The 144,179-nt window shown below is 34.8% G+C and overlaps 4 protein-coding genes across 4 annotated transcripts; 1 reads left to right on the top strand and 3 right to left on the bottom strand.

The window, feature by feature from the left end:
- Window positions 1-4,691: 4,691 nt before the first annotated feature.
- LOC128994272 (uncharacterized protein K02A2.6-like) lies at window positions 4,692-8,030 on the bottom strand. Its single transcript, XM_054418688.1, has one exon. The coding sequence runs from the start codon at window positions 8,028-8,030 to the stop codon at window positions 4,692-4,694; it is 3,339 nt and encodes a 1,112-aa protein (XP_054274663.1).
- A 22,603-nt stretch (window positions 8,031-30,633) lies between these two features.
- On the bottom strand, window positions 30,634-49,315 carry LOC128995025 (uncharacterized). The gene is made up of 6 exons (XM_054419895.1): window positions 49,218-49,315; window positions 44,026-44,517; window positions 41,349-42,153; window positions 37,446-37,607; window positions 36,460-36,591; window positions 30,634-34,443 (listed from the first exon to the last, which is right to left on the bottom strand). The coding sequence occupies exons 1-6, from the start codon at window positions 49,286-49,288 to the stop codon at window positions 33,949-33,951; spliced, it is 2,157 nt and encodes a 718-aa protein (XP_054275870.1). The 5' UTR covers window positions 49,289-49,315; the 3' UTR covers window positions 30,634-33,948.
- Window positions 49,316-74,782: 25,467 nt separating this feature from the next.
- LOC128994630 (pyruvate dehydrogenase [acetyl-transferring]-phosphatase 1, mitochondrial-like) lies at window positions 74,783-89,920 on the top strand. Its single transcript, XM_054419304.1, has 6 exons — window positions 74,783-75,128; window positions 76,148-76,289; window positions 76,559-77,201; window positions 87,527-87,719; window positions 88,964-89,141; window positions 89,602-89,920. The coding sequence occupies exons 1-6, from the start codon at window positions 74,952-74,954 to the stop codon at window positions 89,742-89,744; spliced, it is 1,476 nt and encodes a 491-aa protein (XP_054275279.1). The 5' UTR covers window positions 74,783-74,951; the 3' UTR covers window positions 89,745-89,920.
- Window positions 89,921-90,514: 594 nt separating this feature from the next.
- Window positions 90,515-143,720, bottom strand: LOC128993983 (protein HBS1). The gene is made up of 16 exons (XM_054418144.1): window positions 143,401-143,720; window positions 140,351-140,419; window positions 137,840-137,969; window positions 136,838-137,013; window positions 134,655-134,708; window positions 101,687-101,812; window positions 99,415-99,547; window positions 97,063-97,151; window positions 96,259-96,403; window positions 95,109-95,338; window positions 94,639-94,872; window positions 93,945-94,118; window positions 93,267-93,466; window positions 91,882-91,962; window positions 91,009-91,173; window positions 90,515-90,618 (listed from the first exon to the last, which is right to left on the bottom strand). Exons 1-16 carry the CDS (start codon window positions 143,441-143,443, stop codon window positions 90,610-90,612), a joined length of 2,058 nt encoding a protein of 685 aa, XP_054274119.1. The 5' UTR covers window positions 143,444-143,720; the 3' UTR covers window positions 90,515-90,609.
- Window positions 143,721-144,179: the final 459 nt, after the last annotated feature.

Below are 144,179 nucleotides of genomic sequence, written 5' to 3'. Positions count from 1 at the left end.
TGAGTGAGTGAGTGAGTGAGTCAGTGAGGGCTTTGCCTTTTATATATTTAGATGGGTATGAAAATAAACATCTTTAGATATTCCTTAAGAAAGAAAGAGTTTTCCATTACATTAGGCCTAATGAAAAACTAATTGTCTTTTCTAGATACATTGAAATGTCAGACATCATCGTTTCCTGCAATCGGTGTACTTCTACATTATAAAAAGAAATACAGTACTGTAACGTCTCAAGCCTTTTGGAACAATATGAAAGTTATTCCTCAGCTACCAGCGACAAAACAATCTCTCAAAAGTGGAAAATTGGTCGTTAAAACCATAGTACCTTTCGTATAGTACCTTTGGAAAATATTATATGAAAGATTGGTTCAGCTAAAAGTGGTGTAAGTCATGTAGGGGGTTTTGTTTGCTCAAGATATAGCCTAGTCGAAATTGCAAATCATCTTCCTCTAGGACTTTCCGAAGCAGGCATAATAGTATTGACATGTTATAGTAACTGGGTAGAGAATATTAATAAACATGCCACATCTGCAAAGGAAATATGTATATGAAAGATTGGTTCAGCTAAAAGTGGTGCAAGCCATGTAGGTGGTTTTGTTTGATCAAGATATAATAGCCTAGTCGAAATTGTAAATCATCTTCCTCTAGGACTTTCCGAAGCAGGCATAATAGTATTGACATGATATAGTAACTGGGTAGAGAATATCAATAAACATTCCACATCTGCAAATGCATGTTTAGTAATTAAAATATTTAACACTTTTAACAATTGACGATTATGCACTCTCACACTTCTTAGGTCGTGTAAGGAATAATTGCATTTGATTTATATTTAGACCTGTTTTACAAATGCTTTGGTTTTCACAATACACCTTTATTCCTCAATATTATACAGCTATTCATTGAAACATATATGTTTTTGTAAGTCAGAATATTCAATACTAAAAACAGAATTACTGTATACACAAATCAGGTCAAACGTTGAAATACATTTTTTATAGTAACCAAAACAAAATGCATTTTTCTCAATGTAATTCATTAGACTCCATGGCAAGAAATAGTTTATTGATCAATATGAAGCAACTGTTTCATGAAGAATTGTCTGTAGCTTCATTTAAATGGTCTCAACTAACAGGTGTAGGAATTTTATTATTATTTATTGCCTTCTCTGCACAAATGTAAACAATCTGCACAAATGTAAACAAAATAAATGTTGAATATTTAAGTTTTCAGAATTTTTCACCGAAACAAATATTATACTTAAACATAATATATAAGGTACCAAATAGAAACTCTCCTGGTTATTTTGGTGGTGGAACCACACTGATCGGTAAAAGAATCACAGAGAAATTGGTGAACATACATAGAAAAAAAAAACATCGCCACAAACAAATTGAGAACCTCCTCCTTTTGTTGGTAGTGGGGAAGTCGGTTAAAAAGTCATCACTTTGAGTAAAAGATCTTATATCAACTGCTCTTTGAAACGTACTGTTTATAAAAGAAACCCGATCAACTTATTAATGTAAAAATCTTACCTTTGACTTTTCTTTTTCCTTTTATTACTTTTATAGTTTGTCAACCAAGTGTTTACATAAAATGAGGTAAATATAAATCTTAACTATCGCACCAACAACCACTAAATCTTTATTGCACGTTTATATATATTCGCTAGCTATAACCTCCTATAATCAAATAAAGTATCAAACACTATCCGAGACGATCAAATTATAGATTAAGCTGCAATTAGAGCTCTCAGTTTAACTTAGGTAACTCCGAGATTTGAGATTTTCTCTACAAATATCAGCTTTATTTCCTGCAATCCGATCTTGTGGTTGGTAACATTCAAAGTACAACCGTTACATAACCTATACACTTCAAACCTGTAAATAAATAATAAAGTAAAACTTCAAAAACCTTTTTTTATAGCTAGAGCCTTCCATGGGAAATCGTGAAAATTTACATACAGTAGTAGAAAGTACAAACCTAGGCATTAAATCAGTAACATCATTTAATTGTATGATGAGATCAAATTGATTTTGTAATAGGCTAGAGAAAATTGTTCATTAGTAAATATTTTCATTAGATTATCATATTTTACGACAAGGGAAAGTTAACGTTGTGAAGTGAACTATTTTCTCGTTCTAATGAGTTAAATAATTTTTGTAAATACTACATTCAAGTAAAAATATAGCGCTATTCGTCTAACCATAAAAGATTAATAGTAAGTTAACAATTTCGTATAGATAGTGTTAAAAACATGAGTAGAAAATTTAATGTTTGGCGAGTGCCTTAAAAACGTCTGCGAGTGTCGTTAAAACTATTTACGCGAGTTGCTTACACTACTTTCAATGTTTTAATTACTACAAATCACTACTCATAACTTCTAAGAGAAGTTATGTTCACGTTTATAACCCCTCATTGCCACTGACAGTGATGCAACGAAACAAGTTTCTAAACACCAATTGCACCACTCAACAATTAAATTGGCCTGAACAGGTGATTAGTTGAAGTTCGAATCGTTACAATTTTGCTTATTCTCTCTCAACCCTTGAACCTCATTGGTCCGTTACCCGTGTTGTTATTGTTATGAAAGTAAACAATGCTGTTATGAGAAACTTTTCAATTCTAGGAACTGAACTGAAACGGCTACTTTAAAAAACTGTCGTTGGTAAAATAACTATACAAACTATTTAAACTACATTTATTTTTTAATTGTAAAAACTGTTTATACGCTGTTTATGTGTTACTAACGTTCTATAATATATATCTCAAAATCCTATGTAAATATATAAATCTACTTTCACTGCTTACACAAATGCATATGTAAAGAAACTGTAGACGCACAGATGTACTTTTATATCCAACAAAAATTGCAAAATGCGAAGAAGTCTATTGAACACCATCCAATAAGATATTGATACTTTTCATGCCTTTTTCTGTTAAGCTCTTGAACCTTTCAACTCCCAAGCTATATTGAGTGAAAGCCAATGCCTTGAGGTAGACTTAATATTGTATCTCCGTGTTCCTTTAGGATGTGCATGTTATTTGAATCACTGTTCAAATATAATCCATACATAACTTTTTGCTACTCGGAAAATGTTTAAATTATTTGATATTTGATATTTATTAAATATCGATCCAGCAGTGTTGAAATATATTTTAAAATTCAATCAAATAATGTTCATTAATAGTAATCAAGTTAGTTTTATAATTTTATAAAGGTTATACATTTTTATTTATGATACCACCTAAACTAATTGATTTGAGAAATAAATGTAATGGAATACGTATTCTAGCATATTAATTGTAAAATATACAACGGTTAAAATGTAAGCAGAAAAAGATAAGTGGAAGTAGATAAACTTGTGTACCAGCTCTGAAAAAGAAGAAAGAGAAAACATTTAAGAGGTACATTACTGTATAGATGGTCAACGATTGGTCTTTCTTGTTGGATTATTTTGTTACCTTTCCCCTCTTAAGTTGAACTTTTTGTCAAATAATAACTTATATTGTTAACTGTTTCCTTTCTAAATACCCCCGCCGCAGCAAACCTGCCGACTGAGCGAATTCCCATTTGTCTGAGTTGATTTTCAATTATGTCTATTTAAATAACATTAGGTTAAACGAGTACCTAGGTTTGCTGCTACAAGGAAACTATTGTGGGGTTTTTAGTAAACTATTAATAGCTTAGTGCAAAATAAATAAATTTGCAAAGTGTTATCAAAATATCCATAAACGAGAAAAAGGGAACATTTTACAATATTCGCCATAAGAATAACATAGAAATTTTAAACTTAAAATTGTTTTTATTTTTTCCGTAACCATACAAAAACACTTTGATATAGTAATTTTTTTGTTTTTTTAGGTCTTTAAAAAGGTCTAGAGAGAAATTGGGAAATTTTGTGTTTTGAGGGTAAAAAATGAGAAAAGACTTTTTTACCCCATAAAACCCCCCATACAACCCTGCTCCCATGGTTCTTTCATGCAGGTTCGCGAAATCATTCAAGTTTATCCTGCCATACCTTTAAACCAAATTTCATCAAAATCGGACAAAAATTACTTAAGTTATCGTCTGGACGGACATACATATACATATAAAAACATTTGAATGAATAGTGTTTTTGGCCTCTAGGGACATCAAAATGAAAAAGTTAATCGGTCCCGGGACTAGGTCTTATCGTGCCACCTACGGTAATAACTACTACCCTATAGGGATATTCGCTAAAATATAAAATTAAGTAAAACGTATTTGTTCATTTAACTTGCGTTACAGTGAAGGTTTTAAGACCTGGATTCAATTGTACAAACCTTCTAGTTCCTTCAATTAAACTTTTGATACTTAAGGTTACACAGAATAACGGTTAAAATTTCTGTTTACGCTTATTTTATAATTTGAAGGCCTAACATTCATTACACAGTCTTATAAACAGTGTATTTTCCGAAGTCTATTACAGTTTTTTACTTCTGATTTTGAATGTTACATATAAAAATTTAAAAAGAATACCTTTTTGCTTTTGTTGATTCCACTAATTTTAGTAATAAAAGTTCACATTTTGTATAAGAAAATAGAAGGTAAGTTTTTATTAAACCACAATCTGTAAGTAAACATAACAATTCAATAAGTAAACAAAATAATAATTTGAACACATGTTAGAAATAAAATGTAAATAAAACATATGCTAACACCTCCTCCTCTATTTACTGTGCTGCGGCACTTTACGAAGAATCAGCTGGTCAACATGTCTTCTTATTATTCGTCCATCTTCCAGCTGAACTACGTACATTACATGTCCTTGCTTTTGAGTTATATAGCCCGAATACCACTTGGACGAACCATTGACATATTCCCGCGCTTGCACTTTATCTCCAACTTTGAAATTCCTTTTTATACCGACTTGGACTCCCTTCTTCTGATATTTGTTCGGTTCTAATGTTGGAACAATTATTGCTAGGTTTGTTCGTACACTCCTTCCAAACATTAGGTGATATGCTGATGTACCTGTTGAATTCGGGGATTGCCTGAGTTGCATTAGAAGTCTTTGGATTTTATTTTGCAGTGTACCCTTTTCTTCCTCCATGGATTTTAACGCCTTCTTGACAGTCTGCACGTACCTTTCAGCCTGGCCATTTGAGTTTGGATGGTATGGTGCCGTTGTTCTGTGAATAATCCCACATTCATTCATGAAGTTTTTGAACTCTTGAGAAACAAACTGTCTTCCATTATCTGAAACTAGGATGTGAGGAAACCCAAAAGTTGAGAAGATTTTCCGTAATTCTTGGACTGTGCATGTACTTGTAGTTGTTTTCGTCTGTATCACATCCACCCACTTACTAAAGGCATCCACTAATATCAGGTACTGTTGGCCATCTGTTGGTCCTAAGAAATCAATGTGCACCCTCTCCCATGGATTAGAAGGTTGTTCCCATGGATGGATAGTTTTCCTCGGGTTGTTGCATTTTTCAATGCATTGTCGACATTCAGTTACCATATCTTCAATATCCTTGTCTATACTTTTCCACCAGCAAAAACTGCGAGCTAAAGCCTTCATTTTTATTCCTCCTAAATGAGCTACATGTAGTTCTCGAAGCACATGAGGTCTGAGAGATTGAGGTATCATGACTCTCCAGCCCTTCAGTACACAATCATCTTGAATGGACAGCTCGTTATCGTGAAATCCGTATTGTTCAACAGATTGTCCTGATTTCAAGGCCTGTAGGACTGGACCCAAAACAGCATCGTTGAGAGTTTCCTTAGCCACCACGGTACTGTTGATATTGAGTGTTTCCAGTTGATTTATGTGGTACTTCGAGAGGTCATCTACAGAATGTTCTTGTACAACTTCGATAGGGAATCGAGAGAGATAATCTGCATTGCAATGATGAGCAGTTTGCCTGTACTCTATGTCATAGTCGAACCCGGAGAGAAAGTGAGCATAGTTGAATATCCGTGTTGCCGAGATTGTTGGTAAGGTCTTTGCTGGATTAAAAATTGACACCAGCGGTTTGTGATCAGTGATCAAAGTAAATTTGCGGCCATAACAAAACGGGAAAAACTTTTTCAGGCCCCAATATATTCCCAAGGCTTCCTTATCGATCTGAGAGTATTTTTGTTCTGATTTTGATAAAGATCGAGAGGCGAAGGCAATTGGCCTGTCTGTTCCATCCCTATAGCGGTGCGAAAGAACGGCTCCTACACCTACCGGCGAAGCATCAGTAGCTAAGACCAGTGGCAAGCTAGGATCAAAGTGTACCAACACGTCATCACTTGTAATAATTTCTTTAATCTTCAGAAAACTCTGTTCACAAGCAGAGCTCCATGTAAAAGTGTTTCCTTTTCGTAGCAGCCGATTCAAAGGATGTAGCAGTGTAGCCAAATTCTTTATGAATTTGTTGTAATAATTCGCAAGGCCTAGGAAAGTTCGGAGTTCAGTTACGTTCTCTGGTCTTTTACATTTTAAAATGCTCTGTATTTTAGCATCTGACTTGTGTAGTCCTTTGCTATCGATCACATGACCTAAGTACTCAATTTTGTTCTGGAAAAACTTACACTTCTCTCTATTTAACCTCAAATCATTTAACTTCAATCGTTCAAACACCTGTTCCAGTCGACGAAGAAGCTGTTCCCTGTTAGATCCTTGGACAATTACGTCGTCAAAGAAACATTGTACGCCTTCTAAGTTATGTAATGTTTTGTCCATGAATCTTTGCCATAACAAGGGTGCCACTTTTACTCCAAACATTAATCTGTTCACTTTAAACAGCCCTTTGTGAGTACTGATTGTTTGCATGATGGCACTGTCTTCGTCCATCTCCATGTGCAAGTATGCGTTACTGATATCAAGAGTACAAAATATCTTTCCACAATGCATCTTTGACATGATATCATCAATCCGAGGTATAGGGTAATGTTCGTCTTTAATAACTTTGTTCAAAGTCACCTTGTAGTCAGCACATATTCTGACTGAACCATTGGGTTTGACAACCGGCACAATGGGTGTGCCCCAATCGGATGATTCGACACGTGTGATTATACCCAAAGTCTCCAGTCTTTCAAGTTCCTTCTCTACTTTTTCTTTTAATGCATATGGCATGTGTCTAGGTTTGATGTAAATTGGCTGGGTTTCGTCTTTTACATTAAAATGACCCTTTTCTTTTGATATTTTCCCAATGCCTTCTTTGAAAATGTCTTCGTATCGAATCATCAAATCATCTAGTTCTTGGATGTTTTCGTTTTCACTCGAATTTAATGAATGTATGTCAGCTGCATCAAGTTGAATCTCTCTTATCCATTCTCTTCCGAATATAGAGTCTACACACTTGTTAACAATGTACAGTTTTCCAACAAAACTTTGATCTTTATACTGAACATTTACAAAAACAACTCCTCTTGGATTGATTATTTCCCCAGTGTATGTCTTGAGTTGAACATTTGTCTTGAAAATCCTTTTTGGAGAGTTTAAAAGCTTAAATGTATCATAGGATACAATGCTGAGAGCCGCTCCTGTATCTAACTCCATTGTCATGAGTCGTCCTTCCACTTTTACCTCGAGCATAAACTTGTCATTTGATTTTGAATGAAGTTGGTAAATTTCATGAGTGTCATCATCGCTTGTATTTTCTGCGGTTTCATCTGATTGTTTTACTTCTTTGTTTGGTTTTCTTAGACATACTCTTGCTAAGTGACCAAAACGTTTACAAGAGTTACATTCTGCATTTTTGAACTTGCATTGATGTGCTCTATGTGAATCATCACCACATCTATAGCATTTGTTTCTCAGTTTCTCCAAACGAGTTTGATACTCAGAGAGTTGTATATTGTTAGATTTACAAGGTTTCCTATCTGGCTGTTTGTTCTTGCTTGATACTTGGTGTACTTCCTCTTGATTTTCATTTGTCTTTACTATTCTGCTCTCACTTTTCGCTAGTTCCAATGTAGCAGCCTTTTCGACTACTTCTTTAAACGGTTGCAATAGTTTATCTTGAAGAAGTTGAAGACGTATATCAGAGTCTTTTAATCCCCTGACAAACTGCATTTGAAGTAGAATTTCAGATACAGATTCATTACAACTTGTACAAGTAAACTGACATTCTACACTGAGCTTTCTAAGAGCATTAGCGTAAGCTTGTACAGATTCATTACACAATTGGGTACGTGTCGTAAATTTGTGCTGACGTGCCCAAATACTGGGTTTTGGTTCTAGTTGAGCCATTAACATGTGAATCAATTCCTCATATGGCTTGTTGTGTGGGTCATCTGGTATGCAAAGATCGTATAGTTGTTCATGTATTTGTGGGGTGATTGCCTGTAAAAATAAATCCACTTTGACTCTTGGACTTAAGTTTCCCCGTAATTTTGTGTAGTTTTCAAAGCGTCGAGTGAAGTTTTGAAAACTGTCCTCTGGTGTATACGGCTGGAAAAGAATATTAGATACATTTTGACATGTTGCAGAAGCAGAAATTGCTGTATGTGTATCGTACTTTTTCTTTTCTGCTTCAAGGAATGTCCGTATCTCTCTAAATATTTCTTCTAACTGCCATCGAATTTCTAATTCACTTTCTACTGAATTTGTGTGAAGTTCAATATTTGACTGTGTAACCTCAATTTCAGCCCATATTGCTAAAAGTTTATCTGTGTAGTAAGTGCATGTATCTTGAGAATGTTCACATGTTGGTAAATCATCCTTGAGTTTGATCAAGCGTAGTTCTAGTAATTTCCTTTTCTTTAGACATAAGTCAAATTCTTTTCTACTTACCATTTTACTCGTCGCGATTGTTGATTCCACTAATTTTAGTAATAAAAGTTCACATTTTGTATAAGAAAATAGAAGGTAAGTTTTTATTAAACCACAATCTGTAAGTAAACATAACAATTCAATAAGTAAACAAAATAATAATTTGAACACATGTTAGAAATAAAATGTAAATAAAACATATGCTAACAGCTTTAATCTCCTACAAATAGCTCGGTTTTAGCGAATTTCCAATATAGGGAATAAGCTATTACCGTAGGTCTCATGGTAAGACCTAGACCCGGGACCGATTTACTTTTTCGTTTTGAGGTCCCCAGAGGCCAAAAACACCATCCGTTCAAATTCTTATATATAAATATATATATATTTATTTATATATGTGTCCGTTAGCGCGATAACTTGAGCAAAATTGATCCGATTTTGATGAAATTTGGTACAAACGTGTAAACCTACATTTATTCGAACGAGTTCGCGAACCAGCATAATCGGACCATGGGATCAGGGGTTTATGGGGGGTTTTATGGGGTAAAAATGGGTTTTTCCCATTTTTGACCCTAAAAACTTTAAATTTCTAAATTTTTCTTTAGACCATTTTGAAGAGCTTAAAAAAACAAATAATTTAGTATATTGAAGTGTTTTTGAATGTTCATTGACTACGGAGAAAATTAAAAAAAATTGTAAATTTCAAATTCCCATGTTATTCTTATGGAGAATAAATAAACTGTTCTAGTTTGCTTGTTTATGGATATATTTTAATCAAATTTGGCTGGTTTATTTCATACTAAGCTATCAATATTTCAATTGAAAAAACACACCTCAACATCTTCCCCGTAGCAGCAAACCTAACTACTCACTAAAATTAATGTTATTTAAATAGGAAATAAATCTGAACATTTATAGGGAATATTTTAGTAGAAATCAAGCCGGGTAAATGGAAATTCGATTAGTATGCAGGTTTGCTGCGACGGGGGTATTTAATAAAACATCGATTTTGTTTCACAACGCTTTTTTATGCAGTATTTAATATTTACTACATTTACATGCTGAATATTATTCCACGTGGGTTTTAGTGGTTTTAGTCTGCTACTGACATCATGCCAAAGTGTAATTCTCGTCTGTCTGGGACAGGTTATGAATATTGAATTACTTCGTGAGTTTAGCGTAAAGCGTATCTAATGAATTTCAAGTATGACGTTATATTTGATTTATTCAAGTTCGCTTTAGGGCAAACGTCGATTTGGTGTAATTATTCCAAAACGTTTATCTAGTATTGCTCTGACAAATTTTGAGTCATTCGACGTCATAAGTAACCATAAGTAAGTCATAAGTTCGTCATTGTTTATTTGTAAGAGATTGTTCCAAAAACACTATCTTACTATCAAGTTGTCTTTTTGTTATACAGCACTATTGAGATCTCGCTGAAACATTTTCTGGGTAAAAAAAACGATTTATAATACAAATTCCGATATTATTTGTTTCTATTTAATTTACCATTGTTTTCAATCCCATATTATTTGAGTCGTAAAATATATCGTTCTTTATGAATTTTGTGGTTTCAATTTCGTCCAAATTAATCGTTAGTCGTTTAATTTAGTTACTCCTAATTGTTCCGAAAAGGTATTTTTTCGGATACAAGTTTAAAACTCTTTTAACTAATGCTATATTTTACAGTCTTTGGTAAAAATGTTCCGGCTTATTATTACTAGTACTACGTCTCATTTAATAGAAAGAAGTCCCTCTAACACAAGACCTATAGGTTTTTTTAATACAGGTAACATGATTTATATACTAACGAGCAACGGCAAAAGCATCCTTAGACAAAGTAAAGGTTTCACGTTTCTTTTGTATCCTTCAATTTTCGGAGTCGGATTTTTCTCTTTCAGGTAACTCAATGTTCGGATAATTTGTCTTTATTTTATATAGGTTATTGGTAATAATAGGATTACCAAAAGAAAATACGTACACAATTTTAAGTCACTTGTTAATTTAGTCTTTGGGCTGAAAAAATAAATAACACACTACATTACAATATATAATTTAGGTGCTCACGAAATAGGGTTGCTGAAATATTAAAGTATAATAGATAAAGCACAACTGAGTACCCTGAAATAATTATCATTATGAATTTCGAATCTCTATCACCGGGTTAAAGGCCTTCGAACCTGATGGTCGCTGGTTCGATTCCACGCAATGTAAATTCTAGACTTAATTTCATTTTCATTCGGCTGTTAATAAATTATGCTATCCAACCAAACGTGAGACTAGGGTTTTGACTGTTCCCTACAAAGACATTATATAGCCTACAACACTGTCTCCCCAATGTAGATTAAGACAAAGAAGAGTGAAGAATAAGTCATAAATTACACTAAATATATCGGATTATTTTTAGCTAGAACAAATTTTTGAAAATAACCATCAAGTGCGTCAGTTATGATTCATCAAATTGTGACAGCAGACTTCTAAGAATTGGAATTACGACTTTAGTAGTGTGTTGTACAGTTTACACCTCGTCTGCCAGCGAACTTGTGTAATTTTTAATCAAAAGCTGTTTTAGGCTCATTTTCAGAAACTTATTTATAAATTATAATTCACCTTTAACACGTAAAACATAATGTCACTCGTAGCTGTGCAGTTAAATAATCGTAAAACATTAGTTCAGAGTTTTAATAATTTTGGAATTTGTAGGTCTTTTAATATTAAATTATCATTTAAGTATTAAAATATTTACATAAATAAACACAAACCCAGAACCAACGAACGAGTATAAATCAAACGAAACAAATAACCTGCCGAGCACAAACGCTTTGAATATTGGCTAAAATTGGACCCGATTTATTTGATATATTGGAACCTGATTGTTTTGCTCATCCATTTTAAAAGATAAATATTACTATGTAGTTTTCTTCCTTCTACCTATTGATTTTAGGTAGATATATGCTATTTTGATAAAAACTAATTCAAGGTATAGGCTATAATTCAGTTTGACATTTTTTTCGCAAATTCAAACATTGGAGAAAGTTGGATTTGATTTATTTAATGTATTGAAAACAATTTGTTTTCCTAGTCTCTTTCAAAGTTCATTTAAACGTTTTCAAGTCATTCAAACCACCAAGTTTACTACTTTTACGGTGAAAAGTCCCTGATTCAGGTTTAAAAATTTTCTTTAATAACCTAAATTCCCAACAAAAACTAAACCATAAATTTGTTAATAACGACCAGATTTTTTCCATATCTGAATGTGAAATATTTATATTTAAAATTCAAGTGTTTCGAGAAAATACTTGTACAATTTGACGATACATCGATGAAACTAGTGGTTGAGTAGCCTATATTCTTGGGAGATCCGCCCCTGAACACCCCTTAGAGTCTTTACATTTGCACGCAACCCCAGTGGGAAACACAAGACGTCAATGTATTGCACACTACTTTGCACTACATTACTACATCACTACATTGCTACATCACTACATCACTATATTACACTGTATCGTATAACTAAATGTATAAAAACTGAATCTCTATACCGGTGTGTTGACTTAATATAATCGAAATCACCGGTAATCAACATTTACAATTTGAAATGATTACAGAGGAGAGAATCAGAGTAAATGAAATTTAGCATCAGGCTTGATTAGTACGGTAGGTACCAAATAATTTAGGAAAGAGATTTTACCTTGAACTATTTTCTTCTTTGTAAATCTTGATGTTTCTTTGAGATATTTAGAGTTTTAGTGAAAAGAGAGGAACACTTGGGTAAATACTTTGACAGAGAGAAAAAATCACTAAGTATAGTCAAGAACAAACAATAATTGAGTACAACCTTTTATATTTAATCAACATTAACACAGAACCTAAAAAAAAAACAATAATAATGAAGCGTATGTTAATATTCTTAAATTCAAAAACATGTGTTTGAGCCAGACTTATGGCACATATATTTAAATGTCAAAACTTTTTTATCTTATCAATAGGATACTTAACACAATTTCTTTAGTACCATATAAAATATTATGAGACCCCTTTAGTTGCTTGAAGTTCATTCTATTTTTCTAGTTTATATTATTTGCGTGGCATTTTACATTTACAGTCCATAATTTCAATAACACGTATTTTTGTGTGGTTATGGTTTTATTTGTTTCGTTCAGTCAATGTTCAAGTTTTATCATAAGTTGTACTTGATTAAAAGGTTATTATATATCCTTGAGTAATATTTTAATTTGATTGGTGAATGGTAAACAATTAATTATTATTACATTTTTATAAATTTAAAAATTATTCCAATATAAAAGGGTAAAAGTAAAACGCTGCTTATTCTAAATACGGTTGAAATACTGTACGGGAAAACATACTTTTTCAAAAGCTAATCCATTATTTTCAATTTAATTTTAAAATGGTATTTCATCAGAGTATTTAATTCATAGTGAATTTAACTCGAACAAATTAGTAACATAGTAGTCCTGGGAATTGAAAACGCTATACAAATTATGAACTGCGTTAGATACATGTACTTTTGCTATAAACGGTAGGCCTCTATGTTTTTAATATATATTTTTTTAGAGACTACTCCGAGGACTACTTTTTCCCCGACAGTAAAGAAATGTATTATTGATGATCACAAAAGTACACACCAGGTATGACTTTTCAGCGAAATAAAAAATACTCTTACACCAATGTAGTTTTTTTCCAATCCGTTGTTATTACATACTTTTTAGCGAATTTCTCTATAGGTAAGTAGTTATTACCGTAGGTGGCATGGTAAGACCTAGGCCCAGGACCGATTTACTTTTTCATTTTGGTGTCCCCAGAGGCCAAACACGCCATTCGTTAAAATGTTTATATATGTATATATATAAACGCGATAACTTGAGTAATTTTTGTCCGAATTTGATGAAATTTGGTTTAAAGGTGTAAGGCGAGATAAACTTGAATGAGTTCGCGAACCAGTATGATCGGACCGTGGGAACGGGGTTTAATGGGGTAAAAATTGGTTTTTCTCATTTTTGACCTACAAAACACAAAATTTCCCAATTTCTCTCTAGACCTTTTTAAAGAACTTAAAAAAACAAATAATTTAGTATACAAAAGTGTTTTTGTACGGTTATTGGTAACGGAGAAAATTCAAAAAATAAAATTTAAAACTCCCATGTTATTTTTATGGAGAATATTGTAAAATGTTATAGTTTGCTTGTTTATGGATATATTTTTAACAAACTTGGCAATTCTATTTATTTTATACTAAGCTATTAATATTTTACTAGAAAACTCACTTTATTAGTTCCCTTGTTGCAGCAAATCTAGGTACTCGTTAAACCTAATGTTAAATAGATTTAATTAAAAATCATTTCAGACAAATGGAAATTCGCTTACTCGGCAGGTTTGCTGCGGCAGGGGTTTATTAATAGTGTGCGAGAGAATCAGAGATTTGAAATGATTAATCAAAATGTGTTACCTAAGCTACTTCAACTCGAGAAGGATTGTAATTTATATTTTATCATTTCATGTATCAGGAAAATGATTTTTATATTTAAGATTAAATATTCCTGCAAATACGGCAAGCAAAATATTCTAGGAGCTTCTACAGAAGAATTAGATTAAGAGATTATAAAATTACATTATTAAAATTAACATTAGTTCTAACGAACATCTACAACATCCTCTTAACATTATTGAGGTAGAGCAAAAGATTCTTATTTACTATTATTTGAAGTGCAAAAACAATTAACTGTTCTTTTTTACTAAAATCCAGTAGCTGAGTCGTGAATACTCCACGGGACAAAGGGGAATATGATGATTTGGTATAATTTTACAATTGTTTTTTACATCCTTCTGTAAAATCACAAAACTTAAATACATTCTTATAATTGAATACTTAAGTTATCATAAAACGTAATACTACTTAATCAAAAGAAAAGCTGGTTACACTTGATGTAATATTGATTCAAATTATAATTTTAATTTAGAAAAAAGTTATATTAAACTAATTGTACATCAATACTTACAATATCCAATGTCTATGATATGACAGCAACAGTTTACCAACAGGTTGTCTTGAAAGTTATAAACACCGGCGCACTCAACAGGTAGACAAAGTAACAATGTAGCAAGCAGTACTACCCCTATGCGACCGTCTGTGGCGCAGACGACGAGTCTACTGGTGGTGGTGGCGTCGCGCAGACTGCGCTAGCGTCGCGGCGTCAAGTAGAAGGGGGGGGGGGGGTGTACATCTCATCAGCACCACTCAACAGGTAGATACTGTCACAATGTTGGCAGTACTGTCACGGTACGACCTTACGGGGATGTCAAGTCTACTGGTGGTGGTGGCGTCGCGGCGTCAAGTAGAAGGGGGAGGCGGGCATCTCATCAGCACCACTCAACAGGTAGATACTGTCACAATGTTGGCAGTACTGTCACGGTACGACCTTACGGGGATGTCAAGTCTACTGGTGGTGGTGGCGTCGCGGCGTCAAGTAGAAGGGGGGCGTGCATCTCATCAGCACCACTCAACAGGTAGATACTGTCACAATGTTGGCAGTACTGTCACGGTACGACCTTACGGGGATGTCAAGTCTACTGGTGGTGGTGGCGTCGCGGCGTCAAGGAGAAGGGGGGCGTGCATCTCATCAGCACCACTCAACAGGTAGATACTGTCACAATGTTGGCAGTACTGTCACGGTACGACCTTACGGGGATGTCAAGTCTACTGGTGGTGGTGGCGTCGCGGCGTCAAGTAGAAGGGGGGCGTGCATCTCATCAGCACCACTCAACAGGTAGATACTGTCACAATGTTGGCAGTACTGTCACGGTACGACCTTACGGGGATGTCAAGTCTACTGGTGGTGGTGTCGCGCAGGCTGCGCTAGCGTCGCGGCGTCAAGTAGAAGGGGGAGGCGTGCATCTCATCAGCACCACTCAACAGGTAGATACAGTCACAATGTTGGCAGTACTGTCACGGTATGACCTTACGGGGATGTCAAGTCTACTGGTGGTGGTGGCGTCGCGTAGACTGCGCTAGCGTCGCGGCGTCAAGTAGAAGGGGGGCGTGCATCTCATCAGCACCACTCAACAGGTAGATACTGTCACAATGTTGGCAGTACTGTCACGGTACGACCTTACGGGGATGTCAAGTCTACTGGTGGTGGTGTCGCGCAGGCTGCGCTAGCGTCGCGGCGTCAAGTAGAAGGGGGAGGCGTGCATCTCATCAGCACCACTCAACAGGTAGATACAGTCACAATGTTGGCAGCACTCTCACGGTACGACCTTAAGGGGATGTCAAGTTGTCAAGTTTACTGGTGGTGGTGGCGTCGTGCAGACTGCGCTAGCGTCGCGGCGTCAAGTAGAAGGGGGAGGCGTGCATCTCATCAGCACCACTCAACAGGTAGATACAGTCACAATGTTGGCAGCACTCTCACGGTACGACCTTAAGGGGATGTCAAGTTGTCAAGTTTACTGGTGGTGGTGGCGTCGTGCAGACTGCGCTAGCGTCGCGGCGTCAAGTAGAAGGGGGAGGCGTGCATCTCATCAGCACCACTCAACAGGTAGATACAGTCACAATGTTGGCAGTACTGTCACGGTACGACCTTACGGGGATGTCAAGTCTACTGGTGGTGGTGGCGTCGCGCAGACTGCGCTAGCGTCGCGGCGTCAAGTAGAAGGGGGAGGCGTGCATCTCATCAGCACCACTCAACAGGTAGATACATTACAGTCACAATGTTGGCAGCACTGTCACGGTACGACCTTACGGGGATGTCAAGTTTACTGGTGGTGGTGGCGTCGTGCAGACTGCGCTAGCGTCGCGGCGTCAAGTAGAAGGGGGAGGCGTGCATCTCATCAGCACCACTCAACAGGTAGATACTGTCACAATGTTGGCAGTACTGTCACGGTACGACCTTACGGGGATGTCAAGTTTACTGGTGGTGGTGGCGTCGCGCAGACTGCGCTAGCGTCGCGGCGTCAAGTAGAAGGGGGAGGCGTGAATCTCATCAGCACCACTCAACAGGTAGATACATTACAGTCACAATGTTGGCAGCACTGTCACGGTACGACCTTACGGGGATGTCAAGTTTACTGGTGGTGGTGGCGTCGCGCAGACTGCGCTAGCGTCGCGGCGTCAAGTAGAAGGGGGAGGCGTGCATCTCATCAGCACCACTCAACAGGTAGATACTGTCACAATGTTGGCAGCACTGTCACGGTACGACCTTACGGGGATGTCAAGTTTACTGGTGGTGGTGGCGTCGCGCAGACTGCGCTAGCGTCGCGGCGTCAAGTAGAAGGGGGAGGCGTGAATCTCATCAGCACCACTCAACAGGTAGATACATTACAGTCACAATGTTGGCAGCACTGTCACGGTACGACCATACATCTTCTTGTCTTCTTGTGGTGGTCGTGGTGCCGAAAAGGAGAAAGGGCACATGGTCACTTTACATGTACATTTACTAACACATTCAATGGAAAGGTGCTCATAAAAAGTAGGCTGCACCCTCTGTTAAAAGACGTCAAGCTTTTTATTGTGGCTCTGATCTATCAACATACATTTTAGTTTCCTATTTAAACTACGAAAGTTATCTAACATTTATTTTTAATGATTTCTACACACTTGTAATTAGTATGACAGCCTTAGTATTAAATGCGTCTCTTTTTATTCATTAAGTAATTTAACAACAGAATTTTAAAATTATTCAAAAGTAAATCTAATCAAATGAATAGCCTATTTTATGAAACAGAGTTATCTTTTTACTGTTTTTTTATAAGTAGAAATGACCAGTAATCATGCGGTAACAGTTATAAGATATCTTTTAATTTTATCAAAGGATGCCCTCAAATTCTACCAAAAGGAATTGTAAAACCAGTGTCTAAGAGACAAAAGTCAGCTTTGGCAATTTGACAAGGCTGCACTCTCTGGATGAGATCGTCGTTACTGGATATTGCTCTCATGTTATCTTCTTCAAGATGAGTAAAACTTCGTCGCACAGTAATTTACAGTAAATTAGAGCAAAATGTATTAGTACTAAATTATTATTATTTTAGGAGATTCAAGTCTAAAACAAATTATCAACTCAGACTTTTTCCATCCATTGTGTAATGACATAGTGTCTAAAGAAAAGCTTCAATCATTGGAGTAAAACATATTTTATTAAAAAATAACTATTTTCATTGACTACACATAGTGTATAGTCAATGCTATTACAATAAGACGATTTTAATAATTATTTAATCCAATTATTTGTTAGTGGTATTTGTCTAATATATTAGACTAGAGTCAACCCAATCAAATTTTTTTTTCGATTAGTTTTTGATCTATTTATTTATTGTTGTACAGTATACTGTATGATTTTTTTCATTAGAAATGTATTTGAAATTATCTCGATAGTTGCAATCAAATAGCACACGTAAACAAGCCAAGCTGTCGGTGTCCGGAAAGATGGGGACGAGGAAACTTAGGGACACGGAAACTTGGGGACAAATCGGGTTTTGAGCCGAGGGGGAGGCTGACTAACTCTGAGAACGACTCTTGATATCGACTCGTTCTTTATTGTTATTGTACCTAGGTCTAGTTGTAACTACGACTTGTTGTATTTATATCTAGTTCTACCTCCCCTTAAATTTTTCACCTTGTTTAAATGGTTACTATTTGTAGAGCTTAGGGACAACAGATTTAGTACATTAAGTGTATTTGTAGGGTTATTTTATTAATCACGGAGTAAACCCGAATTGTAAATGATTATTCGAGCATACATTTTTTAAATCAAAAATGGACTTGAATATTTCTAAAACAGTAGCTTCAACTTCGTGAGGATGTTATAGCCTCCAATTTATGTTATACGACCGTGAACATAGACGAATTTCTCTCGTTTGTATTAGAACAATAATACAATATAATTCAGGAACAACCCGTGACTAGCTATTACTGAGAAAGATTAAAGAAATACCTGTTGTAAAATGTAGGTAGTCGTATTTTCATTGTATCGTCGCTTATTTGCATTGACAGAATTCAAAACAAGCTGGAATTCGTTTTGAAAAGTTATCTTCACATAACAATTATTACGTTTTCTAGCTTTGTTTGTTAATTAATTGTGAAATATGACGAAAAATATAGTTCACCGCACGGTCAAAAAGAGTCACTTTAGGCCCTAGTGATGAAATATGCTAATCTCTAAGAGAAAATAAATTCGGTCCATCCATCTCCAAGAACATCTATATATTAATATGCAAGCATGTTTCTTGAAAACCTTCTTTCTCAGCTCGTGTGATCGCAGGGTAAATCTACACATACTGTTGAAAAGATATGTTTCCGTAGATGTGAAAAATACCTTTTATTAATTAAAATGGGCTAAAAAAACACAAAAAAAATAATTTTATTAAATTAACATGAACCTTTTGGGTTGCCATTCTGGTGACGAAATAACGCAATAGCCTATAAATACAAAATCAAAACAAATGGAAGAAATTCCAATCACCTGTTTTATTTACAGCGTGGGTGAATATAGAAAAGTCTGTAAATTACATATTTTTGGTCGTGATTTCGGCCACTGGACAACCTATAGTTTATTTAAAACCTTAACATTAAAAAAAAGTTATAAATTTATCACATTAATTTATTACCTCAGCCTATGTTGGGTAATTTATTGCCGAGAGATATATAGTTTGTATTTTACTTTTAAGTCTAATTAATTTAAAGGTTTAGCTTTTAAACCCTTTCTATAAATGAAACAAGCAATTCAAGTTTACTGTGAAGTTACAAATAGTTAAACAATAAAATTGGTCAGTTTTTTAAAAATGTTAATCAGTTCCACATTTCACATTTAAACGTTCAAAACCACTTGAACTCGATAGTATGCGACCGTTATTGCCAAGTGTTCTACGAAATATACCCCCCAACGGACGACATTCATAATTTCCCTGTTCTGCAAATTCATTGAATAAAATACTGAACCTCTCAGAGAATTCCAGATCGTTTTGCCAATGTTGGACCTTCCACGAAACACAGGTCAACTGAACTGTACCCCAATCCGTTATGTAAACATATTTACAAAAAAAATATTGTGCCATTTTCACCAATTTAGTGAATATAAGAAAAAAGAGTTTAATCCCGTGGCGGATCCAGCCAAGGATCCCTTGGCCACAAAATCGTTAACTATCGGGTTATATCATATAACATATTTCGCTTTATTTTTACAAAGCCTTGTAAACCTATTTGAACCCCTTAAAAAAATCACTAAATTTTCGTTGAAAATATATGTCAAAATATTCAATCTTGACCAGTCCTGTAATTTTCCCAGAGTATGCCGCATAAAATATTGTCTTCGTAAGCGTTTCCGAAAAAAATGACAGCGGATCAGAAATTCAGAGATAAAATGTCTATCTGACATAAAAGTAACCAAATACACGCAATGTGCAAACAAAAATACAAACGTTTATCATAGGCCTACACAATCAAAAAAATATTTTAATTTTAAATTAATCATAACAATATATCTTAACAATGTGTCATAACATTATATTCAGTAATATTATTGCATAGAATGCGTTTATATTTTCTGTAATATATATTTAACTTACCCAAAATGGGTAAAAAGAAGCTAGCAAACCTAGGCGATTAAGCCTGGATCAATCAGTACTTGACTGACTTTTAACATTTTTAGGTTTACTGTTTGGAAATATTCAAATTATGATTTTGAAGTCAATCCCGTTACTGTAGCTCTCTGTGAACTGAAACAGGAGAACGATTCGTTTTAAAAGAGTCGTTTCAGAGCCTAGTTCAGCTAATCTCTCCCTCCCCCCAGGTCAAACCCCTATTTGGCCCTAACTTTCCGTGTCCCTAACTTTCCTTGTCCCCATCTTTCCTAAACTCAAGCTGTCGAGTCTGATTCCTTTCTTCTTAATGGAACAATTCAAGTTTCCAAGTTATATGTAAAAATATATATTGAACTTGGCTATTCATTTTACAATGATGTCTCTAAATACGTAGTTGTGTAATTTTGTGAAAAGGCAACCTCACATTGAATGTCTTAATCATGAGATGATCAACTGTTTGGGCACTAACAAATTCGTGGAAATCAAATTGAATTGGATGTATCATATTCCACTAATTTTACATAAAAACAGAAACGTGGCCCAGCTAAAAATTCAATTTACTGAATTAGTATTTTTCTATCGCTTGTTATCTATAAGTTTTCAGATTTTGGATTTTAATTTAAACACGATATTAGCATATACTTAGTATAATCTCACCACTTTCAGGATATAAATTAATGAACTTAAAATTCATTTAGATAAGTTGTATAGCTTCAAACGTATTGGTTTTTCAGTTGTATACAGTAGTTGATACGATACAGTATTACTATGTGTTACACGCACTACATCGACTACATCGCACGATGTGTAAAGCTACATGTCTTATACATCGTAGGTGTATTATATGCATGATATACACGAGGACTTATTGTACTTCAGTACAATAGGCATGAGCTGCATTGAATGCCAGGGGCGCGGCCTTCATACAATGCACTAGGCCTCGGTTATTTCATCAACCAAAGCAGATAAACCAGTTTATTGCTAAACAAAGAAGTTATGAAGGAAACGTTAGAGTACAAATACAAATTTGATAATTGGTCTCCCTCGTTACATTAACATTAACCATACGAAAGCGGAGTTCGTCCCCCAAAGTAAAACTTCATCAAAATCACCCTGAAAACGCTTAATAATCATCGCCCAATTAAATATAACTCTGATAAATAATACTCGTACTAAACCGTTTCGTTTCCTGTAAAAAAGTGGTTAGAAACACGCTACCAAGTGATTTTAAATGTATTGCAAGGATTGCAGTCTTATGAATCAGAACATTCTGCGGTCGAAGAATATCAATGGATTAATCCATCGAAAACATTCCTACAGCACCTGCGGTTGTGTCGAGAGCGTTATCAACTGCGCCAGATATCACTAAATATCACAGTCAAACTGGATATTGAGTTCTGTGGTCAAGGACTATCCTAAACAAACATTGTTCAATTGAGAATCAGATATTGGGTTTATTCAAGAGCACCAGTCTAGTTATTCTTTATTCCATCCAATTGTGCAGAGTATCTATAATGTTGGAATCAACCGTCCTTATGAAAAACTAATAACTATAGCGTGTATTAATACATCTAAAGATTGTGACTTTGGGGCATTGTATATTTAATCGGAACTGACTGATTTTGTTAGAAAATGTCATACCTAGTTATGTATGTAACTTAAAGAATGGATACAGTTGACTGTTTAGAGATATAATTCATAGTGTAAATTGGAAAAAGTAGTTTATCATAGAAAAGGTATTTTGATTATATTTACTAAAACTATCAAACAAATGAGCGGAGCAAGCGAAATCTTATACAGGGTGCGCAAAAATAACCTGACGGTTTTTAATACCAAATAACTCAAGAACATAATACAATTTTATGTATTAAATAATATTATATTGTACACACTACTATGCCATGTTCATTTATGTAAAATTATATCACTTAGGTGATGACCTTCTCCTAAACGCAGGCTTCCCATTTTGTTGCATATTAGCATTGACTATATAACACTACACTACACATGTAGTGTTATATAGTCAATGATATTAGCAGTCACCTTCGCCTGATGAATAGAAGCAATCTCTTCCCAAATACACTGGTTGAGTTCAGGGATGGTTCGAAATTGTGAAACAAACACTTGGCTTTTTAAGTATCCCCATTGCCAACAGACACACGTAATTAAGTCTGGGGATCGAGCTAACCCCAGCACATCACCAAACCAAGAGATAACTTTACCGGGAAACAGTTCACGCAAAACTGTCATTGAATATTTGGATGTATGAAAAGTTGCGCCGTCCTGTTGAAACCATGTGTTGGTAATGTCTACCCCTCCTAACATTCGCAGTTGTGGAACCAAAAACCCCCTCAGTATTTCCACATAGCGTTCCGAGTTTACAGTGACAGGGGGGCATTCCCACTTTCGTCCTCAAAAACATATGGTCCGATGACTCCAATCCAAACAGCGTTACACCACACTAGACAGTATTTCTTTAGACGAAGTGATATTTTACCAAACATAACCTAAAAAAGGCATAACATAAGCAACCGTTCACTACAACAATGAGGTCTCTAGCTAGTACAACAGCTGACTTATTACAAAACAGAAACCGTCAGGTTTTTTTGGCACACCCTTTACTACTTACTGGCATTTTCATTTCTACATACTTCTACCGAACGGCTTAAGCGATCCGCACGAAATTTGGATTGGTCCTACTTAAAACATAGCCAATATTTATAACTGTTAAAAAAATATCTAATGTGTGTTTCTTGATGTAAAAAATAACTCTATGACTATTAATGCACTTTTTGTTTCACAGTATTAATTGTTCCCATTTAACAAGATATTTCTGTTTATAGTCCAATTTACGGCTATGCTATAAGTAGTAGTGTCGTTTTATACTTTGTTTATGAAGAAATCACGCTTACATTTTGAAGTAAACTAATGAAATAATACATGTAGTCTATACGATATGATTGGGCTAACACATATACGGTAATATTTACATTTAATATACAATAAACAAACAAAACACTAATTTACTGTGTAAATATACATTATAACGAACATCAAAATCGTATTTTAAACCAATAGGCAGAGATTTTAGTCTTTAATTACATTTGTAATTACAATTTTGGTGACCGAATAACAAGGATTTGTAACGTAATATTCTTAGATTAAAATAGTTAAGCATCCGAAGCAATCAAGCCTAAGGCAATTTTCTTCGTCAGTTGCTTAGCGAATGCCATCAGTGGTGCAATTACAGTGGACAAATTAAGGGAGAAAAATAAAGCGGTTGGTTTATTACTGTACCTTATAATCTCTTACGCAGTATTCTATTTTATTTACACAACCTTTATGCATTGGTCAATCTTATTCTGAGTATCTAAACTTGTCGTGATTGGGATTTGTAATGACTTCCATGAAATTTTGCCAAATAAATCACTAAATAAGAAAAAAAACACATTCCGGTCTTAAAGTTCCAGCTTTTATTTCCAAGCATTACGTAATTTCAATACACCGCAGCCCGCCAATTTCCATAATTTAAATATTGTAATAATCTGTTTTTTTTTATACATTTATCTTTAGTGATAATTTCAATTTAACCTATAAATATCTGAGGTATGATAATTTATAATAGCTAATTTTAAACACTATTTTGTACAACGATGTCAAACGTATCGTGTAATTTTGCATGAAGTGGTACTTTGATACCTACGTCTATCGTAAGGCAAACATCTAGTATCAACAGATTCAAAATCATTCCCCAACTATACTGTATCAACAAAGCAGGGTAGTTGTCTATAACATTTTGAATGGAGGTATTGTGTTTATAAACACGCAGTTTGAAGGCTCGTTAAACGATGTATAATCATCAACAACTTTATATACCCAGCCCTTGCCCTTGTAACAGTTTCTATTATTATTCTTAGAACAATCTAGGATGAAGACATACATCCAAAATCATATCCAAATATCTGTTAGTTGTATTGTGTAAATCGTGATCCTAATATGTTTGTATCGACCAGTTTTATTCTGATATACGAACAGTAATAATTTTATTTTTACATTATCTTTCAACAAACAGTTCATACGATATAAACTCGAACAAGATTAAAAGAAAACTGTCAATAAACGATTCATTAGTTTTCAAACTTCATATTATGTATAGGTAACTAACTTAATCGTCAATATGTCGTAAAGCATAAGTAGATTTGGTTATTTTTTTGGTAAAGCCAAGAGTACGTTACTATGATTAGAGAAATTTTGGATTAGTTTTGAATACACTACCGGTACAGTTTCACTTTTAACAACATATTATCTAATGATGGATAACTAAACGAGTTTGTTTTCAATTTGTGTGATGAAGTTGTTTTTAGCGAATTTCCCATATAGGGAATAAGCTATTACCGTAGGTAGTACTCATGGTAAGACCTGGACCCGGGACCGATTTTTTTTCGTTTTGAGGTCCCTAGAGGCCAAAAATAGCATCCGTTCAAATTCATATATATATATATATATATATATATATATATATATATATATATATGTGTGTGTGTGTGTGTGTCCGTTAGCGCGATAACTCGAGCAAAAATGATCCGATTTTGATGAAACTTGGTACAAACGTGTAAACCTACGTTTATTCGAACGAGTTCGCGAACCAGCATGATCGGACCATGGGAACGGGGGTTTATGTGGGATTTTATGGGGTAAAAATGGGGTTTTCCCATTTTTGACCCAAAAAACTTAAATTTTTGCAATTTCTTTCCAAACTGTTTTGTAGAGCTTAAAAAAACAAATAATTTAGTACATTGAAGCGTTATAATGCGCCTAATGGTTACGGAGAAAATTCAAAAAAATTGTAAATTTAAAATTCCCATGTTAATCTTATGGAGGATAAGTAAACTGTTGTAGTTTGCTTATTTATTAACATATTTTGCCCAAATTTGGAAAATGTTTTTATTTCTTACTAACTATTAACATTTTACATAAAAAAACACTTTAACCCTCCCTGTTGCAGCAAACCTTAGTATGTGTTAAACTGATTCAATTTAAATAGGGAATAAATGTGATATTTTTAAGGAGACATTTTAGTGTAAATCCAATCAGGCAAATGGAAATTCGCTTAGTCTGCTGGTTTGCTGCGGCGGGGGTATTTTTTTTTTTACCAAGCAGGTTTTCTACATTTAAAAATATAATACATATCGTGTTGGTTGGACATGAGCATGAGCAACTTGAAAAAATTATGAGGTCACGATTTTATAATTCGCAGTGACCACAAAATTTCAACGTACGCCAAAAATACTTAAAATATAAATTAATCTAGAGAAAAATTAATAGTTTCTTAGATATATAATTGACTACTGGATACTAACTATTATTATTAATATTCAACAATTGTACATAATATTTTCACACAAAAAAATTTCTATAGTATTTAATAACTCGGATATTCACTAACTATATACTGAAACTGCAATATTTCTTATAGTTTTTATAATGTCAATTAATCTACACTCGACCAATACGTTGAAAATGTTTTAATATACTCACTGTGTGGCCCGGTGACGTCACAGTAACTGATGTTGGTTTGGTGGCGTTATGCTTACTACGCTAGCGTCGCGACGCTGTGGCGAGTAACAAACAGTACTAGATACTGTGGCTCAGAAATAAGCACAACAAATTAATTTAAAATAAAACAATTTCATGGGCCTTATGGGTTGCCATGCTGGTGACGAAATGACAACAAAATGAGGGACGGAATCAAGGGACGAACGTGCGCTTATAACTCACCATATTTACGAGTACTGTGCGGCGATTCCTATCAGCACAGGACCTTCCTCCACCGTAGTACATGATGGCGAGGGCGGATTTCGACATAGTCGTAGACACAAGGGTCTAGTGCTTGACTTAAGTGTATCATTGAATGTTTCCTCTGTAACTTACTTCCAATATGTTAGAAATAAGGAGAGGAAGCACAGTGATCTATTCTATTCTGAACCCGGACACCATTATTATTGGTCAACTATTAATTGTGCTATCGAACAAAAGGCTGAGTAACAAGACCTTTTCTAACAGGAAACTTAAAGAATTTCAAAGGCCTAGATAAAAAAAACATTAGGATACTAGAACTATACGTTATATCTTTGCTCCACTGCAGTGCTTTGGATGCACCCTGGGCAATTATTACGAGAGTGGTCAACTATTGCTATTATACATCCCCGGGTTTTGCAATAAAGGAGCGTCATAATGTGTCCCCGGCTCATGATTTAATAGAAAATCTAAGACCATCCCTACAATATCTACAGATTTCCAATAAATTTAACTTGCTGTTATTTCAGACAAAGGAAAGGCTCGTATTTATTTTTATACTTTGCAGACACAAGTTACACGGTATTATTCCGACCAAAAATTGTGCCAATAAAGTAGATCAAATATCTAAGAGTTAAGGAAACTTAATTACAAATTAAACCTAAGAATTAGGTAACCCGTTTGGTCGTGCTATATAATTTAATATCTATAAATTATATAGCACATTTTAGAATATTAAACTCCTATAAGTTTACTTCTAACTGGCTTGGGCACATTAAAGTTAATTGACAATATCGTGTAGGTCGTTGTTGTCAGAGGCAAGCTTATGTTGGGATAATCTTTCACCGTGTACGAGCGGCGTCGAGCACTCTCCTATATTACCAGTGAACAAATACACCTGTGTATCAAACGCTATATAAAATACAGCTTAGTGTCAAATGCGATACAATGTTCGGATACAAACTGTGTAAAATAGCATACAATGCTCTGATACGAAATATACATTTGTGTCGATTAGATACAATGTTGGGGAGTTTACCAATTCATCGTTGTACTTATTTTAAATTTGGTTGTCAACAAGAAATGCATTTTGAGAATCTATACATTCTGTACATACCTGAATTATTTCAGGCGAGCCTTGAAAAAGAAAAATCTATTGGCAGTTAATTATTGTAGCCTACTTATATTGTTACTTTTACAACTTTAGGGAAAATTCCGTTAAAAATAATAAATATTCCCTTATTTAAGGTTCTAACGAGTAACTTAAAAACCTGCTCTTCTTAAAACTATATTCTTAAAATGTTGTCATAACTTCACAAAACAATGTTTGTAAGAAGTCAGAACATAAATCAACTATATGATCATATGGTAATTACAAAAAGTAATAAAACCAAAGTCTTTTAAATAGTGGTTAATGAAACCGAAGTCTTTTTAATTCAATTTTTAACACACTCCCCACCTTTGTAAATTGAGGAGTTAGACAACAATTTACAAACACTTAATTCGTAGAATCGGAAAACGTCAAATACTTGAACAGTACAATTTGTTTAAACCATTCACGTGTCTAGGATTTCCCGTGTTTTTATCTCTCGGCCACTTCGGGTTTTTACGTGGTTCTTTATTGGACCTGTGGTAACATGAGAGTTTCTTTCTGGTTCACAGTAGTTGTTAAAGCTGGGTTTTCCTAGGCACGGAGTCGGCGAGCGGAGAGAGGAACGCGGAGAGCGGAATTGAAATTAACATGGCATTCCGCTCCGCTTCTAGGAAAACAGTAACATTAAATTGCCTAAGACAAGTGGAGTTCGCTCTCCGCGTTCCTCTCTCCGCTCGCCGACTCCGCGGCTAGGAAAACCCGGCTTTATCCATCAGTGTCAATTGTAGTATTTGGTGGTGTCATCTCAGGTTCGAAGTTCCCATCAAAAAAGTTGTCTTGATAATCAATTTCTAATGTATATAACATCTGAACAAGGCGCAAAATGTCACCTTTCGTCGTTCTTAACTTGACAAGACGAAGAGTTCACGTCCAGGAATCAATTTAGTTACTCGTGCCAGTACCCATTCCAATCTCTTATTATCATTTCCTACTAAAACTAAATCACCTACTGTACTGATAATTTTTTTATGTTGTTGATGTTTCTTTGTGGTTCGCAGAAATCCCAGATATTCTTTATGGAATCGTATCTGAAGTCGGTTTTGAAGCTTTTGAAGAAAACATAGTTTTTTCTGAATACTCAATTTTCAAGCTCATCAAGGTCAGTCATTTCTGAGCTCGGAACACTTGAAAGGAATAAGGACGGGTTGAGGGGAGTAAGTTCATTCGAGTTGTGACTGACACAAGTCAAGGGACGGCTGTTCATAATACACTCACACCAGTTCTTCATAACACAGTGATGCTCGTCCTAAATTTTTCTTAAGGTCCTTTAACACACATATTAACCGCTCCCACTATCCTCCACACCATGGTGCAGTGGGAGCATTAAATTTCCACTTTATCCCCTGAGTACTGCATTCCTCTTCAATTTTGATCCAATCTAAATCATCAAATGCGTTGTCAAGTCCATCAAATTTAGCCCCATTATCTGACTGTATAGTGTATAATCTTCGGTCTTCCTCTTCTTGATATGAAGCGTCTGAGTATTAGGGCAGACGTATTTAGAGAAGTCAGGATCTCTAGGTGTAGGCCTACAGATCAGTACTAAGGCCAAGTAAATATAATGATCCAGCACCTTTCATCATTGTTTAAGAAGAGTGGGCCCATCAGATCAATTCCGGTTGTTTGAAAAACTGGACAACTCTGTGTTCGCTCACGAGGTAATGGTTGCGTTGAAACATTTAAAGGTTTTACTTGCAGTTTTCTACAAGTCAAACAACGATAAACAATTGTTTTTACCTTTCTTCTCATTGCGGAATCCAAAATATCACCTTTAGTATAAAAATCAATGTCAGAACTCCAGCATGATTATTCTTTAAATGCTCATGCTCTATCAACCACGAGATGATAAAATGTGAGAAACACAGTACATACAAAATTCGGAGTCTTCTTCTTCCATTAATCCTGTCTTTAGGTGAATATCAATCAATCAACCAATCAATCATTGAGATGGGGACGCCACCTAGGTGCGTATTTTAACCCAAATATGTGTGAAGGATGAGTGTAGAATGAAGTGTGATGATCTGTGTAGCTTTGTTACTGACTAAGATCAGCTGTTTCATTAGCCAGGATCATTTATTTAAAGCCCAATGATCAGGAACAGCTGGGTCCAGTTTTGAACCATCAAAAAGCTTCTGACTTTTCTCAGGATCGAACCGGCGACCTTTTGATTAGTAGGCGAGCACTATAACCACTCAGCTACACAGCCAGTTAATAAGACCACAATCATTTTCAAAATAGTTTCAAACTGCTGATTCCTTTTTCAGTGCAAAAGAAATTCTTTTGTTTAGAACCAGCGGCGGATTTAGGGGGAGGCACAGAGGGCACGGGTCCCCTCCCCCCCCAAAAGCTGTGTATAAAAAAATAATATATTAAACTAGTTGGAAACCAAACAAAATAATGCAGTTGTTTTACTATTTATTTTATTTGCCCATTAAACTTAACTTTAAATAAAAGTACAGGAAATGCTTGGTAGCTTAATCAAAATTGAGTAAACAATCGATAGTAATTGTGAAAATTATGTTAGTTTTCGCCAACCGTCGCTCCCAAAGCTTTTAGTACTATGTTAGAATTGTCTAGAATGCCTGCACCAATATTAATTTATTGCATCCCATTCCTACATTTTTTTAATAAAATCATTTCTTATAGAGTTAGCAATAAATTATTTTTAAATACTGGTTTCTCTAAAATCAAACCTTTTCAGGTGTATATGTTAAACATTAATAATGTTGCCAAAATATAAGGAAATAAATAAGAAATCTAGCTTCTATATGGAAGATTTATATTTAAAATATGGCTGAAAATTACGTTTTTGAATACCAGAAAGTCAAATTTTCCAATACAGTATTCAATTACCCCCTAACCCCCCCCCCCCCCCGCCCCCGGTGGTTCACGGGAATGGGCTAGGTGGTGCCCCCCTTTCCAAAACTAAATTCCTGGATCCGCCCCAGTATAGAACGCAATAAAATAACTTCAGCATTAATATACATCTCATTTGTTATAATACGCTCCAAAACTTTGTTTTCAGTTGGACCACAAAACTTAGTGAAATCTAATGGGTGTTTACTTTTCATTATTTTCAATGTGTACAAATGTGAACTTTTAAACAAAAGCAAAAAAAGCCATCTCCTGGATAAAAACAACAACATTCAAATAAAAACTATTTTTTTAATTTTTTACAAGTTTTGTACTTAAGTTGTAGTATACCAAACAATAATATAAATTAATAGCTTGATGATAATAGGTACCTAAATATAATTAAATAATGAACAATAATGGTTTCATTGACGTACTAATCAATACATAACAATAGGCATTATTTCAAAACAAAATAATAGTTATTAATAAGTTAGTTATTACGATGGTAAAGGAAAAACGTATGTAATTACAGTATTTTTTTATATTCAAACTGTACAAAATACATTTTTTATTTAAAAAGAAAGCAAAAAAAGCTCTTCTTTTTAAAGTCACAATACTACAGCAAATTATCTATCAAAAATCAGTCAAAACATGTAAATTAAAGGCAACAGAAAGCCAAAGAAGGCTTTTCTTTACAAGTCACAATACTACAAGTTATCTGTAAGAAATCAGTTAATACATGTAAATTAAAGATAGCCATCATAACAATCAAAATGATACAGTATGTTGTTCTCAATCTCATGCATTAACTAATTTTAAGTGTTCAGTATGTTTTAATGTCAATTTTTTAAAAAAGATGATTGAATACCTAATTCCTAAATGAAAACCAAATTAGGTTGTACTCTGTATGCTGTCAAACTATATTAAAGACAACCTAAAATAATATACATGTTGTGAACGTTAATTTAACTAACCAAGAACTCAGTTTTCTATAGAATGTTGTTATACATAAACAATAACGCTACAGTAAAAATCAAGTAAATCATCGTATGGCTTGTAGTGGAGGTAGTTCTCCACATAGGGAAAGTTTTTATTGCCAGAGAATCTTAAACTATTACCCTTAGTTAGGTTTGCTCCTGCCAACAAGATCATGGCATTATCACTTAACTACTAACCATTGGTGGCAGGACGGAGCCCAACCACTACCAGCCATACACTAAGGCTGCGGCTCCACTGGCTGTAGTTTTTTTGCGCAACAAGGTGTTATTGACAAGTCAAATAAATGAGAAGGTAGTGATCAAACCAAGATATGGCTCCACGAGTGACAGTATGCAGCACGATTCATATTACAGTGCGCCGCAGTCTGAAGCGTCATAGGGAAATGGAACCTGTTGCGCTACATTTTGCCCCAATCAGGTGGCTCCACTACTGTAGGTTGTAGTGCCACGTCAAGGCTCAGTCAACAGAATAACACATATAGGCACAAGACAATTTGACGCTTTATTTTGTTAGACTTGTTTAGTGTCATACATAAGTTGAGTTTTGTGAATTCTTTTGTGAACAATGGAGCTTGTTCTTGTTTGCGAGGTTATTATATTATAAGAAGAAATGCCCTATTTCATATAATAAAGGTGAAGAAAATTACAAAAACGTTTGAAACTGGAAGTTTTGAGGTTTTCGATAATATTCTAATGAATACTTTCAACATGTGGAACATCCCTTTAGACTTTTTGTTGCTAATTTTTAGGTGTATCCATTATTTTCTCTTATGTGACCAGCGTTTTCTATAAACCAAAAGTACAGTGAATGCAATATTACCAATCTTAAACTGCGGCATGATAGATCCAGGGTCACGTCTACCACCACACTAAACTGCTAGTCAAGCCGCAGAGCATACGATAACTCTGCAGATTGTGGTTCTTACTATGTTGCTTGTGGAGCCATTGTGCAACCGTCGCGTGTAGCGTGCTACAATTTCATGATAATCTACGGCCAGTGGAGTCACAGCCTAACAAACAAACTACAGTACTAGGAAAAAACAAATAGCACATTTCCAAAACTGCAAAACAATATGCTGGGTGCACCAAACTTAAGTTTAACACATTGCGTGCGGGTCAGTCGCCGGCGACTGATTCCTTATCATTGAGATAAGTGGAATTTTCAAGAGTAAACATGACGGCCGCATTGAAAGAGTTAAGTTCGAAGCTGATCAAGTGAAGAAAGTCCTGTCAACCACAGATTTTGTCACACTATTCAATATCAAAATTGCGAAGTTGGGATATTTACAATTTTTCATTTTCATCCACACTACAATTACACAACTAACAAAAAAAAATCCAAAAGCTAAAAAATAAAAATTGTGTGGCTACAATACAAAACTTACACTTAAGTAAAAACAACAAAAATGGGTACATATTATTTTAAATCCTGGTATTTACAATTACTAAGTAATAAATAAATTTAACAAATATCGTTAATTCATCAAAAAAGTACATAGTTAACAAGTGCAAAAACATGCTGCAATAAATTAACATATATTGGTAATGGTAGAGGTTGAATAAGATAAAATAGGAATGCTTACAAATGTACAAAATATATTAAGAGAACATTAAAAAAGTTTATCTTTCACATCTCTGAATTATCTGCAGGAACGAGAATTCCGAATTTAAAAAATGGTTTGGTAATATTGTGTTTATAGCATTGACTATAGGATACTGAATTAGACATCCCATCAAAATGGACCAGCTGTTGCCAATATTTTATGAAAAAAGAATGTAGTTATGTGAACCAGTCACAGAATGCGCTAGTATCTAAAATTATATTTTCTACCATATCTTTTTTTGCTGACCAAGTTGTTGGGTCATAACAGTTGCTATGGCTCACAATAATAAATCATTATATTTATTTAGCTTGGTAAAAAGGTTTATGTGTTCGACAGAAATTAATATTAATTTAGATCAGCGCAATCTATCAGTGACTCACATCAACTACAGCGATTTTGGTTTAAAAAACTGGCGACAACTACACCACACACAACGTTAACATGGGGATGGAATATATATTTTTATCAATAGTCAAAGGGTAATAGGAACAGAAACAACGATTCCAACTGAAATAACAACAAATCATGTTTACCTCCAAGATTTTAAACGAGGTTCCATAGAAAATGTTTCACTCAAATTCCAAGTTTGAACAAAAAAGTCATGCACCCTTGATGAATACTCATTTCCCCTGGTAGCAGAAGTATTCATCATGTTCCCGATTAGGGCAACATCCAAAAAGGATGATTTCTCATAATCACAGTAATATTCGTGGTCATATCCAGCAACCATATCAGTACCCTTGGTCAATAGCTGTGAATATTCTGCAATTGAGTCTGTGATAGTCTCGCTTCATTGCGGCAACATCAGTACCTAATATTATTCCTTACAATCACAGTGACTTCCAAGAGCACCACAGTTCGGCAACATTGTCATGATCCTACGATTGTGGTTTTCTTACTCAACATAACGACACAAACAAGGAAAACACAGCAATTATTGACAAATATTACTGTTGAATGTTGATTATTATAAATATAAAATTTCCCAGTCCCACACAACATTTACACAGATTTTTTCGGTCACCCTAATTCATGAACGAATCCCGGTTTACAGGTTTACAGTAATCCAATCTCTTGCCTTAGGATCACTTAGAAAACTTGAACAGCTACCTGGATTTATAATCAAAATTGAAAGTAAACTATGATAATTAGTAGGAATGAGCCTCAGAGAGGTGTTGTTGGAATTGCTCATCAGAATGTACAGTGTATCAGCACATACAAATCTATGTGTCGTGTCGAAGGACATGGAACATCAATTGCCACTTTCTTCGGAAACTGATGTCACATTCAGAACAATACCTGAGGTGTTCTGCACAATAGCAGGAGTTCATCTTCAGCCTATGTCTCTTGTACAATGTTGAGGTTAGGAAACACTTGTTGCACTCAGAGCATTGAAACCTCTTTGAACAATACCTTTCATGGACCATCAATTTCCAGTGATGATTGAAGGTTCGACTGCAACTTTTACACCGTAGGGATTTTCCTGGCCTCTGCACATCCATGGGATAAGTTGTGTTCAACTCGTAGTAAGGTTTGCTATCCTCCAATTCGTCTTGTTCTTCTTTGATTGTCATGTCGTCAAAAATTGATACAGGGGAATTTTCTAAAGAAAACACATCTTGTATTTGGACATCTTGACTTTCTTCATCTATTGGATATCTGTCAGTCTTTATTCTATCATACATTTGGTATGTTCCACTGATGCTTTGATTTTGATTCTGCAAATTGTAAAAGAATTACTACAACATAATCTGAGATCTAAAATAATCTGTAAAAAAATCATAAATTGTATAAAATGAAACCTTTTAGCAAATTTCCCTATCGGGAAGTAGCTATTACCATAGGTCTCATGGTAAGACCTACTGTCGGTGCAAAAATTATGTAGACTTGAGTTTACAAAATCACACCTCCGAAACGGCTTGTTCGATTTTGACGAGAGGCCTATCAAATTAAAGGAAATATTCTCAAATTTTATATTCCAGCAAATTTTAACATTTTTACTTCACTTTATATAATTTATATAGCGAAAAAATTGAAAAAAATCGGGGGTTTTTCACCATAGTCGATGAAATCTCAACTTCGAACAATTATTACCAAATAACTATTTACCAAAGCTTCAAATTTTAATGGTATATACACTCAGCTGATTAAGCCATATTTCAAATAAAAACTGATCTTAAGAAATATCACTATGAATTGTTATGTTGTAATTTAATAAACACTAGCGTACATGTTGCTCAAATTCGAGCAATTTCAAAGTATTACAGGAGTTATTTAAAAACTAATAACAGACATATTTACAATGAGTTTAAAAGAGTCAACTCAAAGATTACTGGTGTGTAACTCAGACCATGTTTATCTTCGTTATTAATAAACCTAGAGCATTCCGGCCGGTTTTCTCCTTTTCAAAATGCCTCGCTGTACAGGCAACACAGGTCATTGATAGAGGGCCAATTGAGAACGAAAAGTCGTTTTGGGGTAGTGTTAGGGCGCATTTGTAACCTAATAGTTGAGATTTAGGGTCAGGTGCTGACTGTGATGAGTTAAGCCTATTACGCGCCACTGTACTGTAGCTGTGGTGATCGTTATCACGATTACGCCTCCTGTCTATGTTTCGTTTTCGTCGCGTTGGAGGCATTTAAAAGGAAAAAAACCAAAAATAAAAAATTATAGCTACACAAAACAACGATAAATGCACAAATTTAAGTTACAATCATGCTAACACGATCCGTCATAGGGACACAAAACAACGATAAATGCACAAATTTAATATACAACCATACTAGCACGATCCGTCTTGGGGGTTATGTTTACACATACTCAAATAGTATAAATAAACTAGCTGACCCGTAGGCTGATAGGTTTCCCCTAAGACAGACCGATGGAAAGAAAGTACCGTTACGTTTAATTTTCAAGATGATCTCGTTCGCATGGCTCAATCACGTCCTGGTTGAAGTTTGTTCGCTACGCTCACTCACCTTTGGGTTGGAGCTTGTTCGCTACGCTCACTCACCTTTAGGTTGGAGCTCGTTCGCTGCGCTCACTTGCCTTCAGGTTAGCTCGTTCGCTACGCTCACTCGCCTCCAGGTTGAAGTTCGTTCGCTACGCTCACTCACCTTTTGGTTGCAAATTAGCTGTTGTCATAAATGTAAAAGAAATAATAGTGCTGCACCCTGTTGGTAATCCTTGTAACTTTAATGCTATTGAACATCATAGGACAGAACCAACTTGTTTAATTGAAACAGCTGTTAAGATTCATTAATTCCATTTCTCATAAGGTTAACATGGGAAACTCCAGAGCCACTGGGGCGGAGCCCTTTTAAGAATTTCGAAACGGGAAATAGTTTACGTCCGATTCGCATACCTACAGAATTTACACACCAAATTTCATAACGATCGGTGAAGTCGTTCCGGGGGAGTTTGCAGACAAACACTGTGACACGAGAATTTTATATATTAGATTTAGTCAATATGTTTCATTGAATTGAAAAATAAATAATTAAATCATACAGCTGATCAAAATGTAAACAATTATGTTCTTCATAAGGATAACATGGGAACTTTCAAAGCCACTGGGGCAGAGCCCAAGGGACTTTTTCAAAAATGTAAGGCCAGTTTGCAAATTTACGCGACACGCTCTTTCCAATGAGACGTCAATGGATAAAATCGGTTAAGAAATGGCGGAGGAGTTCAACCGACAAAGTTTCATGTAGTGTATTAATTATATAGATTACCTGTTTTAAAGCGACAAACTTTTTAATCATAGAATTAGATTTCTGTGTTCGCCGCTTCAGCCAGTCTGCTCTCCTGACTTCTTCAACACATTCCGTGCAGATGCTTGATGGCATTCCGTCTTCATGTTCCACCTGTAAAAAAAAGATTTGTAATTCAAACAGCTAGTTTACATGCATAAAGAAAAATTCTGACAGTTTAAATAGGGAAAATCATCTTGTAAACAAATATCACGTGATCACCTATTTCTTTCATACAATTATTACAGGCCTATACAATATGCATTTTAAATCCTATAGTTTTACATTAAAACAGGGATATTGTTGATTAGAAAAGCCTTGAAGATTTTTTTTTTTTGCGGTCGATTCACAGACACTGGTTTGAAGTACAGTAGCTACATACTTTATCTTCCATTGCATGCTATCACTTATCCATCCAGCTGTAAGTTCAAACAAATTATATTTCACTAATACAAACCCAAGTTTTTAAAGACTCCTCTAAAAAATAAATTAGAACATCAAAAGTTACTATGTATTTTTAAATAATTTGTCATCTTCTTGCCTTGCCTAATAAATGATTATAGCATTACACATAGTATGAATATGTCAACCCTATGTATGTAATTTCATTTTTATCCAAATAGTGAATGTGTGTCACAAACGCTGAATGTTTGTTTACAGCTGTTACGGTAAGCAAATGGTATTATACCAAAAACTAGTCTAGAATATTAGCGTAGGCTGCTTGACTTTTTGAAAATTAAAACATAATTCCTAAAAAACTGAAAACCTAAACTAAAATTATGGCTTCGACATTCCCTAGTTTTTCAAATTATCTTTATAAAAATCATGAAAATCTGTCTAGTGGTTGACTCAGAATCATGAAATAAAAAACCCTGTCACGTTTTAAAAACATTAACCAACATCTAAATCACATTAATCAGGTAAGACACTGTGAATGGATCAGTAAAAGATAGTTTGTCATATCATACCTCAACATTTGTTGCCTGTTGGATGAGGGAGAGTAAAACATGGTTTTTCACTGGCCAAAAAAGAGGAGTTAGATCTTCCTTTCTCTCCACTAAGTGGAGACACAATCTGCATATCCTTCGTGGATCATACTCAAGGTACAATGAGTCCATACGCAGCAGTAGCTTCAATATAAAACAGTTTCATTAATTATCGTTCTACAATTAAAAATCTTGGGTCTAGTTATCAACATATCTTCAATACAAGATTTTCTCATAAGTACTCAGCAAAATAAATCCTAATTGGTTTTATTTTATTTTATTTAAACCCCTTATGATAGCTAAACTCTGATGCATAACGCCACACAACTACATAGTGCGACTTACTTCAGTCTATCCCTGGTAGTCCAGTCGATATAATGAAAAAGTAGTGGGCGTAGCTGGAAAGTATTCCGAACTTGATGGAATTTTTACATGTTGCCTGGGGGTACTCTGGGATGTATATCCTGAGTTTTCAACCTCTAGCACCCTGTGCTAACTTCTTTAAGAGGGGCCAAAAACTTCAAAATGTTCGGTATTTTTTATGTTTTGTGTGTTATAAATTGTAAACTAAGCATATTTTGTGTACCATTGTGAATTACAAAGTTGTAGAGCATAAAAATTTCAAAATTTTTGTTGATGAAACAATTTTGTAGACTCAATATTAACTGGGATACGGCAGAACAAGGTATGATTTTTTTTATGTAAGCCAATTGTTGGAAACGGAGAGGTTCGGCCCTATAACTATTTATTACTATCTTTGCCATGTAGTTATTTTACATCATGGAATACCTATTACCCCCCCCCCCCCCCCCCCCTCACATGCAATCACCAAACACTTTCGGAGGAAACTTGATCAAAATTGGTGCAGAGGTTTTCATTAAATCATTGCAAATATACAGACACATGTTATGTATAAACAATTTTGGACAAAAGAAATCCCAAAATTTTAATAACATAGTTTAAATCTTGAATCTCTATTAACGTAGATCAACGTAGTTTAAAATGAAGAATTACCAACCAAGAATTAAAATAGAAAGTAAAATAAATGTAATATTTATTTACAACAAAACATAATCATAAATAGCCAATATAATTGTAGGATTACAGATAAAATAATTTTAAACAGAAATGCACAATGCGAATGGCTTTGAAAACTTTGGAGCGTTTGGAGGCAGCCGGACCTTTATTGTCGTCATCCTCATTGTTGGGTCCATGGACCCATCCTTCTCGAGCCTTGTACCAAAAGTAAGGGGGAGATCAGTGGAATCCTTACATTCGTCATCGATGTCATTTTCGTTTGTGTCAGGTTGAGGGGAGTTTTTGCATCATGTACCTAAGCAGTGCTTGCATATTGCAGAGCACAACAGACCAGTCTGTTTACAGCTGCAGCTTGCAGAGGCACAACCAGTCGTGCACACAGCTGATAATGTCAAGCAGCTGTTCTGGAGCAGTGTCCATCGTTGTGGTGATGGGAACCACACCTCGTTTGGTTAGCTTCCATCCCCATGCAGAAGGCAATTTCTGATGGCACCCTTGGCTTCCCATCCACACTTGTATTTGCAGGTCAGTTCTGAATAAGTGATACTTGGGCTGCATTTCTGGTTGGTGGCAGTCTTGCAAGTTGACATTTCGACTTTGCCACGGCTGTGGAAAAAATGCTGTACCTCTTACTTTTAGCGAATTTCCCTATAGGGAAGTAGCTATTACCATAGGTGGCACGGTAAGACCTAGACCCGGGACCGATTTACTTTTTCATTTTGATGTCCCCAGAGGCCAAAAACACCATTCGTTCAAATTTTTATATATGTATATATATATATATATATATATATATATATAGACTTATATATATATACGTCCGTGAACGCGATAACTTGAGTAATTTTTGTCCGATTTTGATGAAATTTGGTTTAAAGGTGTAAAGCGGGATAAACTTGGATGAGTTCGCGAACCAGCACGATCGGACCATGGGAACGGGGCTTTACGGGGGGTTTTATGGGGTAAAAATTGGTTTTTCTCACTTTTGACCCTCAAAACACAAAATTTACCGATTTCTCTTTAGACCCTTTTAAAGAGCTTAAAAAAACAAATAATTTAGTATATAAAAGTATTTTTGTTCGATTATTAGTAACGGAGAAAATTAAAGAAAATTGTAAATTTAAAATTCCCATGTTATTCTTATGGAGAATATTGTCATATGTTGTAGTTTGCTTGTTTATGGGTATATTTTGATCAAACTTGGCAAATTTATTTATTTTGTACTAAGCTATCAATATTTTACTCAAAAACACACTTTATTAGTTTCCTTGTAGCAGCAAACCTAGGTACTCGTTAAACCTAATGTTATTAAAATATATTTCACTGAAAATCAATTCAGACAAATGGAAATTCGCTTAGTCGGCAGGTTTGCTGCGGCGGGGGTATTTATAATTTTTTATAGTTCTTCGAGGGTATCAAGCTCTCTCCCTCCATACAGTTTTACAAGGAATTTCTCTCCAACGTCAGTGATTTGAGTTGGAGTTGCCTCGAGGTCTTTAAAAATCACCAGAATCTCAGAAACGCTAGTGATCTTACTATACATCTGCATAACCCTATTCTTTCCAATTCCAAAGGGTACTTAAGTTATGTCACACCCACTTACCGCATGCAGGAAAACAATATCCTGAGGTTCGTGCTTGACCGAGTGGGCTGAATACAGCACAGTTGAGCTGTTATCCTTTCCACTCTTATGGAAATAGACGTTCTTTTTTGAAGAACCCAAAGCAGTGAGTAGCACAAGAAGGTCTATGTCTTCCCCTGTTATGGATGATAATCATACATGTCAGCAGCTGAAACAGCAGTCTCCACAATCATTACATCGGCGGCTTCTTCTGCCTGCTTCACTTTGATTTCCTTGGCTTCCACAACACTCAGCATGGTTCCACTTGGTTCACTCTTCAGCATGGTTTTGAAGTTAATCTTGTTGGTATCATTGGAAATTTTAGAAATTGGAAAATGTCAATCTTTGCTTTTCCGCTGCTAATATATATCTATCTATATATATATAGAAAGTATATTGATTGTTAAAATAAATCAATTTTTGTATTTACGTTTTGGGATTTCTTTCATCCAAAATTGTTCTTACATAATATATGTGTCTGTATATTTGCAGCTATTTAATGAAAACTTCTGGACAAAATTTGACCAAGTTTCCACCGAAAGTGTTTTGTGAGTGCATGACGGGTGTAATAGGTATTCCAAGATGTTAGTATTGATGAGTTTTTAAAATAACTAAATGGCAAAGATAGTAAAAAAATCAAACTTTGTTGGGCCATATCCCAGTTAATATTGAGGTCTACAAAATTGTTTTACCTACTAAAATTTAGCAAAAATAAAAAAATAGGAGAAAAAAAATTTTTAATTTAAAATTTCCATGTTATTCTTATGGAGAATATTGTAAAATGTTGTAGTTTGTTTGTTTATGGATAGGCCTATATTTTGACCAAACTTGGCAAATTTATTTATTTTATACTAAGCTATTAATACTTGACTAAACACACACTTTATTAGTTTCCTAGTACCAGCAAACCTATGTTCTCGTAAAACCTAATGTCATTTAAATAGATTTAATTGAAAATCAATTCAGACGGATGGAAATTCGCTTAGTGAGCAGGTTTGCAGCAGGGGGGTATTTTATTGTTGAGGGGCAGTGGTAAAACGGTACAGCTAAGGTAGATGTGATATACTATAGCATACTGTAAATTAAAATTAACAAATTTTCTTAAACCATAACTGTAATAAGCATTTTATAATTATACACCAACCCCCTACAAAGAACGGGTATTCTGCTAGTGAAAATATAAGCACAGGTAACTTTATCCTGAATAGGTTTTAACATTAACATACCTCATTCTCCTTCCCGTCCATCAATATTTGTAAGTCAGAATTTTTTTGAGCTAACAAAGTCTTTTTAAATGTTTCTATCTTCTTCTCATCCAAAATTGCTTCTTTCTCCAACAACTGAATTTTATTTTGCATCACCATTGTCTTCTCTATTTCTGACAAATTCTTACTACTGGTACTACACATACTACTATGAGATTTGTTTATTTCTTTTGTTATTATCTTTGGTTGGACTTTTTGCTTGTTTGTTTGTTGTTTACTTTGGTTGAACTGACTTTTTAGGGAATCAGAATCGTTTTCAGATTCACTCTCTGACAATAATCTTTTTCTTTTTTTAACAGTTCTTTTAGTTCTTGTTTTAGGATTATTTGATGGCGCAGCTGTCTCTTCCGTTATTGATTCTGATGGTTTGGTTTTGTTGTTTGGCTTCATCTCATTTAAAAGAATTTCTTGAGCTTTTGCCTTTTCATCTATGGATTTTCCAAGAGATTTTGAGAAAGAGGCTTTGATTTCTTTTGTAGAACGTTTCTGAGATTTAGCGTGGTGGTCATTAACCAAACCATCAGTTGAAAAATTGCTGATACGGTCATGATTTTTAGGTAGTGATTCTAGTGGTTTATTATCAATGTGACCTAAAGAGGGTGGTGTACTTGCACCGTGATTTAAACCTCCAGACCGATAATTGGTTTTGACATTAACTGATGTAGTTGTTTCTCCAGGTTTAATCTTCAAATTAGGGTTTGTAGCATCCACACATAATTTGGATACTCTTTTGTTTAGAGGAATATTTTCTCGACCTATTTTAATTCTGTAATAGAAAAACACATACAATAAATTAGTAGGAAAATTATCAAATCATACTAAGTACTGTAAATGCAAATGAAATTTAAAAAAATAAAAAACGTTCCGAAAAAGAGTAAAAAATTATTCTATAATTTTGCTTTTTTTGAAAATGTACGTTTTTAAATTTTCACTCCCAGTGCCTTTATAGATTGAGGGTTTAAACCTCGGGAATTCGCCTGTCTTTGAAAAAATTAGGAGGAAGAGAACTACCTAATAATATAAACGGTGGATGGCTTGAATAGAAAAGTTGACAGGATAAGTGAATTCTCTTTGAGTTGCATCCCAAATCAAGTATTTTGCTTTTTGAACACTTCTTCTCTTGTACTGTAGGTTAAATTAAAAGGGAAAGAACTAGGCCTAGATTAAACTATGGGATTGCTAGTACAGTAGACCCTCTCTAATCCGGCACTGCACCACTCCGGCACTCCAGTAATCCGGCGTCTTTTGACGGGAGGTCTTCCGCGATCGCGGCAAAATCATTAACATCTCCCGCGGTCACGGAAAAGTCATCGTCGTCATGCGCGATCGTGGCAAATTCCTTAACATCGCCAGCAGACGTATAGACGTTATCATCGCCTCCCGCGGTCACGGAAACGTCATCGTCGTCATGCGCGATGGCGGCAAAATCACGAACATTTCCCGCGGACGTATAGACGTTATCATCGACTCCCGCAGTATCGGAAATGTCATCGTCGACTTGAGCGATCGCGGCAAAATCATGAACATCTCCCGCGGTCACGAAAACGTCATCGTCGTCATGCGCGATGGCGGCAATGATTATCTCCCGCGGACGTGTAGACTTTATCATCGCCTCCCGCGAATACGTAATTGTCATGCCCGATCGCGGCAATAGCGGTTTCCGATCACGCAAACTTCGGAGACGTGTTTTAATTGCATTTTAAGTGTTTTTAATGATAACATTCCAGTAATCCGGCATTTTCACTAATCCGGCAGTATGGCGGTCCTATATCTGCCGGATTACTGAGAGTCTACTGTACTGTAGTCAATTCACAAAATAAATTGAACACCTGGCATCAGGTTCATTTAGAAATAGAAGCAACGTAACTCATATTTCATAGTAAAGACAACACCATTAATGTTTTACAGGCCTATAAGGATTTTAAAGTGTTAAGTAGATTAACATTAAAAAATACTTCTATTTAGTAGACTAATAACAACTCACACAACCTGTTATAGGCGTATTTGGTACTTTTTCAACTACCCAAATTTAGGGTATTTAGGCTTTCCATATATTTTTAACTGTATTTGACATCAAGATAATGAATTGATAAAGCAGTTGTAAAAGAAAACCCTTTTGTAAAAAATCTGGGAGTCCCACAAAGGGGTGGAGAGATGAAGGGTCCAATGATATAAGGAAGATGAGAATCATAGAAGATGATACTGAGGATCAAAAGAAGTGGAGGCATTTAGGCTATTTGGCAAGGCCAATTACCCCGTAGGTCAGCAGCACAAATCCATCCTAACTATAATCAGTACCTAATCGAGGCACTAACGTGACCTTCTCTTACAATCACGGTGACGTCATAATCATCTTCAGCATAGGCCTATTCAACATCATGATAATCTACATGTCGTAAAGATTTTTCCCAAAATAAGATTAGCCTAGATTGGCTTTTTGCATATAGCACAATATTGTATATTTTTGATCCCAAAAACTTTGAGTCCTGGTAAAAAAACATGTTATGTTTGGTCTTTTCCCGCGACCCATCAAAATTGCATGGTATGGGAACCGCTGCCCTTGGGTGTCGACGGCCATGGAAGTAAGAGTAGCCTAAGTAAGTATGTAACATAAAGGTACCTACGTCCTGAAACTTACCTTGTAACTAAGGAATCTATCTCTTCCAAAGATGTATTACTGTTCTTGGTAATGTTTTTGCCAATTGTCACATTTGAATTCGCATTGCATTTTTTTCCTTTTGGTTGTTCTTCTATCTTTATATTGGAAGCTTCCTTATTGAAGTTTGAGGCGAGTTTAAGCTTTAAAGTGTCCAATTTAATAGTTGGTTGAACTGTTTCCCCAAGATGTTTAGAAGGTTGGTTTTCTTTTATTTGACTTGATATTGGACCTCCAACAGCTTTTGTGGACTTTTTTGACCTTTTAAAGCTGTTCCTGCTTAAATCATTTAATGTTGTACTGTCATCCAGATGTAAAGCAGGAACGGCAGTTGGGATCAATTTTTTCCCCCCAACATAATAGTCTTTAATTAGAAAGTGTTTTGAACAAATGCGAGAACTTACGCCAATCTCTGTGCTTTTTTGGCCTATAATTTTTATCCATTGCTTGCGTCTTTCAGGATTCAGCGGGAATCTGGAAATAGAATCGAGTAGGTACCGGTAAGTTTATTTTAAAATACTTAAAATTCCATTATGATGGCTAATTTTAAAAGTTATGCTAGCTAGCCTAGCTTTAACACACAAAATCACTCCCGTGTGGAGGGAAGCCATACATACAGAGGAGTGTAACGGCTGGGACTGAACCTGTTAAATGACTCAAAATAATCACTTAATACAATAGCCTATTGTATAAAATTAAAATTCTATTAAAATGATTGAAACTCTTCTAAAGCAATGTATAAATGGCATCATGGAAGCAAAAACAGACCAGTTTTGTACACGGTGACAAACAACGAGCGGCAGTCGCCACTCGTCTGCTGGCGTCTGATCAAATAGGTCACACAACAGCAACATTTAACTGACACATCATCAAGTGGTAAAGGGAATTAAAGAACTCGGCATTGAGGATGTGTTCGAGTAGTACCGGTAGTTACAATAAAAACTTTGCTGTTTACTGTACTCAATTTTGAAAAGAACCAATCCTGTGGTAGGAGCGTTCTAAAATTTTATATGTGTCACAAAATACAGTGTAAAAAGATGTTCATCGATTCATTGTATAAATATGTTTTAACAAGTTAGCACTATTTTGCTTCAGTAAATTATTTAAGTACCGGTAATTACTTCTACATATGAAATGAAATGAAATGAAATGAAATGAAATGAAATGAAAATGATTTATTTAGTCAGGCAAAGTTAGGGCCACATGGCCCTCTCTTACACTTAACCTGTTTATACAAATCTAAACATACAAATAAAACAAAACAATGTACAATACAAATAAAATACTATAATCTATTTACAATATTTAATGTAAAAAGAAACAATAAACTTTTAAAACATACCACCTTACATAAACACCCACACACACACACACCTACACACGTACACGCACACACACAACACACACTCGCAAGAACTAGCACACACACACGCACACCTGTCAGTGATCAACCAAGCGCATGCCTAGGATATACCAACCATGGCCATACGTCCAGAAAACAGATTTTTTAGTGCTGTCACAAACCGGGGACGGCTATCAAGGGTTTTTATGGCTAGAGGGAGATCATTCCAAAGGCGACAAGCAGAAACAACAAACGCTCTGTCATAAACTGCCGTTCTATGATGAGGCATACGCAAAGTTACTGAAGCAGAACGTGAATTTCTTACACTTTCTTCAGCTACAAATTTGAAGTCGTTTAAAAAATATTCTGGAAATTTTGTTTTTAATATTGAATAGGTTATCATAAGAATTTTTATTGATCTTAGGTCACATAGTTTTAGTAATTTAGAATCAACATAATACGTCTCAGATCATAAACAAATCTTATACAGTAGTTCTGAGTGCGTTGGAGAGCATCAGCGAGATTTACAGTCATGTCATTGATCACAGAGTTACAGTAAGTGAAGTGAGGGAAGACAAGTGATTTTACTAGGTGTAACTTTATGTGTAAAGGTAAAAAATTCTGTAACTTCTTCAGTGAGTGGATTGATGCAAACACCTTTTTACGTATGTCTAATACTGCATCTCCCCAAGTAAGCGTCGAGTTTATAGTAAGTCCTAGATTTTTCACTTTGTCATAGTAAAGTAAAGCTGTCCCATTTATAGTTACTGAGTTCACTGTGTCAAGGTCAATTGAGTTTCGTAAACGTGAATGACAAATTATTATTGGTCTTCTTTTTGTATGGTTTAGTCTAAGTCCATGTTTTTCAGTCCAGGTAATGATTTTCTCGATGTCTTCGTTGATTTTTAGAACACTGTCATTGATATATTTTGCTGAGAAATGCGTATAAATCTGTAAGTCGTCGGCATACATATGGTATTTACAGTGTGTGAGGACTGAGCTCAGGTCATTTATGTATAGTACAAACAGTAGAGGGCCAAGGATTGACCCCTGAGGCACACCACAAGTAACTGTCTCCCAGTCAGATCGTACGTCATCAACCTCAACACATTGCCGCCTGCCTGACAGATAAGATCCCAGCCAGTCCAATACACCATTTGAAAACCCTATGGCCCTTAACTTTTCCAGAAGAAGATTATGATTTACGCAGTCGAAAGCTTTCGAAAAATCAAATAGTGTTAGAATTGTACCCTGCCGACGTTCCATTGCTTGTCTAATGTCGTCCGTCACACGCAATAGTGCTGTTTCTGTGCTGTGTGCCGTTCGAAAACCAGACTGAAAGCTGCAAAGTATGTTGTTGTCAGTCAGAAATTCCGTCATTTGGCAGTGCACAATTCTTTCAAGGCCTTTTGATAATGCGGGCAATATACTGATCGGCCTGAAATCCTGGCAAGATGCCGGGGCTGGGATCTTATTTAATGGACGAATAAGGGCAGACTTCCAAGAAATAGGGAAAACACTTTGCCTTAGTGATGTGTTGAAAATGCATGTGACAGTTGGGAGTATAGCAAAGAGAATGTCTTTTATAAAACGAATTGGAATGCCATCTGATCCGACTGCATTGCTACGAATCCGACAAATTGCGTTAAGAAAATCTGATTGCACTACAGGTCTGAAAGTAAACTTAGGATGTCCTAGGTCCTGATCAGGGAGGTTTCTGATTTCGTTTATGTAATTTACAACATGTTGTTGGTCGATATTTTGACCATATGAAGAGAAGAAAGCGTTTAATTCATTGAGAGGGACATTCACTCTCTGTGGTTCAGACTGCTTCCCAAGCCCAAGACTTTTTACATTGCGCCATAAAACCCTAGAGGATTGATTTTTATTTTCAAAAAGCATACGGATGTGTCTTAATTTTGAATTTCTCAAAAGCTGTTTCACTCTATTTCGAAGATAACGATATTGTTCCATTTCTGTTTGGTTTTGAGAACGTTTAGCTTTCCTAAAAATACAATCACGTCTAGCCATTAATCTGCGGATTTCTGGGGTTATCCATGGTGCCGGACGTGTTTTAGTCAAACGTTTAGTTACTGTTGATAAAAAAAACTGTTCATATTGTACATTAATCACAAGACATCGGTACAAAATCCGTATTTTGGCACAGTGAACTTATTGATCATCATCTCCGCATTATATTCAAAAAAACAAATTAGGTTAACGGGCTAACCTAATTCAGTTTTGCAAAGAAACTAAATAATGTTACTGGATGGATGAAATTTTCATTCCAATAAAAAATTTCTATTTAATGTAAGTTAGGTTAAATAGCCTAATATTTTAGTGCCCAACACAAACACAACATAGCAATTTGGCAACCTTAAACGTTGCAGCACGCTTTTCACAAATGTTTGGTCTAAGAGTAGTGACTCTAGATTTCCATAAGGATTAGAGCTCATTGATGTATTCACATAGCCTATTTTAGCCCAGCTACAAATCTCTGTAGGCCTACTGGCAGGCCATTTTTAACTGTACATAAGTTAGCCTACTTAAGATCTGTAAATTGAGATATACCATACAAAAGAATATAGGCCTAAGTTACTATTATATATTTTCTATCATGACATTACAAGGAACAAATTTAAATTATTGACAGATCCCAAAAAAATTCTAAAACTGTGTACTTGTAAGAACAAAAAGAAAAATATTAATGTATTCTATGTACAAGAGATGAATTTAAAGTATTTCTGAATTGAATCATATCCAGGCCTAGGGTACTTCTAAACCAACATTTCAGGTTTAAGTTATCTTACTGAAATAGCCCTAGGCCTAATACTTACACAATTGTCAGGCCCTGATCTGTAAGTGACATGTGCAATGTTTGATAAAAGTCATCTTAACGCGACCACAGAAAACGTACTAACATAAGTTTACTATAACCTAGAATGCCAACCGCATTAGTAAAAAGCGTTAAGTACTTTGAGAGAGCTTTGCCTGTCAGTTCGTAGGCAGCGCCACCAGCCATTATACCTAGTAGTTTAGGCCTAGTAGTGGGTTATAGTAGTAGGCCTATGTTTTCTGTGCCGCAACCCACCTGAATTAAGTAGGCTAGGCTTATCTAACTTAAGTAAAATATTAGGCCTAAACACCTACCACTGGGATTCAGCAAATGATTTTGGAATCGCTGAACCGATCTAAGTAGGCCTAGGCCTAATCTATAAAGCAGAATTAAAGATAATATTAACACAGAGGATACGCATCCGGTAACCGGACGTATATTAGGCGTCCGGCAGTGATGTCACCGGGTTGAGGGGGCCCGGAACACCGTTACCACAATGATCATGTACAGCCATCAGTGTTTCAGGTGTAATGGATAGAGTGCTCTACTGACATGCAAGAGGTCCCTGGTTCGAATCCCATCGATAGGCTTAGCTTTAACATTGAGTAGGCCTACCGTACAGTTTCTTAACTGGGCTATGCTAATATCGATTGAAACTATCGAATTGAAAATATAGTTTAATAATCAATATTTTACCATAAGCTACTGTATCAATTATAATATTAAACCGTCATAACCTAACCTAGGCTAACTAACTAAACTTGCTGATAGGCCTAGCAAAAAAATCGAATCAAGGTTTAGTTTACTAATCAAATCGATAGTTTCAATCGGTATTAGCATAGGCCTAGCCTAGCCCAGTTAAGAAACTGTACCCGGTTACTTAGGTTATGATGACAGTAACTGCCGGACGCCTAATCCACGACCGGTCACCGGACGCATATCCTCTGCGTAATATTAAAACCTAAGACAATCATAGGGAAAATGAACGTAACTTACCTGTGGTAGATTCTATTAGGGTCTTTTCTCGACCTACAGCTCATAACTTTACAGGTATGATGGCCTCCCATTTTTAAAACAATTTATGGGCCAAGAAATTAGGCCTACTTAAAGTTCACTTGTTTAAAGTGCTTCACTCTTCAAACTAACTTTATTTTATTGATTCAATCACTAATTATAAACCCTTTTTAACGAGTCAGCAACGAGCAACAAATCTTTACTTATCATGCATACAATTTAAAACTAGGCTTGTTTACATTGTGTAGGCTAGGCCTATGTGTAACAAACAGCGAAGAGCGAAACAGCCAAACAGCCTAAAAATCACGGGAGTGACTTAAGGGAGGTAATAATGAGGCAACGATGACATCATAGTTTAGTTCAAAATTCCTCCGTTAACAGCGTTGTAGTAGAGAGCACAGCGCGTAATTTTTACTTCACTATTAGGCCTAGTCTATATATATAAAATCCAATGTATGTTTGTATATTTGTATGTTTGTATATTTGTATGTTTGTCCTTTATGGACTCCGAAACCGCTCGACAGATTGTAATGAAACTTTCAGGCATTATTTATATAAAATCCAATGTATGTTTGTATATTTGTATGTTTGTATATTTGTATGTTTGTATATTTGTATGTTTGTATATTTGTATGTTTGTCCTTTATGGACTCCGAAACCGCTCGACAGATTGTAATGAAACTTTCAGGCATTATTAAGCATTATTCAAGGATGGTTTGTGTGAAGTTTGGTGCAGATCCGTCAAAATGGCTCCGCCCCAGTGGCTCTGGAGTTTACCATGTTAACCTTATGAGTACTCATATTTAAATGGAATTAAAGAATCTTAACAGCTGGTTCAACTAAACTATCTGATTCTGTGATGTTCAATAGCATTAAAAAGTTAATAGGTTTACCAACAGGGTGCAGCACTATATATTTTTTTTAAATTTATGATAACAGCTAACTTGCAACCAAAAGGTGAGTGAGCGTAGCGAACGAACTTCAACCTGGAGGCGAGTTAGCGTAGCGAACGAGCTAACCTGAAGGCAAGTGAGCGCAGCGAACGAGCCCCAACCTAAAGGTGAGTGAGCGTAGCGAAAACTGTCATAGCCTAACCAAACCAACCAAACTTGCTGATATGAAAAAAATTGTTGGCAAAAAGTTAGGGCTGCCAGCGGAATTCGAACCCGGCATCTTCGGATTATCAGGCCGACACGTTATCCTCTACACCACCGAGGTTGTTGACTGTATTCCGTATCGTTGCGGTAATTGTGTTCCCTCAAGACTCAAGAGGATATCTGACAGCTGACGTCATTGAAGGCTCTTCTATACCTCCCTTGAGTAAATACCCTAAATTACTCCCATTCCCATAACAACATAACCATAAACCTTTTATTTATGAGAGGGAGACTGACTCCAGACTGACTCTGACACTGGACTGGACTGGTGGTGAGAGGGGAGGGGATAAGCGAAAGGGAAGAAGCTGCATCGGTGTCACTGAGCTAAAATTATAACTGGAGGTAGCACTGCCATGGCAGAAGTCTGTCAAAAGCGAGTCGCTGATTTTGTTAGGTTGGTATAGCAGTAAGGGGGACAGCTCACTTACTCTACAGATCATAGACTATACGAGCTTTGTAAATAATATTGAAGGTTCACTTGCACTACAGGCTCGTATACTATACGAGCCTATCGAAAATAAAAAATAAATGAAGAGGGTTCACTTACTCTACAAATCATTGTGCCTATGAGCCTCGTGTATTATATTTAAAAATACAGTAGGAAGGTTCGCTTACTCTACAGATCATAGTGACTATGAGCCAAGCTTACGAATTATTTGATAATTCAGGAATCGGCTCGTATAGTATACGAGCCAAAATAATGAATAATATAAATTATAGGAATAGGCTCGTATACTATACGAGCCTGCAGAAAAATATTAGATGGCTCACTTACTCTACAGTTCATTGGCACTATGATCCGTAGAGTAAGTGAACCCTCTTCAAAATATTAGATGGCTCACTTACTCTACGGCTCATTTAGCTACTCGTTGCGCGGTTTGCGTTCGTAAAACTCTAGGCGCTATGCCCGGCTTCGACTGCTGCGACTGCCTACATAAGTGTATTGCATCACCTCAATTATTTATTAAAACGAAATAAATATGTATGCACAAGTAAATTTATTACATTTTTGGACTGAATACTTTAAAAATGGAGGGAGCATGACTTTTATGTTTAATTAAATTAAACGTTATAGAATAAAACATATTTTGACTAATATCAGGTTATATAATACACACTTGTATGATCCAGATACAGAGCTACAGACAAAACCTGTGGTCCGATTTAGATTAAATTTGGTATCTGGCTTTATCCACGAGTCACTAATTTTTTAAGCACGGGTTGAGAAATAATGGCAAACATTTATAAAAACAATTCACCCGTTTAAAATATTTCTCAGTTACTGTGAGCTGCAAAATAAATTGTATACAAAAGCATTTGTGTACACAGAAAATATAGAGGACTAGATGTATACAGAAGATGTATAAAAAATACAATACGCACACAACTATCAACGTTTACTTATGTAAAATTAATGAATTTGTTGTATTGAGTATTTTTTACATTATGACGAAGCCTTAACAAAAAATATTTTTTTTATGTTACTCTAAGGAGTTCTAGGGTGTTTAAATATATTGTATTTATCTTTTGTGGAAAATTCTGTCCACGATTTATGATTGCTAACAATTTAATACAAACATTTAAGTATCTGTACGTGAAGACTAAAAACACGAAACAAACTTTAAAGTGATAGAAAAGATTTGCTCAGGAGCTTGGCGTTTGATACTTTTTGGGGATAAATATAGCCCCTACTTCAAAGGTCTACAAGTTGGTTTCACACCAACATTTCATGCACATATGAAATCTATATAATTAATACGCGAACACGAAGTTTGTCGGTTGAATCCTCCGCCATTTCTTAACCAATTTTATCCATTGACGTCTCATTGGAAAGAGCATGTTGCGTAGATTTGCTAACTGGCCTAACATTTTTTTTTAAGTCCCTTGGCCTCTGCCCTAGTGGTTTTTTAAGTTCCCATGTTATCCTTAAGAAGTACATAATATTGTTTACATCAGCTGTATAATTTAATTGTGTTATTTGTTTTTCAATTCAACGAAACGCATTGGTTACATTTACTGATTTTGTGGAAATTAAATATTTATCCATATAAAGCCCAAAGTACCCATGAGCTTTTGAGAAAACTACAAGTCACACCCCTATAAACTATATACTTAAAATGTTCGTCATGACGAGAAAACTAGTGCAAAACTATCCATTATTTCATAAATACCTAAATGATAAAAAGAACTCAACTGTACTTATTTGTACATTAAATCAGGGGTGATTATTTGTTTGTACTACTGTATTCTGTTTTGTTCATTTCAGCTTAACTTAATCAATCAAATATTTATGAAGTCAAACTGGTTGAGTCCCGTGGGTAACAGCTAGTTATTTTAATTTACATTCGTACATATTACGAGTACAATGTAAAAAAATCGAGAAAGCCTGGACAATTTGATTTATTTTACCAAATAGTAATAATTAATTGACAGGGTACTGTAATTCTTGAGCAATAATTGAAAGAACTGATTCGTTAACCATGGAAACATAGGAAAGTCATAGAACGCCACCAAGTAGCAGAAATCGAGATTTTAAAAAAAATACTATCGTTATTATCCTATATAAAGAAGAACACAGTCTACAATATGAAGATTCCCACAAACAATGAACAAGGATGTTATCGGAAGTGCTACTATTTTGTAGGAAACACGGACTTAACTTTATGATGATTTGCAAAGGAAACCCCTCTAAGGCCGAATTAAACTGGAACGGCAAGGACATTATATACGTTTTCATAAAAGTCAAGTGATTTTAAAATAATATGACTACATCCAAGAAACCTTAATAAAACTTGCATTGTAGGATTCGCATTATTCACATTCAAGGGAAACAAAAACCCATCTGAACAACATTAGGCCTTACAATTCTGCATATTTTCAGGTAAATATAACTTACGTATAACAGTAACTAGCCAAATTAATGCCAATTGAGGCAATTAAAATTGTGACAGAGAGGTTATGCAGAAAATCAGGCAGTTCTTAAGTACCTATTGTAAAAACAAAATTGTATCTCAATAAAAAATTACTGAAATTTGTAAACGTACTGGTGACCATGGGTAGTACCATGCTGACTACGTTATCATTGACGAAGATCAACATGGACTACCTAATCTGGCTATAAGTGGGAAAAATTTGTAGAATACACTAAAAACCAGATCAGCTTTTGAAAAATGGTAAAATATTTACAAGAAATGTTTAGGCTATTATATGGAAATGTTAGGTACGTCCCATCTATGAGTTTAGTCTTTTAAACTCATCGGAAATTATGACTTTTATTCGTTTTTAAATAAGTTAATAATTGTTTTTTAAATAACTACTTTACTTCTTTGCAATTGCTCGATTTAGAGCAACATGTACACTAGTCGTTAATTATACTAGCACATTTTTGACGTGAGATAATAGCACGTTTGAAAAACAATGATAATGACATCAATACACACAGTAGGAATTTATTCGATAAGAAAACTCCTTAGACGATCTATTTTTAGCTTTTAAATACTATGTTTAATCTATAATACTACCCTGTGTACGCCACTATCTGCCCTGTATTTTGCTAATTTTCTTTACGCTGACTCTACCCTTAATTCAACTGAACAAAGTAAGAATATGTGTGTTATAACATTTTGGATCTATGGTATTGCGTTTTAAACCATAATAAAAGCTAAAATACAATTTAAGAGTGTTACTGAGAGAAAGTCACGCGACCTGTAATTTTCTACCTTTTTCTATCCCACCAACACATCTTACGCTAGTTCTAGCCCGTAACAGTAACTGTGTACAACTGTTTTACACAATATTTCAGGCAAGTCCTAGATCGTACTAAGAAATAATGTACAGACAAAACTCTAATAATTTTATTTATATAGAAGATGTCTCGTGTTCACATAAACTTTCAGTGAACTGATAATTTGTCACTTAGTAATGCTATCATACTTCATTTAAATATTGATATCAGTAAACAAAACTATGAACATCAGTTTTTATATGTAATTGTTTTGGCAGAGCTTTGCTACTGCTAAAAAAGAAGTTTCCCTACTTCTATTTATTTCAAACTAATTAATAAAACGAATAATAAATAAACATGTCTTTATTTATCAAGCCGGTCTCTCAAATTAGTTGAGACAAAGTTTGACATTAAAAATTTCGAATCCTCCATGTTAAACTTGGTGTGTAATAATATCAAATGTTAATAAAAATATCTTATGGTACTCCTTATATAATACGTGAAGGCGATTTCTACGAAACACTACTCCTCCGTTAATAATGGATGGATTTTTAAAAACGATGTGTCAAAATGAATCGACAGCATTCAGTTAGTCTACATAATTTTAAGTACCCGGACTCCTTTTACCATCGGCACAGAAAACATACTACTATCTGATTGGACCGTTAATACCCTCTAACATTGAACCAAAGTGCCCAACTTTATGTATACGACGTAAACACAGCTGTTACTTACAGAATGGGCCACAATCCGTGAAATGCGAACAACTGCAGATGCGTGATCTAAGTGAATCTATATATTAATAGGCAAGCAGAAATCCTTATATATAATACGTGAAGGCGATTTCTAGAAAACACTACTCCTCCGTTAATAATGGACGGATTTTTACAAACGACGTGTCAAAATAAAGTATTTTTTGTGTAGACGCCCCCTTTCACCAATTCATGTAGTAAAAATCCTCGGGCTTTGCCCATCAAGCCATCAAAGTTGGCGTTTCTCCCATAAGATTAACATGGGGGAATCTAAATATTTGATTGGAAACTTTGTCCCCACTAATTTGAGAGAACGGTTGGGCGTAGAAACTTGGTAGAGGTGTCCAAAGAAAGGTCTTGGTCTGTAGATGAGTTATCAAAAGAAAAACTAAGCAAAATCCCTTAGGACTCTGCCCCAGAAGCCTTAAAAGATCCCTCAACAGAGTTGTTTACATTTTGGCCATGAGAATAATACTTTTTAATGAAACAGCTGTTCATTTTTAAATTGTATTTCAAACAACACATATTTATTGGGAGTTGAATTCAACCAAATAAGTATTTGCAATGTTATTTTCTGATTTTAAAATTTATTTTCTTCTTTATCATGCCATGTTTTGCAATATAACGTTCCATTACGAAATCAGTGGAAAATCCTTTTATCACAGCAATTCTTAAATTATTTCTTATTGAACTATCTTATATCTATTGTACGGGTTGGTGTGTGCCTTTTTTGCCACTTTTGCCTACATTTTAACATATTATTCTACAAAATATCAAATATTTATGTAGAAATATCTGTTCTTATTGTGTCTAATAAAATCCAAACTTAGAAACATTGCCTAAAATGGTACCTATCTTGACAAATTATTTGCACCTGCCTATATTACGGACTTTGGCGCACCGAATTTGTAACATTATTGAAAATAACACGAAATTTTGGCTGTAAAATATGGTACAAAGAGAAAATACAATTTAAGCAGCTACTGTCATGACAGAAAGGTCATATTCCCTTTAAAGATGACATAATCCTTTGACTGGGACGGGTGGCGTCGTCCTGTAATCCAGCTACTAGGTCACGAATTGTGGATATTTATAGGAATGCACTGTGGATGCGATACTCCCTGGTGTGGATTAACGTCCGCACGAGTGAGTACTACAACTACCCGCAGTGCTATCCTGATAATTATACCAATTCATAAATACCAATGCAAAAAAAATTTGGTACCAATTCAACTATAAACTGTAGGTCCCTTGGTTGCCATTCGCTGTATTGGCTATTAGTTAACAGCTGTATCCAAGGAATGTCGGCCTTAGTCACTAACAAGACTTCAAGATCGTGCCACTCATCCTACACTCATCTCCATTCATACTTGGCTCACCTACTATGAATGGTCGCCATAAAAAACGTATTAAAGGATTAAAGTATTTATCATATACGTTGATTAACAATATGTAAACGTCAATATATACGTAACAGCCATTTTACAGTATTTTTGCTTTTTGGAAATGTTCCATTGCTATGTCATTTGCATTATTTATTGCCAATGAAGCCGCCAAGATCATATGAACTAGGAGGCCCCTAACAGTTCAAGAATAAAAGCCAACTTTACTTCATGCATTCCACTACACCTAACATTCCGTAGAGAGATTGTATTGACAACTTTATGTTATTGATAAGGCCGAGACAACTAACTGACATCCCCCATGTCAAGGAATTCCAGCTTTATCAGTAACCCCATAGTCAATTTCTCAAAACTATGCTAGAGGGTTCATTCATTGGCACAGAAGTACGATATGAACTGACGCGACGTGACGAAGGAAAATCAAACTTACACTGTAACGGATATAACTCCCTTTGAAGTTAGAACGTGTCTTCTCAACAAACATATATTTTTTCTCAAACACTGATGAAGTCGCGGAAGTGTTTAACTACAAGATCCACCAATACGATTTAAATACTATTTAAAGGTTCTACCAAAGGAAGAGATACCATATAACATACTTATAATAACTCCGATGACGTACAGGATAGGAAATATTTTAATCATTGAATGAACAACCAAATTTGGCAACTAACGCAATATTGTAATTTTGTACACTTATTACTCTTTGAACAATGTTAAATGCTCAAAATATGTACATATTTCACCCAATGCATCGCAGTTAGATGAATTAACGTAAGCCTTGAAAGTAACCGTCGATTTCGACGGGTTTCCCCTAGTCTATATATAAAGCCAAAAGTACCCATGAAATTTTGAGAAAACTACAAGTCACACCTCCATCAACCATATACTTAAAATGTTCGTCATGACGAGAAAAACCTTGCGCAAAACTATCCATTATTTCATAAATCGCCCTTTAAGGTCGTAATTGCTTTCCAAAGGGAACTTTCCTTATACATAATGTTAAAAAACCTCAGCTGTCCTTATTTGTATGTTATTCTTTCAATTTATTTTCTTATTAAAATCAGGTGTAATTATTTGTTTGTATTTCTGTATTCTGTTTTGTTTATTCAAGTTTAACTTAACCAATCAATAATTTTATTAATACTTATGAATTAAAACGGGGTGAAGCCCGTGGGTAACAGATAGTATGCTTTAAAACCTTTTTTCTCAGCTTATGTGCATCGCAGGGAAAATCTACGCATACTGTTAGAAAGATATGTGCAGAATGACTTTATAAATTAAAATACATAGGCTCAAAAATAAGCACAAAATATGAATTTGAAAACTTCAAAAAATTAACATGGGTCTTATGTTAAAATTTGCACTTAGGTGGCGTCCCCATCTCAAAAATTGATAATTAATTGATAATAATTTATGGGTTGCCATGATGGTAACGAAATAACAACGAAATATAAACAGAAAGTCCAAACAAATGTGAGAAATTCCAATCACATGTTTTATTTAAAGTGGGGAGTGAAAAATAGATAAGTATAAGTCTGTACCATGTCTGTACATAGTTCGATTTTTTAGCTAGAAGTGGGAAGGTGTGGTGGAATATCTTTGAAGACGAACCTCTTTAGTACAATCATGTGTTCATACGTGTCAAACTTTTAGGTTAAATCAAAACAAACAAACTGGCGTAACTAGGGTGGTCTGCCACTTTAGACGCATAAATGAGCGAAGCATTATTTAAATTTCACGTCGAACTTTGAAATCGATATGGCCAAAGACGCCTTGACGTTGGACAATGATGACTTTTAAGTTTTCGGGCAGTGTAGGTAAGACAGATGCTATTTCATTAATATCTTGCTCAACATTAATGGATGTTACCTTTGTAGCGAAACTGGCCATCCTGGCCATTTGCTTGCACTTTGTTAACTTTGTAAAAGAGCATAGCGGGATGTACTCGTACAATCAACATTTGTTCTACAGTCGTCAGGTCAGTTAATTCGTTCGGGACACTTGATACATCGCATATTATTTAACGCCATGAATTTAGTTGCATTTGAACGACAACGCAAACAAATCTTTTTTTCTTTTTTTTTTTTTTTTTTAAAAAAAAGAGGTTGGCGGCCTCTTTTAACCTTGCATTTGCCCGTCCACATAGACTAAGCGCCCGTGCGTGGATCGTTTACAGCAAAGCAAGGAGTGAGCCGGTACAGTACAAAGGTGGACTGTACTGATAAAATGTTATCGGCAGTGACCAGGATCCGAACCCACGACATCGCTGCCTTGGGCCCGAAGTCCGCGACGCTACCGACTGAGCCACCGACTCACTAACAATCGGTGATTGGTTTGAAGCTGTTAGTTGTTGGTGATGACAGTTAGAGCAAGTGTAAAATTTTAGTGCATCTAATTCATGTTAGAATTGATTAGCTAACTGCCGATCATTATCAGCTTCTTCCGCCACTGCTTCATCTGGTTCTTCTTGTTCACGACGCCACTCTCTTACAATATTTGCATTATTGGTGTGACGACCAATATTACGACGTGGCCTTTGAGGCATGCTCAAAACAAATATAGCAACACTGTTACTTCCATCATAGATAAAAGGAGTATAGACATTTTTTTAGTTTATGGTAAACGTACAACAATATTCAACCAATTAATGTTATGTTTATTACACAAAGTCTTTAAATTTTCAGAAGAAAACGTACAGTATTTCATTGAAGCTCATCACTGGACAGAGCAGCAGAAGAGCGTGAGTGAAGTGCGTTGCGGGTGCGAGGCGAGGGAATCTCTCCCAGCCGGCTGAGTTGGCCGGTCGACCGACTGAGTTGCACGACATGGCAACCGCGCTTAGTCGGTTTCGAGACTAGCGCCGCCTAGGATCTAGTCGGTTTTTCGGCCAAAAATTGTTAACACATATTAGCATTGCGTGGGGTATCTGTGTCTATACTCCTTTTATCTATGCTTCCATTGATAAACTGTTACATTCCAACTTTAACCTAGGATGAAAGTAAACATTGAAATGTAAACAAAACAGTTACAAACAATTCACATATGTTTATCTTATTTAAATGAAACGAGATAAACCCATATGTAATAAACCCAATATAATTTTTCTTTCAACTTACATTAAAACAACAAGCAAAATTGCATGACCCGTAAAATAAAATCCAGAAGGAAATTTGCAAATATTTTTTTCATAAACATTGTGCTCAGTATTCTTTAGCTGTTGGCCAAATTTCATATCAATTGGTCAAGCCATTACATTCTGATGCTCTTACAAAGAAGTTACAAAGTGAGGGAAAGTGAGCTTCGCTCAATAAATTCTTTTAATTGAAAATCTATATAAATAAAATTAATATAGTAATTTTAATTAATATAAGTAATATACTTATAAATAAATAATAAGTATTTTTGGTGTAGACTAAATGCATAAGAGTCGACGTATAAGTGCTTCGCTCAATAATATAAATGGAATATTTGCATTTTTGTGACGCTTAACAACACGCACACTGCGCCTCTGCGATGAAATCAAGCAGTAGTGAGTAGACACAGCAAAAAACCGCCAACCGGGCGCTCGAAGGCTTGTACAATAGGAAACAATGCCATTGTTTGCGCTTCCGTTGGTAACGCACATATTTAGAGCTCGATATACTAGGAGCAGCACACTACTATTAGGCTACTACTAGGCTAAAATATGCCCACGCTAAACTCGATATGGTTGCCTATCTCATTACATTACTTCATCTATGATTAGATTATACTAGGCGTAACCCGTCAAAATCGACGGTTACTTTCAAGGCTCAGGCTCAAGCTGAGCCTAATTGCGATAAATTGAGTTAAATTATACATATTTTGATCATTTAGCATTGTTTAAAGAGTATTAGTGTAAAAGCAATAATGGTATTAATTGCGTTAGTTACCAAATATGGTTGATCATTCAATGAATAAAATATTTCCCAGTCCGTACGTCATCGGAGTTGTTATTAGTTTGTTAACTGGTATCTCTTCTTCTGGAGGAACCTTTAAAAAGTATTGAAATCGTATTGGTGGATCTTTTGCAGTTACACTTTACCTACTCTGGTTTAAAAAATTGCTAAATTTTATAACTTTTTAGTAGTGATTTCTATATGTCCGCAATTTTGCCAGTGTAAAGCACATTAATCTATGATTTTATATAAGAAAAAATATCTGTTTGTTGAGAAGGCACGTTCTAACTTCAAAGGGATGTATATCCGTTTTTGATTTTCCCTTCGTCTTGTCGCGTCAGTTCATATCGTACTTCTGTGCCAATGAATAACCCTCTATCATAGTTTTGAGAAATTGGTTGTGGGGTACTGTTAAAGCTAAAACTCATTGATATGGGGGATGTCAGTTTGTTGTCTCAGCCTTATACATACATAAAGTTGTCAATTAATCTCTCTACGTAATGTTAGGGGCTTACTCGTTTATATGGTCATGTGGCTGCAACAAATGATGCAAATAAAATAGTAATGTGGCATTTCCAAAAAGCAAAATAAATACTGTAAATTGTCTGTTACGTAAATATTGATGTTTACATGCATTATTAATCAACGTAATTTATAAAGGCTGATGTGATATATTTTAATACCCCCGCCGCAGCAAACCTGCAGACTAAGCGAATTTTCATTTGACTGATTTGATTTACCTACACTGAAATGTCTACTTATATAACATTTATTCCCGATTTAAATAGAATTAGTTTAACAAGTACTTAGGTTTGCTGCATCAGGGAGGGTAAAACTTTTTTTGTAAAATGTCAATAGTTAGTAAGAAATAAAAACATTTTCCAAATTTGATCAAAATATGTTCATAAACAAGCAAACTACAACAGTTTACTTATTCTCCATAAGAATAACATGGGAATTTTAAATTTACAATTTTTTGGAATTTTCTCCGTAACCATTAGGCGCATAATAACTCTTCAATATACTAAATTATTTGTTTTTTTAAGCTCTACAAAATGGTTTGGAAAGAAATTGCTAAATTTTATGTTTTTTGGGTCAAAAATGGGAAAAACCTATTTTTACCCCATAAAACCCCCGTTCCCATGGTCCGATCATGCTGGATCGCGAACTCGTTCGAATAAACGTAGGTTTACACGTTTGTACCAAATTTAATCAAAATCGGATCATTTTTGCTCGAGTTATCGTGCTAACGGACACACATATATATATATATATAAATATATATATATATATATATATGAATTTGAACGGAGGGTGTTTTTGGCCTCTAGGGACCTCAAAACGAAAAAAAAATCGGTCCCGCGTCCAGGTCTTACCATGAGTACTACGGTAATAGCTTATTCCCTATATGGGAAATTCGCTAATAAAAGGAATATGACCTTTCTGTCATGACGGTAGCTGCTTAAATGCAGCCAAAATGTCGTATTATTTTCAGTAATGTTACCAACCCAGTGTGCCACGGTCCGTAATATAGGACACAACAAATAAATAATTTGTCAAGATAGGTACCATTTTAGGCAAGGATTCTGTGCTTGGATGTTATTAGACATGATAACTTCTTCACAGATGAATAATCTGTTGGAGAAATATAAGCCGAATTATAAATGTCACAATGCCAGTTCGAGCATTTTGTAACTATTGTGGCAAGTTATAGTATGGTATTTTGTATGCTGCTGCTCAGTGCACTTTAAGAATATATTTTTTAGAGGTGAATTAAATGGGGTTTGTTGCTGAGTAGCTCTTGTAAACATGCACAACCCTTTTCGTTAGTCTAATAACATTCAAAGGCTCTCTAAGAGTTCAAGTTCTTATATTTGTATACATATCTATATTATGTTTTCATTAAGCTGAATTAAAACATCGAATTAACCTCTCTGAAAAGTCTGCAGTAAATTGCAGTTTTCCAGTTTAATGACTCTCTAAATGCACATATTTTTACACAAATATTGAAAAATGTTATATCCAGTTGCTGTAAACTACTATAGATTAAACATACTCCCTAAGGGAGTGTGTATAATCTATGCTACTATTAAACAAATGTGGACACTGCACATGGGCAACGTGCCCTTCTGCACTTGTATGATTTTGTATTGTATTACACAATCGAAGATTTTCCCATTGATTTAAATTACAGAATGCAATTCTTCATAGGAAAGGTGCAAAGAAAAATGTAAAATTCAAACAAATACTTCCTTGGATGAATCATTATATTATTATATTTGTATGAAAACTAAAGTAAAAAGTAAAATCTATGACACAGTTAGAAATAATCCTAATGATATTAAACTGAAACAATATTTTAAAACATTCAGAAATAAATTAGTTGTTGGAATCAGAAATTTAAAACAAGCATATTATGATGGTGTTTTAAAAAATTGTAATGGTGATTCCAAAAAATAATGGAGAACTGTAAATAGTGTTACTGGACAATCTCGCAATAAGACAGCAATGAAGAGGTAAATATTAATGGTAACTAGTGTAAACGTTGCTCGAATTCGAGTAATTGCAAAGTATTACAGGGGTTATTTCAAAACGAATAACAGTCATATTTACAATGAGTTCAAAAGAGTCAACTCAAACATTACCGGTCGGTGTGTAACACAGACCATGTTTATCTTCGTTATTGATAAACCTAAAGCATTCCGGCCTGTTTTCTCCTTCTCAAAATGCCTCGCTGTACAGGCAACACAGGCCATTGATAGAGGGCCAATTGAGAACAAAAAGTCGTTTTGGGGTAGTGTTAGGGCGCATTTATAACTTAATAGTTGAGACTATAGTGGAACCCCGTCGAAATCGACGGTTAATCTTGAGGTTTTATGTAAATTCAGCTAACTGCGTTGGATAGAGTGAAGTCATTAAAATCTTAGTTATATGAAGGGAGGATAAGCAATAATAAGTATGACGATTGTGTTCCCTAAAAAACGTGATTGGTGAATTCGTTTAACACAATATTTCCTACCTTTCTTTTTATCGGCTTTAGGTTGCCCAAAAGGTTTTTTAGGAGTCTTATAATTGTTTGTTCATGAGTTTGTTTCATACCAAAGCCACTTTCACTATATGGGAGAATGAGTTCATATAATTAGTCTATCATGTTACGGAAGGAGTCAATATTTATTACTAACCACTAATTCCATCTGCTTTAGGAAAATCATTCAGATTGTATCCGGATTTATAAGTAAATCTTCATCTTTTTTTCTTTTTTTTTTATAAAAATATCTGATTCTCCAGAAAGCAGTAACATTCTTACTTCGGTCTCAGCAATTTTAAATCCTTCTCTTGCCACATCGACCCATGTATTTAATCATCCTGTTCTTACTTGATAATTCATTAACTTATGGGGTAGTTTTGCCTTGGCCATATAGATAACATAAAGCTGTGCATGTATTTCGTGGATTGGAATGAACCATAATTGTAGGAAATTTTATCACAAATCTTGAACATTTGCGGAACCAAATCCATAACCTAGTCCAGCATTGGTAACAAATTATGCAAATGCGATGAGATGTGATGACACTGTTGTATTTCCGAATGTTTTGTATGTAGTGAGGTTTTATATACGTTGTTCAACCTAGCTACATGTGTACATCAAAGTAAAAACTGTGTACACATTTTTTTAAATCCCTGAATTGACATTAGTAGTTCACCTACTTTACCAAAACCATAGACTCCGTAGTTAGTCTATTCCAAAACTTGAACACAGCTCTCATCCTCAACGTACTCATCTATGACACAATTTTCAACCCGATTATAAAAAACTGTTATACCAATAAATGAATCTCAGGTGTTCTTTCTTGAATTTAAAAATAAATGGTGATTGAAAGTAGGAAAAAAAAGGCAAGTGCCAACCTTACAATATGTATAAGCTAACCCGATAAGGAATAGTTATATGTTCCTTTGAAATTGATAAGTCACACTTATTTCATAATTTAAAATCTTCTAAGAGCAATAAAACATAGATTTTTGAACAAAACATTTAAAATGTATCATAAATTCATCATTTAGTTGAAACTATAAAAAACTTGCCATGCAGTGGAGAATCCATTTAAAATCATAAATAACTAGTGTACCTGTTGCTCGAATTCGAGCAATTGCGAAGCATTACAGGTGACTCAAAGCTTATGGAAATACTCACGATCTACACAACAGTTAGGTATAATCAAAATCTGTTGTAAATACAGTATCTTATCTTTTTTCAAAAAGCTTATCTTGTTTTTTTAGTGTTTTCTACAAATTTTTCCCTCTTATAGCCGCATTAGGTTGTCTATGACAACGATTATAAATGAAAAAAAAAAATGATTTCTATTTCTTCTACTTGGTTGTGTTCTATGACTTTCTCTATGATTCCATTGCTTGCAAATCGATTATTTCAATGATTGCTCAAGAAATGTATAACAGTGTTAATTCAGTTTTATTTTTAGCCCATATCAAATTGTCCAGGATTTCTCACTCTTTTCGATTGTAATAATTACACCAACCCAAGTTTCGTCTACAGATGCAATATGCCAACGAATATCACCTACGTACAATCTCCAAGAAGTGGTAAAAAAGGCAGAAACCAACCCATACAATAGATATAAGTTAACTCCAAAAGAAATAATTTTAAGAGTTACTGTGATATTAGGATTTTCCACTGATTTGGGAATAGAACATTATATTGCAAAACATGACACGATGCAGAAGAAAATCCAATTTATCAATCAGAAAAACCCATTGCAAATACTGTACATCATTTTGACAAATTCAATAAATCACAATTTAAATACAGTCCAACCTCAGTATAACGAATCTGAAGGGACCGAACTGAATATTCGTTATATCAAGGATTTCGTTAAAATGAGGTTCGTTATATAGAGGTTAGGTTTGCAGGAATTTCGCTAAGTCGAGGTTCAGAACCAGCGTCGGTCAATATAGGCAGGGATTTGACCTCATTAAAACACAGTTAAAGTAGCATAGGCTACAATACTTTACAGTACAGTGTTCATTGTACAGTAGAACCTTCTGTATCCAATAGTCAATGGTAGAACCTAAATTATCCGGCATAATAAAGGTGAGGGATCTTGAATATTGCGCAATCGTGACAATGGCATTGACCTTGGTACAGGTTAAAAACTGTAAGTTTAAAATCACAGCTTGTTCTAACCCTCCTAAAACCTAGCCAAACACTACATTGTGTAGTCATAAACCATGTAAAAAACAAAACAAAACAAAACAGTAGAAAGTTTTGTAAGCTACTGACTGCTCCGTGATAGGCCGGTAGGCTACTTACAGTACAGTACTGATTTATCACAACAGAGGAATGTCAATAATAATCATTAACTATAGCATTGGTGTTGCTAGTTGAAACAAATCGTATTGAAAACAATAAATTATTAAATAAGTCATTATAAAAGTGCATATTCATAGCCTAGTTAAAGATAATAAAAACACTCGTAAATTAAGGAATGTTGAAATAACGATGTTGCTATTCTTTCTCTTTGCTTTTGTTTTTATATTCTTTCTTAGATTTCTCTTTATCCAAAAATTGTACAATTCACTATATTTACTTATCACCCAATCACAGCTTACTACAGATTACGTCGTCATCAGTCCTCAGTGAATGAAATCAGTTCTCAGTTGCAACATTGCGTGCGCAGCGACAGCAGACAGAGAGATGTAACGGAGCAGACGAATGTTAGCACAAGCGATGACGTCACCTTTCTATTTAATTTGATAAAGAAACAGATTTTCCAGAAACAATACTGGGGTGGGGGATTTGTTATATCAAGGGAAAGACGTAGACAATTCGTTATACAGAGGTTAAATTCGCAATGTAGAGGTTCTGACAATGATAAATTCGTTATATTGAGGTGACTTATTTTAGCCGGAATCACGAAAAATTCGTTAAATCAAGGTCGTTGTTATGGTTTGTTCGTTATGTAAAGGTAAAATATACATAGTCTCTTATGGAGAGTTCTAGGGGATTGAAAAAAATTCGTTATATCAAGGAATTCGTTATATTGAGGTTCGTTATATCAAGGTTAGACTGTATTAACAGCTGTTTCAGTAAAAAGTAGTGTAGAATTATGCATATGGTCGTAATGTAAACAAATTTGAAGAGGCAACTTTAAAGGCTTCTGGGGCAGAGCCCCAAGGGAATTTACCTCATCGTTCCTCTTTTGATGGCTCATCTACAGACCAAGACCTTTCTTTAGAGACCCCTACCAAGTTTCTACGCCCAGCCGTTCTCTCAAATTAGCTGTGACAAAAACCCCGTTTTCCTCCATAAGAATAACATGGGATGGGAATTTAAAGGCCACTGGGGCAGAGCCCCAAGGGAATTCACAATTTTTCTCTTTTGATGGCTCATCTACAGACCAAGACCATTCTTTAGACACCTCTAACGAGTTTCTACACCCAGCCGTTCTCTCAAAATAGCTATGACAAAGAAAAACAGTTTCAAATTAATATATAGATAATGTAAACATTTAATTTTGACAGTTTCAGTAGACCTTTGAATACAATTTTAATATTAACAGCTGGTTCATTAAAAGTAGTGTAAAATTATCCATATGGTCGAAATGTAAACAAAATTGCAGAGTGAACTTTAAAGGCCTCTGGGGCAGAGCCCCAAGGAAAGTTACATCGTTTCTCTTTTGAGGGCTCACCTACAGACCAATACCTTTCTTTAGACACCCCTACCAAGTTTCTTCGCCCAGCCGTTCTCTCAAATTAGCTGTGACAAAAACCTCGTTTTCCTCCATAAGAATAACATGGGATGGGAATTTAAAGGCCACTGGGGCAGAGCCCCGAGGGAATTTTCCATGTTTCTCTTTTGATGGCTCATCTACAGACCAGGATCTTTCTTTAGACACCTCTACCGAGTTTCTACACCCAGCCGTTCTCTCAAAATAGCTGTCACAAAGAAAAACAGTTTCAAATTAATATAGATTGTCCAGGGTCAGGTGCTGACTTGATGAGTTAAGCCTATTACGCGCCACTGTTCTGTAGCTACGGTCGTTATCACGATTACGCCTCCTGTCTATGTTTCGTTGTCGTCACGTCGTAGACATTTAAAAGAAAAAAACAACAATTAAACACATTATATCTACACAAAACAACGATAAATGCACAAATTTGAGATACAACCATACTAACACGATCCGTCTTGGGGGTTATGTTTACACAAACTCAAATACTGTAGTAAATAAATGTACTCAATGCGTTTCATTGAATTGAAAAATAAATAACAGCAATTAAATTATACAGCTGATCAAAATGTAAACAATTGTGTTCTCTATAAGGATAACATGGGAACTTTCAAAGCCAATGGGGCAGAGTCCAAGGAACTTTTTCAAAAATGTCAAAAAAAGGCCAGTTTGAAAATCTACGCGACACGCTCTTTCCAATGAGACGTCAATGGATAAAATCGGTTAAGAAATGGCGGAGGAGTTCAACCGACAAAGTTTCATGTAGCGTATTAATTATATAGATTTAGTAGATGGCGAGAAAATAATCTGTAATGAGTTTAATAATTATTTCTTATCAATTGTTCATAAATTAAATATAAATGCATCGAGACCAACTACCTTTTGATTTATGTAGGCCTAATGAAAATAGATGTTTTAAGACAGACAAATCATCTAAGTCAATATTTTTAGATTATGTAAATTCAGAAGATTTAATTGGTGTAGTTAAGTCTTTAAAAAACGGAACTTCTCCAGGATTAGGTGGTATTAAAGTTTAAGTTTGTTTTCTAAACGATTGAAAATATAGCTTTTATTCAATGAAAATATAGATTTTCTTTTAAAAATCCAAGCATAATATTTTAGTTTCTTATATATGGACAGAACTGTTGTTATTTAATTAAAAATTGAAAAAGTTTTATTATGTTGTGGCATTCTATTTAGAAATATTATTGGTACTGTGTTTTATGTTCATTAATATGTTAGTACTTTCGCTCTGACTCCTTATTACGAAGTTAATTTTAAATGATTGAACCTCTATACAGAAATCCTATATTTCCAGGATGCTTGTATTATAATATAACAAGAAAATATTTCCTTTAATATATAAACAAAACAGTTCAGTATGTTTTTTATATATTGAAGTTATCCAGCTACAATTTATTGATTTTCAAAATACACACACAGTATTTAATTTCAATCATATTTGCAGTTTGAGCCGCGCCGACTTGAAATACGTGAGCTTGCCTAATACAAAAGTTTACTTTATTGAAATTATTTCATTCTTTTTAGAGCGTTTGAAGTCGGTTGTATTTTTTTACAAAAATAAATTATTTCATGATTTTTAGTGACTGAACGTCTCAAGCCTTTTGGAACAATATGAAAGTTATTCCTCAGCTACCAGCACTAAAAAATCTCTCAAAAGTGGAAAATTGGTCGTTTGGAAAATATTATATGAAAGATTGGTTCAGCTAAAAGTGGTGTAAGTCATGTAGGGGGTTTTGTTTGCTCAAGATCTAGTCGAAATTGCAAATCATCTTCCTCTAGGACTTTCCGAAGCAGGCATAATAGTATTGATATGATATAGTAACTGGGTAGAGAATATCAATAAACATTCCACATCTGCAAATGCATGTTTAGTAATTAAAATATTTAACACTTTTAAGACAATTGACGATTATGCACTGTCACACGTCTTAGGTCGTGTAAGGAATAATTGCATTTAATTTATATTTAGACCTGTTTTACGAATGCTTTGGTTTTCACAATACACCTTTATTTGTCAATATCATACAGCTATTCACTGAAACATATATGTTTTTGTAAGTCAGAATATTCAATACTAAAAACAGAATTACTGTATACACAAATCAGGTCAAACGTTAAAATACATTTTTTATAGTAACCAAAACAAAATGCATTTTTCTCAATGTAATTCATTTAGGCTCCATGGCAAGAAATAGTTTATTGATCAATATGAAGCAACTGTTTCATGAAGAATTGTCTGTATCTTCATTTAAATGGTTTCAACTAACAGCTGTGGGAATGTTATTATTATTTATTGCCTTCTCTGCACAAATGTAAACAATCTGCACAAATGTAAACAAAATAAATGTTGAGTATTTAAGGTTTTCAGAATTTTTCACCGAAACAAATATTATACTTAAACATAATATATAAGGTACCAAATAGAAACTCTCCTGGTTATTTTGGTGGTGGAACCACACTGATCGGTAAAAGAATCACAGAGAAATTGGTGAACATACATAGAAAAAAAAAACATCGCCACAAACAAATTGAGAACCTCCTCCTTTTGTTGGTAGTGGGGAAGTCGGTTAAAAATATAGGGAAAGTTGTGAAAAAGGCAGATACCAACCCGTAAAATAGATATAAGATAGTTGAATAAGAAATAATTGTAACAGTGTCATGGAACTTTATATTTCAGCACATGACATGATACAGAAGAAAATCAATTTTGAAATCAGAAAATAACATTGCAAATACTTCTTTTGGACAATTCAGTAACTCCCAATAAATGTGTGTTGTTTTAAATACAATTTAAAAATTAACAGCTGTTTTATTAAAAAGTATTATCCACATGACCAAAATGTAAACAAATCTGTGGAGGGATCTTTAAAGGCTTCTGAGGCAGAGCAATAAGCGAATTTACTTCTTTGTTCTTTTGATAACTCATCTACAGACCAAGACCTTTCTTTGGACACCTCTACCAAGTTTCTACGCCCAGCCGTTCTCTCAAATTAGTGGAGACAAAGTTTCCAATTAAATATTTAGATTCCCCCATGTTAATCTTATGGGAGAAAATCCAACTTTGATTGAAGATCCTGCCCAAACTAATAAAGATATCAAAAAACTAAAAACACTTTGCAAAACTACAGATCAGGGCAATTTTTTTGACACTTTAATCATCAAAATCGGTCCAAAAATGAGGGAGGAGTTCTGTTCACAAAAATCGGCTTAGCGTATTATATATATAGATGTTAATTATACTCTTTGTATTAGTTGTACATTTTTAACTGTTGTAAATTAAAACTGTAATTATCTGTAGCATTTTTGGAAATAAAGTATATTCTATTCTTATGTTCCTAACCGGAGACTTTGGTTGGGGCCCCTAACTTAAAAATGCATAAAATAGAATATATCGTAGAAATAATTTAATAATGCTAGAATACGTGTCGCACTGGTTGGCGTAAAAAACAATAACATATAGTTTGTTTTTAATTAGCTGTTTGTTTAAAATAATATTCATTTGAAAAAAGAACTGGTCACATGTTGAAGGAATTTAAAAAGTAAACACGCTAGTAAAGCTAGTAACGTAATTATCTATGTTAATAATCCATACCGTTATCAGTTCTAATATCTGTAATAATTACCTACCTGAATCAACCTACATCGTAATTTCCCATATTAATTTATTAAAAGTATAAGATATTTATAGTTGAAATAAAAGTGATATTTTGCCTACATCAGCGCCCCCAAACGCAACCACAACTAAACACACGCCAAACAATCTCTTTTTATTTCATAAAAAGATGGTTTGTCTAATTAATTGCAGTATCCTAGGTCAATTATGCCGCTGTGTTCAATCTATGTCATCCATCTGTTTATCTTTGGATAAAACCCGGCTGAGGTTGTGGTGGTAATTTAAAATCGTGATTACCGATTATTCTTGATCTCCTTTTCTATGACATCAATATTTCTGAGCCTAATTCAAACAAATTGTAAGCAGACTAACATTAATTATTTTAAACAAAAAGCTATCAAGATGAATTAATTAATACATCTAAATATTGTTATTTTCCAACTCATTCCTAAAAAAGTTGAGCAGTATGATTTGCATATCCTTTTCTTTTAAGACTCGTGTACAGAACCTCGATTTGTATTACAATGTATAGCAATGGTTTTACTTATCTCTGTGGTCTGTAATATTTCATTTCATTTCATTCATTATTTAGTATTAAGTTTTTTTTTTATGTTAACTTCTATTCATACACCTAATAATCACTCCTCAGAAAGACTGTCCTAATATTCATTTTCCTAATTTATATAATTTCATTAATATGTTCAATTAATCATTAATAATATTCATTTCATAGCCTATATTTTTTTTAACAACTTTAATTATACAGAAATGTTCATAACACAGTAAGTAATTCCATTAGTTGCATAAGCTTTTACGTGAGTCTTTTTAATTAATTGAAAATTAATTCTGTTATAACTCTTAAAATAGCTCCTGTAATAACGGACAATTGCTTGATTTCTAGCAACGAGTACACAAGTTAAACATTCAACAATGCATTAACATAATAAGCTCTCTTTCACGCTGCAAACAGCAGAAGTAAGGAAGAACGGCAGGACGGCGGTATTGGTTTACCATACACGCCTGCAACGATGCGCTGCAAACCGCGCGACGAGTAGCTAAATGAACCGTAGAGTAAGTGAGCCTTCTAATATTTGTAGAGGGTTCACTTACTCTACAGATCATTGTGCCAATGAACTGTAGAGTAAGTGAGCCGTCTTCTATTTGTGCAATAGTTATCATGAAATAGGCTCGTATAGTATACGAGCCTACTCCTGTAATTTATTTAAATTCAATATTTTGGCTCGTATACTATACGAGCTTATTCCTGAATTATTTAAGAATTCATACGCTTGGCTCATAGGCACAATGATTTGTAGAGTAAGTGAACCCTCCTCATTTATTTTTTATTTTCGATAGGCTCGTATAGTATACGAGCCTGTAGTGCAAGTGAACCTTCAATATTATTTACGAAGCTCGTATAGACTATGATTTGTAGAGTAAGTGAGCCATGTGTTTTAAGAATTACATATTTGGAGGCTCATTGTGTCAATGATTCGTAGAGTAAGTGAACCCTAACCGCAGTAAGTTTTCTTACCATAGCAATAACATGGCTTCTTATAACTAGGTTGGTATAGCAGTGAGTATTTTTGTCATACTTGAATACTTTTAATACTTTAATAATTTTCTTTGAAATGGCGACCATACAAAGTAGGTATTTTAAGCCAAGTATAATAATAGTTATAGCAATAATATGGCTTCTTATGACACCAGACTCACGCAAACATGGCGGCTGGCGACACGCATCTTTGACATTCAGTGCTACCTCCAGTTAGAATTATAGCTCAGTGATCGGTGTATGCCATCTTGATATTCTTGCCATGACGATGACGATGACGAGATACGGAGGAGAGACCCGAGCAGATAGACGGGGACGAGAAGAGACCTTCCACTTCCACGGCCGCCACGAACTTCCGCCTCCGTGGTGAGGCACGGCCTTCGACTTCGAAGTGGCAACGTCGCTAGTAGGGTGAAACCACGACCGCCTTTAACGCCAGGGGCCTTTTTCATAATAAAGTAAAAACTAATATTATTAGTAAATCAGCTGATCACCAAATGGAAATCACAAATTACAAGCTATATAAATTTGTTTTTGTTTTTTTACAGCATTTATTACTGTTTCATGATGGGTTAGCCTCTGGATCGAAAATTGCAATGTAAAATGGTTTATGTTACCTTTTGCGTCGAACGATCCTTGTGTTCCTTGTGTCCACACAAGGATCGTTCGACGCAAAAGGTAACATAAACCATTTTACATTTATTACTGGTTCAATGATTACATTATTCACAGAAGTGTTAACAAAATAAACAAGAAATTAACAATAATAACATTGTGGGTTCGCCCAAACCTGAGACACCCGCTCAGAGAAATATATTTAATCTTCTTTAGGCTTCATTCAACCAAAAGATCTTGAGGGAGCCTTTGACGTAACCTCCTGTTCTCAGTTGCTTCACCAAGATGAAAAGTTAATGCACCAGGAACATTGTTTAAAGATTTCAGAAATTTATTGGATGAATGAAGCCTAAAGACGATTAAATTATTCTCTAAATTAATTATGTTACAGGGTGTACCAGGTTTGGGCGAACCCACGATGTTATTATAGTTAATTTCTTTTTAATTTTGTTAACACTTATGTGTATAATGTCTACATTGAACCAGAAATAAATGCTGTAAAAAAAAAGAAATTTTGAGGTGTTTTTTTCAATAAAGGCCGAGATAGACTCCACTCCTAGCTCTTCGTGTATAAGCCTGTTCCTAACAAACCAGGCAGCATTCACCGCTAATCTTTGAATCACTTGAATTTTGAAGAGTTTGTTTTTTTGAAATAGCTAATTCCCAGATAGGAGGTGCATATGTCATCAAAGGCCGAATTATTGATTTGTAGATTAGAACTGTACAAGCTGGCTTTGAGAGTAGATTTCCTATTGATTAAAGGGAAAAGCTTTGCAAGGCGTGCATAACCTTGGGACGGTTTTTTTATTGACGTGGTACTTCCAATTAAGTTTTTCGTCCAGCCATACTCCAAGATATTTTATGGCCTGGTCATCAGGGTTCCAAGGTAGAAAGTTACCATATATTTGAATTTCATTTGGCAATATATTTTTTTTCAAGGGGAATATTTTGGTCTCACATTTAGTTGAATTTAGGCGAAATTTCCACTTGTAGAACCAATCAATGAGAACATCAACAGGGTATTGCAGAGAATACGTGGCCTCGTGGATGTCGGAATGTTGGCACAGGATCAGTGTCGTCGGCGTAGAGAGCTAATGAGGCGTCTTCGTTTTTTAACGGTCCTATCGTTTTTTATGGACACTCTGTATATAATCAATGAGTAATCTAAAGATCATACGGTTTATCTTAGTCTGTATATAACTACTAGTCGAAACTCCATGAAAATGTTTATGAAAACGCGTCTGCTAGATGTCTCGTATCGCTCGACTTTCGATGTCTGTTCTGTTGGTTAGTGATGTGACGAGTCGGGTATTTTCCTGACTCGAGTGACTCGACTCGCCAACTGCCGTGAACTCGAGTTACGAGTCGAGTCAGACTCAACTCGAGACGTTCCGAGTTCGTGTGAGTTCGGCATTCTCCGTACGAGTTCGTTAGTTTTGCGAGTCGGCCGACTCGGTACCGGCCAATAGCGTGTCAGCTTTACGAGTCGACTCGACTCGACTCGAGACGTTCCGAGTTCGTGTGAGTTCGGCATTCTCCGTACGAGTTCGTTAGTTTTGCGAGTCGGCCGACTCGGTACCGGCCAATAGCGTGTCAGCTTTACGAGTCGACTCGACTCGACTCGAGACGTTCCGAGTTCGTGTGAGTTCGGCATTCTCCGTACGAGTTCGTTAGTTTTGCGAGTCGGCCGACTCGGTATCGGCCAATAGCGTTGAATCTATGCGAGTTGACTCGTAAAGCTGTGACGCTATTGGCCGAAAGCGATTGCGAGTAAACTCGAGTCAACTCGTTACGTCCCGAGTTCGTTAAGGTTCGGCTTTCTCCGTATGAGTTCGGTTTCTTGACTAGGCTTTTGCGAGTCGGACTCGTAACGTTACGAGTTCGTGTAGCTTCGGCAATCTCCGTACGAGTTCGTAAAAGAACTCGAGTTGGAATTGGGTTGACTCGAGTTGACTCGACTCGGGTCTTGACTCGAGTCAACTCGACTCGCCAACTCAACTCGTCACATCACTACTGTTGGTCTGTCGTCGGCGCTGCTTGCGTCTGTCTGATCCTGATCGAGTGATCGGTGTGATCCTCTGTTCTAGCTAAAACCTATTTTAGGTGGTCGTCCGTTGTAGTTTTAAAAGGGAATGTTGAGTGATTGTTAAAGATGCTATAAATATAAATTTCTCGTTTCACTAACTCTGCTCTAACATTTTTATTCGATGGCTACTGGATCGGGAATTAAGATATTACTTTCTAGTTTGCGAATTGAAAATTGTTACTTGCATAGCAATAAACTTCCTAAATTATTTAGGAAAACAGACTATGGGGTGTTTCATACTTCAAATATCCACACATCAACTCTTCTAACAGCACAGCCACGGTTGACCCCACAAGAGGTAGGTAACAAATTTGACTACTTGACAACTAATAGGCCTACATAGGCCTAATTATTTATAATAATCTTTAAAGGTAAAAATAAAAATAAATTTCTTTTAGGCCTAGGCAGTCCATAGTGTCATGCCTCTAAGCACCTGGTTTGGTGTCAAGTTCTCACCCGGTAGGCCTAAGTAAGACTGGGACGGTGGCGTCGTCCTATAATCCAGCTAGGCTGCTAAGAGCAGCCAAATTGTGGATATTTATATAGGCATGCACTGTGGATGCGATACTCCCTGGTGTGGATTAACGTCTGCACTAGTGTACTATGACTATCCTGATTGATCCGCAGTACTATCCTGATAATTAGACCAATTCGTTAATACCAAGGCAAAAATGTGGTTCGGATTCCACTACAAAATGTAGGTCCCTTAGTTGTCATTAGTTGTATGTGCTAATTAACAGGTGTGTCTAAAAATATGTCGGCCTTAGTCACTAACAAGACTACAAGATCGCGCCACTCATCCTACTCTCATCTCCATTCATACTTCGCTTAAAATATGTACTTTTTATGGTCGCCATTTCAATAAAAAAGTATTTAAAACCTTAGTATAAAAACAGTGCATTGTGCTTGTACCATTTTAAGGTAAGAAATGAAAAATATTTTTGGATCCAGTCAAAAGCTCTATAAATTAAGGTATATAAATTGGTGCGTAAGGTTATAACTAACACAGGTGTGTATTTTCTTCTAACACCACCACAATATAAACTCATCATCATTTGAATCCACCAAGTAACTAGGAAACATGTTTCTTCTGTGTGCATATCTGAAAAGAAAAGGTTTCCTTGAAAGAATTTGAAGAAACCAGTTTCCTGTAACGTGTTTCTCCAGTGTACATCCCATACAGGAGTCTTTGAGGCGTACATGACTCCAACATCGGCCATCAAACTTTTCCATGAGTAGTGTAAAATGGTTGTGCAACCAGGCCTATTGAGTTGGTTGACCACTGTACCACTGTACCTAATGTGATTGAATTTCTAGGTCACTGACATTCTTAGACTGAATGAATACAGTCACGAGTTTTCTACCACAGGATCTGTTAGGTCATATGACTCAAATCAACTACCGTCCAATGATCCAATTGAAGATACTCGCTCAGAAGCTAGATGCTTATTAACAGAAGGTAAATAGTTTAGCCTACTATCAAAGCTTAATATCTGGTAGACCGTAGGCTACATTATCATAGCCAAATTATGTATAACTTTACAGAAGTTCTCTAGGGGTTTGGATTTCCCTTAACTTACAATAAATTTTTATTAATGCCAACAGTGTTCAACTTTTTACTGGTACTGGTAGTTTAGAATAAAAATTAAATTTTCAACTAAAACTAGGCACATTTAACATTAATAATGTTGTTGGCCTCCACTCAATGTAAACGATGATCAATTGCAGGAATGCTGCTAGGTGTGTTTGATGGTCATGGAGGCGCAGCATGTGCACAAGTCATTGCCAAGCGGTTATTCAATTACATCACTGTGTCTCTACTTCCACCAGACCTACTCTACAAATATCTCCAATCCATGGACAACAGCTCTGGCATGCAACAGCTCGAGAGTTTCAATGGCAAGTACGAATTTGTCGAAGAACTCAAAGGAATTTACCATGAGAGTCTTAAAAAGTTTGTTGTGGAACTTTCTAAAACCGATCGTAGTGATTTTCAAATGAAGGAAGCGTTAGAACGGGCATTTCTCAGACTCGACGAGGACATTTCAAAGGAAGCGTTGTCCACTGTGGAGGAGAAAGTAGGTGTAAAGACAATGTCGGTGAGTATGTCGGGGGCAGTGGCGTGTGTGGCACATGTGGACGGTCCGCACCTTCACCTGGCCAATGTGGGGGACTGCCAGGCCGTGCTAGGGGTCCTTAGTGACACGGACACGTGGACAGCCAAGAAACTCAGTGTGGAACACAACACAGACAATCCTGCCGAGGTGCAGCGGATACTCAACGAACATCCGGCCAATGAGAGAGACTCAGTCATCAGGTTGGAAAGATTGCTGGGCCAGCTTGCACCGCTGCGCGCTTTTGGTGATTTCAGGTAACGTTCTCTATGTTGATTATATTTGACCTTAACCTATTGATAAAATTATAAATTTCATTCCCAAATTTGTAGCCGCTCTTAGAATAAAAATAATGTCTTTTTGAAAGGACTGAAGGCAAATTGGAAGGACAGTTTATTTTTAACTATAGGCCTAGCGCCTAAAGTCACAGTACCGTAACTATCTCAGTAACAAAAGCTTAGAGAGAAAATGTAATTTCCAGCTTTATTACACTAGCATACTGTGAGTGGATTATTCAACTATGTTTTTTTAGTGTTTTTTTAGTAGGCCTAAAAATATTGGCTACGTAGGTGGTCCACATTCAAGGGATGTCAATTTCATTACCTATCCAAAAGACATTGATAAGTTACTATTTAGGACACTATTATAAAAAACACATTTTGATTGGCTGTACGTGGTTTTGTTATGTTCGGCAAAGGCAAACATCCTTGTTTGATGTTTGTTAAACATAACCTAAAATAAAATGAGATGGAAATAAGAACTAGCAAACCAGAACCTGTACATACAGTAATTCATGACTACTGCGAGTCTAGGGATGGCTACAGATAAAGGGTGTCCCGTAAGTAAACAGCCAAACTCTGGGAAATGATTCTATGGGTCAAAATAAAGAGAAAATCAAGAATAATTTTTTCTCCAAAACGCTTCGTTAACCAGATATCCGCTATTTTGTATTTTTTACACAAACATTTTTATTTTCTAAATGGCTGCCATTTTGAAATTTTTAATTGAATCAAGATGATTTTTTTTTTTATTATTGGTATTTTCTACTTTAACATACATAGGCCTACCAAGTTTTATAAAGATTGGTTGGAAAATTTCAAAAATAAAAATGTTTATGTAAAAAATACAAAATGGCAAATATCTGGTTAACGAAGCGATTTTGGAAAAAATGTTATTCTTGATTTTCTCTTTACTTTGACCCATAGAACTATTTCCCGGAGTTTGGCGTTTACTTACGGGACACTCTGTATAATGGATACTAGGTGGCGTTCGCAGAGGCATCCACAAAATTGAGCGGAGCCATCAAGGGTTTATATTATATTGTTTTGGTCATACTTCAGTAATACCAGTCGTTTTTAATACATGCGTTGCGGGTCTAAAGTAGCATTTTTACTCTTTAGGAAGTAAAAATAGTTTTTATCCTCTATTATGGAGAAAAAATCAGCTTTTGTCAACTCAGTTGTAAATTTCTATTGTAAACGATTACATGTATCGAAATGTGTATCGATTCGTGCTTCGTAATTATTTTAACCTACACAGTCTACAGTCTCTTCCCAAAGCGTTTTAGCATTGCAGATACATTTATCCATTCCCACCCTCAACACGCTCACCTTTACTACATCCTTCACCACCCCCTACGTCGTGGACCTATTTCCCTCTCTTCCCATAGCATTTTAGGATTGCAAATACATTAATGTAATGGCCAAAGACAGTTCCCACACTCTACACTGCAAGCCTTACTACTTCCTTCACCATTTCCTACGTCATAGACTCTTGTTTCCTTCCCTTCTCATAGCATTTTTGGATTAAAGATACATCAATCTAAATGCCACAGACGGTTTTCACACTATGCTCATACTGTTAATACTGTTAATACTGTTTAATGAAATGGCGACCATACATAGTAGGTATTTTAAGCCAAGATACATTACTGCTTTCTAAGCAATTTCCTAAATCGTGGACCTGTTTTCATCACTTTCCATAGCAATTTAGTATTTTAGATACGTTAATCTAATTGCCACAAACATTCCCCACACTCCGCACTGCTAGCCTTTACTACTTCTTTCACCATTTTCTATGTCGTGGGGATGATTCCATCCTTTCTCATAGCATTTCAGCATTGCAGATACATTAATCTAACTGCTACAAACGGTTTCCAGTTCCCACACTCCACACTGCTCACCTTACTACTTCCTTCACCTCTTCTTACCTCGCGGACCTGTTTCCCTCTCTTCCCATAGAATTTTAAGATTGTAGATACCTTAATCTAATCGTCACAAACAGATCCCACACTCCGGACAGCTCACCTTGACTACTGCCTTCACCACTTCATCCGTCTCGGACCTTTTCTCTCCCTTCCCATAGCATTTTAGGATTGAAGATCCTTTAATCTAATCGTCATAAACAGTCCCCACACTCCAGACTGCTTGCATTTACTACTTCCTTCACCACTTCCTACATCGTGGACCCGTTTTCCTCCCTTCCCACAGCATTTTATGATTGCAGATACCTTAATCTAATCGTCATAAACAGTTCCCACACTCCGGACTGCTCGCCTTGACTACTTCCTTCACCACTTTCTATGTCGCGGACCTGTTCCCATCCCTTCCCATAGCATTATAGGAGTGCAAATACCTTGGGTTCATTCGCCTATTGGGTCTGATGATGATTGGAGTGTCCAATCGAAATCGATCACCACTTACCACCTTTTAGCAAATTTCCTATATAGGGAATAGGCTATTACCGTAGTACTCATGGTAAGACCTGGACGCGGGACCGATTTTTTTTTCGTTTTGAGGTCCCTAGAGGCCAAAAACACCATCCGTTCAAATTCATATATATATATATATATATTTATATATATATATATGTGTCCGTCAGCACGATAACTCGAGCAAAAATGATCCGATTTTGCTGAAATTTGGTACAAACGTGTAAACGTACGTTTATTCGAACGAGTTCGCGATCCAGCATGATCGGACCATGGGAACGGGGGTTTACGGGGGGTTTTATGGGGTAAAAATAGGGTTTTCCCATTTTTGACCAAAAAAACATAAAATTTAGCAATTTCTTTCCAAACCATTTTATAGAGCTTAAAAAAAAAATAATTTAGTATATAGAAGCGTTATTATGCGCCTAATGGTTACGGAGGAAATTCCAAAGAAATTGTAAATTTAAAATTCCCATGTTATTCTTATGGAGAATAAGTAAACTGTTGTAGTTTGCTTGTTTGTGAACATATTTTGATCAAATTTGGAAAATGTTTTTATTTCTTACTAACTATTCACATTTTACAAAAAAAAAAAAAACAGTTTTACCCTCCCTAATGCAGCAAACCTAATTACTTTTTAAACTAATTCTATTTAAATCAAGAATAAATGTTATATTTTTAAGTAGACATTTCAGTGTACTGTAAATCCAACCAGTCAAATGGAAATTCGCTTAGTCTTCAGGTTTGCTGCGGCGGGGGTATTTTTTGTATATTTACCGTCTTGTGAGTAACAGTATAAGCGTAAATATATGTTTTAAGTGTTATAAGACGTTTCTTTTATTTACTTTCCGTAAATTTAATAACACGTACAATGCTGATCAAGAAGTTATTCATTTTATGATTGCAGATACCTTGATCTAATCGTCATAAACAGATCCCACACTCCGGACAGCTTGTCTTGACTACTTCCTTCACCACTTCCTACGTCGTGGACCTGTTTTCCTCCCATCCCACGGCATTTTATGATTGCAGATACCTTATTATAATCGTCATAAACAGTTCCCACGCTCCAGACTGCTCGCATTTACTACTTCCTTTATTACTTCCTACGTCACGGACCCGTTTACCTCCCTTTCCATAGCATTTTAGGATTGCAGATACCTTGATCTAATCGTCATAAAAAGTTCCCACACTCCGGACAGCTTCCCTTGACTACTTCCTTCACCACTTCCTACATCGTGGACCTGTTTTCCTCCCTTCCCACAGCATTTTATGATTGCAGATACCTTAATCTAATCGTCATAAACAGTTCCCACACTCCGGACAGCTCGCCTTGACTACTTCCTTCACCACTTCCTATATCGCGGACCTGTTTCCCTCCCTGCCCAAAGCATCATAGGATTGCAAATACCTTAATCTAATGGTCATAAACAGTTCCCACACTCCGGACTGCTCGCATTTAATACTTCCTTCACCACTTCCTACGTCGAGGACCTGTTTACCTCCCTTTCCATAGCATTTTATGATTGCAGATACCTTAATCTAATCGTCATAAACAGTTCCAACACTCCGGACTGCTCGCTTTTACTACTTCCTTCACCACTTCCTACGCCACGGACCTGTTTCCCTCCCTTTCCATAGCATTTTGTGATTGCAGATACCTTAATCTAATCGTCATAAACAGTTCCCACACTCCAGACTGCTCGTATGTACTACTTCCTTCACCACTTCCTACGTCACGGACCTGTTTACCTCCCTTTCCATAGCATTTTAGGATTGCAGATACCTTGATCTAATCGTCATAAACAGTTCCCACACTCTGGACACCTTCCCTTGACTACTTCATTCACCACTTCCTACGCCACGGACCTGTTTCCCTCCCTTTCCATAGCATTTTGTGATTGCAGATACCTTAATCTAATCGTCATAAACAGTTCCCACACTCCAGACTGCTCGCATGTACTACTTCCTTCACCACTTCCTACGTCACGGACCTGTTTACCTCCCTTTCCATAGCATTTTAGGATTGCAGATACCTTGATCTAATCGTCATAAACAGTTCTCACACTCTGGACAGCTTCCCTTGACTACTTCCTTCACCACTTCCTACATCGTGGACCTGTTTTCCTCCCTTCCCACAGCATTTTATGATTGCAGATACTTTAATCTAATCGTCATAAACAGTTCCCACACTCCGGAAAGCTCGCCTTGACTACTTCCTGTATCACTTCCTCCTTTGCGGACTCGTTTTCCTCCCTTCCCAAAGCATTTTATGAACAATCAAGGTATCTACAAAGATACCTTAATCTAATCGTCATAAACAGTTCCCACACTCCAGACTGCTCGCCTTAACCACTTCCTTCACCACTTTTTACGTCGCGGACCTGTTTCCCTCCCTTCCCACAGCATCATAGGATTGCAAATACCTTAATCTAATCGTCATAAACGGTTCCCACACTCCGGAAAGCTCGCCTTGACTACTTCCTTCATCACTTCCTACGTCGCGGACCCGTTTTCCTCCCTTCCAATAGCATTTTGTGATTGCAGATACTTTAATCTAAACGTCATAAACAGTTCCCACACTCCGGACTGCTCGCCTTTACTACTTCCTTCACCACTTCTTACGTCGCAGACCTGTTTCCCTCCCTTCCCATAGCATTATAGGATTGCAAATACCTTAATATAATGGTCATAAGCAGTTTCTACACTCCGGACAGCTCGCCTTGACTACTCCCTTCATCACTTCCTACGTCGCGGACCTGTTTTCCTCCCTTCCCTTATGATTTTTGGAATGCAGATACCTAAATCTAATCGTCATAAACAGTTTCCACACTCCAGACTGCTCGCCTTTAGTACTTCCTTCACCACTTCCTACGTCGCGGACCCGTTTTCCTCCCTTCCCATAGAATTTTAGGAATGCAGATACCTAAATCTAATCGTCATAAACAGTTTTCACACTCCAGACTGCTCACCTTTAGTGCTTCCTTTAGCATTTCCTACGTCACGGACCTCAAGCTAGTGTCGTCATTTGATTTTATTTATGATTCATACCGTTTCTGTTCTAATATCTGTGGAATAATGCTATCAGCTATTTCTTTATCTACTGCATTCAAAAGTCAACAGCTGATCATATGTCTTTGTTTATGTGTCAAATACTGCTTCCATAAGGATTACATTGAATCTTTGAGACCCAGTGGGGCGGATTCCTGAGAGTTATTTTTAACGCCATATAGATGTTGGCACTCACCGATATGGTCTTTATCACCATCCAAAATTTGAAAACGATTGATTCAGCCGTCTAGGAGGAGTTTGCGTATTACGAAATGCATAAAAGTCGATGTATAAGAGTTTCGCTCGCTTCGCTCGCTCCGCTCAATAAGTTTTATATGTGTAGCCTAAGTTAGTGTAGGCCTAACTTATATTTTTAGTTGGTAGTGTCAGAGTTGTTTAAGCTATAGCCTACACACAATGGGCTATCTTGTACACAGCAAAGTAGTTGGGAAGTTTAGTCTTAAGTAGCCTAAGTTATCAGTTTATTTTAATTCAACCGGATTCTTACATTACAAATACAGTAGACTCCCTCTTATCCGGACTCCTGGGGACCGAGGCCAGATCCATAGTCCGGATTGATGCTTTTCTGGTTAAACCGACGTCCCCAAAAACTCGTTAAACGGACCGTTTAAATGCATATTGTATAAGCCAATAATGATTATTACATATTTAGACACGAGATCACTGGTCTAAAATCTTTCCCACGAGAACAGTTGTTTCAGTACCGCCCACTTCCTGACGATCTAGTCCGGTTAAACCGATGTGCTGATAAAAATTGTCTGGTTAAAGATGTGTCATTTCCACAGAGTGTATTCCTGTTAAACCGATGTCCGGTTAAAAGGTGGCTAGAAAAGAGGGAGTCTACTGTTTTAAGAAAATGGGATAGGCCCTCAATAATTTTGTTGTCATAGATTTCAAACACAATAAAGAACGGCAAATGTGTCTTAGAAATACAGTAAAGAGTTTAGTGTAAGGCCCTTCTTTCAAAATACAGTTAACTAGGCCTATTTGTAATTTAGTGGTATTGGCGATCTCCTGATAAAAATAACTTAATAAGGACTGAGTACTGTACTGAGTTTAATTAATTTCTCAACGACTAGCACTGTATTATTAGGGTAGTGGTAAGTCTAACAACGGCATTGCATTACAACGGATAGCCTCTAAATCTTTAATGTAAAAACTTTAATTTGAAACTTTAAACTTTGATTTTCGTTTGTCTTTTCTAACATTTTATTTTCCCATTATTGTTATTTCAGGTACCGGTATTTTATAGGTAGGCCTACAGTATGTTTGAAATTAAAAACAAGAAAAGCAATTCCATGTCAAAATGAGCTTAGTGTAAAAAATTAAAATATTTTTAATATTAATTTAATATACATAATTTTAAACAAAAATTATCTGACAAATATATCTAAGAGATATAGTGCAACCGGTCGCGTTAAAAATAGGTGCGACCGACGGTTAAATTGCATATACTTTCTAAAAAAAATATAAAATAAAGGGTCTTCGGTAAGAAAAATTACCACTTAGGAAAAATGGCAGCAAATTTTGAAAATTTGAATACATACCGGTAGGCCTACCTAAAAGCAACATAAAAAAATAAAGGGGGTCCCCATATTTTATTATTTTATACTTTTTTTAACTATTAATATTTCACTAAAATACTCACTTTATTCCCCCCCTGTAGCAGCAAACCTATGTACCCGTTAAACCTAATGTTATTGAAATAGATTTAATTTTAAGTCAAATCTGGCAAATGGAAATTTGCTCAGTCTGCAGGTTTGCTGTGGTGGGGATATTTTTGGTTCTGAGGAATACTAATCGTCAGATAACAATCTGTTGTAAGTATAACTCATGAACATGAATATTAATATGGAAGAAATTTATTCAACTTGTTTCAATGTTTATTACTTAAGGTCGGTCATTGAAACGGATGCACCGGTGGTTGTTTTGTAAACATGGTTATCAGCTTTTATAGTAAAAATATTAAGAAAATCTCTATTAAGCGCCTCTTGATTGCTACTTATCTGAGGCTGCTCTTATCAAGCTCAGTGTACAAAGGCCTTGAGACTCGACACTGCTTTATTACTCTCTATACAACCAGCTAGGCTATTCCTTTGTTAAAATTCTGCATTAGATAATAGTTCAGGTCTCTAGATCTAAATTTACGAGTTCAAGTTCATAGTCTAATTCAAAATGATAATAATGTGTTGAATTATAGAGAAGAAAATCTTTAGATTCCAACATTCGTTCAATTAGGGTATTACATAATCATAGTACGGTGGTGATAAGTCAAGTACCTTTGACTATTGATTCAACGATAGTAATATTTATTTAATTCAGTCCAATATTAAAGGTTAACCTGATTTTTATCAGCTGAAAATCAGAAATGCAGTCTACATGAAATAAACAGTATCAGCAATCTGACACATACAGGGTGACACAAAGGAACCGGACGTTTTTCAAATAAGTAGTACACAGTAGTTAAAAGGAATAAAATGGTTTTAATACTGTACGTAGTGAGGTAAACATTTGCCATTTGTTGTCAAACAGTCATTTTTTGAAAATGATGTCACGCATATGGTGGCCACGTACTTCTCTACAAATGTTCATTCTGGTTTGAAAATCATCTGAAACTCAGTTCAGGAGGTCTTGTTCAATTGCATTGATCTCTTCTGTGATTGCCAACTTCAAATCCTCTAGAACATGTTGTTTATTAGCATAAACACGCTCCTTAAGAAACTCCCAAAGGAAGTAATCACAGCTGGACAAGAAAGATGACCTTGGCGGCCACGGTATGTCACCAAAGCGAGAAATCACCTTGTTAGGAAAAATTTGCCTCAAGACTCTCATTTATTGGTCTGCAGTGTGGGCTGTAGCACCGTCCTGTTGAAAATAAACCCTTCTTCGGTTTATTTGACGTCTGCAAAGTTCTTGGCGGAGAAATGTGTTCAACATGTGAACATATTGATGGGAGTTCACTGTCACTGTTACACCATTTTCCTCAAACAAATACGGCCCAATAACACAGGAATGAGATACCGCACACCAAACTGTAACCTTGGGATAGTGTAGGGGTTTTTCATGAATGTTACGGGGATTCTGACTGGACCAGTAACGGAAGTTTTGTTTGTTTACCGAGCCATCAAGATGGAAGTGGGCTTCGTCACTCATTAACAATATAATGTTCGGCTCATTGTTAAGCAATCTTTGCATTCGTGATGCAAAGTTTACTTGTTTATTATAGTCAGTCAGACAGTCAATTTAAGTTCCTGCGCTACCTGTATTTCATAAGGATGAAACTTAAGATCTTTTCTAAGAATTCTCCTTACCGATTGTTTATGTTCAGCTCTTGAGCATGTTTAGTGCAGTCCTGATTGGACTCCTTCAATGCTGCTCTTACTCTGGCGATGTTTTCGGGTGTTCTCAAAGTTCTAACAAGGCCTGGTGGTTTTTTTCTTGTTATATTCCCAGTTGTTCGGATCCCTGAAACCCATCTTAATAGCGTATTACGGCTTGGAACTGTTCCATGGCGTTCAATATTAAAATGTCGACAAAATTCCCGCTGGGTTTTGACGACGGATTCACCATTTTGGACAAAAGTATCGTATGCGAAAACCCGATGGTCCACGGTCCACTGAGCCATTTCAACAAAAATGGCAAGCCTCACTGCAGTAATAGGACTGTTTGGAATTATAAGGACCATAAGATACTAATTTTAACCAAAACCGGCTTTATTTCCAAAAATAGATTTTCTGTTATTTAATGGGTTTTTTAAATGGAAAAATAACATAAGTTAAAATAACATTTGATCCATAATTCTTACAGCAATGGGAGTTGTACAATTTTGTTTAGAATTTAAAGGACATACAAAATACAAAATTCATACAACATACAACTTTTATCAAAATAATTTTGAGGACATTTTTTTCAGTTATTTTATTGGTTTTTATGAAAAAATCACCATTAAAAATCAAAATTTCAAAAAAGTAAAAAGCCTGCACACGGATAGATTACTTCAAGAACCACTTTTCTTTGGGTTCAGGGAGACTTAAAACAAATATCTACTCAAAACTCAAACTTGAAAATTTTGAGGAAAACAACAAGTTAAGTGTAACCTTACCATTATGTTGCAACTTATTTCCACCCAATAGATTTTAATTTAAGTGTCCTTGGAGCCTAGACTTATAACTCACAAACAAATTTAAACTACAAATCAAATTTCTAATCTTACAGTATACTAGATATTTAAATTGCAATCACTTTGCCAACCTGGAGGAAACAATTTATTTTCAACTCACAACACAGTGTGTTTGCAAGTTTGCACAATGTTTGCAAGTTTGATCCTGAGTAAAGTCAGTAGCTTCTCGATGGTTAGCTATCTTTGATCATTGGACTGTCAATTAAAGATCCAGGCTATCAGCTGATTTCACTCAGTCTCAAAGCTGTACAAATAATTTCACTTCACTCTACACTGACTTTGCATTCATATTAATTCATACACAAAGTGCGAAGCTGTCATAGTGAAGTGTTCAACTGATGGGTTACAGAAATAACACGTTGATGGTGACACAAGAACTTTTTTGCGACGGTATTTTGAAAGATTTGTTAATCACACAATGTTAAACGATTGCATCTATTAAAATACAAGTGCAATATATTACACAATTTTATTATAAATATTTTTAGGTTCCTTCTTTTCATTTTAAGATCAGTTTCAGTTTCAAGCACTGAATCAGGAACACTAGTCAAACTTCCATTGCAAACACATTATCACCTCAAGGGTCCCGGTAGTTGGTTAGATCATGCGTGATGTTGTAGGTACAAGTGGAGTAAGCAGATCATGACCGAGGTTGTGGTGCCGAGGTATGGAGAGCAGATGATGGCCCCTCACTACCACACACCACCGTACCTCACTGCACAGCCGGAGATTGTACACCACAGACTGACGCCGCGTGACCGCTTCCTCGTCATAGCATCTGACGGACTGTGGGATCTCGTCTCTCCACTCCAGGTAGGCTAGTGTATTTTTATTTTTACAAATCAACAATTTAGTAGGTAGAGCTAATTTTTCCAATATTTGAATTATTTTTTTACATTCTTAAATTTGTCTTATTTAGGATAAATTGCCTTCTCATAATATTTTTTATAAGCTGTTTTTGACTGATTTTAATTTTTCATGATGGAAAATTTCCTCCCCAATAATCCTTTGTACCATCTTAATGTACAATCGCCAAAAATCTACATCTCTATAGGCCCTACTCTGTATATACGAGTCATTTGATTTTATCGTTAAAGTAGCATATTCCAGTAAAACCATTTTACTTAGTTTACAGCTTCAAATTAATGAAATAATTAGGCCTAGTTACTGTTTTAGATTGTAATGGAGCAATCAAGATACAGAATTACCATGAAAAATATTTTTGGGACTCCAACATTAAGTTTACGACTCAGTATTGAGTCCCAACATAACAGACAATCCCCTAGTACCTGAACCAAAACGTTATACTCTCATAAAATAATGAGACGGGTTGCCCAATAATATTAAGACTAAAAGTAAATTTTTATGTTAAGATTGTATAAAAAAATATAAGTTTGCATAAAATTTATTAGAAAAGACATTTTGTTTCAATTTTAGTTTAGTAATATCTGCTTGTTTAAACAATTGAACAAAATTAGTTTTGTATCACCCAACAGTTTTGTTTTGACAGCAGGTGTCAAAAAGGTACACTGCCAGCATATTTATTTTGCTCATTAACAACTTTGCAATGTGTAGAACAGTCTTTGTGTTACAGCCAAGCCCTCTACAGAGTATCGGCATGTTTCTAATCAATAACGTCAAGTTTAGAAGTAGTTTCTACAGTTCTAACTATTCCAATGTTCTGTGCATTTAAAACATTCAGTACCAACTGACATGATCTGAGATGCTAAACGTATGACCATTGACTATTGGATAATAGTCAAAGGTATGACTCTTTCTAGAGATTGTGTTAAAAACAATAAAATAAGATAATTACAGATTGGCCTTTCTTTTCCAAACAGATCACCTCTTAATTACATTTATTCAAGTTTAAGCGTAAAAAAAACATAGGATTGCAGTGATAGATTGTGTAGGTCATCAGGAATTTCCTTTGAGGGGTAATGTTTGCTTATTATTTACATTTTACTTTTATTATTGCCACAACCCAATTATGGTCCGTGAAAAATAAATATTAGAGTTATAAAACAAATTAACAAGTAATTTGAATGGCTGCTCAGGTCGTACGGTTGGTGGGAGAACACATGAGTGGCAAGGTAACACTCAGTCCGCTGCGACTGCCGAGGAAGGACATGACACTAGATGAGATCAACAGTCTACTGCTGCAGCGGCGTAAGGGACTCGCCAAGAAACCGGTGGACAGGAACGCGGCCACTCACTTGTTGAGGCACGCACTAGGTCAGTCTTCAACCTTTAGTTGTAGTTGCTTGTTTCCGTTTTACACCTAAAACTCCTTTCACCCAGTTTATCTATCACGGAATCTATGTTATCAACTCCTCTGAGCTATCTGGTTCTGGTTTAGAGAGTTTTACAAAAAAATCTAGTGCAATGAAAATGGGGAGGGCCAAAAGCGGTTCAGGGTTTTATGGACTACATAGAAATAGATCAACTGTAATGTTTATACATTTACGATTAAAAGTCATTGCTGTGTATGTTATCCTCGTTTTATTTTAATTTTAAGATTCAACTCACTTTCAATATATAAGTCCTCTATTTAGTATGTATGTATAGGAGGAGAAAGCAAAACAGTGGTTCACAGTACCCTAACCTTACCTTACCCACATTTAATCTGATCGAATCCCAAAAGAATAGCTGAACAAACATATTCACTTGTCATTGTCAACCTGTATTGTTTCAGGAGGTACAGAGTACGGTATCGAACACTCCAAGATCTCCCAGCTGCTCAGTCTGCCACAGGAGGTCGTAAGACTGTTCAGAGATGACATCACCATCACCGTCATCTACTTCGACCCCGAGTACCTCCGTCACTGCCCTCTCTAGTGTGCTGCACAAGTGTTACCCTTATCAGCTGTAATAGTTTACCGACAGCTGAGCCGGAATGAAGCTTTATGTTCCTCGTTACCATAGTATTATATGCGTACGAAGTCATAGTTTTAAATATTTATTGTTCGTTTTCTATCGACGCAAGTTTTCTCATTTGTATACCACAAGAAATAAACGATCTGTTAAGTTTTTAGTCGATTTGTGCTTCATTGCGTATCTATTTGGTTCTAGTATGGTTAGGTGAATATATTTTTAAATTTAGAAAAGGGCCCTCAAAATAAGTAATACTATTTCATCCCTAGTCTCCTAGTGACCTAATCCAGGTAGAGATGGTTTTCCAGAGAGATGTGATCAAACCCAAGAATAAGCCTTTTGGGTTATACTACGTAATTCAATAATTTTACCATCTCTAACAATGTGACTAATTTTAAAAGAAAAAAAAAACATTTTTAATTTAGCCTACAACATGATTCAATCAAATTTCTCATTTAGACAAAAAGTAATAAACAAATACTACATTTTAACTTCTCAAGTACGATTTCCTAGTAACAGTATTACGTAGACTGTATTATGAACTATTACTGGCAGCCATTAAGTTCAACCTCAAAAGATGGATCGTAAAATAGCACCTTTTTAGTGTTACTGTTATCAATAAAACACTTAGAATGGAGGGCAGTGACGCAAGAGTTCTTTTTTTTACTCAATGTAGATTAACTGTAAATCGGGGAAATAACAATTGAATAAATTAGGACCAAATTAAAATTGTAACCAAATTTATTCAATGATGTAGCCTAATAAATCTCTTTTTACAATATGCACCAATTAGAAAACCACAGTTAATAAATATTCTTGTAATCCAGTCTTACAGGATCTGAAACAAAAAATAAAATAATAGATTCTTTACAAAAAAAAAGGTTTTTCCAACATTAGAAAAACAGTAAACGCTTTGTGATTTTCATTTCACCTCGCGACATACGTTAGTCAAGAACTCACCAATCGCAATAACTTGTTAAACTATGTTTTTGTTATTACTTAAAATTTTACTTTTATATTTTTTGCTAATTTCCACATTTAAAACTAACAATACTAACAAGAAAAAAAGGGAGAAAGGGAAAAACTACTGTTAAAATCCAATCTTGAATCCTAGGTATCTCAAGTGCAACAAATCTCAATAACAAGATTCAAATCCAAGATTCGCCAACAATTATTTCTAAAACTTGGCTATACATTCAACATGAAAATGGAATGTCTAGTTCTATACCTTGGTGATGAGACCCGCTGCGATGGTGGCTCCTCCCACCCTCAACATAAATCGTCCGAGCTCCTTCACGTCTCTGTACAATTCCACACAGACAGGTCGAGATGTCTCTAGCACAACCAGCGCAGACGAGTTCTTAGTCAAGCACCGGGGTCGTCGCTTTATGACCTACAACAGTGTCATTAAATTATAATCCAACTACTAGGAGGTCACAAATTGTGGATATTTATAGGCATGCACTGTGGATGCGATACTCTCTGGTGTGGATTAACGTCCGCACGAGTGATTACTACGACTATCCGCAGTACTATCCTGATAAGTAGACCAATTCGTATATACCAAGGCAAAAATATGGTTTGGATTCCACTATAAACTGTAGGTCTCACTATCAAGACTACAAGATCGCGCCACTCATCCTACACTCATCTCCATTCATACTTGGCTTAAAATACCTACTTTGTATGGTCGCCATTTCATCGAAAAGTATTAAAGTATTTTTATTATTCAGCAGCAAAAAATTCTCTTTATTCTAGGGGGAAATCGTCTGGAGTCATGGACTTGAGCTGTAAAACAAAAACAGCTGCTGATTTTAGCAAAGAAAATAATTCTGACTATATGTTAAGGTAATAAATATATAAACAGATTTTGTTCATCACATGGGTAAAATTGTGTTTGCGTTTGCACATAAACCGCCTTCTGTAAGATATACAGTGAAATGAGAAATTATTACTTGATACACTGCTTGCAAAATATGGGGATATGTTAAAGGAGATACCTCCCTTTTTTAAGCTAGAGTTATGACAATGAATGATGTTTAGTGATGTCAAAGTAAAATTAAAACAACAGTTTGGATGGACGATGGAACTTTAAAATTACCTCTCCAGAGCTTTTGTGAAGCTGAGCCACCAGTTTAGTGATGACAGCTGGCTCTGCTAGGCTTTGCTGGTGCAGCACCACCTGATTCAACAATACGGATACAGATTAAATGACATTCTAGGGTTAGAGCTTTAAAAGATATAACTAATAGATTCACAAGAATAGTAAAACTAAAATATTTCATCACCCTACTAAATTATATCTTCATAGAGTAGACTGAAGATCCTTAATTTAAAAGCTAACAAAAATATCCATAACCCGATGTTTTTTAACTCCTGCGCTGTTAGACATAGTGAAAGACTAAATTACTTAGACAATATCCGTCAGACAGCTCAGTCAAAGAAAACAATATCTTTAAAAAGACAGGTTTTCGTGTTTAAAACACCATTGGTCGTTGTGTGTTGTGTTTATTCTGATGTTAAAGTTTTTTACCAGAATAACTTAACAGGTACCTGAAGTTTACAATGGTGCTTTAACGGCAAAACATGTCCTGAACAAAGATATTGTTTTCGGCTGTCTGATGGAAATTGCAAAAGTAAATTAGTGTTACAACGTTACAACATTTTGGATGCATTTAGATATACATGTTCACTACATCATACAACCTCCCCAACTATGCACAATTGATCATTCAAATTAAATGATACAGTACGGTATTAATTAATTATAGTCTATAATATTCAACTATCATAAAATTGCAAAACATTTATAAACAAAATGAGCAGTCAAGACATGTTTAGAAAAACCTGTTAAAACAAGATATAAAAGCAGCATATAAAAAATATATGACCTAGCCACAGCCATCAGTGAAACACTAGTTATCATTTGCACAAGGCAGTTGAACAGGACATTAATCTGTGGAAATTGTGTAGGAGTCGACTTAATACAATCTTATCTTGCCGTTAATACAAATTTTCTGAGAAAACATCCATAGAACTTGCATCATTGAAAGCATCATAATGTGTTCAGAAAGCTTTTATAGCGTACTGTATAAAGAAAGGGATACAGTATTCCCAAACCGCTTTGATCAAACGTTCGTCAATACTCATGTCACAGACAAAGCTAGACAGTGACTAATCTAGGCCAGGTGCACGCATACTGGGGAAAAGTCGGATCCGACGTCCGACAACAATGCTCCAGAGAGCAATGTTGTTGGAAGGTGTCGTGTCGGACTAGTGGGTTACAGTCCATTTAAAGTCATGCAAAGTAATTTTGTCGGAAGGTGTCGGAGACTTTTCGGAAGATGTCATGTCGTACTAGTGGGTTTCCTGCTTTAGCGTGGTGCTCTCCAACGGGCCCATTGGTACATTCAACCCTGTTTGTAATATTACAGTTTTAATTACTACTGTTGAATTAGTAAAGTGTCTACTGTTCTGAACACTCACAGAGAAGCCTTTGGTGACAGGAACAGTGATGTTGAACAGCACTATCCTAGCCTCAAACTTTGAGGTGACTGGTACAGGACTGCTTGGGTCACACAACACGTAGCCCACAGCCATGTTCTGCTGGTCGTAGTTGGCGATTGTAAGACTCACACTGTCCCCAGCAAACGCTACACCTGTGTTCACCTCCTCTATGGATATTGCTGCAACAACCAAACACTAGTGATGAAACAATTGATATAACTTAATGTAACTGACGCAAATCAAAGCAGATAAAATTCTTGGGCGATTCCTACTTGTTCAAGGTATTCTGTTGAAAACTCATTTTAATCCACAACAAAAATGTCTTATCACATTGCTGCATGTGGTAGTATGTATAAGAAACATAACTCTTCATTCTGTACAGGACACAACCTGTCTCATACCACAGCTTGCCGACTTTTGAAGAGTTTACCAAAAGTTTTGCAAACCTGATATTTCATTGAACTTGGATGTTTTTCAAAAAGGTTCAATAAATAGACACTGGTCATAGTTTTGGCTTTTGTTTTGAAAGATTATTGAATGTATTCTCAGTCATCACCATCAACAAAACAAAATCCATTTTTGAAAATCATTCGGCACTAACAATACTTCTGGTCTATTTATCACAAAAAATAGGATAACACCAAACTAGCTGGCTACCTTTAGCAGTGCAGGTCTCGTTCTGAGGTAGTACCAGCAGCTTGTCTCCAGCTTGTACCATCCCAGTCTCTACTCTGCCTGCTACACAGAATCCTGAGCCTGTCCCCTTGTAAACATCGTTGACTGAGATCCTCAGAGGCTTGGCGACCGGACGCTCAGGCACCTTGAACTTGTCTGCAAATTCAAGAGGATCGTATTAAAATCCAATTTTAAGGTACACCGATAAACAGATATCCAAACAGACATTTTGTGTTGTAAAAAGGGTTATACCACCGAGCAGCACAGACAACTGATGGGAAAATTTTATGTGAGCACTGTTCAAAAGACCATGGCCAATACGGCTAGCTACTGGACCAATTTCGACAAGCTAAACGTAGTGTTTCTGATTCTCAAATAGGTAACAGTGTGTTGTTTTCTTAGTTGTATAATGTGAAAACTAAGATTAATGTACAAGTGGTGTTTGGTCAAGGTGAATTCAATGAGTGCTGTTGAATAAAAAGCGATAATCCAAAAATGTCTATCCAAAAATAATTAACTAAATAACTGCTGTTTTTGTCCTATTAGAACTGAACCAATTTAATTAATTTATTGGTTTACAGAACTCTATTTTTTTTATTACTTAATCAGTCACTTTGCTTTCCTTCGATAAATATTTACAAGTAAAATTCATCACAAATTTTTTTTAGCCCCTCACCTATAACATCCAGCAGACAAGGCCCTGTATACCACTGGCACAGAGCAGGTTCTGTAGGTTTACTGGCGAGGTTCTCTCCAGTCAAGCCACTGCAGGGGACAAACGTCACGTCCTTGTCTCTGAACCCTGCCTGCTTCAGGAACACGTTCAGTTTGGACGCAATCTCCAGGAACCGGTTCTCGTTCCAGTCCACAGTGTCGAGTTTGTTGATGGCTACTGCCAACTGGCTCACACCTATTGTGACAAACATTGACAATCAGTTGATTTGTCCTTTTGCAACAATATACATGTTAATTTGTATTGTTTTAAAGGTTGTGTAATTTTAAAATTACTATTCTATAAAACATTTGTTTCATAGCTGACGTAGATAGATCATCCTTACATAATATATCCAAACATATCCTTCCTAAACTAAAACGGACAATGAGAGAACTGTTTTGTGATTCGATAACTTGAATTAGAGCACTCACCGAGTGACCGCACTAGCAGCGCATGTTCCCTCGTCTGTCCCCCAGACTCAAAGCCAGTCTCAAACTCTCCTCTGGTAGCGTCCACCACCAACAGCGCCACATCTGCCTGCGCCGCGCCAGTGATCATGTTGGGTATGAAGTCTTTGTGTCCCGGTGCATCCAGTAGAGTCACGACCTTGGAGTCCGTCTCCAGCTGAGACTGGCCCACGTCCATTGTAATGCCTCTTGTCCTGCACAGTCAAACCATAGATAAAACATACTCCCTTAGTAGATTTCTCATCCTAATGGAACAGCTGAAGACAATTTTATTTTTTTTGTTCCTTCCAATGTCGCTAGGATTGTGTTTTTGTTTACAATTTGTTTCTTGTTATTTCAGTCATTCAAAGCCTCGTTTAACCAAATAGAACAGTCTAATCACAGATAATAACTTATCCCCTAGCTTAACTCCTAACTTCAGACTGAACGTAGGGGTTGCGGCATTATCATTTAGATAAAATCCATTAGTGATTTGGCGGGATTTGAACCCAAGACCTCAGGGACCAAAGTCCCACACTCTACCAGCTTTGACTTATTATCTTGTCTAAAGCTTTTCTGAAATAAGTTAGTTTATTAATAAGGCCTACACTAAAGATAAAATGAGTTCTGAATAATTACTCCTTAACATATTCTTTTCAGAATCAAGATTGATTTCTTCAGTATATTAATTGATTTTTCACAGAATCAAAAGTGATTTTTTTGCTCTGAACTAATCCTTCTTGCGATTAAAATGTATTGCTCTAGATTACACGAGATACCTATGGGATTTGAAAGGTTTACCGTTTGAAAATGGTTGAACGAACACCAACGTGTCAAAAAACGCTCAAGTTTAATAGGAACCAAAGCATAGGAAAGGCATACATTCTATTGACACATATACAAAAGGTATATTTACAATGCAACTGTCTGTTTAATGTAGACATTATTAAACACCTAAAAAAATACATTGGCTATTTTATATATATAATGGTTTTGGATCCTAAGCAACACCTTCCTCTTAAAGACCATCCAAACTGACCTCACAACCTATAGACAATGTCATTTCGTTTGGTTTATAATATTATAATGATATGAAAAAATGTATATTTTTGTTTGAACAGTTACAAAGTCTAACCTTTCTTCTCCAGTCTCGTCCAGTATCCAGGCGTACATGAAGCTTTGTTTTCCCACCTTCTTGCTCTCCTGCTCATACTTGTGCATCAGTTTCTGATTCACTCTTCCAAGTCTGTACAGTAGGTGTCCCATCAGGGTGCTTTTGCCTGGAAACTCCCAGAAATCAATATTTGTATGGATGTTATCTTAATTGTTTCTAACATAATTTCTATTTAGTTAGTACGGTAACTAAATGAATATCAATGTTATTGTCAAATAGGCTTATTGTCAAATGTTATTGTCAAGTCACTTAAGATACCTCATTCGGAAATGGTGAGGAGATTAGGGGTCACAAAAACATGGGTAGCAGCAAACCCTATCTATCTTTATTGACTCTAATACTTTTCTTTCAAAGTAATTGTTGGAGGTAGCAATGATTTTCACTCCCTCAAAGGAGTGTTTAAGCTATGTGGAGCTGGCCCAGGTATCAGCCACTCCCTGATTAGAAACATTCCAGAAAGGCCAGAAACCTACAACATTACGGAGCGTTCTACAAGACCACATACCTTCGCCACCCCCACCCCAATATAACCCATGACAACGTGCACAACCGTCTTCAGTTGAATAGTTTGCCCCAAAGATAGCTGCTACACATCTTAAACGTCAGCCTTTAGTTTAACTCTTTCAACGATGCAATCACCACTCAAAGACCTGATTTAATAATATGCCGTGATCGTGGAAGCTTGAAGCCTGTCATTTGGATAAACTTTATTTAGTCTAACTTATTGTGTTATTTTGTATTGCTTAGGTATCAGGTATCACACACCTGCATCTACATGGCCAATCGTGACCATGTGAAGTTGTTCTTTGCTGTCTCCTCGGAACTTCTTCCATTCCTCAGCAGGATTGTTTTTCCTAAACAGTAAACATGTATCTAGTATGAATAGGCATTTATTGTTGTCTTCAAACAATTTATATTTATTATCATGACTCACCTTTAAACTACATTATAACCTCACTAACTCGACACCCAGTAACTCAACAGTCTGATCAACTTGACAGTCAACAGATGATAGGGAGCACGTAAAAAAGGCAATTCTTTCAGAACATTAAGTTTTAATTATTTTTGAATATTGGACATTTTTCTTTAAAGATTTTTTACTTAATATGTAAAATACTCATGTAGGTAATAAATTTATATGTAAAAATTAGTCTGTTATGTATTCATTTATTAAAACCCTTTTAAAATGTCAATTCTTTACATTACTTCACAGCCTCTAGGTCCACAAATTTTTGAGTTAGTGCGTACTGTACTTTAAAAATGCACAGGAAAAATTCGGAGGAAAATAAGTGTTCTCAAATTACTATGCAAAAGTGAAATAAATGACAGTATTCTTTTTTGCGCCGCTCCACCAATCACATTTTTCAAATTTTTTGTAAGGAAAATAGTTGAATCACTTCAGTGAAAAAACTGTTTAGTATCCAACTAAACCTACTTCAAGATTCAAGATTTCTTTATTCAATATATAAGATTCAAGATTTCTTTATTCAATATATAACATATAGGCTATAAAACATACATGTATCTGAAAAGAGTCAAAATCTATATACAAATCATAGACATTAAAACATAAATCTGCGCAAATGTCTATTATGAAAATATACTTATAAATATACTTATTTGTTGTGTTATTATTACTTTTTATTTTATAGACTCAAGCTAGGTTAAATAGTTTTTACCTAGTAAGATATTCCGTGCAAGCTTTGTAAGTCATAGAATAAATGTGAACATAATTGAATCGAGCTTTCAACAGTGTCATGCAGCTGTCAATTACTGATTGCTGTTGAATCTGAAATTTTTTTTAAACCAAGCCAAACTAAAAGTGTAACATTCTTATCTATTGCCTCTTTTGTAAATCTATTTATAGTATCAATTAAAAGAGGAGTTATAATTTTGAAAATTAGCTCACTCTATGAGAGGCTCATTACACTGAGTGCTGTTTAAATAAAAAATGGCTATACCTGGTGAATATGAAAAATAATAAACCAAAAAATAATAAATAATCTATACTATTATAAAGAAGAGGTGGTGTCTGTGTGTGTGTTTGTATGAGCTAATCTCAAAAACTACTGGTCGGATCGGGCTGAAATTTGGCATGATGATAGCTCACATTCCCGATTAACATATAGGCATATTTTTATCCCAAAAATCCTTCGGGGCTCCGCCCCAGTGGCTCTGGAGTTTCCCATGTTAACCTTATGAGAAATGGAATTAATGAATCTTAACAGCTGTTTCAATTAAACAAGTTGGTTCTGTTCTATGATGTTCAATAGCATTAAAAGTTACAAGGATTACCAACAGGGTGCAGCACTAGCACTATTATTTCTTTTACATTTTTGACAACAGCAAAAGGTGAGTGAGCGTAGCGAACGAACTTCAACCTGGAGGCGAGTGAGCGTAGCGAACGAGCTAACCTGAAGGCAAGTGAGCGTAGCGAACGAGCTAACCTGAAGGAAAGTGAGCGCAGCGAACGAGCTCCAACCTAAAGGTGAGTGAGCGTAGCGAACGAACTTCGTCAAAAAGAACCGAAATTTCTTAAACCATGTCCTCACTCATAACTGCTATAAGCATTTGATACTTATATGCCAACCCCGTACGAAGGACGGGTACTCTGCTAGTAATAAATAAATAATAAATAAATAATAATAAAAAATAATAATAAAAAATAAACCAAGTTAATAATTGCAATGTTATTTTATTTTAAAAACGGATACTTCATGGTAATATTATAGAGAGAGCAATAGCTTGAATTGTTAAATTTCTATTATTTTGCTCTATAGAACAACAAATCTATGCTATCTATGTTATCTATGTTAATCTATGGATTAGCTTGAATTGTTAAATTTCTATTATTTTGCTCTATAGAACAACAAATCTATGCTATCTATGTTATCTATGTTAATCTATGGATTAGCTTGAATTGTTAAATTTCTATTATTTTGCTCTATAGAACAACAAATCTATGCTATCTATGTTATCTATGTTAATCTATGGATTAGCTTGAATTGTTAAATTTCTATTATTTTGCTCAATAGAACAACAAGCTCTATGGATTAAAGGTAAATTTCATATGAGCAGTAGGCAACTTCATTGTACCAGTGAGAACTGTTCTCTCACCTAGATGGAGTTTTATTGTCTGTGTCTATGTTGCTCTTTATCTTCCTCTGCACCTCAGGACTTGTGCCTGGGGTTTTCTCACACGGTGACTGAGATCTTGGCGTTCCATCGCTAGGTTTCAATCCACTCTCACCTGTACAGTTTCACGATGTACTATATGATTTTTTATGTATACAAAATATCACGGTTGCATTGCATTCCTTCTCTTCCTTTTTCAAACAAAAAAGATTATTCATTGCTTTTCATTTATTTATCTATACTTCTATACTATTATATAAAAATCTAATGGTGTCTGTCTGTATGTGTATTACTAATAGGTGCAAAAACTACTGAACCAACTGGGCTTAAATTTTACAAAAATATAACTACCATACCAAGGACCATTATAGGACTATTCACATTTCGATACTGACCGTAGGCTTTGCCCCTTTGGCTTTAAAAGTTCTGAGTTGAACATTTTAAAAGTAAATATTGATTGGTCTCCATGGCTGTGATGAGAACACTAACAATGTTTGTTTACATTTGCTTTGACATTTAATATAAACAAGAAGAACTGCTAAACTGCATATTTCACAGTTTCAGACAGCTGATACAAAGAAATTAAATATAATATTTTCCATAAATATGAGGTAGGTTTATTTTAATCTAACCTTTTATCATGGATTATTTATTCTAAAACTATGTCAATGATTATAGAAAAACAAATTTATAACCGTTGCTGTATCAACTCCGGCTCTGCTTTGGATTTTTTAAAGCGTCTTAAGTTAATAATCTTAAGTGAAAATAATGTTATTGGTATGTTTTCATGGAAACAGTATGAAAATTACAATGTATAGATGTTTAGTATGAATTTGGAGGCTACTTTAAATAAATTCTAACTGCTTCACATGTGTTAGATTAACTTAACATATCTTGCACATCACATTGTTTTATTATATGTATATTTAGGTAAATTAAGTTATTGTGTTTTGCTAAACCTATGCTTAAATTAAACTAAAGAATATAACTAAATTGTCGTTGATTTTTGTTTTCTAAAATAGAGAAACTAAAAAGGTATGATAGTATCAATGATTTTAAATTTCACTCTTTTCAATCATTATAATAACTTGTTGAATTAATTATAACAAATTAAAATTATTTCATGATTAGATGAAAAAATGAAATGAAATAAAAAATTCTTCTTTATTTTTCAGGCCAAGTTAGGGCCACATGGTCGTTTCTTACACTATGTAATGTACAGTGTAAATGTAAACCCACACTGTAAATAAAACATGTGATTGAAATTTTTTTTGATTTTCTGTTTATATTTTGTTGTTATTTTTATTTTATTTATTTATTTATTTATTTATTTATTTTGTCATCATCATGGCCTTATGGGACCCCTGTTAATTTTTTGAAGTTTTCAAATTCATTTTTTGAGCTTTTTTTGAGCCTGATTTGCTACTGATCAAGATGGCAGATTGGAGTCTCAGACTTATCTTTTATAACTGATAAAAGTAGTAGTGGTGCTGCTATCCATGTTTTTGCTTGGCAAAGAAAAGCAGTAAGGATTTTGGCCAATTTACCTTATCAAGATGACTGTAAGCAATGCTTTATTAACTACAATATAATGGCTGTCCCTTGCTTTTTTAAATTTCAAAATCTTGTACATGTAAAGGAAAATCAGAGTGACTTTATATCTTTTGACAAGGTCCATGATTATAACACCAGAAGAGCACAAGATATTGTCCCACCCTATTCTAGATTGCGGAAAACAATAGTCATCCACAAATATCAACAAATTAAGTGTTTTAATAAATTGCCACAAGAGATCAGAATCCTCGAAATTCAACAATTTAAATCAAACTGTAAAGCTGGTTTATAAGTAGGTAAAGCTTTTTATTCTGTTGATGAATTTTTTGCATATAAATTTTAATTTAATCTGTTATGAGCTTTAATTCAGCGATGCTTTGGTGAGTAGTTGTAGTTAATTTATTGTTAATTTTCATAGTTTATATTAATTTGTTGCTGAATGTTATTTCTTTGTTATGTTCTATTCTGTTATATCTGTTAGTCTGACAAGTACATTTTACTATTTCTTTTTATACTGCATATTACTGTATTTCTATGTTCTTTGACGTTGTCTATAGCAATGTAATGTTGAAAAATGAAAATAAATGGATTCTGATTCTGATCGTTTTATACTTTGTTGTCAAGTAGTTTAAGAGGGCATGAATAATTTTTTCAAATTCTTATTCTACTAAACATCGGATGTGTTCAACTAGTTTAGTACCTGTATCATCAGTCTTGTTGATCTGGAAGCCCTTGACTACGGAGACAGGTTTGGAGGGAGCCACCACACTGATGGTGGGGGTAGTGTCAGTTGTAGCGACCGGAGGTGGAGCAGCAGCATTGTCTTCTACAAAACATGTGGAGCTGTCAGCAAACTTCATTTATCACACACATAGTGTGTCTTAGGATGATAACAGCTGAGAGGTTAAAGTACTCATCTTAAAAAAAGTCTTGTGTTTTGGCAGTAGTACCCTAGTTCACTCTAAAATGTTGGCCACGTGTGAACAGGTTCTCGTTCAACTTGCCTGGCCTACGACAATTCCACAACCACGTAATGACAATTGGCTAAGACAATTGTCTCGCCTACTGGCATCGTGTAAACCCGACTTAAGCATGTATATTTTATTATAACTTCATTTAAGAAATGTTACATTATTCATGTATACTACTATTCATGTACTTGGTGAATAAAGATAATTTGAGTTGAATTGAAACTAGAAAATGTGTTGTGTTATTGTATGTGTTTTTTGTAAAATAATGAACAACAGGCCGATCATCTTGAGCAGGAGTGTCGACGAATCGCTGCTTGACGTTTGGATGAACTTCAGCGAACTGCAATTCCTCAAACCTCTGAAGTCACCATGTCTGCGGATTTTTTTATATTCACGATATGAACCGTTGACGTGGCATCAATGCAAACGACGTGTGTCCGAACTGCTCCGCGGTCAAAGAGTAGTTCCTCAACATCTAAACTGATCCAGAAATCTGGTAGTTAGAAAATGAGGTCGCTTGAATCATCCAGTTTGATCTGCTATGCGTTGGGGATGGCCTCTAATCCCCGTAGCCTACAGGTAGCCTTAAACGCACTATTCCATAGCATTTTATTATTGCTGCCTATTATAAATTAAAAACGTCAAAAAACTATGAGCTTTCAGTTTATATAAGTGTACAGTTACCGGTATGTCAGTGGTTAATCTTAAAACAAAATGTTATTACTCAAGTCACGGTACTGTAAATGATCTAAAATGCTATGATCTAGGAAACTGGTGTAACTAGACACACATAAGACAGTTGATAATATTTCAGCGATTAATTGTTTTTGGTTTGTAATAAAACCATTTTTGTAAATGATAAAATGTGTCTTATCAAACCGAGCAAGGTTCGTTCCCCCGGTACTTTTATCATAAAATATAGCATCTTTTAGGTCACATCAAAATATCATAGTATAAACAGAAAGCGCTAAGGAAATTGAATTTTGCAGCTGTAAGTGGTTCATTCAACTATGTTCTATTTGAATAAAAATTTGCAACAGATAGTCTATTTCACCCTATAAAAAATAGCCAGTATAAATAGTAAATTCTTTTACTGTTATTAAGATCATGAGAACTTTCACATTACACAGTTCCGGCGACAGCAGAGAACTGTGCCATCTTGCAGCCATCCTCTGCCACTTAACCGGATGGTTATTGCCGCTTGGGCGTTTGTCAGAGATGCATGTAGTTATATTAGAGCTTGAAGCGGTTTTTAATCTAATAAGACTAACATTTGCCACCAGCCCTTCTAAATAGGACACTGTTTATGTGTATAGTGATTGTTGTGTGTACCATTTCATCATTTTCAGTGTCTTTCATCATATTTTGATATTGCTATGTTCAATGTAGTCACCGAAGTATTAATCAACCTAATCAAATCCAAATAAGTTCTAAAATTTTGAATTCTTACATAGCTAGGATTGTAAAAAGAATGTCTGGCGAGATTTATTAATCTTGAAACAATCCATTTTCTTCTCGCCTTTGGTTTATTGGATGGTCCATTGAAGACTACACCTTGGATTTTACAACGTCAAAACTGCCATAAAACCAACGGATCATTGCTTGTTGGCAAACTAGGAATTGCAAACACATTTACCTCGCCAATACAGTCAAAAACCATGTAGTATAAAGGAAACATCAGCACAGTTGTACGTGTTTAACCGGACAGCGAGAGCATTAGATAGGATGTCTACATCAGTACTACAGTAGACTTCCTCTTATCCGGACTCCTCGGGACCGAGGACAGTCCGGATTATTGTTTATCGGATTAAACCGACGTCCCCAAAAACTCGTAAATGCAAATTGTTTAAATGCGTATTTGACTTAAAATTTAGGAAAGCATTGTATTTAGACACTTGATCACTGGTCTCAAATCTTTCACACGAGAATGGTCGTTTCATTACCACCCACTTCCAGCCGGTTCAACCGATGTGCTAAAAAAATTGTCCGGTTAGAGATGTCATTTCCACCGAGTGTATTCCGGTTAAACCAATGTCCAATAAATCTCTCTGAAATAAAGAGAAACACAAATTGTAAAAAACACGGCCTCTACAGTGCACTGGACGGAACTAACAATAAAGCTGTCTTCAGCTGATCCATAAGGATGAGAAATCTACTAACGGAGTATGTTTTATCCATGGTATCAGGAAAACATAAAAATCAACACACTCAAGCATTACAGGCTGCATTAATGTATCTTAAAATAACCAACAGCTGATCCAAAATAAAAAGATGATACATTTCTAAGGAATAGTTATTTGTGTAACTAGTGGGCAAAGTGGCACTTTGCTGCACATGAGAGCAATGTTTACGGAATGATCTCGAGTGCAGCAAAGGCCTTTTGCACTAGTGTTACACATTATATTTTTCCTACAGTCGTACGTTGGAATCCTGATGTGCGGCAAAGTATAAACCGTACGGCAAAGTATAAATATGCAGCAATTAGCAGCTTTCTGTACTATAAACAGTACAAGGAAGCCAACTTTGTCGGGTTACTGTAGGAAAACAATGTTTAATTATGGTTTAATACTCACATCTTAACAATCATCACACAAACTCATCCTAATGATTAACCCATAATAAAGGTTTGTTTAAACTTGTTTAAAAACAATGATACATTTGTATCTATATACATAAAAGGCAAAGCCCTCACTGACTCACTGACCCACTGACACACTCATCACTAATTCTCCCACTTCCCATTTACCTAGGAGGCTGAAATTTGGTACACCGATTCTTTAGGCATTAAATAGAAAAACTAAGCTGTTTTTATTCTGATCGGACTCTCGGGCTACGCCCCAGTGGCTCTGGAGTTTCCCATGTTAACCTTATGAGTTCTCATATTTAAATGGAATTAATGAATTTTAACAGCTGTTTCAATTAAACATGTTGGTTCTGTTCTATGATGTTCAATAGCATTAAAGTTACAAGGATTACCAACAGGGTGCAGCACTATTATTTCTTTTACATTTATGACAACAGCTAATTTGCAACCAAAAGGTGAGTGAGCGTAGCGAACGAACTTCAACTTGGAGGCGAGTTAGCGTAGCGAACGAGCTAACCTGAAGGCAAGTGAGCGCAGCGAACGAGCTCCAACCAGGACGTGATTGAGCCATGCGAACGAGCTCACTTATGAAGTTAAACGGAGCAAAGCCCGTGGGTACAGCTAGTGCAATATTATTTCTTTATAAAGACTTTTTGACAGATTTCACAAGACAATTAATTGGTTCTCTCCATGTCTTTTGTCAAAGCCACAAAAAATATGTTAATTCTGTAAACTGTCAAATTTTTTATGATTTCTTACCTACTTTGCAATTATAAAAACTATTTCTGTATAATAACATTGTCAATGATAATACTTAAGTTGTCAAAAGATACTAACTTTAGCCACAAAATATTTTACTTTCATCACTTTTTGTACTTACTAAGAAATATATTAAGAAATCTGGAGTGAAGTAAGGTCATGCACATATTGTCTTTCATTACTAGTACGCAGTACTGTATATAAACATCTAACTGGTGTTTGCTATCAAGTGAGTCAACTTCTGATAAATTTCCCCATAAATCTGTATACCTTCATGGTGCAACTTCAATGGCATAGATCTTCCAAGAATTACACCATATGTTTGACGAGATTTAAAAAAAAAAATTATAAATAAAAAACGTTTTCAAACAAAAGGTTTTTAAACGCCCTAAAAAGTAGAAAATAATTTACAAATAATTTATAAATATGTTGAGAGAGTATAAATACTTGTACGATTTAAAACGAAAAACGTTGGGTGCATGCAATTAATTGATAATAATACATTAGTTCAGTAGGTGAAGGTAATTGTAAACTATCTATTGCATGCGCCCCACGTTTTTTGTTTTAAATCGTACAAGTATTTATACTCTCTCAACATATTTATAAATTATTTGTAAATTATTTTCTACTTTTTAGGGCGTTTAAAAACCTTTGTTTGAAAAAGTTTTTTATTTATAAATTATTTTATACTTTTTAGTTTTAATGTGTGTGCATGTTAAATCTATTTCAAGCGTCTATATCAGATTAAGACAGAGGCATGTGGGAAATCTGAGGTTTATTTGAGTTTCTTTGCATATAATTATGTATTAGATTGCATGTATGGCCTACCTACTAACTATAAATATATCAATCTATTTGATTTATTGTTTACTTTATAGAATACTAAATAAATAACAAATGACATTATTAACAAACTCCTTTATATCTGCAATCAGATTGTTTATCTTTATTTTGAAATGTTTGTTTGTATAAAGAATCTCTTGGGAGGTATTTACTCAGGGGAGGTATAGAAGAGGCTACGATGACAGCTGTGGGCTTCTTATTAGCTGAGGGAACGCCATTACCGTAACAATACGATCTGTAGCCATCGGCCTCGGTGGACTAGTGGTTAGCGTGCCGGTCTGATACGCTGAAGGTCCCGGGTTCGAATCCTGCTGATAGCATTAACTTTTTGTCCAAGATTTTTTCATTATCAGCAAGTTTGGTTGGTTTGGTTCGGTTATGACATTTTAATTTTATTATTAAGTCATTAAAAAATTTTAATTGAGCAATTTCTAGTTTTATTAAATTAATAAACAGAATTATTATTTTTTTTCTATTACTAAACTTTCGTTATATTATTTCATTATCAGCAAGTTTGGTTAGTTCGGTTAGGTTATGATAGTTTAATTTTATAATTAAAAAATAATAAAATTGAATTTGAAACATTTATAATTTTATTTTATGAACAGAACTATTTTTGCGATTAGTAAACCTTCATTGCCAAAGTGCTCTCTACTACAGCGCTGTTCACGGAGGAATTTTGAACTAATGCCTCAATCGTACCTCCCCTAAGTCAGACCCCTCTTGGGATCAGAACCTGTACCTCTTAACCTCTGCTTTTTGAACTGTCAAATTTAAGTATTTACAGCTGACATAAATTAGTTGATATATTTACATCCTTTCAAAATGTAAACATGAAAAATTTGGAAGCCCATGGGGCGTAGCCCAAGGGAAATATGAAAATAATTAAATGATATAATATCGCATTGTCATGCATTTGTGAGCTATGTTTCAAATTTCAAGGCTCTAGCTTATCGGTTACATCGTTTAAAATTGATATCAAAATTTGTAGGAAAGCGAGCTAATAAAAACAAGCCCATGGGGCGTAGCCCGAAAGGAAATATGAAAATTAAATGATATAATATTAATATTGCAATGTCATCCATTTGTGAGCTATGTTTCAAATTTCAACTCTCTAGCTCATCGGGAAGTATCAAAATTTGCAAGAAATTGATTTAATAAAAACAAGCCCATGGGGCGTAGCCCAAGGGAAATATGAAAATTAAATTGTATAATATTGCATTGTCTTCCATTTGTGAGATATGTTTCAAGTTTCAAGTCCCTAGCTCATCGGGAAGTTAGTATAAAATCAGTTGCAAAATTTGTAGCGGACAAGAAAGCGACCTAATAAAAACGTTTTAAAAAACTGCTTAAGTGTAGTAGTTCAAACACTTTAATTTTAGTAATACCCCCGCCGCAGCAAACCTGCCGACTAAGCGAATTTCCATTTGTCTGAATTGATTTTCAGATAAATATATTTTAATAACATTAGGTTTAACGAGTACCTAGGTTTGCTGCTACAAGGAAACTAATAAAGTGTGTTTTTGAGTAAAATATTGATAGCTTAGTACAAAATAAATAAATTTGCCAAGTTTGATCAAAATATATCCATAAACAAGCAAACTACAACATTTGACAATATTCTCCATAAGAATAACATGGGAATTTTAAATTTACAATTTTTTTAATTTTCTCCGTTACTAATAATCGAACAAAAATACTTTTATATACTAAATTATTTGTTTTTTTAAGCTCTTTAAAAAGGTCTAAAGAGAAATCGGGAAATTTTGTGTTTTGAGGGTCAAAAGGGAGAAAAACCAATTTTTACCCCATAAAACCCCCCGTAAAGCCCCGTTCCCATGGTCCGATCGTGCTGGTTCGCGAACTCATTCAAGTTTATCCCGCTTTACACCTTTAAACCAAATTTCATCAAAATCGGACAAAAATTACTCAAGTTATCGCGTTCACGGACGTATATATATATATATAAGTCTATATATATATATATATATATATATATATACATATATAAAAATTTGAACGAATGGTGTTTTTGGCCTCTGGGGACATCAAAATGAAAAAGTAAATCGGTCCCGGGTCTAGGTCTTACTGTGCCACCTACGGTAATAGCTACTTCCCTATAGGGAAATTCGCTAATAGCTACTTCCCTATAGGGAAATTCGCTAAAAATCATATAATAATTCTTAGTGAAGAGCTTTGTGGTTGCAGTTTTTATATTAATGAAATTTAGTATTTTTTTTATAACTTTTTACATTGATTCTTTCTCTGGTGACAATCTACAATATAATATTGTTTTAAGAACTGTGAACTTAGTTAGTAAAAAATGTCAGGGGTAGCGGAATTCCACCCACGGAAATTTACGTCCATGAAAAAATGTAACGTCATTTTGACGTCACGAGGGGCCGGAAACAGCCCCTCAACTGGAAATTCACCCCCAATATATTATTAAATAATCGACATGTCATTGTTTGCTTATAAAGTGATTTGCCATGCCACGGAATTTTACCCCCAGAAATCTACCCCAGTGGTAAAATCAGAAATGTCTGATCTAGGAATTCTACCCCCCATGGTCAAATGAGACAAGTCCGACAACGGAATTCTATCCATGGAAATCCACCCCCCGTGGTCAGCTACGCTGTATCGGCCAAGGTTCATTGTTGTAGTTGATTTTATTAATTGGTTAAATCAACGGCTCTTTGATTAAATTATTACCTTCTAATATCCAGTATTAGGTTAGGTTACAATAAAACCAACTACAACAATGAATCTTGGCCGATACGTAGAGTAACCGACTACGAGGGGTAGATTTCCTGGGGTAGAATTCCGGTGTCGGACTTGTCTAATGTGACCACGGGGGTAGAATACCGGGGTCGGACATTTCTGATTTGACTACTAGGGGTAGATTTCCTGGGGTTAAATACCAGTGTCAGGTTTTTTGGGATTTTGATTTATTACAACTGTTAAGAACACCGGAAATGTAAGTTGAATGAAATAATTAAATAATTTATCTGACCTAAAAAATCGCGGCCGAGAAAACTACCGGGACCTGTGACATTAAAATGGTGTACGTGTTTTTTTTCATGGGGGTGAGAATTTCGGCGACCCAAATACCATCCTCCATATAAGGAAATTCCCTAATAACAATATTAATATGAAGTTTTTAACAATTCTTTAAAACTTTCACTTGGATTTTATTAAACCTTGGGCTCAATTCCTATTCCCCCAGCTACCTGACAAATTGGGCCTTCTTGCACCAATTATATCACACAAAGTAGCTGATTCCTCCATCTACTTACTTTCCCACACTCATTTCACTTTCTCACACACATTTTACTTTCCCACAAATCGGTATTTCAACCAAACAACAGAAAATAGTATGAACTAGTGGCTTGTAGGGGCAGTAGCCCCTATATATATATTCTAGTAATTATTTTGTACAAATTATTAGTCCCATGGGTTACCCTGACTTGATTATCGTTTAACATTATTGTATATTATAATATGTATAATAGTTATTACATACCTGCATAATGCATTTTGAGGTCTGCTCTGTTAAAAATAAAAATTACAAAGGATTTTTCATGCGGTGTGTTTATAGTATAAACTTTCTAATCATAATACAACTAAGGATAATTTTCAATGATAATCTTCATGACTATTAATTAAATTTATATACATTTCTTTGAATATAGACAAATTCACTTAGATAAAATACATGGAGATAAATTTTTCAAATAAATGCCAATTTTTGTGAAAATTTTCCTTGTAAACTTAAACAGCATATTAGGATCTGTGGATATTAGTATTATTTTTGGCATGGAAAATACGTTTCCTTTGCCTACTCCAGTAATTACTACTAACTTTACACTTTTTCCAGTAATACCTAACACAACCAATCGTACTCCATTAACTAATCCAGACCCTAGCTTCATATTTCTAATGAGCATCACTATTGAACCAACTTTTAAAACTAATTTGTGTGGTGGCATTCCAGATCGTGCAATTAAATTAATATAGTCAATTGGTAGGTTCAACCTCTCGGGTTAGTATACATATTACAGTGCATATTACATATTACCATATGCTTTAAATAAAGTTAAACCACATGTTTTAATGTAAACAAAGCAAACATGACCTAGATTCCCATGTTATTTAAATGTGAATTATTTTATTCTGTCACAACCTTTTGGTGCATAATTAAGAAAAATGAATAATTTTCCCCAAAATTTCATGCCCAGACCTTTAAAATGAGACCCCTCCCAGCTTTCTACGCCCTCCGGTTCGCTCACAATTTCATTGTAAAATTTTGGGCTTACGGAATTAGATATATAGATGTATTAGACAAATAATACATGTAGGCTTGAAAAGAAGTTGGCAACATTACTAAATCAAACAGATGGTGAAATTGAAACAGGTGATGAATTTGTCGTTCAACGCTTTGAACTTAAGGCCGAGCGTCTGCCGCTGTAGCAAACTAAATCCGCTAGGCGACGTGGCGATGTCGCCACTTCGAACCTATAACTTCTTCAGTTTGATAAATATTTTTGGGCATCACTCACCTTATTGAAATCAGGAGAACACAGTCCTTGTCATATCACAGTTCATTGCACATACACACTGATAAAAATAAAAATAAAACTAAATATAAAATCACAGACTAACCTGTTTATGAGTCGTGGCTAGGCACTCACAACGTTTACGTGAGAAGACAAAATAACCTTGAAAATGCCGCATGTTTTTATTGGTGCGGCGAAACTTCGGAGTTGAAATCTTCAGTCTGTGATTTTATATTTAGTTTTAGTTTTATTTTTGTATTTTTATCAGTGTGTATGTGCAATGAACTGTGTGATATGACAAGGACTGTCTTCTCCTGATTTAATTAAGGTGAGTGATGCCCAAAAAATATTTATCATACTGAAGTATTGACCTCAACTAAAATACCATGACGTTTAGAAACTATAACTTCTTGTTGAGTGTTTGAAAAACTAATTATTGTTTATATTTTGATTCATTATGTTTGTGAACATTCATTCGGACTTATATTTTTTAATTTTTGTAAAAATTTCATTTAGGTTTTGATAGGTCAAAAACAATTTCATTTGGGTTTGGATTTGTTAAATTGTGAAACTGCATGGTGAATGTTGCACAATTACCTGAATGCACAATTACCCATTCTGTAGGAAATAGTATTACAGGGTGTCCACAGGAATTTTGTCTTTAATTTCCCTGACTTTCCATGACTATCCATGACCATTAACCATTGATTTCCATGAATCACGAACTTAACTCAAAAATTATAATATACCGTATACACAGGAATAATACTGCCTAGACAAGTTATTTCACAGAAAATATTGAAATATGTAATAACAGATAACAATGGAGTACAATAGGTACAAAAATCAACTAATACAACCTCAAAACCCATAAACTAAGACAACTGTATAAATTGAAATTGTCATACATTTGTGACAAATTTGGAAAATGCTACAATGGTTGGGGTTACGACCGACTAGAGCATTGAAAGGTCCCCTGGAATCCATCCATCATTGGGGATTTCCATGACTTTCAATGACCAGAATTTTTTTCCATGACTATCCCTGACTTTCCAGAATGTGGACACCCTGTATTACGTTACTAGTCCAGAAAATAGATGTTTACTGGACAAGTGGTGGTGGTATGGGATTACCATACGAGTCCGGTAAACACATTTAAGATGACTTGCGTAATTTTTTTTTTCGCCATACTTAAATAGCCCAACAAGAAAAAAACTTTAAAAATCTGTTATTTATTCGCACCGACTAAAGGACAAACGTCACTACTCATAACCTCTGAGAGATGTCATGTTTTAGTTTATAACCATTCATTACCAATAATAATAATCAGCTGGTGTCCAGTAAAAACTTATTACAGTACAGTAGTACGTAATGAAACCACATTTGATCAAGCTGGCGACAAACTGCTGTTTTTTGACTAAATCCTTGCGTGGAAAGTTTGTTAAAACCGAAGTAGTGTGGCAGAAAATGTGCATCACGGATATAAAAACTTTGACTATTATTAATTTACATTAGGGTTAATTAATTTTTCTACCTCAATTGTTTTTGTGCCAAGTAGTGAGCGGCAACAAAGTCATTGTGAGGATTTTTTTCCATTATTTTATTGTTATTTAGATACTATTATTATGTTGTACAGTACTTCTATAATCTTTTGGAAAATAAATTATCTTTTCTTAGGCTATCTCATATATTCCGGACCCTGTTAATATGGACCTAACCAGACCAACCATAGGGCAATGGTTTAAAACAATGGCAAACAGTTAATCAAGGAATGTGACATATTTGAGGCTAATGTGCAGATGACAACATATAACTAAATGAAAATTTAAAAACGTACGTTTTCATGTCCCTCGCCTTTTACTTTGTAGATACTGGATTTGTAGTTTATTATTATGTGTTTTAATATTTTTTGGGACGGGCAACATGTTACACACATTTATTTGGTTTTAAATCGGTTCTTGGTATTTTTTAAGTCTCAAAATTCACGACCATGACGTGTCCCTACGGTACATTTCCCAACTTTCACGCTGTTTTTAGACTAATTATTCATGCCGAAATATATAAAGCCATATTTTTATGTCATCAATAGTTATTAAACTTACAAAAAAGGAGCATATTATAATTTTAATGACATTGCAAACTGACTACCATGACAAAATAAGTCTGTCTCTTGATTTGGCGTCACGACCATTTGGGACAAATTTTCAACTTTGGAGCACGACAGTGGCAAGCCTGGCGTCGATTGCGTCAGTTCGTTTTAGAGACTAGTTCGGGGTGTATGTCAAGTTTGTTGTTCCGGTCGTTTTGTGTTGAAAGAAGTAGTTACTTGATTAATAAAGGTAAGTTTGTGTTTTTTGTAATTTTGGAGTGTCCATGACCGTACGTAGTCATTTGATGAAGTAGACGTGGTGTTAATTTTTGTTAATATGATATTTCAATCGCTACACATTAACCTAGAAGTCCACTTTGTATCCTCGAACATGAGGTGCAGGGCTACCGCCAGAACAGAGCCAAATAACACGTAATTTCACGACCAAAGTTTCACGACCATCGCAGGTTTTTTTCACGACCAATCCAGCCTTATGGATTATAGTGTGTTTAGTCGTGACAATAACTTTAATATAATTGTAAATTGAACAGTTTAGTTCAATTGAAACACATATTTTTATTATAACTAACAGTATAATTGAAGGATTGTTTAGAAAGATTTAGATTATTCCAGACAATTCACGACCGTACCGCTTGTCCCTGACCATCACGTTTATGATTTCTATCATAAAAATTTCAAAAATTAAAATACCGTCATATTTCAATGTTTTATACACAAAAGAAGCACACCTCTATACAAATATGTTAAAGATATAGTTTATTCATATTATAATGTCCATAATAGTTATGTTAGAAAAGAACATATGATGTTTCCTTGGTAACAGAGTTTAGTTGTTTGTTATATTTTGATGAAGTAAGATGTATACACAAATCTAAGTTTTTCATTCTATCAGTTTTACTATTAAATTAACTTAATTTTTGATCCACAAGATGACTTGTTATTTTAGACGATATTTCCAACATGGTAGCAGAGCATGGTTAAATTAATTGAGAAGAAGTTAACCCTCCGAGCGTCACTCGTCGAAAAATCGACGCACGACACACTTTGTGTAGTGTCACGCATCGATTTTTCGACGCACGAACATCGTTTACGGCAAAGGCTCTATGACTGACTGAATCGGATTGAACTGGATCGAGTTAGGTATCGTTCTTTTCATTATATTCTAAGCTTTCTCCAGAGGTCTGTCTCTAAGCGCTTTATGTTCTCCGAGCCGATCGTAATTGTAGCAGACAGCTGATGTGCGTATTTGTAAACAGCTAGGTTACCCTCGGACCGATGACTTTAATTGTTATATTAATATTATATTAATTATATTTAATATTAATATTATATTTAATTGTTTTATTACAATTATCATTGTTTTAGTGTTAAAAATCAAAAGTAGTGATATACGTGGTGCATTATAAGAAGATTTAAGTGATTTTGAAGGGCTGGTTGATGATCCTGAAGAAGTAGGTAGTGATATTGATGTAAATTATCAGCCAGATTCCTAGCTATGGTTAGGCTATGCATTCTTGGCTAAACGCTATGTACTGAAATCTGTTTTTTGCCCATAACTTATTTATTTGCAAATCTACTTCCTTATATTATTATATATTTGTAATCCTCATAAAATTTAGAACAAAGTGGATATTTTCAAATATTTATAGGCCTATAATTTATACAATTTTATTGAGCGCGAACTTATTTTTTTTTTGAAAATTTTCCAAAATATATTTTTTTTTACCTAAAAAATTTTTTTGAAACAAATGTTCCTTATGTTTTATGTATAATATTGAAGCCCATGATTTTCTAAACAAAATGGTATATAGAACAGTAGAATTAACATTGTTTTAAGCTTCTCAAATCCGTTTTAATAAAACCTTGCAAATGCGCCAAAAATAGGCGGACATTAAGGCCTAAACTATGGACACTCGGAGGGTTAAATAGAATAGTGAATGATGAGTAATGAAAAACAGATTGAAAAATTAAGAGGGACTGAGAATTCCACAACATGGAAAATAGTCATGAAGGTAATCTTAGAATATGAAGGAGTTTATGGAATTGTTAGTGGAGAATTCAGAAAACCAACAGCAGGTACACCAAATTATGACGAAAAATTGGTAAATTGGTGAAAAAATGATGCAAAAGCCAGAAAATATATTGTTTTATCCCTTGAGACGAATCATCTACTTAGAGTAAGCAATTGCTCTACAGGAAAAGAGATGTGGGAAAAACTTGTCCACATTTATGATGTCAAGTCAACTGAAAATATTGACATATTGAGAAATAAGTTCCATAACATTTCTTGGGAACCTACCCTTGGAATGAATGGTCATCTGGAAAAGTTTGACGAAATCCAAAACCAATTAACAATATACGGTAAGCCTATTAATGAAGGCGATTTGTGTGCTCGACTCCTTCAAACTCTACCAAAGGAATATGATCACATATATGTGACTTGGCACGACTCACCAAGGGAGGTGAAGACATGGGACATTCTACAGAAGAAATGTCTCAACTTTGAGTTGCGTCTAAAGGACAGAGATGAGATGGATGTAGCAGTAGCCATGGTTTCCAAAATAAAAGCAAGTTCTAAACAGCCAAAATATATGGGAGCCAAAAATGCCAAAAAGTAAAATGTTTTTCATGTGGCAAAAATGGTCATCTGTCTAAAAACTGTCGAACAGGTATAATTTGTTTTGTCATACAAAAGGACATAAATCAAATCAATGTACCCGTGAGATACAAAATGCTGCAATGATGACTCGATCAAATCTAGAGGTAGGCCTAATTGATAAGTCATTTTTCAGTGAATGTGACAACTGGCTTGTTGACAGTGGTGCTTCTCCCCATGTGACTAACTTAACTAAAACTTACTTTTCTAAAATGTTTTATGGACATTACGGGGGTATGTTAAAGATATAGTTTATTCATATTATAATGTCCATAATAGCATAGACAAAAAGAATGAAATATAGACTGTCAGCCGTGCTGCGGTTATCATGGTTACCATAAGTTCCGGCGCACACCGCTGTAGTTTACGTAGCGCGTACCCTGTAACTACCGTGGCGATCCCAGCGGTGTGCGCCAGAACCTATGGTAATCGCAGCACAGCTGACGGTCTATATTTAATTCTTTTTGTCTATGATAATAGTTATGTTAGAAAAGAACATATGATGTTTCCTCGGTAACAGAGTTTAGTTGTTTGTTATGTTTTGATGAAGGAAGATGTATACACAAATCTAAGTTTTTCATTCTATCAGTTTTACTATTAAATTAACTTAATTTTTGATACACAAGACGACTTGTTATTTTAGACGATATTTCCAACATAACGATTTTTCGGGTCTCAGGTAAGTTTTTTCGGAGTTATACTAACTTAAAAAGATTTTATTGGCTTTTTTTAATTTTTGGAGTTTTTTTCTAGAAAGACCAATTATACCAAAAGCTCAGTGACCTTTTTATTGTATAATGGCCATAAAAGTAAATTAGTTTATAGCAAAACATAGTTATAAAAATAATATTAACCATTTTTAATATTCATTTAAACGTCCGTTATGGTCGTGACAGGATTTTGTGTTTTTCCACTAAAGATGCTCTTTAAAAAAAACTACCAAAGATATTGCGTTACCATGGACATTTTATGAAACTTCATATGTTAATGAAATAAAAAAAATAATAAAAGTTTTGAAAAAAGGGGAAAAAAATTTGCAAAGTGCTTTTCATGAAAACGTAAGTTTTTAAATTTTCACTCAAGGGAAATTCGCTAAAAATTAATATCCATAAAAATTGTAACTGTACTTCGAAGTAGAGTCAACATCAACTAAGTGATGTAATATTTACACAGATGTGTAGCATTAAAAACATATGGCACAGTTAGGCAGAAAACATTCATTTAACATTAGTGTTTTCTGTTGGATAGTCCTCTGAAATATTGTGTTTATGTATGAAATCTTTATTCAACATAGGACGAGCTAGACATGGACATGTTAGTTTTCCCAATGTTAACATTGACTGTGTTTCTACAAGTGGTGACCGCAGAGTATGATGATGAGACAGCTGTTCTTCAAGGGGTTGCAGGAAGAATATGGAGTGTTTTTGGAAGCTATCAGAAAAGTTCTTTGGGTTTCAATGAATACAAATTATTAGACACAGACAAAACACAATCTTATACTTGTGGGTGCGTTTTACAATGGACTGCAGAAATTGGATTTTTTAATCCTGAGTGGTATTCTTCTATTTCAGACAATAAGCTTTACCTGAAAAAAATTGAATTAAAAATGGTAGCTTTGGTGTTTGACTTCTACATTGTAACAAAAGAAGAAAGAAAATTTAATTTTGTTTCTTGCTGCAATAATTGGGCTGGTAGAGACATTTTTTCTACTAAAAAACTTAAAATTACAATTAAGATGAGAGCATTCAAGTTTCAGATAGTAAAAAAATCAATAGATAAGTTTGAATGTAATCTTTTCTGGGATGATAGTACACAATACAGTGATTTTGATCTATCTCAATTTGATGAAGCTATAGGTAAGGGGGAAATGACTGATGATCATCGGAAGTATCTTGAGGGAGTAGTAAAAACAATCTACAATTCAAAAAAGTTCCAGAACATTTTCAATGAACTGTTCAAGAAAGCTACCAAGAAAAATATATGGTTTGGTTTTGGTTCTCTATGTGAATTTAATGACAAACGTTTCAGCTGAGTAAAAAGGTTTGGAAACATTTACAAAAGTTTATTAAACTGCTTTTCAGTTCCATATTTATTAATTTGATTTATTGCCCCCTTAACACTATCTATACTATAATACGAGTAACGTTTGTGCACAATGATTTCAAAATCGGCTCCTATGATTTCCTCTAAACTCTAAACTGTTTGGAATATCTTAGTTTCAGGCTAAAATAACCATGCTAGCCACTGTTCTGGGAAAATTAGTTTTTCAACTTTATGAAATTTTAATATTTTTAACCTTGGTCTTATGGTAAGCAAGCCAAGACAGTTTTACCAAAATGTAAATAAATTAATCGTAACATGTGCTTTTAACAAATCACTTACAGTGCAGTGGCAAAATCTATATAAATAAAATTACAGTTTTGTCTGTACATTGCTTAGAATCATGCAGTTTTTGGTTATTTTTACATTTCGTAGTCTAAGAAAGCCGAAACGAGTCTTATCTCAATTTCTGTCTGTCTGTCTGTTTGTCCATTCTGTCATTCCGTCTGTGACGCCAAAATGTTATTTTACACGGCCTACTCCTAGAAAACTAGTGTACCGATCAAGGTTCTAATCATTTTTCTCTATTTACTGGATTGATGAGAGTGTCTTTGGCTATAAAAACATAGCCTCGCTTCTTTGAAAACAAAATAACAAACCATCAAAAACCCAATTTTGTTTGATTTTTGTCAAATTTTCTCACAATGTTTACTATTACATTTTATGAAATAACGATCAGCTGTTTGGATTAGTTCTCACTTCTAGCTGTCACCGATATGTTTACATTAAAAGTTGTTTACAAATACCGCAACCATTTCCGATCAAGTTTTGTTAGCACATCGAAACCAAGTGAGATTAAAAACGTTGTGCCTTACTTAACCGGTTTGATTAATCGCAAGTGCAACGATTGTTCTTAAATTTTTATAACCGGGGAAAATATTGTGAATCAGTGTTGTATTAGTGCTGGGAAATTTACATTTTTTAATCATCATCACAAATAGCTTACAAAAAAGGTTTCCACTCATTGACGGTGCTTCAAGGACAGTTGTGTAAAGTGCAAAGTAAAAAGTCACTACTGCAGTGGGTGATCGTGGATGTTGCTGCGATCTTGGAAGATCTTTCTGATTTCGCTGTGATCATAGCAGAGGTTTAACTTACATCTTGTAGCTAAACTCGCTTTTCCAATGTGCCACTTTTAGTTTCTACTTACTTACATTACTTAAAATCATTACATTACTTAAAATCATAAGGTATTCCATATATTTTTAAATTCCCCAAAAACTTAGAAACTTAGTTGCTTTTGTAGTTTTATATTATTAAGAATTTACATTTGGTTGATTAGAATTTGCATAGTAAACCTAGTAATGGTAGTTTCAGGATTAAATTCATGTCAAAACTGACAAAAGGTACTAAGTGACATTTCACGTATTTTGTAGAATATTTGTACCAATATAGTTACAGATAAATGAACAATGATATACTGTATCATGAAGTGAAATTCCTTATTCCGCTCCAAATCAATATTAACAAACTTTTTCCCTAATTTATTGCAACTAATTACTTGAAAACTCATCACCACAACAACATGGGGTGTGTAAACTAGCTGATCTGAATTGTAGCCTACACGGTTTTAACTGCCTACTGAATTCCCGTACGTAGGACGGGCTAACACCTCGTGTATAATAAGTTTGATGTATGGTGAAATTACTGTCACAAATTATTATTGCAGTATTGACACACATGCTAAGGTAATCAAAACAACAGATAAAAACCATTAATTTAATTTTTAAAGTCACAACTTAAAATAATACCAAGCAAAAGAATAAGAAATAGATTAGAGTTTAACTGTAACCAAGTGAGTATTTGAGATCTATAGGCCTAACTATAGTTCGGCCGCTTAGAAAGTGACCTCCTCCCGCATTGGTTTAGCATTAGCGCGCAGGTCGTTTTCTAAGCGGCCGAACTATACCACAAATTAGTAATTGTTTCAGTTACAATAAATGACTAGCAGAGCTGAAACTTAAATTGGAAAATTACAAACATAAATAAAGGCTGGATTCAGAGTACAAAAATATAACTCTACACTATAAATCTATGTAAACCAACACATTTACGACTATTATGCATCCCATTTACTTAATATACAATAATACTTTCATGAACACAAATTTTCAATTATAACAATAAAATTATGATTTTCAATTGTTACAGTACAGAATTACTCCAAGTTATAAGCTAAAAATACCAACATGAAGGCCTATACTTACAAAATAACATTAATGTATAAAACCTGAGACTTATAAAAAAAAAAACTGCTGCACTGCTTCGTTCAAATTTCATTGACTATTTAACCATGGCATTTAATGTATTCTTAAACTGTGCCACACCTTATCCAAACAACAATCAATGTTTTACTAAAGATTTGGTGGACATTTGTATGGTAAGAATAGATATAAAGTAAGAATATCTATCTATATTATTAATTGATTGATTGATTGGTTGATACAATACGCTACATGAAACTTTGTGAACAATAAGGCTTCTTTGTTTTAAGATTTAACCCCACATATTATATACCAAAATGTTTTGCAAACTGACTTTACATTTTTGAAAAATGTCCCTTGGGCTCTGTCCCAGAGGCTTTTAAAGTTTCCATGTTATCCTTATGAAGAACATATTTGTTTACATTATGGTCAGCGTGTTAATTTAATTGCTGTTAATATTTTAGTTGCAATTTTATTTATATAGATTAAGGAAACGTGTGCTACAAACATTTACTGACTTGGTCGAAGTGAAAACTGAATTAACACTGTGCTACATATCTTAAAAATCATTGAAAGAACCAATATGCAAACTATGAAAACAAGGAGGACAGTCATAGAACACCACCAATAAAAAGAAATTAAAATGTTTTTTTTTAGAATTTGTAAATCATTATTATGGACAACCTAATGCGGCTATGAGTGGGAAACATTTTTAGAAAACACTAAAAAACAAGATCAGCTTTTGAAAAATGATAAGATATTTACAATAAGTGTTGATTATATCAAACTGTTAAGTACATCGTTAGTATTTCCATAATCTTTGAGTCGAATCTTTTAAAGTCATCGGAAATTATGACTGTTATTTGTTTTAATATAACCCCTGTAATACTTCAAAAAGCTTGAATTCGAGCAACAAGTACACTAGTACTTGATGATTGAAAAGTAGAAAAGTATTAAAAAGTATTTAACACGTGACACAAAAAGAACCCACACATCTAAACAACTTTCACCCGAGCTGTCAAAACTTTATTTAGGACGAGCCTCTCCCATCGAACTTTGCCACTGACAGTGAACTTCTCATGCGCTGCACACCAGACCAGTTACAATTGATAGCCGTTTTTGTTGAGTAATTCTCTCATAAATATTCGTAGGTTAGAAATTTATTTTGTTAGTTATGTCCAATAGATGAAATAAATCTTAACTGTTTTGTGTGTAAGTTCTCAACCAATTGTATTGCTTCACAGCAGTATTTGAAGCTACTTTAATAGCCTTCAAAGTTAATAAAAACCAGAACGATGAAGATAACTAACTGTTTTTGCAACCAAATTTTATTAATACCTACTTTAAACATTTTGCATTCATTTTTACACTAGTCCATTTTTTCTAATTTTATCTAAAACCTGTAGTATTTTATATAATACTCCCGCTTCATTTTCATTTGCCAGTTTAGATTTTCTCTTTAAAAAGTCCTTAAACATGTCAGATGTAATCCCTATATGAAATACCATTAGGTTTAACAAGAACTAGGTTTGGTTGGCTACTGGGAGGGTAATAAACGGTTTTTAGTAAAATGTTATTAGCCTATTATAAAATAAATAAGTTTGCTAAGTTTGATCAATATATCTATAAACAAGTCAATTAAAACAGTTTACTTGTTCTACATAACAATAACATGGGAATTTTTTTAAATTTTGCTTACCCCGTATCCAATATTTGTACAAAAACACTTCCAGTTACTATATTATTTATTTACTTAAGGTCTAAAAAATGGTTTATAGAGAAAAATTGGGAATTCTATGCATCAATGGTCAAAAATGAGGAAAACCAATTTTTACCCTATAAACCCTTATTTCCATAGTCTCATCATGCTGGCTCGAGAACCAGTTTGAATAACTATAGGCTTATACTTTTGTACCAAATTTCATTGAAATCGGATAATTTTTACTCAAGTTATCTTGCTAACAGACACACAATCATATATAAATTTCAACGGATGGTGTTTTTGGCATTTGGGAACAACAAACAATAAAGGAAACCAGTCCTGAGCCCAGGTACCACCATGAGACCTACGGTAACAACTTATTCCTTATATGGGGAATTTGATAAGAACCCAATGAATAAAAAATGTCAAAAAATATAACTTATTTAAGCTAATAGTTTTCTAAAGCTGATACCACCATGATAAACACTGGATGAAAAATGTGTTTCTAAACAAAATTTATATTGGTTCAAGCATACTACTAAGTTATAATTTTTACTTAAGCATTAACAGTTATATTTTACAAAAATATTAATTTTGATTTCCTGGAATGAATAAACATGTCTTTTTTACAGTATTTTTAAACTCTAATTTTGGGGTAAAATATTATCTAACACCATACCGGATCTAAATCTGTTTTAAAACTTTGAACAAATTTTAAATCGAATATATCCGTTACAAAGACAAGTAACAATCTCATGTTTTTAAATGAATAATTTAAAAATGGTTGAATATTTATACATACAATTTTTAACATTTCTCAGTATGTCATTATTTTATAAAATAAAACCACTAATTATAAAAATTTCTGTTCAAAACAATTCACACAGGCCTCCTTTTGAATGCACTTGCAACAACATCGTCAGGAGAAGGTTCTAAGAAGTCAAATGGAACAATACTTTTCTTATACTTGTCTGTCCGAATATAGGGATCGATCCTCAGTGATTTCCACTTTCTACAAATCACTTTCCCGAAAGAAGAATTCATCTTTGTCCTAAGCTTGATTCTAACTTTTAACAAGTGAGAAATGTCAATCATACAGCTTTCCTCCGATTCACTGTCGAAGTGGATACTTTTCTTTTTATCTTCCTCTTCAATAACTTCATCATCAACCATCAGTCTGTCCAGCAATGTGACAAACTTCTCATCTTCATCATCGACATTATCTTCTGACATTAGGCTTTCACTTGTTCTCGGGCTCACAGATGTCTTCAATGCACCAAACAAATTAATACCTTTGTCAGCCGGACTTGTTTCAAATCTTGTCTCACCATAATATAATGTCTTCCCAAAGTCACGGTCCAAAAAACTTGAACCTTGACTCATATCTGAGTCAAAGTACTCGTTACACGACCCTACATACATATCAGTGTTTGAACCAAACTTTCTCGAGGCTGTGTCATTCCTCACTGAGTTCTGACTGGAATTCAAACTGTTAATGGCTAGAGATTTGAATGATCCGGGAATAGAACCACCTGGTGAAAATTTAAAATCCATCTCAGAGAAGCCTCCTCCCAAGCTCCTTAAAGATGTTGAAACATTTATAGGTGAACTGTTATTCGTTACATTGCCATAAATAGAGCTTGCAGAGTTAAATCCGTCAGACTCACTCTTAGTGTGGTGTCTGTGAAAATAAGCAATTCTTTCAAGCTCCCTAAATTTGGGTTTGGGCAGGCGTACATCATCGGCAGATCCACTTGTGTGCTCTTGTATACGCAGCAATTCTCGACGCAATAAACACATAGGCTCTTCATCATCCGTCTCATCTAGGAGATTAACTGTCACAAACTGTTCTGTATCATCATTGAAATTTTTAAATCCTTCAAAATCAATGGTCTCTTGAGTTTTTAAGGTTACATTGACATCAGGAGATCTGATTATTTCATCAATTTTGATGTCCAAGCATCCATCAACTTCATCAGTGTCTTTGACTTTGTTCTTCCTCATCAAACCAATCAAGGATGAACTTTCAGTTTCAGAGGAAGAATCACTAGATTCATATTGTTTTATTCCCAAAGACGAAGAAAAGTCAGTTTTAGGTGGAAGTGTATTATTCTTATGTTTGGCAGCCAGGGCAACTAAAGACATGCTTGAGTAATCTGTGTCGGAATCATCATCACTGGAATAGTTGACGGACTTAGTTGGAACCCTCGGACTGAGAGTTTCTGAACGCTTACAAAGATACTTTGAAGCCACTTCGATTCCGATATCACCCGTGGATTTTATATTGAAAGGGTGTGAGTTATCACGGGTTGTGTCAGAATTGAGGGCATTTTCTGGTCTAGGACCGGGAAATGAATCCATTTCTGGTATCAAGTTGGACAGTTCTATACAATAGCTGATTCTATCGAGTGACTGTCACAAACTCAAGACTATGTAAACAGTTCTTTAATCTAAAGCTATGGCAGTGTTTGGATACAACTTTTTCAGAAATATTCTTCTAGTGGTATCTTTTTTAAGACAATTGAGGTTGGATGAACTTTATCTTATTTTCCACAACTGCTGTTGACTGACTGGTAAGTAGATTGAGTTGAATGTTTTCTTACCTTTTTAACGGCACAAAAGTTACAGAACAGCCCCAAGGGAACATGCAAAAAACAAAAGCAAACTCAGTATTTCAATTAAGGTGCGATAATTTCAAATTAATTCTAAACTTTACTTTCAGTCTAATGTAAAAATGATTACCATTCCAATATAAGTGGAAGACAATAATTTTTAAACATGCTAAACGTTAAAAATAACATTGGATTTTGTTAATAGCTTAATGACGAGTTAGAATGTTGGCGATGATTTTATTTTACACTTTGATTTTTTGACAGACATGTTATGTATCGAAGTCCTGTGCTTGATCACTCGGCTTTTGGGACAAGACTCTGTTCACCTCAAAAACAAACCACTCTACAAAACAGTTGATATGGTTTATTGGTTTTGTTATAGTTGTTATACTCGTGCTTCGCAATGGGGTGAGAAAGCCGCAGAGAATGTGATTCTTAAAATCTACTGTAAAAACACTCACCAATGATTATAGAGACCCAAATCAATTGTACTGTTTATCTTAACAAACATCTCTTTTTCTTTTTCTAATTGGCTGTGTGACAAAATCAAAACCAATAATTTGATCCAAATGTAAACGTAGGAAAACTATGATAAGAATCAATTACGAGGTTAACTCAGGAAAGAAGTAAGCAAACATTTAAAAACAAAAAAAAATGTAACAGCTGACACATTTTCATTATCATATATATTAAAACGTGACAGGGTTTTTTTATTTCACGATTCTGAATCAACCACTTGACGAATTTTCATGATTTTTGTGTTGAAAGAAAGATAATTTCGAGAACTAGGGAATGTCGAAGGCATAATTTTAGTTTAGGGTTTTAGTTTTTTGGAAATTAAGTTTTAAATTTTAAAAAGTCTAGCAGCCGACGCTAACATTCTACTCTTTGGTTTTTGATATAATACCATTAGCTTAACGTAACAGCTGTAAACATTCAGCGTTTTCGACACAAATTTAGCAATTGGATGAAAATTAAATGACATACGTGGAATTGACTTATTTATACTATATGTAATGCTATAATTATTGATACGTTCATTGACCATTTATTCGGTAAGAGGATGAGAGTTTATTTAAATATACATAGTAAAATACTAGATGTTCTAATTTATTGTTTTGAGCAGTCTTTAAAATATTTAGTTTGTTTCAGTGCAATATAATGTGTTATAACTAACAGCTGGTTAAATAAAAAAAATATTCTATAGAACTATGAGGTTAGTTTATTTACTCTGTGATTTTGTCATTGATTATAGGAAATAAGTAAGATTCTATAACTATTGCTGTATATGAATCGAAGCTCACGAATCTTCAAAAGAAAGCTTATGAAAATTATTTTAATACTCGACTTTTTGAGAAAATAAGCTTTTACTATAAATTTTGAAATGCTTAAACTATGCTTGAATAAGTAATAGACACACTGTATATACAGTTTTATAATGGGCTACTCGATTCCCGTACGTAGGACGGGCCAAACAGCTTGTTGGTTTAAAATGTGATTTAATACAACTCTCTAGAGGGTTTATCGAACAACTTTTTATCTAAAAAAAAATTTCGGGGAAGTCTCTTGTCAAGACCTTTCATTCAGGTAGGTATGAGAATGATTGGTGTGCGGCAAACGGTTTTCTCAAAAGTTTGTGATCTTTATAAGCTTAATAGATGTAGTCAATCAGGTGTTTGCCATCATAGGAGGATGAGATCTTTTGGTAAGGCCTACACCAACTACTCCTACTAAAGGTTTGAAGTAATGAGTCAGCTACACATATCCATTTAATAACTAGGAGTACGCTCCGAAGTCGCGTATGAGAATGAACGAAGACAATTCCATGTAGGTGCTCCTTAACCCTGCCTCTGCGGCCCGCCGCAAGTTCGTGTGGCGATAGTGGCAGTGATGACCAGCGTTGCCAACACAATTTGCTCATTTTACCCGCAAAATCCGGTGGTAATCCCCGGAATTAGCCGGAATCAAGTCTTGATTACCCACCAAATCCCTGAATTCAAATTTTAAAGATTTCGGCAAACTCTTTGTTAAAAACCTCGTTGTAACCACGTTGTTACGGTGCATTGGGAGAATTATTAATATTTATACCATTCTTTCTTATATTCAGCAAACCGTTCATCATTCATTTCAAGTTTTTTTAAGGCTACCTTTTTTAACTGAAGTCAAATGAAATGTAATGAAATATCTATTTATGTAGGTAACTATTTATGCAAATATTTTTATCTTTCTGAAAGAGAGGTACCGGAACTCCGTTCCACTGCATTCCCCCCAAATCGAGCACTGAATAACAGTAAGACTCTATCCCCTATATCAACCATAAAAGTTTAAAAAAAACATAACATTTACAAGATTTTAAACCTTATGTGATGGCCCCTGGCCCTATCATAAATTGAAGAAATAATGTTAATTATAAAAGCTAGAGCAAGTAATGCAAGAGTACCCTAGGTCTATCGCAAATGGCAATTTGAGTACTGTGGTTAATTCGGAATTCTTATGAATAATATTCAATAGTTTGATGCCATAAAATTTTAAGAGATTTAAGAGACAAACTAACATTTTATGTTATCCACACTTTATTCTCATAAAATCCAAGCCTAAAAAAGATAGTAACCATTGACAGAGAGGACCATGTTACCAGAAGAATAGAAGCCTGTATATAGAAACAAATCAAGTACTGTAGGCCTACCTATGGAAATTGAATTTAAGGTAAAAATAACAAGATAAATAGCCTATTTCAATTTGTTTTATTTGCAAGCATTTTTTATATTGTTATTTCATTGTGTTTCAACCACTATTTCAATTGTGCAAAGACAGTCTGGAGGTAGCATAAATTAATGAGCCGGTTCGTTATAGCCTAAACTTTACCTTCCTAATCGAACCTAACTTCAAAACACTTAATACAGTCACAAATTCACATAAAACCCAACCTACCTTCCCCACATGCCTAACTAAGAGCTGATTATTTAGTTTCAAAACAATTTGATTTAATTCCGCATTGAGTCAAGTATAAACAGCTGTTTGCTTTGTTCACACAGTCCTCAGCCCACATTCGGACCCGTCCAGACCACGCCATATTACCATCCGAACCGCGAAATGAACCTTAGATTCGTAATTTTAGCCTTCGTTTTACATCCACTTAGGAATCTTTCCGACAAAAACGGATTGCATTTTTGGAATCAGCGTGAAAAATACTGTAAGGAAACATCTAAAAATTACATCATTTCTCAATGTAGACATACTAAATAATTGCCAAATATTTTATCGGATGAGTAAGTTAAATACATTTAATCTTAACAATGCATATCAATATTTATCCGATTCAATTTTTCGATTAAAAAAATTCTTTTTTTCCAATGTATGTCGCTAAACATCAAATTGATTTATGGTTGGTACGGTTTTTGTTCATACCTATTTAAGAAATTAGGCTAAACTACTGTCTAGGACTAACTTACAATTTGACCAATAATAAATAATAAGTTAGGCCTATTAAAAAGAAAGGGTACAGTTTCATATCTTTGGCACAAACAACCGAATGAGTAATATTAATTATTCGATTGTTTAATTCGATATATCGATTTATATTACTCATTCGGTTGTTTGTGCCAACAGATATGGAAGTGTACCCAAAAGAAACAAAACAAATAGGCCTAGGCCTACCTAATATCAAAACAACCAAGGATAAAACAATAAAATGCTTCTTTAATGTTTGGTTACCTCGGTAGGTGTACCTATGGCTCTGGGAAGTGGGATTTTTTAAACGTTATTTTTTTTATTTATAACTTATCATAGCCTATGGTAAATGTATGATGAACTTAAATTCAATAGGCCTAGGCCTACGATATTAAGTTAAGTTAAAATCAAACCGATAAGTAGTTATTCATCTGATAAAATAATTAAGTTATTGTTGGTTCTCTGCGAAACTGTAACTTACCGTACCCAGTAGGTAACATAGGTAAGGAAAATAGCCTACATTTTTATAAACTCATGAAAAAGATCAAAGTTAACTTACCGTAGCCTAACTTGTGTATTTAAAAATTTATCTCTTTAACAAAACATACACAAAAGATTCATGTTGATTTTTAGAAATGTTACCTTTGTTATTAGGCCTATTATAAACTAAAAAGTAGGCTACACAGTGTAAAGAGTCTCCTTAAAAAAAGATCTTAGGCATAAATTGTTCAATATTGAAATAGGCCTTGGCCTACATGATAAATAGGTACGGTAAGTTGTATCGCCTAAAAGTGAACCGATTACGATAAGTTATCGCATATAGGTATTAAGTTAAACAAAAATATTTCATCTGATCTGGGTTATATTAAGGCCTACCTTTCTTAGTTTAAACTTTCTACCGTAGGCCTACATTCTTTGACGGTGAAAAACACAGTAAACACAGATTGTTGTATGAACAAATAAACATAGTACTGTGACATCATTAGACACAGATTTTTAACAAAACACTTGACCACTTGAACACTTGGCCATACCTAGGCTAGGCAACACGGCCGTCTAGGCAATTAATGTAACAGACACACTTCACACAAAACAACGTTACATGACACAGCACTTCCTCGCTTCACCGCCTTCCTTCAAAAGTTTATACTGTTTAGGCTATATTTTGAAGTTAAGATTATCTACCTCAGCATTCTGATTGTCTGTCTCACCATTCTTCCACTGCCTTGGTACAATCGATGAAGACCTGTGAGCCCAATTTCATGTCTGCTCGTCTTGATCTTCACTTCTTGGTTATCTGCGTAGTCCTTTTGTTATGGGCCCTTAGCAGCATTATTTTATGTGGGCCAAGTTAGCTCTTTGACGTAGGTTCCCACTTATTGACCTACAGTATTTAGTGTTCAATACTTGATGAAGGGTCCATAAGCTCAGTTTACACATAGTCGACTGAGAGTTCAATATTAAACTCACTAAAATTTGTCACTTATTCAGACCAAAGTCAAAGTCGGGAAAGCTCCTTCCTATTCCCTATTCTTGTGTCCATTGGCTGAGTTTCATCCACTCTTCATCAGAACTGAGTCTACTTGTTTTAGGTTAACCTTAACTTAATGAATGAGGTTTGAGTTGAATCTAAAATGCAGTTTGATTGCATTACTTACCTACGTAATTTAAATGGATAGGATTTTATTCACAAACTTTTGAAACCTACTTAGGTTGCCGTCTTATTATCAATTAGCAGAATGCACTAAACCTTGAGGAGTATGTTCTAAGACTAAACTTAACTTAAGAAGGCAGCATTTCTGATTCTGTCTTAGTTAGCGAGTGAACTGCAGACGACCGATGAAAAAAAAGATATATTAAATGAAAAAAACCTTATTTGATAAAAAAAGTCTTAGTACTTATGTTATATCACTATACAGTAATATGAAAGTACAGTAACTTATCTAAATATTTTGGGGCAACATTTGAATGACTGACTGAATAGATAAAGCCACCGACGCGAGAACTGAAATTTAATTTAGAACAACCAGAACGAAAATAACTAAAACCATTGATTATTATATAGTGAAATCTTATCTAATATTAATTAGTCAAAGATAACACTTAACTTTTAGCAAGTTAGGAAACAATAAGTTAGTAGACTTTCACCCACGGCATCGTTTACCGTCGCGTCGTACTTATTATATAGCATTGCCTACTGAAGAAACGTAACTTGTAGAATAAACATGTAAATATTTATTTTTCAATCAATTGCGATACATTTTAGTAGATAATTTGTTAACTGCTGCCAGTATTTTCGTAAATACATTATTATCCTAGAAATTGTAGAGTTATAATGTGAATACGGTTTGACTGTTACTCTATGGATGAAAGAGTAGTCGTTCTCTTTGTCTCAAGTAAACGACAAAATTGTAGGTCGTAAAATGTAAACAAATAAAAAGAAGAAGAAGGTAGCTTATAATGTTAATCTTATGGGACAAAATTAAAAATGTTTTTTTAAGATTTTATAATAATTACGGAACAAATATTTTTCAACAACTAATGGTCGCAAGATAAAGTGGTATAGAATCTTTGTGCAACACATCAAGTTTATAACTTCAGGCATTCTCGAGATTTCGATCAACATAAAGATGCATTTCACCCCAGTATGAGAATTCACTTCGTTCATTCAATAAATAAACATCAGAAAAGTTGGCTTGTGACAATAATAGACTGTTGCAAGTACCATTTTGCAATGATATCAATAAATACCCCCGCCGCAGCAAACCTGCAGACTAAGCGAATTTCAACTCGTCTGATTACATTTTTACTAAAATATTTCCATAAATAAGACATATTATTCCCTATTTAAATAACATTAGATTTAACGAGTGCTTAGGTTTGCTGCTACGGGGAAGATAAAAAGTGTTTTTTGACCATACGTCAATAGTATAGGATGAAATAAATAAATTTGCCAAATTTTATCAATATATACCCATAAACAAGTAAACTACAACAATTTTCATTTTCTCCATAAGAATAACATGGGAATTTTTAATTACACTATTTTTGAATTTTCTCCGTGACCGTTAGGCATACAACAGCGCTTCAATATACTAAATTATTTCTTTTTTTAAGCTCTACAAAACGTTTTAGAAAGAAATCGCAAAATTTTTTGTTTTTAGGTTCAAAAATGGGAAAAACCCATTTTTACCCCATAAAACCCCCCATAAACCCCCGTTCCCATGGTCCGATTATGCTGGATCGCGAACTCGTTCGAATAAACGTAGGTTTACACGTTTGTACCAAATTTCATCAAAATCGGATCATTTTTGCTCGAGTTATCGCGCTAACGGACACATATATATATAAATATATATATATATATATATATGAATTTGAACGGATGGTGTTTTTGGCCTCTAGGGACCTCAAAATGAAAAATTAAATCGGTCTCGGGTCCAGGTCTTACCATGAGTACTACGGTAATAGCTTATTCCCTATATGGGAAATTCGCTAAAAAGAAAGGACCGGGTTCCTTTATTAAAAAAAAAAAAACTGTTTTCTGAACGTTAAGGATAGTAGTTAAATAATGGGATGGTAGAACAAAGAATTCTTGTTAGATTTAGATTGAGACGGTCATTATGTTTTATAGATCAATTTTGTACATGCATAAACTAGATTAATAACAAAACAAGATTCAATCTAAAAAACAAACAAGTTTTTGAAAACGGTCGGTAAACATTTTAATAACTTTTAATGATCAGTTAGGGTTCTGAATTCTCGGATGAAATCCAACTAAGAAATTCATGGTGACTAACAAATCCTATCGCATGATATTTAGGGAAGCAGAATTTAACAATTAAAAGCCACAAATAAAACATATACAAAAGTGGTTTTTAAGGGCCACTTTTGGGTATAGCTCCGTAGCTCACCTGTACGCAGTAACAAGGCTCCACAAAATTTAGTAGCATCATTTGTGAACAAAATGACACCATTTTCAGTTCTATCACTGAAATGTGTACGTTTTGCTGGGTGTTTTTAAAATATCAAATCTCGAATATTGAAGTTAAGGTCAGTGACACATATTTTATTACAAGAAACATGTTTGATGTCGACATTTATCACCAGATGGCTGAAGGTTATGACCCTAATTGCAACAAGTACTTAAGGGTAAAATGCGGAAATGGTTTATGGAGAGTAAAAATGGCCGTCAAAACTTTTTTTCTTTCTGGTCTTCTTTGCGAAGTCTGGGTACCCACCAAAAACACAATTCCTTCCAAAATGAACATTTTAAGGGTCATTTTCAATTCAATTCAAATTCTCTTTATTCATTCACAGTACAAATTTTTATACAATAAATAGCGTCAAATAAATATAAAGATGAATTATGCCTTACTTATCGCAAAAACAATCATTATCTTTACAAAAAAATGCTAAGCCTAAGAAGAATAAACAAAACAAAATTAAATGAAATCATCTTTCTAAACCATGATTTATGATTTCTTTTGAATTCCAAAATTCGTCCAAAGAATACAAAGACAATGAAAGGAGATAATTTTTCAATCTTTTTATTAAAAACATCAAAGATTTTTTCCTCTATTATATTTTTAGGTAAATTAAATAAGAATTTTATGCCAATGAAACTACATTTCTTCTCAAAAAACTTGAATTTATGTCGTTCAACCTGCCTAGTATGCCTTAATTTATAACTTCCAAGCCAATTTTCGCACTTTCCCCTCTATTATAGCCCTAGGGTCATAAACTTCAGTAATCTAGCAATTAATGTCAGCATTGGATATCTTTCTTGTGTTCAAAAATGTATCACTGACCTTATTTTATTTGCGACGGGAGATTCAATAATTAAACATTTTTTTTACACACAGCGGAGTTACAAGTTAGCTATAGAGCTGCAAATTGTATCATTCTGTTCACAAATGATACCAGTAAGCAGTGAGGAGGCTAGTTGCGGCGTATACACGAGTTACGGAGCTATACACAAAAATAGCTCTTGTATATTAAATGGCACTTTTGTGATTGGTCATTTAAGCATTATGTACAAAACCTTATTTAAAAAATCCTAATTTGTACATTAGAAGAAGCATTATCCAAACTTCCAAATTTTAACAATTTTTTTATTAATAAGAAATTTTTCCCTGGTCTCTACACAATTTACCATAGTTTCCATGTAATTTACAGTCTCAAGAATGAGGAAAATTCTACCATAATATTTTATGGTTCAAAGTTTTAGTTTGTGGTTTAGGTAGATTAATGTGCCACAAAAATGGAAAGCCCCTCATAATGTTAGAATGTGGACTAAAGCAGTCAACCAATGTCTCAATTGATTTCCTATTTGTAATACATATCAATAAGCGACTCAAACATGTCTGATAAAAATCAGTTGTATTGCTGTATTCCAATATTATAATTTGTTGCATACATTTTTAGCCATGTATTAATGGGAAATTACTTTAAAAGTGCAACAAACCCATCAAAAATTCAGTTACAATTCAACAAAAAATAAATAAGGACTGACACTGTTCTTTATCACGGGAAGCCTTTCCTTTTTTTCCTGACTATTTCCCTTTACATAAAACTTTTCAGGTTTTCATTTTTTAGATGTCATTACGTATAATGTAACAAAAAACAATATCCATACATTTCTTGAATATTTTTACAGTAGTTATAACGGTATCGCGACGCGAGGCCAACCCAGTAGGCCTATTTTGTGGATGTTATAACAATATTATAAACATGCTGTTTATTTTATGTATATTGCCTCTAAGATTACCACTCCTGTTTGCAATACATACAGTAATAGCAGAATAAAAAAAAATTGTTTCCCCTCTAAAGTATGATTCGTTTTTAAACAAACTAAACTTCCTTTTCATAAACTTTCTTTTTTATGACATAATCTTTAGCGACAGAAACACTAATTCAATTAGTAATTTCATTCCTATGTTTAAGCTATGGCCAGTTTTATGATTAATAAAAACTTCCTTAGACCACAGAGAAGTACGGAGAAAACATTTAATGGTACGGTACACTTAAGCCCTGTCTAGCACTAGTTGCTGGTCAACAACTCCCCCCACGCTCTTGTACCACAACGCTCCTGGTGGAGCAACACAAGATATCCTATCTCACAAGATAGGAATTTCCACACAGTGCTAGCCGCTCAGATTCTTCCTTGAACGTCACAATTATAATTCCGACCTCATCATACTAGAGATGAAAGCGCATAAGTTAGTCGTCCCGGAAGCAAGTTCCCTCTGTACCTTACTTCTCCGTGGTTGAAATAAACCAATAGCTTTTGAAACGCTGCTGTAGAATACTGTTTACTTTCTTTTACAGAAACGTTTTAACCTTGCCCAACTGAAAGAGCAATTTAATTTATCATAAACTATGTCATCTTATAAATCCTCACCTATTATTGGACGAAAAGATAAATTTGAATTTAAATAGCAGCATTCTCAAAGTTACTCTAACTTGTAGCGTTCATTTCATTCAAAATCTCCTTAAATGTCAAGCTGCAGCTGGTTTATTGAGATAGGATGTGTACTTCAGTAAACTAAATTTATTAACATTAATAAAACAACAGTGAAATGTCTACACTTTTATCTTTTAATTACTAATTGTAGCCTATGAACTATTATTTTGTATACTAATATAATCATTTACGACCTAGGTGATAATATTTAACTTAACATTTATAATTAACTTTTTCATCCAACATAGCTAACTAAGCAATTCATACAACATAATCTTCTGTAATAATGACATGAGGTAAAGGTAATTTTGGGGTTATGGTGAAAGTTAGCGATTTAGAGTTTTAGTCTTTAATCTGTCAGAACCTATCATCATCTTACACACAAAAACCTGCAATGTGCTTCACTCAATTTAGTATTTTGTCAATAATTAATTACAAGTGAAAATACTGAAATAAAATATCAGTGTTTTATTATAAACGTTACGATAGATTTAGTTTAAACATCATCCCAATTTAAAATAAATCACTGAGGAAAAATATATGCTCTCGAGTTTCAACTTAAATCTTTAATCTGGATTGCATCTGATTGTATGAATAAAACATTACGATAGGCCTAGCAAATTAAAACTTAAATTGAAAAACATTTGAGTCTCACCTTTTTCAACAGGGCGAGTGCGGCGACTTCTGTCTCTCTGGGGTTTGGGTTCTTCTGTAACATTACAGTTAATTTGTAAAAACCTACAAAGATGTTTAAATGAATATCTAGATAATTGTAATATTTATTGATTTTACCATTACAGTAGGTACTATTACATAAAAACTCCCGCCGCAGCACACCTGCAGACTAAGCGAATTTCAACTTGTCTGATTACATTTTTACTAAAATGTTTCCTTAAATAAAGCATATTTATTCCCAATTATTTAAATATAAGATTTATCAAGTGCTTAGGTTTGCTGCTACGGGGAAGGTAAAAAGTGTTTTTTAACCATACGTCAATAGTATAGGATGAAATGAATGAATTTGCAAAATCTTATCAACAACAAGTTTACAAGTTGTTCATTTTTATAAACAAGTAAACTACAACAGTTTTCATTTCCTCCATAAGGAATTTTATATTAAGATTTTTTTTAATTTTCTCTATGACCGTTAGGCATACAACACCACTTCAATATACTAAATTATTTCTTTTTTAAGCTCTACAAAATGGTTTAGAAATAAATTGAAAATTTTTTGTTTTTAGGGTCAAAAATTATAAAAAACCCATTTTTACCCCGTAAAACCCCCTGTTAACCCCTGTTCCCAAACTCGTTCGAATAAACGTAGGTTTACACGTTTGTACCAAATTTCTTGAGTTATCGCGCAAACGGACACATATAGGCTACTGGGTGTCCATAAAAACATTTCAGGACTTAAGGAAATGAATCCTCATACTAAAAGGAAGAAAAAAGTTTATGTAAAGGTATGTCCGAAAATGCATATTTACCCAGTTATCCGCCATTATACAACATACACAAGACCTATAATAGAAAAAATAATAAAGTTGATCCGATTGTAAATTTTAAAATGGCAGCCGTTTCTATTCTAACTTAAATAACTCAAAAACGGCTAATTCCATAAAAAAATGTCAAGAATACTTTTTTAAGCATTATTAATTCCCAATCAAACAATACCAAGATCAAAAAGATCGGACAAGAAATAAAATAACTTAAATAGAACGTTTTATGTGTAAAAATGAGGCGCAGAGTTAGTCGGGGAACCCTTAATTTTGCTTTATTTTGTCATTTAATGTCTCATAAAGATTATTTGACTATAACTTAGATCACTCTTTAACTTCCAGAAACGCCTCTTAACAAGTAAAAATCTTTCATTGTAACAAACTTTTAAGTAGTTCCATTTATGTCAACATGTTTGGGACAGTACATGTATAAGTAGTTGGCTGGATCCAGAAATATTTAACACTTTTCTGCAAAAAAAAAACATATATCTTGATTCAAACAAAGAAATTGCCATGACCACTTAAGCGACACTGCGTGTTGCTCTGGACCTCACGGCCACACGGACGGGAGCAAAACGCAGCAACTAAACTTGGTTTGGATGGATTCATGTTTCTTGTTCACTTCAAAAACCTGTCATGGAAGAAATGCAGCATAATCACGTGAATCTAGCAAACAACTGCGGATTCCCACTAGGTTTCAACGTTCCTAGACCTCAACCGGCACGAAAAAAATGTATACTTTACTGCATGAAAAAAAGCACTTGTGGCCTAGTACAGTGGGAATTGAATTAAGCTAGTATTTACTGCCTAAAAAATGTCCATGTGGCCGTAGCCTAAATGCTAACATTCCAACATATTCATGGAAATAGGCTAGCTTTCTGGCAAATAAAGAAGAGCTACTACCATTGCCAATTGAGAAGGGGACACAACTTGGTGTATTGACTATTTACCACAGTACCTAGTATATTTCTGAAAGTTCACGAATAACAAATTCAATTGACTCTATAAATGATCTCGTGAACATAGTTTTTTTTTTTCACATTCACGCTGCTTGAATTCCCACTGTTGTATGATACAAGTGGGTTTTTTTCACGCGGTAAAGTATACATTATTTTCACACCGATTGAGGTCTAGGAGCGGCAAAACCCAGTGGGAACCCGCAGTTGATTGATGGATTCACGTGATCATGCTGTATTTCTTCCATGGCATGTTTTTGAACACTATTGAGAATGACTAAAGGTTGACCAGTGGCTTACATTCAACTTCAGTAACCGGTAAGTACACTGTTCCAATATAACTTTAAAGCTACTAAAACTTTTATGTTTTAAAAGCATAAATTTACCTTTTTTGTTTTGGTTAGATTTTAACAGGGCATCTAGGGACTGTGCTAGATCAAAGTTGTTTCCTATCACAGTTTCAACAACAATATTCTCAGGGATGGAATCTCCAATAACACTGTGAATTTCGTCTAGACAAGAGCGTAATCTAGCTTCGTCTACGTCGCTAAGTTGTGGGTACCTGTAAACATAACAGGGTATAATGCTACTTAACATAAAGAAATATTAATCTCCAAATAGGAAGCATACTTACATTAACAACACTAAACAAAAATAGAATATAACTTAAGACAACCAACGTTGTTCTAGTAAAAACTAAAATTTAGATGATAAAACCAAGTCTTTCAAAAAGTTTTGGTTGTTTGGACTACAAATTCTTTCAACAAAACAATCCCATCAATATCACAGGGCCTTTGGTATGGTATATTTCATCACTAGGGCGTAAATTGACTCTTTTTTTAACGGAGGTCACGTTTTGCAATTGAGGTGAAGTCCAGGGCGGGATATGAGCAAGGGTTAAAAAGACACTTATTGTCTGTGTGGTGAACTTTTCCTCATATTGCATCATTAATTAACAAACTAAGCTAGAAAACAGAATTTTTTTGTTAAGATAACCTCTCACAACGACTTTCAGCTTGTTTTCAATTCTGCTAATACAAATACCGTAAGCAGCTGTTTAGTAAGTGATTCAATCATTTCGTCTATAACGATTGTGTTACAGTTCATTCATTTCACCATCGATACGTCGAGCTATCGACAACAATAGGCTAGCACCTTACCTAATAAATCAATTGATGAATAATTTTGATTGATACGATAAGCACAATCTAAGTTTAAACTGTATACAACAGCTGAATTTTACTCCCTTGGGACTAAAAATGATTTTTACTCCCTAGAGACTAAAAATACTACTTTAGACCCGCAATGCATGCATTAAAAACGGATGTTTTTTGCTGCAGTATGACGAAAAAGCTTTTATTAAGGCAGAGAAATTTAATTTAGGCTACCTAAAGCTATCAGAATGTCGTCTCTCAACTTCAGGTTCAATATCTTCATCAACCTCTTCAATGTCGTCTTCTTCTGTTATAAATGCTGAGATCTGGGTTTGCCGGTTACTACGATCGTACATAAAAGCAGCTGAAAAAGAGAATAGTTTATGTTGTAAATTTCTACTAATGTGTTTCATCAAGGATCATACATTGTTTACTAAATGCTTGGGTAATCAACAGGAAATACTTTAAAATAATGAAAAATCTTAATGGTTGTTTAACCCTCTTAGTGTCAAACAGTGCAGGAGTTTACATTGTCTTTTAGCTCAGTCAATTTCAGTCTGATTGGGACTGGATTTATATTACTGTAAACAGCGGAAAACTGGACTTCTCCGGGGGTCTGTTTCTATAACCTTACTTTTGTTTTTCTTTTCCCAGATGTTTAGAGAAAAGTCAATGTTTTGATTTCCCTGTTGAGTGTTGTTATTTACAAGTTGTTTAAGTCACTATAATTTCTTTATTGAAAATTGATTTCTATTTGTACAAGTATTTAGATGTACAAAGTAGGACTAATCAATAATGACTTGTTGACCAACTAGAATTTGTTGGTTTTTATGTGTTTGCAGTAATGTTTTGAAGGTCATCCGTAAAGGCATAAAAGCTATTGTAATAGGCATGATTTAGCGCCTGTTCCTCTATCATTTATGACTTATAGCTATCCAAAAAATTATTAGGACAGTAAAAATTGGTTTTTGCCTGGAAATAATTCCTGGAAAGCTGGAAATAGTTTTAATCCTTTTATTTTATATTGAAGTTATACTCCAATATAAGGCCCCAGCCTACACTTGACCTTAGCCATTTAATTCTAAATATTATGTCAAACAACAAAATATATGAATTTTGTTATGGCTTACTTATAGGCCAGTAAAATTAGTAAAAAAATTGGCCGTGCCTGGAAATAATTCCCGGAAAGCTGGAAATCGTTTTAATCCTTTTGTTTTATATATAGAAGTAAAAGGATTTGAAGTTTGTCCCATTAAACCAGGTGAGCTTCTGACCTGAGACCACAAAAACCTTGAAATTTAGGGTTATTTTTTAGTTTTTGCTAGAACGTCAATAAACCGTCCAGCCTACAGAAAAAACACATCATAATGGAATTGTAGAGCATAAAATTCCGCATCCATTGAGTATCTGTTGATGAAAATCGAACCAATAATAAGTTGTTTATACTAATTTAAAGAATGTTATTTTATTAAAAAATTATTGAACATTGTATCTTCAACCAACATAACTAAGTAATTTAACATTTAAATTACTTCTAGAAAATGGATTCAAAGTACAATATTATTTACAACGTAATTAATACGATTTACAAAAGACTGATCAGATTTGTTGTCTCTTTTGTGGTGAAGCCGAAACTGCAGGCTTCCTCCCCCTCTGTACGTGCGTCATAGCTTATTTATTTGTTGTTTCCTTTCTCTGGTGGATTGGTGCAAGAAACAACTTTACAGTGCAACATTTGACTCAGTTCTTCCTACAAGTGCAACCACTTTTACACCCTTTTGCACACTTACATTACATGAGATAGTTCGCCAGAACATTTGTTGGTTTTGGAAGTATCCTATAAGTAATATAAATGTCAAACATGCAATTTTCAATAATTTCTTAGTAAAATAACGTAAATCACTTATTATTGGTTCGATTTTCACCACCAGATACTCAATGGATGCGGAATTTTATACCCTAAAATTCCATTATGATGTGTTTTTCTGTCTGCTGGGCGGTTTTTTGACGTTTTAGTAAAAACTAAAAAAATAACCCTAAATTTCAAGGTTTTTTAAGGACTTTCAGCTAATAATTAATTTGTTTATTAACCAAAAAATATGAAAAATTGGCCAAAGGTACTTCAAAGTATATAAATTATAATCACTATAAAATTCTCTTGTTACTATTTCTATGAGCTTAGACCTGTTTAAAAACCTCTCGGAAAAGTAAAAAAATTACTAAAAATTTAAATTCAAGGATTAACTATCTTAAGTTTGGTGATCATATTGAAAAACAACATAGTTATTGCCCTAAAAAGTCAATTTTATGGAGTTAGGGGGGGGGGCGTACACTTACCCTGTGTTAAAACCCGTTTGGGACATGGGTACTTTTTCCCATGGGGCAATTGTACGTCCCCAAATAAATAACTAATAAATTATCTAAGAATAAAGAAAACTTGACTAGAAGAAAAATAAACGGCAAGTATGATAATGACTGGTGGTAGGCTACACATGAAATGGAATGAAATAGGCCTACCTAGTTTATTTTCTGTTGATTGCTTACATGAAATAGGCAATGTTATAAAATCAATAAATTGAAAACAGATTGTCATAAATCTATAGCCTACAACTAAAACATAATTTCTACACATGTACAAAAAAAATTCATATACATTGTAAAAGGGATTGTCTGCCGATGTAGGGCTAAATTATAAAACAACATGCTACAGTAAGCTAACACAACTCCCCGAAAAGTCCAACTCACCATCACTTGGAGAAATACAGCTGTCGTCTTCTACCGAATGGCCATAGACATCATCATACCCATCATATTCTGTAAAAGAATGGGGAGTTACACAAACAACTATGGTAATAAGTACTGTACTAAGTTTTTTTTTTATATTTTTATATATATAAATCTTTTTTGACATTTAACTTTTTTTTTGGTTATTTTGATTTTTTTCATTCTCTATAATTTTTTATATTATTATTTTTGTATTAATGTTGTGTTTTGATTAGATTTATCACATTCATTTTAATTTTGATTTCATTGTCGTTCTGTTGCCTGATTATAATGCTTGTATGTGTTCCTGGAAAATTTTCTTGAAGCTACAACCTGTTTCCGGCCAATGTAGAATTAATCAGCAGTCTGTACACTTTATTTGATTTATGCTTGATCTGTTCATATCTTTAACTTGGTTGTTACATGTTTCATTGGAAATGTTGTTCTTTCATCTGAAAGGCATTATTCTTTTGTTAGCTGTAACTTATTTTCAAATTTGAATTTCCGAAGGTTATTCTTGTTGTTGCTTTGTTTATGGTTGTATTATATGGGAGATGCAAATATTTTAATTTTTTTTTTTCAAACAATCTTTGTGTTTGAAATTTTAACTTAATTTTCATTCGAATCATTTTTCCAAGCATGGGAGATTTGTATCCATTTTTCGAGGCTAAGTAAAGGATGATGTTTTTTTTTTCTTTTTCAAAATCTTTGCTCTGACATCGGGATATTTACTAGGCCTAATCGATTTGTCATTGAATGAAAAGTTGACAATTTGTGCTGCCACGAGAGATTTGTTTTTGATGGTATGGTATGATTATCTCTGTTATAGTTGGTTTTTGGTATATTTTAAGCGTTGTGTATTTGTGTTTCTTTTTAAATTGTTACGTCTAGAAAATTTGTGAATTTTGTATTTCTTTGGATAATTTAATTTGTGTGAAAGAGAATTTATGTGTTTAAGTAAACTTAAACATAGTATTTACAATGGGCTACATGTAGGCCTAGTCCAAAGAAGATTTCTCAGGTGCCGTTTGACGTCACTAACTGCTGACGTCACTTTGAGGGAACACCAATACCGCAACGATACGGTTTTGAGCCGTCGGCTCGTTGGTGAAGTGGATAGCATGGCGGGCTGATAATCTGAATGTCCCGAGTTCAAATCCCGCTGATAGCACTAACTTTTTGTCAACATTTTTTTTCATATCAGCTAGTTTGGATAGGTTAAATGACAGTACAATTTTATAATTAAAAAATTATAAAATTGAATTTTAGGCATTTATAATTTTACGTTAAGAACAAAACTATTTTTTTTATTAGTAAACCTTCATTCGATTTTTCCATCATCAGCACGTTTTGGTTACGATATGACAGTTTAATTTAATAATAGAAAAATTATAAAATTGTCTGTTTCTTCAGACGCAGCAGTTAGTGACGTCAGCAGTTAGTGACGTCAAACGGCACCTGAGAAATCTTCCTTGTGCCCCACCGGGCCTATTCAAGTTACTAGAATAACATAAGATTAGGCCAGGTTAGTTTTTAAATGCTATTTTTTTAAACAGGCCTATTAAATCATGTTGGCCTATTTAGGCCTAATTTAAGTTGGTCAGTAATAAACTGAAAATCAGAATTTTTGTAAATTGAAGCTTGCTGTTAAATGGCTGAGCAATTTAATTTAAGGTGGTAGGTCCTTTCCCTGGTCAGGAAAATGACCGTAGGTCAAGGATTTGAATAGTCTGTCAGGTCTCGTGTGCAGGTCACAAGAATTCACCTAAGTTTTGCAACTGCTTGGTGGGATAGGACCAAGAATAAGCTAATAACTACAAGCCAATAAGTCATTTATTTAACCAAAATAACATATACATGCATTGGTAAATGTCATTTAACAAAACATACAGTTTCTTGATTTCAATATGAAATAATAACAAACTGTCTAATTTTTTTTAACTTGCAGTAAGAATACCTATGATCAAACAAGTTTGATAGTTTTTTTAGCCGTCAGCCAGGAACTTACGGAGGCTTTAATAAGCTTTCTTTTAAAAGAAAATATTTTAGGGTTTTTGTAAATTTCAGAGATGGTTTGATACTGTTTTGAGATGAGAGGGAAGATGGTTGAACATTTTTATTAAATTATATCGGAGATGGTTTTGAAAGGAGGAAGTGTGGTGTCTAGTCGAACTGGGAGGGTATTTGTGGATCTCAAACTATAATGATGGTCTGTTGGAGTGTTAAACTTGCCAGTGTTTTGATGCAGAAAGGATACCTAATGTCTTGTAGATGTAGAGACATGGTAACGTTAATATTTCGGATGATAGAAAAACTGGTTTACACAACTTAGGCCTAATTACACATTTCCGTGTCGTGTGCTGCCTGTCTGCATGGTAGGCTAGGCCTTATTAACTGTAGTTACATAATCACATAGTATCTTTAAGCTGTAGCCTATTTTTAACTACATATAAGTATATAGTTTTGTTTTAAATGTTAGGTCTTTTGTGTTGGCGTTTTAACTTATGTTGCTAAGCTTAGGCAACCTTAACTTACACATTCTATTCCCACATCTAGAGGGTCTAACTTACGTGTCATTACCCTTGGTGTATTAAAATGGCTGTCTTGGGTATGCAAGTTACATAATAAAATGGCTGGCTTGAAAATAGCTAAACTGCCGGCAGTAGGCCTAGGTCAAATTTTCGTATTGATACCCTTAGCGTCATACTGTACCCTAAGTTATGACGATACCTTCCTGTATGCAATTTCTATGTACTTCAGATTTACCGGTACCGATTTACGCATTGATACCCTTAGCATCATACTGTATGACAATACCTTTCTAGGGTTAAATTGGCATATGTAACTTAACCTATGCCTAGGCCTACTCATCTTAGATTAGATGCCAAGTTTAATGTAGCCTATTGACGAATAAGCCTACATTGTAAACAACTTAATGGCCGAAATAAATCTTGAACCTTGAATCTCTGGGATAAAATATGCTAAAATCATTTAGGTAACAACTGTTCCATTCTAAGCCTAGGCCTACTTACCATCAGAATAGTTCATAGACCTAACATTTCGATGGCGTGACATTCTATCACAATGAGATTAAGAGCCTAAACCATTTTCAGGTTTTAGCACAACAAAATAATATACTATTTTACAAATCAACTAGGCCTAGTTTATATTTAAGTTAATACGTATTGTTTTCTTGCAGTTTAAAACAAAGAATTCTACGTTCGCACTACACTTCACACGTAACGTAACAATAGTAGTAGTAGTAGTACCAATTAATTACAATTACATTGATGATACCAGGAATATTATTATTCCAACAAGTCAAGTAAGTAGTAAAGTAACTGAACTGAACTTTAGAACTCTTTACACACACTGTTCTTAGTTCCGATTGGATCAGATTGAGATTAGGTCACGCACGACGCACGGTCGTCGGGTCATCAGTGTCAGAAATTTTAGCTCAGTGGTGTCAGACAAAAAGACAACGAGTGGGACACCTTGCTTGCTTGACACTCTCTGCCTGCACTCTGCTGCTCTGACAGTGACAGTTGACACAAACAGTACAGTCAGTCAGAGTCAGACCTCGGACAGCATGAAGCAGGAGAGTGTGAATTGTACCATTGATTATTTTTATACTATTAATTTGTACAGTTCATTCCCTACTATTACGTTTTTATGGATTTTTAACGGTCAATTAATGTAAAATGTTTTAAAAAATGTAAATCTATCTATACTATTATAAAATACCCCCGCCGCAGCAAACCTGCAGACTAAGCGAATTTCCATTTCCCTGAATGGATTTACACTAAAATGT

This window comes from Macrosteles quadrilineatus, unplaced genomic scaffold (genome assembly GCF_028750875.1).
Source record: "Macrosteles quadrilineatus isolate MER2022 unplaced genomic scaffold, UCM_ALF_1.0 Scaffold_5__1_contigs__length_97177068, whole genome shotgun sequence".
Classification (NCBI taxonomy): domain Eukaryota; kingdom Metazoa; phylum Arthropoda; class Insecta; order Hemiptera; family Cicadellidae; genus Macrosteles; species Macrosteles quadrilineatus.
This window is presented reverse-complemented; position numbering and strand designations above follow the sequence as displayed.

Excerpts from the sequence above, each read along its gene's own strand:
- LOC128994272 (XM_054418688.1), bottom strand. The coding sequence starts at position 8,030 with ATGCAGTTTGTCAGGGGATTAAAAGACTCTGATATACGTCTTCAACTT.
- LOC128994630 (XM_054419304.1), top strand. The coding sequence starts at position 74,952 with ATGGCTACTGGATCGGGAATTAAGATATTACTTTCTAGTTTGCGAATT. Across the intron at positions 75,129-76,147 it reads CACGGTTGACCCCACAAGAG|GTCACTGACATTCTTAGACT; the intron begins GTAGGTAACAAA and ends TTGAATTTCTAG. Across the intron at positions 87,720-88,963 it reads ATCTCGTCTCTCCACTCCAG|GTCGTACGGTTGGTGGGAGA; the intron begins GTAGGCTAGTGT and ends ATGGCTGCTCAG.
- LOC128995025 (XM_054419895.1), bottom strand. The coding sequence starts at position 49,288 with ATGGGAGGCCATCATACCTGTAAAGTTATGAGCTGTAGGTCGAGAAAA. Across the intron at positions 44,518-49,217 it reads CCTAATAGAATCTACCACAG|ATTCCCGCTGAATCCTGAAA; the intron begins GTAAGTTACGTT and ends TTCTATTTCCAG. Across the intron at positions 34,444-36,459 it reads AGTTTGTCGCTTTAAAACAG|AATCAAAATCAAAGCATCAG; the intron begins GTAATCTATATA and ends TACAATTTGCAG.
- LOC128993983 (XM_054418144.1), bottom strand. The coding sequence starts at position 143,443 with ATGTCACGCCATCGAAATGTTAGGTCTATGAACTATTCTGATG. Across the intron at positions 95,339-96,258 it reads GACGAGACTGGAGAAGAAAG|GACAAGAGGCATTACAATGG; the intron begins GTTAGACTTTGT and ends TTGACTGTGCAG. Across the intron at positions 91,963-93,266 it reads CTGTCACCAAAGGCTTCTCT|GTGGTGCTGCACCAGCAAAG; the intron begins GTGAGTGTTCAG and ends TTGTTGAATCAG.